This window comes from Drosophila teissieri, chromosome 2R (genome assembly GCF_016746235.2).
Source record: "Drosophila teissieri strain GT53w chromosome 2R, Prin_Dtei_1.1, whole genome shotgun sequence".
NCBI lineage: Eukaryota > Metazoa > Arthropoda > Insecta > Diptera > Drosophilidae > Drosophila > Drosophila teissieri.
This window is the reverse complement of record NC_053030.1, coordinates 636,744-780,922: the sequence shown is the minus strand read 5'-3', so window position 1 is coordinate 780,922 and position 144,179 is coordinate 636,744. Positions and strand designations below refer to the sequence as shown.

The window sequence follows — 144,179 nt, the reverse complement described above, 5'->3', positions numbered from 1 at the left end:
AATTTAGTGCATACTGTCCAGGTTACGGGGCGAGGACTGTTACCCGCTCTCCGCTCCCTCTCTCTCTCTCTCTCTTGCTCTTCACCACAAAATCGCCAATTCTACTCTTCCCGTGGCAGCTAAAATTGGAGTCTCCGCTGCGCTCGGGAGAGCTAAGCTAATAAGAATAAGCATTAGTCTCTCTTTTGTATTCGCTGAATAAACAACGCCCGGTCGCGCCCGAGTTACCAGTGCTTGCCTCGCACCTGATGTGCCATTGAGTGAACTCCTGAAAGGCTTTCCTTGGTCCTGCTGGTTTGGTGTACGTCCTCGTCTCCAGTCCTTTTGATCTTGACTTAATAAATGTGGGTTTTCCTTTTAAATGAATTGAATACGACTTCTCATTTGACGTTCTCAAATCGAACTGAACTCAACTTTATTTGTTAAACTTAAGCTAAGTTAAGTGTATACAAGATTCCCTTAGCGACATGTATCTACGAAAGTGCTGATGCGGAGATTCTAGCTGAAGCGGCAGTTCTTTTTATGAGAACTATCGCAATTGGCATCCTGTCTAAATGCGGTGTCAGCATTGCAACAAAGTGGTGTCGGTATTGCGACAAAGTGGTACACAGACTTAGGTTCGTGTGGGCAATGAACTTCTTGGTGGCTTGACGGGTGGTGCCAACTTGTGTATACCCTGTATAGCAGATTCGGTAACTCCCGCGCAATTAAAAAGTCAAGTGTTCGCCTGTTTCGAGTGTTTTATCTTTCAGCAAATTTGAAAAATTCTAGGCCAGCACCCCCAGTCCCAACCATTTTTGATCTATTCGAGCCGGATAACCTGAATTTTCGATTTTGTCCACCAGCGAACAATTTCCAAGATAAGTTCGAAATTTCCATTCTTTTTAATTGCCGGTCTGCAGCAAAAGATTCGAAAATCCAATTTCGTTCAATTTGCTGTAAGATTTATTGTCAAATCTAACGGATTTCTCCGACAAAAGGCAATTAAAGGAAAAGTACTTATTCATTCCTACGGGCGCCGCCATATTACCCACCGTTCCCTTTCACCCTTATTCGTGAAAATTTCTAAGTCCTAATTTCCTAATATATTTAAATATTCATCCAGTCCAAAAAGTGAAAAATTCCAAAAGTGAAAAAGTGGAAATAATTTGTGCCAAGTTCAGTGAAAATTTCTAAGTCCAAAGCTATGCCAAAAGTGGCAAAAGTGGCAAAAGTTCTCGTTTCACTGTGTCCAACGCAAGCCAAATTCTTTTTGCAACACATTTATGCTTAAACTCCGCAGTCCACTTAATAAAATTTGCTATCGAAGAATACAATATGAAAACTAACAACACATACCCTCTGGCCATTCCAAATAAAGTATAAATTAAACATTTACGCGCCAGTTCCATATTACATCAACATATATTCCATACTACATCAACATATATTCCATATTGCATCAACATATATTCCATATATTACATCAACATATATTCCGTACTACATCAACATATATTCTATATTACATCAACATATATTACATATTATCTGCATTCCTTATACACATACACCAAAGTGTATATTGTTTCCCGTCGGCAAGTCCAAAGCAACAAATAAAATTTTTTCTCAAGTGCCGACGCGGAAAAGGCGATTATTTTCTATCCATAAAATCCAAGATAAATAAATTTCCAAATTAATTTCCGAGCAATAAATTAAAAGCGGTTTTTCTTTTTTAACAAATAAATTTTTCAATATTTATTTAATTATTTTTAAATTTGTATAACAACTACAAGAACCAGAATAATTTTTTCATCCGAAAACAAATTTTCTTTGTATACCAAAATTTAAAAAATAAATAGACGACCGTTAAATATAAGTCGTTCAACCGACAAATATTTTTTCTTGTATTGCTTGGATATTAATTTGTGTTTGTTTTTAAAAGTACTTACAACGCGGAGAAAAGATTCCAATTCCACCATTCCACATTTCTTCGTTTACAGTTGTAAAGAAAAAATAAAATTTTTTTGCTACGTTCTAATGAACATTTTTTTGACCGTGCTCCACATTCCAAGTGTTCCAACCGTAAATCAGGTGGACCTGAGTACCATAAATCACCGGTCATTTATACAATTCGCTGTTCGCTCCAAATCAGCCATCAGAAAGCTAGCAATATAATTTGAAATTTCATGTATGTGGATGATGTTCTAGCCGGAGCGAACTCCACGGAAGAAGCTCAGCTCATGGTGCAAAAGCTCCAAGACGCTTTGAATTCCGCCGGATTTCCATTGAGGAAATGAACCTCCAACCAAAAGGAAGTTTTAGCGGGCATTCAGAGCAACCATCTCTTAAATTTCTCGAGATCGATGCAGAAAGCACTGCGAAAACCCTCGGTATTCGCTGGAAGGTAACTTCCGACGAGTTCTTCTTCGTTCCGCCAGAGTTGGCTATTGAAACGTCCTTCACAAAATGCCAAGTCCTGTCCCAAATTGCCTAATTGTTCGACCCTGCAGGCTGGTTAGCGCCGTTTATCGTTCGAGCGAAAATTTTCGTGCAGGAGATTTGGCTACAGGAGCTTGGGTGGGACGAAGACATTCCAAATGAGCTTTTTCAGCGATGGCTTAATTTTCTCCAAAGTTATTCGGTTTTAGAGCAGATACGCATTCCACGCTGGCTCTCGTTTCATCCAGATTTCAAGGTCGAGCATCATGGCTTTTGCGATGCATCGCAAAAGGCTTATGGGGCGGCCATATATGTCCGCGTAGAAGAGGGCAGCACCATTATGATGCAACTCCTAACCGCGAAGACCCTGCTAGCACCAGTCAAAACGGTTTCGCTTCCAAGACTTGAGCTGTGCGTTATTGCTTTCCGAAATGGCTGCAGCCATCATTCCACAGATGCCTAGGATCAATTCCGAACTTTACTGCTGGACGGACTCCACAATAGTGCTTGCATGGTTAAGCAAGTCAGCGTGCCAGTGGACCACACTTGTAGCCAATAGGGTTACGAAGATCGCCCAGGCCACAAAAACAGGAAATTGGTCTCATGTTCAATCTGAGCATAATCCAGCAGACCTGGCAAGTAGAGGAGTTTCCCTCCAATGTCTAGCCGATAGCCAGTTATGGTGGCACGGACCGACTTGGTTGCAAAATCCACGCAACCAATGGCCAACTCAGGTCGACAACGCTCCGGTGACCGATCTGGAGAAGCGTGCTCTGAAAGTCCATCAATAATAGATCAACTGCGTGTCGGGGTAAGACGTACTTTCATCGAGCTCTGTACAAAATCATTTTATTTAAGTGAAGTGAATAAATAAAACAAAATAAATTACAAATATCAGCGAAAAGACGCTATTAGCAATGTTAAATTGCAAATCTATAATATTTGTTGTGTGTGGAAACATTAAATTAAAACAAAAGCTAATTTAAATAGACAACAAACAAATCGACAGTTCCAAAATGAGCCAACGCGAATTGCGCGCTCAGCGGCAAAAAGAGCAAGACGAGCGCCGGCTCTCTCTCCAACGAAACAATGCATACTTCACCTTCGTGTCTGACGCCCGTGAGTGCCAAACAACCCATCGAGTCAATGACCTAGCACCTGCAGAAAGCAAACGATCGCGGTCCTGCTCACCAATGCTTATGACTGCACGATGTGAACCCGAACGCATTGAGAGCGTCTCTCTCGCGAGCGTCTCTCTCGCGCAAACGGTGCCAAGCTCTGTAGCTACCAGCACAGTAACTTCGATATCTACTGCAACTGCACCTATAGCAACAACAACAACATCAACACTATGCTCAGTACCGAGAGTTGTGTACATTTCTGCTGAAACAACAACAACCAAAGCAAGTGCACTCTCTCCGACTCTAGAAAACAAAAGCGGACAAGAACCAAAACAAAACACAAAACTGTTTCAAACAGGGCTGGATCGCTACATTCTAATAAAGCGAAAGCTAAGCCCACAACACAAACAGGCTGGCAATCAGCCGAAAATAAATCGCACCAACGTTGACAACTCAACTTCAAATAGGTTTGCACTACTGGATGACTGCGAAGTGCATCCAATGAAAGAACAGGAGCAGAAGAAGATTAAGCCGCCACCAATATTTATACGAGAGAAAACCTCAAGCGCACTGGTTAACAAACTAGCTACGATCATCGGAGATAACAGGTTCCACGTTATACCTCTTACCAAGGGAAACATACATGAAAAAAATCAGCAAAAATGAAGTACATCCTATTTATAAACTCCAGCTTCTACTGCACCGGAGAATAACCGTCGAAGAGCCACACAAGCGCAAGCAGCCTGTGCAGTGCACTAACTGCCAAGAATATGGCCACACCAAAGCGTACTGCACCCTAAAATCTATCTGCGTCGTTTGCAGCGATGCTCACAGTACCGCAAACTGTCCCAAGAACAAGGACGACAGCTCAATTAAATTATGCAGCAACTGTGGCGAAAACCACACAGCCAACTGGCGAGGATGCATTGTTTACAAGGAACTTAAGTGTCGCCTAAACAAACGAGTGACTTCAGTTCGTGATCGTACCACACCAGCAATTCACAAAGCAATGGAACCGAGTACAACTAACATCCCTCTGTCTACCAGCTACCGAACAGCGCCAAATATTTCCTTTGCAAGTGCACTAAAGTCAGGGATCCAAACACCAGCAGCGGACACCCCCATTCATCAAACAAACACTCACGATAACATGCAACAGCAGCCAATTGGCGTTGAAGCGATTATGCTTTCGATGCAGCAAAGCATGAAAGACTTTATGGCCTTCATGCAAACAACTATGCAAGAGCTTATGAGGAACCAAAACATCCTTATTCAAATGCTCGTTTCCTCTAAAACAGTATAATGACTCCCCTAATAATAGCAACCTGGAACGCTAATGGCGTTTCGCGGCACAAGCTAGAACTTGCTCAGTTCTTCACCGACAGAAACATTGATGTTATGCTACTCTCAGAGACTCACCTCACTGAAAAGTACAATTTTCAAATACCAGGATACAAATTTTACTTTACGAATCACCCGGATGGCAAGGCCCATGGAGGCACTGGCATACTAATACGATCGCGAATCAAACACCACTTTGCTAATAATTGGCAAGAAGATTGCCTACAATCTACCTCTATAAGCCTCCAATGCTATAACGGTGCTCTCACACTGGCTGCTGTCTATTGCCCACCCCGCTTCACACTATCAGAGGACAAATTCACAACACTCTTCGACTCGCTCGGTGAAAGGTTTGTTGCAGCTGGTGATTGGAATGCTAAGCACATGTACTGGGGATCTCGGATAGCGACCCCTAAAGGAAAACAGCTATACAACGCAATTATTAAACCGCAAAACAAGCTTAATTATGTTTCTCCGGGTACGCCTACATACTGGCCAGCAGATCCTAAAAAGCTTCCAGACTTGATTGACTTTGCCATCACCAAAAGAATATCCCAATCAATGATTACAGCTGAGGCACTTTCAGAACTTTCATCTGATCACTGCCCGGTGCTCTTTAATCTTTTGTACCAACTGCAACACATCGAGCGGCCGCATAGACTCACAAGCAACAGTACCAACTGGGAGAGGTACAAAAAATATGTTTGTTCACATACCGACTTCTCTAGCTCATTGGAAACCGAGCAAGACATCGATCAGTTTGCTGGTAGCCTAGAATCAACACTAGTCGCAGCAGCAAAAGCGTCAACTCCACAAGATACCAACGGATGCAGTAAAAAGTTCAACATGACAAGTCGAGATACCGAACTCCTTGTGCTTGAAAAACGACGACTTCGAAGGGAGTGGCAGGAGCACAGATCACCTGGCGCAAAGAGTAGACTAAAAGCAGCTTCTCGCAGACTTACTAAAGCGCTTAAGAAAAAAGAAGCGGACGCACAACTGCGTTACATCGAGAACCTCACGCCCACCAGCACAAAAAACTCATTGTGGAAAGCCCACAGGAATCTGCAGGCACCAGCAGAAACTGTCGTACCCCTCCGTAACTCTACCGGAAACTGGTCTCGTAGTGACATGGACAGAGCAAGAGTCTTCGCTGATCATCTCAAAAAGGTATTCCAACCCAATCCAGCCACTAACTCATTTACTCTCCCACCCTTAACTGCATCTGAATTAGCACCACAAGATCCCATTGAATTTCGGCCAAGCGAAATAACGAAAGTCATTAGAGACCAACTGAAGACTGGAAAATCGCCTGGCTTCGATTTAATAACACCGAAAATGATCATCGAGCTTCCAATGTGTGCAGTTCTACAAATCTGCCTACTCTTCAACGCTATTACCAAAATTGGATACTTTCCTCAAAAGTGGAAGAAATCAGTGATAGTTATGATCCCTAAGCCTGGGAAAGACAAAACACAGCCATCATCATACAGGCCAATAAGCCTACTTACTTGTCTCTCCAAGTTATTTGAAAAAGTACTGCTGCTACGAATCAGTCCCCACCTTAAAACACACGACACACTCCCATTGCACCAATTTGGTTTTCGGGCAAAACATGGAACTGTTGAGCAGGTTAACCGCATCACAACGGAAATTCGCACTGCTTTCGAGCATCGTGAATATTGTACAGCTTTATTCTTAGACGTTGCACAAGCATTCGATAGAGTATGGTTGGATGGACTTATGTTTAAAATAACCAAACTGCTGCCCCAAAACTTACATAAGCTTCTAAAGTCTTACTTATACAAAAGAGTGTTCGCGGTTAGATGTAGTTCAAGCACTTCAAGCGATTGTACTATAGAAGCTGGAGTGCCCCAAGGTTATGAACCACACGCGCATCCCACAAGCCGATGACGTAACATACTTAGGTATTCATCTGGACCAGCGGCTCACATGGCGGAAACACGTAGAGGCCAAGACGACGCACCTGAGACTAAAAGCAAAGGATCTACACTGGCTTATAAACGTTCGGTCTCCCCTAAGCCTGGAGTACAAAGTCCTTTTGTATAACTCCGTTCTTAAACCCATATGGACCTATGGCTCCGAGCTATGGGGCAATGCATCGAGAAGCAACATCGACATCATTCAGCGAGCACAGTCTAGGATTCTGAGAATCATAACCGGAGCTCCATGGTATCTTCGGAACGAGAATATACACAAAGACCTAAAAATAAAACTTGTCACTGAGACAATAACAGAGAGAAAAGTTAAATACAAGGAAAAACTAGGCTCACATCCAAATCCCCTGGCAAGAAAACTTCTTCGAGTATGCAGCCAAAGTCGACTGCACCGCAACGATCAACCAGCCCAGCGTTAAATTTGTTAGGCCACATAGCACAAATCATCTCATAAAATGATAATTAGTTAGCTTAGAATAAGATTTGAAAACTTATTGTTAGTCTCTTAAGTAAAAGGGAAGATTCAATAAATAAGAGAAAGAAGGAAAAAAAAAAAAAAAGAAAGTCCATCTCGCAAAAGCTTCTTCTGAAGAGTTGTTGGAACGTTTTTCCAAGCTTGAGGAAGCACTACGGGTCCCCGCTTATGTTCATCGCTTCATGCAGCGGTGCAGGAAGCAGACTTTTCCATCTGATGTGCATTTGCTGGCCACTGAAATCGCCGCCGCCGAGCGGTTCCTAATTTCGAACACTCAGCGCAGAGAATTTTCTGTGGAATATCACTGCCTAAGTGAAAAGCGTCCAGTGCCAAGTTCCAGTTCCATCCTAAGCATGAACTCTTTTCTAGATCCGCAAGGACTGATCAGGGCGTGCGGCCGTGTGGCGGCTTCCGAAAGCCTTCAATACAATGAACGGCATCCAGTGATTCTTCCGTATAACTGCCTGCTTTCTCGACTCCTTGCGAATTTCACACATCGCATAACTCTCCACGGTGGTAACCAGTGAATCATCCGGTCGAAATACTGGATTCCGAGAATTAAGAACCTGATGAAAGCAGTAGTAAATTCGTGCAAGGTATGTGTGATCCACAAAAAGCGGTTGCAAAGCCAACTGATGGGTCTCCTGCCCAAAGAAAGAGCATCGTTCTCCCGACCATTCACGTATACTGGCATGGATTACGCCGGTCCGTTCGATATAAAGAACTATACGGGAAGAGCATGTCTTATCACAAAGGGGTATGTGTTTGTTTTTGATTGCCATCCAATTAGAGACTACATCTGACTTAACGACCGAAAAGTTTTTTGTCGCTTTCACTCGTTTTGTATCCAGAAGAGGGTGTCCTCGTCAAGTCCAGTCAGACAATGGCAAAACCTTTGCTGGCGCTGCCACCCTGCTTTTCCGCGATTTCCTTCAGGCCGTAAAAGAGAGACGAATGCCTATAGTCATCCAGAGATGCGAAGGCGATTTATTCCTCCGGGGGCACCACATATGGGAGGCCTTTGGGAAGCAGGCGTAAAAAGTTTTAAGACACTATTTTACAAATGCACTGCCACACGAAAAAAAACGTTCGAAGAGGAGTACCTCAAAGAACTCCATAAGCGCACTAAATGGCAGGCCCCGACCAAAAATCTTCGCATCGATGAGTGGCGGCTCGGCAGAATTGAGTCTGTCTTTCCAGGAGCCGACGGCAACGTTCGTGTAGTAAATATCCGTACTGCACGTGCAGTTGTTAAACGTCCAGTGGCAAAAGTGGTGCTTTTGCCGAAGGGGTCTTCCGAATCGCCACAATAAATAGGCGCGCCTCTTGTCCTTATTTGTAGTTCACTAGCACTAATCATCCATTCTTTTTCATTTCGTTTTCGATCTCCTTTCGACATTCAACTACCCGCAGCATGGCCCCTCGTCAACAAAACGCACGCAGTGCTCGTGCCTTGGAGAGCAGACGTACCCGAGGTATTCAATCCTACCGTTGCCGAGTCTGCCGCGGCATTCATCCTCTTCGGAAGTGCGCGAGGTTCCTAAAGCTCAGCGCTGAAAAGCGTCTGCTTGCAGTCCTCATCAACAAATACTGCGCCAATTGCCTCGGTCACGAGCATTCCACAGGAGACTGCCGAAGCGGTGATCGTTGCAGGAAGTGCGACCGATCCCACCACACGCTGCTCCACATGCACGAGTAGGTTAGCTCGTCGTCGCGGTCGCGAGCGGGCTCTCGTCTCCAACCGGTGCCAACCCGGCAAGCAGCTTCGGCCTCGTCCCAGCGTTTCCGCCGGCAAAATCCGCCAACTCAGCGTTGGAGTTCACCGCCACAACGCCCAGAATCGACCACGCCAGGCCCATCGCTCTCGTCGCTGCTGCAACGCCACAGCGTGAACATCCTTCCGACAGCGCTGGTCAAGTTGGAGACCGGGACGCAGACCTTCGAGACCGCAGCACTCATCGAGACCCCCATGAGCTGCATCGACGCTTCGTTGGCGTCAGCCTTTAAGCTGCCGATGACCAGTGTTGGCGACGAGAAGGTCTGTACGACGACGATTCGCTCCAAGGTCGACGCGGGAACGAAGCTGGAGGTCGTGCTCAAGATCGAGCCCAGTGTGCGGATCCGCACACCTGTCCGGCCATTGAGCGACACAGTGGTGTCCAAGTTCCAGGACATCATGCTGGCTGATGACCAGTTCCATCGGCCTGCTACCGTCTCCATGGTCTTGGGAGCAGATGTTTATCCAAAGGTCATCCAATCTGAATTCCTGACCTTCGACGAGGGAATGCCGGTCGCCCAGAAAACAGTTTTTGGGTGGGTCGTGTCCGGTGCCTGCAGCGTGCAATGTTGCAACCCCAATGATTGCAAGGGGGGCGGAATGTCCAGGTTACGGGGCGAGGACTGTCACCCGCTCTCCGCTCCCTCTCTCTCTCTCTCGCTCTTCACCACAGAATCTCCAATTCTACTCTTCCCGTGGCAGCTCAAATTGGAGGCTCATTAGTCTCTCTTTTGTATTCGCTGAATAAACAACGCTCGGTCGCGCTCGCGCCATTAAAAAGTCAAGTGTTCGCCTGTTTCGAGTGTTTTATCTTTCAGCAAATTTGAAAAATTCCAGGCCAGCCACCCCCACCCCAACCACATACTTCTAGGCAGAAAATGTTTATATCTTTTATTGTTTATCTACAATTTATTTAGCGACTCTTCAGTCGCCACTACAGAAGCCTCCCCGGTAACATCTGGCTAGGGTATATGTTCGACTGGTACCCTAGACTGATGACACGACTGAAGACACGTCATTGCCGAATATCTTTCGCATGGTATGTACCTATTAGTCTTCCCTGTAAATCTTCTAGCACATAGTAGGCGCTTCCTAGCCTTCTGCGAACCCTTGCTTTCACAAAAAAATAGGACCATATTTACCGTTGTATCCTGTTTGGAAACAGCTTTGCTTAAAATTTCTTCGGAATACTTCCTGCCCTTCCGTATAAGAAACAACTCGAGACCGAAGATTGTACTTCTTTTCATTCTCGGAGTGTTTTTCCAGCATCTTCTTGTTCCTTCCTGCCACAATATTTTAAAAGAGTCTGACCGATTGAACTTCAAAGATCGATCATCCAATAGGTTGAGCTTCCCCAACAAAGAGTATGTAGAAGCAGAGGTAACCTTGTGTTGCCCGAAAACCATATAATAAGGGGAAGTGTCTAGGCTTGAATATACGGACGATCTCAACGCACAACTAATCTTATTTAAGTATTCGTCCCAGTCTTTTTGATCGGGTCTCACATATGCTCTAATTGCAGCGATAACTGATCCGTTAACGCGCTCGGAGGCGTTCGCCTGTGGCGAATGTACAGCAGTAAATTAATGAGTAATGCCATACTGCTGCATTAGTTTCTGAAAAGCGTGTGAACGGAATTGAGATCCATTATCTGACACTATCGTTTCGGGAGTGCCATACGACATAAATAATTCTCCTTCAAGATATTTCTATCTTCTTTACTGGTTTAAGAAAGACATATTTGGAGAAATGGTCAAGGATGATAAAAACGCCAATGTTCCCACTTCTAGACCTCGGATAAGGTCCAAGAAAGTCTATAAATAAGCGTTGGAAAAACCTTTGACTCTCAGGCGCTTTTCCTAACGGTGGTCGCAAAACGTAATTAGGTGCTTTTGTGGTTTTGCACACCTCACACGCATTTATATAGGCCTTAACGTCTGCTACAAGTCCAGGCCAGAAATAATAACGTCTAACCCTCTCAATGGTCTTGTGTATCCCACCATGAGCAGACAACGAATTATCATGAGCACGAGACAGTATTTCAGAGACCAATTCCTTAGGTACCCAGAGCTTCCAGGCATATTCATCGTGCACCTGCTCTCCTGTCAAATACTCAGCCTTCCGATAAATGTAACCGCTATCGGTCCTAAGATCAGGAATATTCTTCTGATTTGTGTTCATTCGGTGTATTCCGCTGATTTAAAGTGGTCGGAATTTAGATCAACGAGAAATCTCTCCCGCAAGTGAATTGCAGCTACCGCGTCTTCGTTCACCCGAGACAAGGAGTCGGACTTTTGCGATGATCAATCGCGAAAACATACCTTTGCAAGGCCAAAGCCCATCGAGCTAGCCGCGAATTAGGGTCATGGTTAGACATCAACCATTTAAGTGACGCATGATCAGTTATGATCTTGAACCTATGTCCTTCCCCGTACGCCCTAAAACTTTTAAGAGCCACGATCGCGGCGAGTCATCCTTGCTCTGTGACGGTATAATTTTGTTGCGCCTTTTTTAATTTTTTTTTAAATGAAGGCAATAGGACGCTCATCTCCTTCTTCCGAAACTTGGACTAATACAGCTCCAACTCCGGTCTTGCTCGCATCGCAATGTATTGCGAACGGTTTCGAAATCAGGGACTGCATAGAACAGGAGCCTCGCTAAGACATTGCCTTAGCTTCTCAAATTCTACTGCTGCTTCAGTCAAACTGAATCTTCTTTTCGTGGTCATCAGATCAGTTAAAGGAGCAGCAAGAGCCGCAAAATTAGGAACGAACTTGCGATACGAGCAACATAAACCCATGAAACTTCGCAGACTGCGCAACGTTTTAGGCACGGACGAGAATATTTTGGTCCTTCAGGTAGTGACTTTATATAATTGACTCCAATTCTACATTTTGACATTTTGCCAGAACGCTTTTACTCGACTAGAATTTCGAGCCTTTCGTTTTCCAATATGTTGTAAATAATTCTCTTCATGTTTAATTTTCTTTAGTGTTTGGATTTTGCTATGTAGCAAAGAACTAGCAGGTAGTTGTTGTTCGTCAGGGATTGGAGTTTGTGCAACATTTGCTGCATTTTTTACTCTTCGGTCATTGTGGATTGGCTCCGGGAGGCAATCGAAGTCTTCTGTTTGAATTGCGACTTCGACGTGCTGGCTTTGGAGTTTTTTGAACACTTATTACAACTTGGCTTGTAAGTGTTTGCAGCTCCACAACCGTAACAGAATATTCTTCTCTCCGATACGCAATCCTGATATCGGTGTCCTTCCTTGCGGCAATTCCAGCATAATAAGGAGAACGCTTCGACATTAGCTTCATTATTAGGTTCTGATTCTAACTGCGTATAATACTCCTGACTAAATTCAGCCACTTCCTGTTTAAACGGAGTGCTTTGCACGTAGCCGCTAATCCGCTTAACATCGGCCAAGAAGGTTTCACGCCTGCGACAAATCTGTCTGAGATCTGAAACCGTCTTGATAACAATGTTTAAGATCTCATGTCTTATCTCTGGACGCAAATTGTTTCTGATGCTCAAGCTCATCGATTAAACCTGATACTGTATCATAAAAACTATCAAAAGATTCGTTTTGCTTTTGTTTAGAATTCCTGATTAATTCTTCGATATCGCAATCGTCTCTGCTATCGCGAAACGCTTTTCTTTCAAAAAGTACGCTGGCATGTTTGCAAGGCAGATCGGCATTATTGTCTAACGTCTCTCGTGTTAGAGTATCTACTCTATAACAAAAATTATCTACATATACTCCTTTTCCAGAAAATGTTATCTTCCAAAAGTTGAGGATATGTACAACCTTATCTGGTCGGCTTACCAAATCGGACGTAGTCCTTCTTTGTGAAGCGGGAGAGACCGGAGCCGAGAAGACTTGCCTTGAATTGCTACCGGTTTCATTTCTTGTTTCGACCCTATTTTAAAAGATCGGTCTAACCCCATCATTCCCACAAGATCCAAAAATCTAGTTTGAGTGCGAAAAAAATAATATTCACGTTCCGACAACGGTTAACCAACTACAATCGAAATGTCTTAGAAATTGATGCCTTTTTTTTGTTTCTTTGCGATAATTAAAGACAGCAAATGTTTCGATAATTCAACCCAAAAATTCGAAAAGTAAAATATGATAAAGTAATCAAAAATATGTATATGTATTTACCGAACTCAATACTAGGTGTCGCACGTATCGCAAGGTAAATCGTTTTCTTAATGATAATTAACTTTTTCAGAAATTGAAAGATTGGAAAGTAATAGGCTTTTGTTTAGGTTTGACCTATTCAAGGAGGGAAGATATATTTCAGGATTTCGAATTCGGACAGCGATTTGTTCATAAACAGAAACGCATGTATTCCAGAATACCATCAAAAAAATATATAAAACTTCTAGAAAATAAAGAATAAAGGAAAGTTTTTATTAACTCTCTCTGGCTATGGCACGACTCGGAAGAAATTGCCAGTATTTTCCGTAGAGTGGAGTTTTTGAGTAGACTTAGTTCAATGACTTAGTGCTATAATCTGGGACAGAAGATGATAATTCGGTTGTTGCGGCATTTAATTCACTTCTTAACTTCTTTTATAGCATAGCCATTTAATTCATTTCTCTTAAGTTTTGGTTTGCACTTAAAACAAGGCTATATAAACTCACACATCTTATCCATCGACGAAAGATCGATCTCCCTCGAATGTGTGCTGAAAATCGTATGGCTTTGGCAAGCCACTTTGGGTTTTAAGGCATTAGCTTAAACAAAAGAGACAAAAGAGGCATTCTTCTTCACAATTCGTTTCAATTCGCAACAAGAGAAATTTCCTTAGATTGTATCTAGCTTTACCTTAATTATAAAAAAATTTATTCTAATTCTTCAGAGGTTTTTTTTATCAAATATTTATGGCTTCTAGTAATAGCAATCAAATTCACAAAGCATTTCAGATGAGTGTCGTAAAGGTTATGTAACTCGATACAGGTTTATTCCGCACTAATAGCAATGATCTACACAGCCCTTGGGGTTAGGTTCACGTTCGAAATTTTTTTTGGGTTAATCCCACATGGGTGCTGGGGTTAACTGGGTCCAAAATTATTGGGTCACTCTTGGTACAGCCAATTTCCATTAGAAGTTTCATAAAACGCCAACGCTGGCCACTGAAGACTATTGCGCATGAGCGCTGTTGGCCAGTTAAACCGCGCTCGATATTATTGGCTGATCATTCTCCTACTGCTTCTGCTGCTGCTCCCTTAGTACTTCATCATGCCCCACCCAGGGGTGCTCCTCGGGACAGGGACGCAAACTCGGCTTGCTGGGCTTGATCCGCTGGTTGAGCCCCTATGAAAGACAAGGGTTTTCCAGACGGACAATTCCGACCTTTGGCACTGGCTGCCAGTCCACCGCCTGGTTGCCTCCGTGGACACTCTTTCCGTGGCCTGGGCAACAAAAGGTTATGCATCTGTTTGCAAATGAACACGGCTTTACTCACTTGAGTTTGGTTAAGCTTTTGCCGAACACTTTTCCCCACAACCAGATTTTCACAATCCGCGTGGACACTGGCACTATGTGATTATTCTGGCTCTTATCAGCAACTGCAAAAATTTGCACTCTACCGGATCTCACAAGGAAAAGAATTTAGCACGGAAACGGATGGAGTCGCTTAGCCCCTTTTCTCTGCCACAGCATAAAATTTCCTAATCAGACTAAAGCTATCCAGATCTTTCCTGGCGCATCGATGAGCTATCTGGTATTTGTGTCCAAAACTCTGTTCTTTCAGAAATGCAGCTAGCTAATTAAAAAATGCATCTGCATTAAAGCTCAGCTTAAACTACGTAAGGCTTTTACTGAAATGCATCGACGTTATTCCCGTCGCGTAAAGCTAGGCTCAGAGTATCATGTAATTTAGTGCATACTTCTAGGCAGAACATGTTTATATCTTTTATTGTTTATGCATAAATTATTTAGCGGCTCTTCAGTCGCCACTACAGGCGAGAGTAGCACACTGCTGAGGGGCGAAAAAATTAAAGGGTATGAGGAAATGGTGCTCAACGCCTTTATTTCGGCCTTAAAGGGACCAATAGAAGTAACCATTAGGAACATGGGGGTCCCGAATATAGCCAAGGCGTACGAGATTGCTGGTAGGGGGAAAGTTGTCGGCTCAGAACCCAAAACTCAGGGGTCGGTGGAGTCGCGAGACAAACTCGGAATCAGGATCGAGAGAAGGAGGAGCCCCAGGTGTTGGAGGCTCACAGGGAGAAGGGCATTTGGGCACAATACCAGTGGGGAGGAAACAATCCTCCTCCGTTTCCAATGCCGTTTGCAATGCCGAAAATGAATGGATGGTCAGGGTTCGGAATTCCATACCCGAAGATAGGCAGGGAATTTCAATCAGGGGGATTCTATAGGCTATCAAAATCCATATCGCAATTACCAGAACGGGAGCTCCAGATGGAATCAGAACCAAGCGAGCCGAGGTAAACAGTGGAACGGTTATAATAATAACATTTATAACAACAGCAATTATAGTAACGGAAATAACAACAACGGTTTTAATAGTAACAATTATAACAACAACAATTATAGCAACGGGTATAACAACAATGGTTATAGCAGCAACAATCGCAGGGGACAGTTAGCGATTGAACCACAAACAAACGCAGAAGGCAGCGGCCAGTCCAGGATGTCCAGGAATTCAAACAATTCGGGACAGTCCAGACAGTCTTATAATTCAAACAATTCTAAGAGATCGTTTAATTCGAGCGGCACTGCGGATAGGAACGGCGGTAGAGCCTCGAGCAGCGGCCAGTTGCACAACATTCAACGCAAATTTTCCACAGTCAGCCTCGAACAATCCACAAAATATTTAGGAAGTAGGAAAGCCCATTCAACGTTGCCCTATTTATTAGTAAAGGTTACGCCAGAAAGATCAATAAAGTTGTTAATTGATACAGGATCCACCTTTTCGTTTATTCGAACAGAATTGGTGAATCCCCAGTATGTAAGGAAATTGAAACACCCAATAGCCATTTAATTAGGTTAGGTTAGGTTAGTTAGAAAAGAACGGTAATAGTAACATTTTGTTTGACAAGACTAGAACAGACCAGAACAGCTTGGAGAGCTTTCCAGGATTTGTAGGAAGTATCCGGGTAAATAATTTGTCTTTTACTAACGCGGTCAAACATCAAAAAAGAACAAAGGATGATATTCCCATTTATGCCAGGCCTTATAGATATGCGTTTAATGAAAGACAAGAGGTAAGAAGGCAGTTGGAGAAGCTATTAGATCAGAAGATAATTAGGCATAGCCATCTTTGGCGAGTTGTTGGGAAAATCTTGTCTCATTTATATGGACGACATCATGGTGTTCTCAGCGGCCTTGCAGGAGCATATTACAGACTTAGAAAAAGTTTTCAAGAAGATTACGGAAGCTAATTTTAAACTGCAGTTAGATAAGACGAAATTCTGAGAACAGAGGTTTCCCCGAATCCGGGGAAAATTCAAGAAATTAAGATATTCACCGTCCCGAAGACTAGGAAGCAGATAAAATCCTTCCTAGTGTTCCAATGGCATACGCAAGTAAAACCCTGTCAACTTTAGAAATAAACTATTCTACGATAGAGAAGGAAATGCTTGTCATTATTTGGTCGATAAGGCATTTCAGACACTACCTGTTTGGCACTAAGTTCAAAATTGTGACGGATCATAGGCTATTAACCTGGCTAATGAGCATTAAAGAACCCGACTCTAAACTCGTAAGATGGAGACTCCAGATGTTAGAGTACGACTACGAAATAGTATACAAAAAGGGTTCTTTCAACGTTGTGGCGGATGCGCTGAGCAGAATCCAAACGGAGCTTAACGTATTGGAAGACGCCTCAGAAGTAGCAACAAACGGGGAGACGATACACTCTGCGGGGGGGGGCTTGCAGTTTGGGATTTTCAATTTCGGAGAAACCACTGAACGAATATAACATCCAGGTAGTTATAGAGAGAAAGGGGGAACGTCTAAAGTAGTGAAGCAAGTTCCATTTAGGAACAAAATGCGGATAACGTGGACAGAAAATAACTTTGATGATGAGTCGTTTGGCCGTAAACTCAAGGAAATTCTAAAACCTAAGAGAACGGTAGCATTGCTTACACCGGAGGAGTTGGTCTTAACCATCCAAGAGGTATATTCCAAATATTTTGCTTACAGTATTACAATTACAGTATTTTGCATACAGTAAACTCCGGAGAGACCCCTGGAGATAGTGCAAATCGACTTATATTTTGTTAATAAGAAAAATGTTTTCACGATTACTGACAGATTTTCGAGATATGCATGGGGAGTAACTATTCCAGCAAAGGAAAGCATTAACATTGTCAAAGCAATGAAAAACTGTTTGGGATACCCAAGAAGGTAGTCTGTGATCAGGGAGTCGAGTTCACGTCGAACCACTTTAAGGATTTTTGTAGGCAGTACGAACTTGAACTGCATACAACATCCTTCCAACAGTCGTCGAGTAACTCCACGGTCGAAAGACTACACTCAACAATAACGGAGATATACCGGTTGATTATGGAGAGCAAGAAGGCAGGGAAGTTAGAACTCCGCCACAAAGAGATACTGAGTGAAGCGTTTATAACGTACAATAACGCCATTTATTCAGCAACGAAGCTGACACCTCAGGAACTTTTTACAGGCAGAACGCAGGACTTTCTAAAAACGTGACTTTCAATAATGAACACGATTATTTACAGAAAATCAATGCGAAAATCAGGCCGAGGTTTATCCGAAGGTAAAGGAAAGAGTAGAAAGCCAAAAGATGAAAAGAATTGAGGAAGCTAATATAGATAGACAGGAACCAGACCCGGAACCAGGTTGGAAACACGGTATTTAGATAGGAGAACCGGAGAGATAAACTCAATCCTAGGTTCTCTACCAGGTGTACAAGTATGAAATGTCGTTCAACTCATGTGGCACCCATCTACCGACCTTCTGAATCTTTCCCATCTCTCGCAAGCGATTGGAAACTGCTTGTTGACTTACTTCCAACTGCTCTGCGAGTTGTTTTTGCGTTTGAGCATCGTCTTCATCCAATAATGCTTGCAGTTCGGCGTCTTCGTACCTTTTTGGTGGTTTTCCGTGCTCTTTGTCGTCGACGTCAAAATCACCACTTTTGAAGCGTTGAAACCACCGTTCACACGTTTTCACAGTTGGTACTTGTTCGCCAAAGGCTTCAACAAGCATTCGGTGCGATTCCGCTGCTGTTTTCTTCAAATGAAAACAGAAAATTAACACTGTCCGCGTTTGCTCTTTATTCGGCACGAAACTCGACATGTTGACTGCACTGAGAGTAAACGATAATGACGCTCGATTGGCGCCAAACTATGGTGGTTCGACAGTCAAGGTTGACACTTCACAAGGTCAAAGTTTTAAGACAATCGATAAATATTTACGTTTGGGAGACATCTATATGTTCGAACCGACATTTCATACTTGTACACCTGGTAAACACAAGGTGTTAGAAGACAGCAACCTGACATTGACAACAACCAGGCCGCAGAAAATGCACAAGGAGAAAATCCGAAGGATGTCCATTGCCGTGGCCTAGGAGAGCAGGTTCGGAGTAATACCCTTGGAAGGGAACGACCCGTTGGCTCAGATAGAAATGGGAACGGCAAGAGTTATACAAACTTACCAAAACTATATCCACATCGTAAAGTTGCAAGAATATAAGGAAATAATAGAGGGGATAGAGAGGATACTCGGAGAAATCGTAGATGAGGCAGGAACGAGGGATTTAGTTAGATCACTGAGGAATAAATTACAGATGTTGGAAGGAATATGGCCCAAACATAGAAGAACAAGAGGGTTGTTCAATGGATTGGGGTCGGGGAGCGGTAACACTGAAAAACTAGAAGAGGAAATAAGGAAGATGAGAGAGGAAGAGGAAAGGTTGAGAGGGAGCATAAGCTCACAGGAGAAAACAGGCAGCAAGGTCAATTTCATGTTTAAGAATCTGACGAAAAAAATAAACAAAGAGCATAGTAGAGTAAATACATTTATTAACAATTATAACAATGGCATAAGTAAGTCATTTGGAGGACAGGAGGATTTATAGGTTAGAATATATCGATCGAATTTCGCTTACTATAGATATGTTAGGATTGAACTTGAATGACGTGGCCGAGAGCCTGTTATTGGCTAAGTTGGGGGTTATTTCCAGATTCCTATTCGATAAGAAAGAAACGGACAGGTGTGTCCACGAATTAGAGAGTCAAGGGATACAGTTATTGTCTGACGAACATATGTATGAATTTTTAGAGTTAAGCGCCACATTAATGACACAGTTGTACTATTTTCAATTAAATTGCCCTTATTTAAGAAGGAAATATTTTCATTCCGTAGGGTAATACCACTTCCCATGAACAACACAGAATTTGTGATAACTCAAAATTATGTGGTGACCCAGAGGTTACACCACGTGCCATTTTCACTCCAACCATCGCTTCACCTGCTACGATTGCAGCAGCTATACCCCCGCTATGGTCGCTAGTTCAAGCTGAGGGGGTGGAGTTACCGCCTCAGCATTTACCCTCGGCGGTCCCCCGCCAAAGCCGCCTCGACAACCGGAGATCTAGAGGGCCCAAGAAAATACTTCGTTACTACCTACTTGAAACGCTAAGTCGTCGTATCGAATAACACTGGAATTGCTGAATCAACACAAACAGCGGGCCAAACAGAGCCTCGTGCAACACCGAATCGCATCCGCTCCACTTCTACCCTTCGGCCGATCAGCATATTAGAATAAGCACAATGTATGAAACCAAATTGTAAAGTACGAGAAAGAAATATAGAATTTCATTCAGATTTGAGAACTCAGCTCCAGTGGACGTTTTTATTTCGAAAACAACTTTTAGTTCTTCAACATTCCACTCCCCGAACCTACACAGGGAGTTAACACCGAGCGGAAACAGCTAAACGCAATGTGCATTTCGCGCCGCACTCGACGCTTGCGGAAGGTATTGTGCCCCACCCGAGTAGTGGTCATCAGTCGCATCCGCGGCCGAGCCCAATGCCGTTGCCGCCTGTGCAGCTGCCAACGTTTGGCGGAGGCTACGCAAACGGGCCGGATTTTTACTCCGTGTTCACGAGCATAATCGACAGCCATCCGGACCTCTCTAACATTGAGAAATCTCAGAATCTGATGTTTGACGGATTCGGCTTTGGAAACTATCCGATCATTGGAGATCTCAAACGGCAACTACGATTCAAAAAAGGTTTGATAATCGGCGTCTCGTTTTTTTGGATTCTAAAAGTAGTAGGGAATGGTTCAGTGGCATGGTTCGCTCCGGGAATTGTCGGACAAGTTTAACGCTCACATCCGTGTGTTGAAGGGCTTGGGCACCACTGAGCAAACCGCCGGCCTCATCATAGCGCAAGTGCTGGATGCGGCGAGCCAAGCTAAGTGGGAGGAGCGCTTCGAGGATCCGGTCTTTGTCAACCTTATTCCGTCGTGGGAATCGATGGCTCCATTCCTGGAGCAGGGATGTAGGGCTTTGGAGGCCGTGGATTGCGCCATGGCAACCTATACGCCAGGCGTTCAGGTGGGCAGAAATCCTTCGACTCTAGTTGCTATCACCCAAAATTCTCTTGGTTGCAGGCTTTGCCATAATGCAGGGCATGCCAAATATTATTGCACGCAATTTAGAGACTTAGCGCCAGTAGATAGTCTGCGCGAGACAAAGAGACTAGCACCAAAATTGCCTAAAGGCAGGTCATCAGCTACGGCAATGCAGCTCGAGCCGCTGCCGTGGAATCAGGCACCATACGCTGCTCCATCTAGATGGTCCGCCTTCCTCGCAGCCACATGTTCCGGTGTCTTCAAGTTCCCACACTGTGCCTTCCGCCCCGCTTTCGACTTCTTCTACTCTAATTGCCCAGGATCTCGGTAGTGACCTTGTGCTGCTAGCCACTGCAACCGTTCTAGTGCAGAATCGGTCGGGACTGTTCGTTCCCTGCAGGGCCGTGTTAGATTCTGGCTCTCAACTGCCCTTGGTCACCTCTCGGTTTGCAAATCAACGGCAACTTAAGAGGTCGAGGTCGTCTGGCTCCGTCACTGGAATCGGGGGATTCTCGGTAGGAATTGCGATGCGGTCTTTCACTTCGAATTTTTCAACGAGCATTAAAGCAGTTATCGCTCCCAATATCACGGATCGCCAGCCAAGTTTTAATGTGGACATTGGGGACTGGAAGATTCCAGAAACGTGCACTTTCAAAAAACGACGCACCACACTTATAAGATCATACGACTTTAAAGATTCACAACCAGAATCTAAAGCAGGGGAAGTGGTACTATCATCGCGTTTAGTTAGCTCTAAGATGGTATAAAAAGACCGTGGCCCACCGATAAAATGGTCAATACCCGTAAGTCAATACCCGGGAAGACTCGGAGAGCAATACCCGTGAAGTCTCGGAGAGCAATACCCGAGAAGGGAAGACTCGAAGTGAATACCCGGGAAGACTCGAACTGAAAAACCCGAAAGCAAATACTCGAGAATCAGTAGTCGTGACTCAATTCCCGAGAGTCCTTTTTTCGAGACTTTAACCTCGTGATTCAAGTGAAGACTGCCTTAAAACGCTAATAATTTCGGTCAAAAGAAAAGTGCCGGGAGGAGCGAGGACTCCATCAACCCCCAGGATAACAGGACGTAGTCTGGGAGGATCCAGGACCAATAAAAGGAACATGCTTGAAGAAAAACTAGAATCCTACAGAAGTCTCAAGATGGGCGGCCAGGAGTCTTAAGCCTCTGACAACACCGCCAATGTGATCAACACCGTGGAAGTCGTCGAACACAAAGAGGAGATATTAGGTGTGCAGCATACCCTGGAGTTCATCGCTGTCATATTAATGTTGCTTGTACTATTGAAGCTAGTAAGGATTTACAAAAGAGCAGTGCGGCGGCTACGGGATCACCACCACACCCTAGAACGGATCATATCCAGTATTCCGCAACACCAATAGAGCATAGCGCGGGAAATCCTTCAATCCTTCAATGAAAACTCACTCGACTACTACCAAGCATAACATGAAAGCCGGCCAAACAATTAAACAATGAATAAGTGAACCGGTGCATTTTTTTTTGTGGATATCACCAAAGACAATAACAGCAGTGACTTTTAAAAACAAGTGCACAATTTAAGTAATCTGAGAATGTATGTCCTATCCTATCAGTAGCAACATCCAGGATCCAACGCGTCGAGATCTCATCGCTCCGGATTAAAGTTGGGTAAGTTTGACGGAACACTGTTCCCGTGTTTTTCTATATTTTTTTATATATGCATATATTCTTGTGCCAATTTTATTTTCAGATGTTTAGTGAGTATACGTACATTTTTGCAAAATTGATAACCAAAGGGTGTCCGTTATAAAAGAAAATATTTTATTGTTAGCATCGTCGAGGCAATATATTTCATTAATAGACATTAAATGTTCAATGTTCAATATTGTTTAAGAAAAAATAACTTTTCAGCGGCGAGTATCCGCCTTGTTTTTGTTATGCAAAGACAAGAGCCCTCAGAGCGACGTTTTTTGTCCAACAAGTTTTGTTGACGTGTGCACCGTTGCCCGGTGATGAATTCAATATCCCCCGCTAAAAACAAATTATGGACAACTTCTTATAATCATTGTATGCTAGCCTTTATTTTTTGTATTACACATGGCACTAGCCAAAAATTTATTAATCAATAAAATTATGCTATTATTTTAGCTACAACAAAATGAGGAGGTTAACATTTCCAAAAGGTATGCTGAAGCGAGAAGTGGAGTAGGTCAAAAACGATGACATAAAGTTTGACGTACAACCTTCACAAAGGGGATCGTATTGGAGCCTTACCAAGATCCCACGACCCAAAATCAACGAGCTTACGCTGGCAACATGGTGCCTGAACATCGAATGCCTCGGCCTTAGTCCTTACCCAGGACACGGGCACTAAGACGCCGACGTAACACACTCTTTGCAAATTGGAAATCAAATGGTTGCAGTTACAAAGTAAAAACGAAGATCAGCAGCGACGTACGCCAAAGTCAAATTGACGTTTACACGGAAAAAAGTGAAGAATGCAATCTTTTCTAAATTTGATTTCAGGTTACAAGAAAATCGACTACGAAAACATCAAATTACACTTTAATGATAAGCTCAAGCAGGCTGTCCAAAATCACAATTTTTGATAAATTATTCGCTACTCGTAGAGTAAAAGGGTATACTAGATTCGTTGAAAAGTATGTAAAAGGCAGAAGGAAGCGTTTCCGGCCATATAAAGTATATATATTCTTGATCAGGATCAATAGCCGAGTCGATCTGACTTTGTCCGTCTGTCTGTCCGTCTGTCCGTCCGTATGAACGTCGAGATCTCAGGAACTACAAAAGGTAGAAAGTAGAGATTAACTGACACGCCCACATTTTTAAAAAATGATTTGATATTTTTTTATTTTTATATTTGTTTAGCTATTGAGCTTTCTCAATAGCTGTTGCGAGAAATAAATAGCCGTAGAAAGTTTTGTCTTTTTTCCGATACTGTTTATTTTCCTAATTATACTGGCAGCTAGGGCCGACCAAGAGCTATAACGAATTCACAAGTTAAGTCTTTTACCGAAAAACGAAGAAGTGACAATGGGTGGGACAGACAGCTGAATGCTGGCCCCAAGCTTAATGTAGGTAGATAACAAAGAGAAGAAGAATGAGCGCCGTACAGATAAATTCGTGCGAGAACAGCGGTTTGCACTATGGGCATCGCAACTACTACTACTGACTACTTCGGCTTACAATATTAGGAGTATAAGATAAGTCTACTGCACCGTTTTGGCGGCTGCATGACCCAACAGAGTCCTCAAGGGGAAGCAGACACAGCTTGTTCACTGTCCGCCTTATTACTCCAGACGCGGTCCTCAATTCTGCAACTCGAGCGACGCCGTCTCTGCCAGGAATAAACTGCATGACTCTCGCCAAAGGCCATCTCATTGGGGGTAGATTCTCGTCCTTAACAAGAACGACGTTTTCCACGGCTACGCCAGGCTTTGGGGTGCGCCACTTGGAGCGCTGCTGGAGCAACGTCAAGTACTCTTCCTTCCATCGCGACCAAAAGATTTGCTGAAGAAAGGAGTCAAGCCGATTATAGTTAAGGCCCTTAGATCTGGCTCGTCAAACGATGAAGGCGGACCACCATTGAGAAAATGCGCCGGAGTGAGGACGTCCAGATCGGCAGGGTTCTCTGAAATGGGAACTAAAGGTCTGGAGTTAATAACTGCCGAGATGTGGCACACCAGCGTCCTCAGCTCGTCGAAGGTCAGAACCGCCGTACCCACAGCGCGGTAAAAATGGTGCTTGGCCGTTTTCACCGCCGCTTCCCAGAGTCCACCGAAATGTGGCGACTGTGGAGGGATGAACCGCCAGTCAATCGTCTCCGAAAGGCAAAAATTCTGAACGGAGCCTTGATGTTCGCTGCTGAGAAATAACCTTTGAAGTTCCAGAAGTTCATTTTCGGCGCCGACAAAATTGGTGGCGTTGTCCGACTTCAAGCTACTGCTTCTGAAGCAACAGAAACGCAACTGACGAGAGATCCTTGATCAGCTCCAGGTGCACTGCCTTGGTTGCAAAGCATATAAATACGCAGACGTAGCATTTAACCCCAGGCTAGTTGCGAGTATCCGACTTGTGAAAGAAGGGTCCACAGAAATGTATACCAGCAACCTCAAAAGCGTGAGATCCTTCCAAGCGCTCCTTGGGAAGGTCCGCCATTATGTGCTCTATCAGCCGCGGCTTAATCCGAAAACATCTGATGCATCTGTTCACGGCCTTGGTAACCGTCTTCCTCCCCCCAATAGGCCAATATTGGGATCGAATTGCACCCAGAAGAGCTCGAGGTCCGGCATGAAGATTGGTTTAATGGTAATGCGAAATAATTGCCAGAGTCACCGGATGGGACCTTGGAAAGATTTTCGGGTGGCATCAAAGTCCAATGACGAGTTCCGGAGGCGACTATGGGACTAAAGGAAATGGGACTAGACGAGGAAACTCTTCCCAGCGTTTTTAGGGACTGCATGTCGTCCCATAACTGCGCGCGCTACACCAAACGCAGCATCATCTTAGTACCCTCTTGAATGTGTGCGACGGTGAGCCCAGGATGACGAATTCCATTAAAGAATTTGTAAATGTATGCAAACACTCGTTGCAGTGAGGGGTAAGAATTTGCAAATTTGGAGCTAGCCACAAATATGTTGAACCTTGCGGGCTCATCTCGGATCCAGGAAAGTGCCACCGTCAAGTCGCACCAACAATATTAGCGTCCTTTAAATACTTTCAAGCCAACTATTTCCCTCATGATTTTAGCCAGAAGATCCGCACCACAAAGCTCCAGCTTTGGTACTGTTATGGTCTTCAACGGAGCTATGCGCGACATCGAACAAAACAAATGGCTAAAACTTTGCTCCCCATTAGAAACGACATAAACGCAGGCTCCATAGGCATCAATGCTTGCATCGCAAAAACCGTGCACCTGAAGACCAGTCTCTGCGCTAAACACGAACCGAGGGAAACTAACATGACTTATCATTTCAAAACTGCGACATATATCAAGCCATTTCGTGTTATGAGCTTCCGGGATCCCAAGCAAAACCCAAAGTTTTGGTGAAATCGCTACCATCTTCAAACTTCATGAACGATTCCTCGTCTTCGGCCATCACCTCGTCTTCCTCCATCACAAGCGGAATGTTAGAGAACCATTTCCTTAGCTTGAGCTTGCCCTTCGCAATAATGCCAGCCGTCTGCTGCATTATGTTGATAGCATTCTTTACGGTGCCGAAGCCGGAGATAAGATCATCCACGTAAAAATCGAGCCTAAGGATTTCTGATCCAACGGGAGACGCTGCCTGCTCATCGATTGAAAACTGCTGCATAGCCCTTACGGACAAGAAGAAGTGCCGTTAGTAACTGTTCCGAGTTTGTATACTTGAAGGTCATCTATTGGGGAGTCCCTCCATACAATGCACTGCAAATAGCTATCTTCTTGCGAGACTCTTACACATCGGTACATTTTACATATGTCTCCTGTAACGGCAACTGGGTGTGAGCGAAATCGAATTAGGATGTGAAATAGCTTGGGCTGGATGACCGGGCCAGCCATTAACACATCGTTAAGCGAGTAACCAGTGGAAGTGGCAGCTGATCCGTCAAAGACAATGCGAAGCTTGGTGGTAGTGCTATCCTCCTTCATGACGCAGTGATGTGGTAAAAAATATCGGCACGAGCTGACCTCAGAGGCAGAGGCACGATATTCCTTCATGAACGCCGCATATTTAACCCTCAAGCCAGGGTGCTTTATAAGCTTCCTCTCCAGCGACAAGAATCTCCGCAAAGCCTGAGGATAGGAATCTCCTAAAGAATCCAAATGGAGTTTTAGCGGCAACCGTACCGAGTAATCGCCAGCTGGCAATCGTGTGTAATTTTTAACAAAGTGGGCCTCGCAATCTAGATCCTCCTTCGTGACTTGAACTATTGGGCCGGGACAATTTTCTACCTCCAAAAAGCGCTGCAGAAGCGAATCAAGTCCAACATCAATGCTGTTTTTCTCGCTGGCTAGAGAAGGAACGCGTGACGCTATTATTGCGCTACCGCACGGGCGCGCGCAGCCTCCAGACACAACCCAGCCCAGACGAGTTTTTTGAAGCAGTGGCAGTCCTGGCAACAACTTTATCTGACCTACGCACAGCAGCTCATAAAACAGGCTAGCTCCTATTAACAGGTCAACACGCTGAGCTGTATGAAAATCCGGGTCGGCGAGCTGCACGTTTTCTAAAATCTTCCAGTCCCCAATGTCCACATTAAACCTTGGCTGGCGCTCCGTGATATTGGGAGCGATAACTGCTGTTATGCTCGTTGAGAAATTCGACGTAGTTTGGATGGTGGAAATCAAGACTGTTTGATATAGGATTATTTCAGATCACTACTCTTTTAACCGGACAATATTTTCAAAAACCTTAAAAGTAGAATCAGAGTATACAAGTTGGAAAGAAGGATAAAGATCTGCACCACAAAGCTCCAGCTTTGGTACTTTTATGGTCTTCAACGGAGCTATGCGCGACATCGAACAAAACAAATGGCTAAAACTTTGCTCCCCATTAGAAACGACATAAACGCAGGCTCCATAGGCATCAATGCTTGCATCGCAAAAACCGTGCACCTCAAGACCAGACTCTGCGCTAAACACGAACCGAGGGAAACTAACATGACTTATCATTTCAAAACTGCGACATATATCAAGCCATTTCGTGTTATGAGCTTCCGGGATCCCAAGCGAAACCTAAAGCTTTGGTGAAATCGCTACCATCTTCAAACTTCATGAACGATTCCTCGTCTTCGGCGGACACACCCTCCATCACAAGCGGAATGTTAGAGAACCATTTCCTTAGCTTGAGCTTGCCCTTCGCAATAATGCCAGCCGTCTGCTGCATTATGTTGATAGCATTCTTTACGGTGCCGGAGCCGGAGATAAGATCATCCACGTAAAAATCGAGCCTAAGGATTTCTGATTCAACGGGAGACGCTGCCTGCTCATCGATTGAAAACTGCTGCATAGCCCTTACGGACAAGAAGAAGGTTGGTTTGGTGCCGTAAGTAACTGTGTCGAGTTTGTAAACTTGAAGGTCATCTTTTGGGGAGTCCCTCCATACAATGCACTGCAAATAGCTATCTTCTTGCGAGACTCTTACACATCGGTACATTTTACATATGTCTCCTGTAACGGCAACTGGGTGTGAGCGAAATCGAATTAGGATGTGAAATAGCTTGGGCTGGATGACCGGGCCAGCCATTAACACATCGTTAAGCGAGTAACCAGTGGAAGTGGCAGCTGATCCGTCAAAGACAATGCGAAGCTTGGTGGTAGTGCTATCCTCCTTCATGACGCAGTGATGTGGTAAAAAATATCGGCACGAGCTGACCTCAGAGGCAGAGGCACGATATTCCTTCATGAACGCCGCATATTTAACCCTCAAGCCAGGGTGCTTTATAAGCTTCCTCTCCAGCGACAAGAATCTCCGCAAAGCCTGAGGATAGGAATCTCCTAAAGAATCCAAATGGAGTTTTAGCGGCAACCGTACCGAGTAATCGCCAGCTGGCAATCGTGTGTAATTTTTAACAAAGTGGGCCTCGCAATCTAGATCCTCCTTCGTGACTTGAACTATTGGGCCGGGACAATTTTCTACCTCCAAAAAGCGCTGCAGAAGCGAATCAAGTCCAACATCAATGCTGTTTTTCTCGCTGGCTAGAGAAGGAACGCGTGACGCTATTATTGCGCTACCGCACGGGCGCGCGCAGCCTCCAGACACAACCCAGCCCAGACGAGTTTTTTGAAGCAGTGGCAGTCCTGGCAACAACTTTATCTGACCTACGCACAGCAGCTCATAAAACAGGCTAGCTCCTATTAACAGGTCAACACGCTGAGCTGTATGAAAATCCGGGTCGGCGAGCTGCACGTTTTCTGAAATCTTCCAGTCCCCAATGTCCACATTAAACCTTGGCTGGCGATCCGTGATATTGGGAGCGATAACTGCTGTTATGCTCGTTGAGAAATTCGAAGTGACAGACCGCTTCGCAATTCCTACCGAGAATCCATCAGTCGCGAAATTGGAATCCCCGATTCCAGTGACGGAGCCAGACGACATCGACCTCTTAAGTTGCAGTTGATTTGCAAACCGAGAGGTGACCAAGTGCAGTTGAGACCCAGAATCTAACAAGGCCCTGCAGGGAACGAACAGTCCCGACCGATTCTGCACTAGAACGGTTGCAGTGGCTAGCAGCACAAGGTCACTACCGAGATCCTGGGCAATTAGAGTAGAAGAAGTTGAAAGCGGGGCGGAAGGCTCAGTGTGGGAACTTGAAGATACCGGAACATGTGGCTGCAAGGAAGGCGGACCATCTAGATGGAACAGCGTATGGTGCCTGATTCCACGGCAGCGGCTCGAGCTGCATTGCCGTAGCTGATGACCTGCCTTTAGGCAATTTAGGTGCTAGTCTCTTTGTCTCGCGCAGACTATCTACTGGCGCTAAGTCTCTAAATTGCGGGCAATAATATTTGGCATGCCCTGCATGCTCAGTGGTGCCCAAACCCTTCAACGCAAGGATGTGAGCGTTAAACTTGTCCGACAATTCCCGAAGCGATGCCACTGAACCATTCCGTACTACTTTTAGACCCAGAATCTCGGTGTTGTGTGCCTGAAAAACGAGACGCCGATTATCAAACCTTTTTGGAAGCAAATCAAAAGCGGCTTCGTAGTTGCCGTTTGAGATCTCCAAAGATCGAATAGTTTCCAACGACGAATCCCTCAAACATGTGTGAGGGCGGTTTTAAACAAATCAAACTAGTAAACACGTATTCAAGATTTCGATTTATTATTTAAAGCGATAACTGGTGAAGTTCCAGGGAATTGATCTGGGAGCCCTACCACTTTTGTCTAGGATAAGTAATTAACATTTCCTAACGCGAGATCACCCGAAATGCAACTCTGCTGCTGTTAAAAGCTTACCGCCTTTATTGTCGGCGTCAGTTCGGTCTCTTGTTATACTGATCTGAATTAAGATAGACGTATAAATTTAATTAAAATTTAATTTAATTAAAACGGCGAATTTAATTAAGACCGCGTGTTCATATAAGTCACGTGCAAATCGTAAAGACCAGCTGGAGCATTGGTTTAGACAGAATCTGGTAATTATTATTTTTAACTGAATCAGGTATGTGGATTCTGTACAGTTTGGGATCAGCCTCCTAATTAAAGTTATCAATGGACACAGGCATTGAAACTCAAGTCTGTGCACGAGCGAAGCACAGCGAGTCACGCGCGCACCCCACGCGGCCGCAGCTCGGCGCGGACGACGCTACCATCATCAACAGGTGCAACTAGGAGACTCCTGGCCGCATTCCACTTGCGAATCGCCTTAACGGACGCCGCATTCCACGTGCGGATCATAATATCGGACGGCGCATTCCACGTGCGGATCAACATATCGGACGCCGCATTCCACGTGCGGATCAACATATCGGACGCCGCATTCCACGTGCGGATCAACATATCGGACGCCGCATTCCACGTGCCGATCTCCAAACGGACTCCGCATTCCACGTGCGGATCATCATATCGGACTCCACCTTCACGTGCGCATCATCTTTACGGAATTTGCCTACAACGCGCTGATCCCTTCACACCCCCCGCAAACTGTGTGCGACATGTGATCAACTGAACCAGCTCTGTTTTGTTATTAAAATGTTTTAAACTCAAGTACATTTTCGTAGCATTCGGTTTAATTTGAAAGTTGTTTAAGCCGAACATTAGATGTAGCTTTAACGTGTACATATTGTTGGACTTCGAGTCTGTAGAGAGCAATTGTTCATAAAATCACTAATAGCGCATAAATCGACCTAACATCGGACGTCATCAGCCTAGCCGCGATTATTATATTGTTTTCTCCAGACACTCGCGTTCGACAACGGTACACTTGAATTCGAATATTAACATGAATTATAATATGAAAATAGTAAAAATCAATTAGAATTAAGCGTTTGAAATAAATTTTTGTAGCGATAGTTTTGAAGCAACGATTTAAATTTGACATTCGATGAAGAACCCTTTTATTGTATTCCTATTATTGCTAAGTTATTAGAATGTATTCAAAGATTAATTAAATGGAGATTATCACACTGGAGATTAATATGATTGAGTAAATATATAGAAGGTCGCCTGAGGGAGGAACGGTTTACAACAAAGGGGAATTTATGATTGATTTCAGCATAATTCCAGGAGGGCGGGTATAGACTTCCCGTCCGCTTTTCATATTGCCTCTGTCTACATATTGGTAATGTGACGACTGCGATTCGAGAGTCAAAACAACCCACCCCAGCCCTGAACCTAGCCGGCAACTTAGTTAGACAGAGAAGACTCTCGGGCGTAGATAAACAGCCGTGTTCGTTACATACTAATTGGCGCCCAGCGTGGGGCTCGAACAAATTAAATTCTCGAAGGAATTTTAATTTGGTGGATAAAACTTGATTAATCAATCGAATAGTCAAGTTTCCGAATAACTCTACGAATACCTACACATCCCAGTATTAGATGCCCACCCAAAACTTTGTTATTAGTGGAAATAGTTATATTTATATACATACTTTATGTCAAGGAATTGCTGGAATTGGCAGACTTTAGTCAAACCAGACGGGTCATAATAATATAAATAATGAGGTTGTTATTACGACAACCCGAAACAAGAAGTCAATAAGGAGTTCTAGTATGGAATGATAGTATTGTATTATTACAACTCTATACCGACCAGAACTTCAGATTGACGACGTATTTTGGATGGTGGAAATCAAGACTGTTTGATATAGGATTATTTCAGATCACTTCTCTTTTAACCGGACAATATTTTCAAAAACCTTAAAAGTAGAATCAGAGTATACAAGTTAGAAAGAAGGATAATCTCAGCTAGCTTTAAATTGTTGTAAACCTTTATCACGTTTATTTCTTTAATATCGTAATTTCAAGAAGATTTTGTTGTACCAATATGTCTATTACAAGAAGCAGCGACAACCTTGCTGTTAGCAATCCTGAGTGCACCCTTTGTAACGATACAGTAGCTAGCGAAGTTCCGATCATTGAAACCACATGTCGACATAGATTTCATAGCGAGTGTATATCGCAGTGGATGCTTAACAATGACAATTGTCCCAACTGTCGTAGAGCCTGTAGTTTAGATGAGCTCAACATGTTAACCACGACCAATAGCAGGAACTTAGCGCAACAGTCGATCAACCCGTCAATTCCGGTTAGTGCCAACAGCGCCGCGGACACGATTGCCCGCGCGAGACCAAACACTCGAAGTCACATCCTTGATAAGTCGAGGCACGAGGTTTAAGGAGAAATCCGTCAAACACAACCCAGCGCACCCAGACCGCTTCAGTTTCTCGTCTGCCACGCGCGTCCACAGGAAGTGTGTCGAACAACACCGCAACGTTATCTGAAAAACGAGTTCATAACCTCATTAGGTTTTACGGTTTCCCTAAGAAACCTTAATTTCCCGTCGCATGTTCCGTCTGCTAGAGTGGAAGAGGTTCCTCTTGAGTGGGATAACGTCATTCCGGATCCACAGATGTATTTTTTTTTTTAACGCGCGAGTCCCACGGCCACACCTCCCGCCCAACCGACCGAGGGGCGCTGCCGTGTATCGTACGGCTCGAATCGCGGGAAGATAGACGCGATATAGAAGACAGTAAAGGACGAGGAAATATATGTATGCTAGTAGTAATATCTAAGAATTCGTTAAGTATGTTAGTATTGATCGCTTTAAAAACGGCAGAGAGTCCGAATTAGAGATAATAGGATAGAATCTATTATAGTCAGAACATAATACTCTGTAGGAATCATGCAACTCATAGTTAGATCTACAATGATTTAAAATTAAAGGTACGTAATTTCTAGTAAATCTGCTTGGAACAGTGAAGTTTAGCCGACTAACCAAGTCGTGACTATCCACTTCACCACGAATAAGGTTAAAAATAAAGACTGTTCCAAGCATCGTTCTACGGTTAGCTAAGGAGGGTAAGTTAATTAACATTAATCTACTCGAATAAGGAGGTAATCTACGGTTTGCATCCCAGTTAAGGCGCCGTAAGGCAAAAAGTAAGAAGTTCTTTTGAACCGATTCAATGCGGTCCGAGTAAACTTCATATTGTGGACTCCAAACAGGTGATCCATACTCGAGAATCGGACGGACTAGAGAAATAAATAAGGTTTTGGTCATGTAAGGATCATCAAATTCCTTTGACCACCGTTTTATAAAACCAAGCACACCCCTGGCCTTATTGACAATAGACGAAATATGGTCTGAAAATTTAAGTTTAGGGTCCAGAAGAACACCAAGATCATCAGCATGTGTTATTCTGTCCAAAGAGCACCCACTTAAAGTGTAAGTTGCGTGCATTGAGTTGGCACGACAGTTTAATACGTTATCCCGGCACCATGTTTGAAAGCAATCTAGATCGGATTGTAAGTCCAAATGGCGAGAAATGTCCTTATATTGCAAGCATAATTTTACATCATCAGCGTACATTAGCACACGCGAATGATTTATTATTAAGAGAAGGTCGTTAATAAATAAGGTAAAAAGGAGCGGACCTAGGTGGCTCCCTTGTGGGACGTCGGATGTGACTCGGAGAATACAAGAAAGAGAATTTTTAAAGAGGACCCGTTGCGTCCTGCCATTCAGATAACTTAGAATCCAATTTAGGAGATCAACAGGGAAACCTAATAAATCAAGTTTTTTTTATTAAAAGTGAATGATTAACAGAGTCGAATGCTTTACTAAAATCCGTGTAAATGACATCTGTTTGAAGATTATTTTTGAAACCCTGTACTACGAAGGAGGTTAGCTCCAGAAGGTTAGTAGTTGTTGATCTGCGTTTCATGAAACAATGCTGACATGGTGAAATAATTGACCTACAAAGGTGCTGCAAATGAGGAGTGATAACGTTTTCAAAAAGCTTAGGGATAGCAGACAATTTGGAGATTCCTCTGTAATTGCTTGCATCCGATTTGCTACCTTTTTTATGGAGAGGGATCACAAAGGACTCCTTCCATATTTGGGGGAACTGTGTAGATTCTAGAGATAAGTTAAACAGTTTTAGTAGAGGTTTGCACAAGGCTTCCGCACAGAATCTAAGCACACAGCCAGGAATTCCGTCGGGACCTGGCGAATAGACAGGCTTAACTCGCAGAAGATCATAAAGCAGTGAGCTTTCGTTTAAAGTGGGACAGAATATTAAATTTGACTTTGATACCGCGTAAGAGTAAGGTCGTTCGGAATGAGGTAACGTAGAATATGTGGTTTGAAAAAACTTGGCAAACTCGGCTATTGCCTGATCCGATGTTACTGAAGTATTTTCAAAAAATAGCGAGGAAGGGTAACTAGTTGTTTTGCGCTTAGTGTTAACGAAATTATAAAACTGTTTTGGATCCTGTGCGAACTGGAACTTACAACGGTTTAAATAATTCTTATAACACTAAGCATTAAGCACGGTAAAATTTAGCCGAGCACTTACATATTTAGAAAATATAGATTGAGAACCGGTATTTTTAAATTTTATATAAAGTCTGGACTTAACATTTCTTTGGTGTGTCAACTCTTTATTAAACCAAGGAGGTTTGTTAGAAGTAGACGGATAGTACATCGGAACACAAGAGTTGAAAAATGATTTAATTGCAGTATAAAAAATATCTAAGGCATCGGCCATTATGTTGCAAGAATATAGATCGGACCAATTAAAGCCAGATATAAAAAGATTTAACCTCTGAAAGTTTGCCTTACAATGAATTCGTTTGGTTGACTTTTCTGGCCTCTCTTTTATTACGGTACCTGTGTCAATTGTCACCTCGAAAGTAGGATGGTATGGATCTTCTGGTTGACTAAGAGGTGCTACTCTAGTCAGAAACACACTTTCAGGACTTGAAACAAAACATAGATCCAATAAACGACCAAGAGAATTTCGAATATAATTAACTTGCGACAACGATATGTCAAGCAAGCCGTCAATAAAGTCATGCTGTGCTATAGGCAGGAGAATATTTGACTGTTTCTCTGTGGACCACTTAGTGCCTGGTATATTAAAGTCACCTAGGACAACTAGTTGGTCCCTATCGGACAGTCTGTTTGTAACGGATTGGATAGCGGACAAATGGTTAATATATTCAGGAAATTCAGAAGACGGCGGAATGTACGAGCACGTAATATAAACATAGCTATCAGAAAATGACAGCTTTACGCATAAGAATTCTATGTTACGGAACTCGTCAAAAAGTACCTCCTCTGACGTGAGGGTAGACCTAACAGCAATTAGGACTGCACCACCCCGCCTGGAGGGACGATCATGCCTGTATACTGTGTACATACCTGGGAGAACTTCGGAGTTAAGTATCTCCGGTTTTAACCAAGTCTCCGTAAACACAATAACATGGGATGCAAAGGAAAGACTATTAGAATACAAATTAGTTAGCTTACTACACAAGCCTCTTACATTTTGATAACAGATAGTGAGACTAGATTTTAGTTTTTTGAAGATAAAGAAGTAGAAGTAGTAGAGGAGGATGGGGCAGTGATCTGGCCACTTGTGGGAAGTTTAATTCCCACGGGCCTTTTTATCCTATTTTTAATCTTAGCTTCAAACTCTTTCACAATCATACTTTACGGCCAAAAATCACCAGAACATATGGTTGAGAATAGCTCATTTGGGACAGCTATCTTGAAAGATGAGATGTCCCTAGCATAAGAAAAGTTAAATTTTTCCACTTTTATGTTGTCGGCTTTTGTTTTGTCTTGTATATAAGACAGTACATCAGATGATGTTTGATCAGGGGAAAGCCGAGAAACAAAAATTTGTTTCTTTAGTGGAACCACCGAGAGGGGTTTTGGCACTGCAGGTTGTATTTCTGAAGTGCCAACTTGTGCCGGTAGTCCGGACTCAATATTCCTTTGTGGTGGTAAACAATTCGGGACGGGTGGAATCACCGGTTGAGAAACCAGTGCGGACATAGCGGAATCTGTAGCAATCCCAGGCTGGACTCCCTCCACAACCGATTGATCGGATTGCACCGAATCTTTTTAGCTGCCGATCTAAGCAACATTTGAGGGTTTGCTGCGATCGACAACTGATCAGCTGTGGAGTCTTGTTGATCACTCGCCGAAGGTTGCGGGGCAATCCCCTTAGGCAGCCTACCACCAGCGGCTTTCTTGCCCTTTGGAGATTCTTCTAATAGTTTGAGGCTATTAAATTGTGAATGAAGCGCAGAAAGAAGATCATCAGCTCGACGAAAACTATCTCTAGCCACGCCAAAACTGCTGATCAGTCCTTTCAAGCCACCTTTAGTTTGGCGCATAAAGAGTTGCATTTCATTCGCAACTCCTAGGCAAGTATCACAACAGTATTTTAGATTAGGGCCTTTAGCTAGGTCATCACTCGTTCGGCCGTTAAAACCAGCGCACTTAGTGTGCACCATTCTATCACATAGCCAACAGGTCATTTTTGACTGATCAGGCTTTATTACCTGACGGCATTTGTTATGGAAGCAGACAACATTGGTTTCCATGTTTAATTGGGTTTTGACCACTGTACCAAAAGACAAAATCGGAAAATGTACCGCAAGAGCGCAGTGTGCACTTTAAGATTTTGTGTGGGAGAGCGAGAGAGCGGGTGCACCGTGCAGTTAAGTACAAAAACAACACCAAACAGCACTACGGACAACGCACGAAAACGAGAGTAAACAAAACGCAAAGACAGAAAGAGAACAGATTGAATTAATTTATTAAAATAATGCACATATCACAAAAGAATCACTCGCGAAACGAACGGCACTTTAACTAGTACAGATTATGAAATTGAATTATTAAATAATTTGTTAAATTCCACCGATGGATTTAGCAAAACAAAAATAAATTCGGAGCGCAGAAAAAAAACACGACCGTTCGCTTTGAAGCTAGAAGTCCTTTCAAAGATCAGAATTTCCGGAGATTTCCAATAATAGAGACAGTCGTCCCGATAAAGTCTCGAGTCTCATTGTTAATTGGCATCTTAAATTCAGCGGAACGCAAGGCGATATGCCGATCGAAGATTTTATTTACAGAGTGGACTGTTTAACTTCTCGATGTTTAAATGGCGACTTTGACCTCTTGTATCAATTCGCCTATCTGTTATTCTCAGGACCAGCTTTGTTATTCTACTAACGCTCTCATCGACATTCGGCTGATAGAAATTGGATTACTCTGTGTACCCGACTCAGAGAAAGATACCAACATCATCGCTCACATGAAGACATCAAAGATTTGATCAGACGACGAAAGCAGAAACCGAATGAAAATTTCAATGATTTTTTGGACTCGATGTTGGCGATTGCAGATACCCTGCGTATCCGATTGTCGGCTAAAGCCCGAGCTAGGACACGAACTCTTTACGTAACGAATGCCATAAACACGAAGAATTCTATTGGCACCTTTCACGCCAAAGACATTTGGGAATGCAGAAGTTAACCACCCTTTTTCCAGTTTTAAACTCGAGTCAATAGACTGCCTTTAAATCTGTTGGTGTGAGGGCGGTTTTAAACCAATCAAACAAGTATTCAAGATTTAAAGCGATAACTGGTGAAGTTCCAGGGAATTGATGGCAGCCCTACCACTTTTGTCTAGGATAAGTAATTAACATTTCCCAACGCGAGATCACCCGAAATGCAACTCTGCTGCTGTTAAAAGCTTACCGCCTTTATTGTCGGCGTCAGTTCGGTCTCTTGTAATACTAATCTGAATTAAGAATGACGTATAAATTTAATTAAAATTTAATTAAAACCGCGAATTTAATTAAAACCGCGTGTTCATATAAGTCACGTGCAAATCGTAAAGACCAGCTGGAGCATTGGTTTAGACAGAATCTGGTAATTATTATTTTTAACTGAATCAGGTATGTGGATTCTGTACAGTTTGGGATCAGCCTCCTAATTAAAGTTATCAATGGACACAGGCATTGAAACTCAAGACTGTGCACGAGCGAAGCACAGCGAGTCACGCGCGCACCCCACGCGGCCGCAGCTCGGCGCGGACGACGCTACCATCATCAACAGGCGCAACTAGGAGACTCCTGGCCGCATTCCACGTGCGAATCGCCTTAACGGACGCCGCATTCCACGTGCGGATCATAATATCGGACGGCGCATTCCACGTGCGGATCAACATATCGGACGCCGCATTCCACGTGCGGATCAACATATCGGACGCCGCATTTAACGTGCCGATCTCCAAACGGACTCCGCATTCCACGTGCGGATCATCATATCGGACTCCACCTTCACGTGCGCATCATCTTTACGGAATTTGCCTACAACGCGCTGATCCCTTCACACCCCCGCAAACTGTGTGCGACATGTGATCAACTGAACCAGCTCTGTTTTGTTATTAAAATGTTTTAAACTCAAGTAAATTTTCGTAGCATTCGGTTTAATTTGAAAGTTGTTTAAGCCGAACATTAGATGTAGCTTTAACGTGTACATATTGTTAGACTTCGAGTCTGTAGAGAGCAATTGTTCATAAAATCACTAATAGCGCATAAATCGACCTAACATCGGACGTCATCAGCCTAGCCGCGATTATTATATTGTTTTCTCCAGACACTCGCGTTCGACAACGGTACACTTGAATTCGAATATTAACATGAATTATAATATGAAAATAGTAAAAATCAATTAGAATTAAGCGTTTGAAATAAATTTTTGTAGCGATAGTTTTGAAGCAACGATTTAAATTTGACATTCGATGAAGAACCCTTTTATTGTATTCCTATTATTGCTAAGTTATTAGAATGTATTCAAAGATTAATTAAATGGAGATTATCACACTGGAGATTAATATGATTGAGTAAATATATAGAAGGTCGCCTGTCTGCATCTATAACTTCCCGTCCGCTTTTCATATTGCCTCTGTCTACATATTGGTAATGTGACGACTGCGATTTGAAGGCACTTTGCAGCTCATCAATCTGCTCCAGCCTCACCGTAAGAGTGGGTTCTTCGTAACCGCTTAGCGTCTCATTAGACAGCGACATTTGTAGCCACTACAACCTGCTGAGCAACGCATTGTTTTGCGCTTTAAAAAGTTCACTTTCAGTGAACGCGGTTCAGCGGGAAGATGAGCACAAAATAAATACCGAAAATGCAAGCGGAGTCAATGCACGTAACGGGGCGGGCTGCACATGATATATGGAGCAATATATGTATGTATGTATATAATGCTAGCTCGCTTGAACACAGCCACTATCACCGAAATCACCACTCGCTTGTCCAACCGATTGCTTTTTAATATATTTATGTAAACGGGATATGTGCATTAATTAATGTATGCAAATTAACACTATCACGTCGGGGTCACCAAATGTTTAGCTATTGAGCTTTTTCAATAGCTGTTGCAAGAAATAAATAGCCGAAAAAAGTTTTGTCTTTTTTCCGATACTGTTTATTTTGTTAATTATACTGGCAGCTAGGGCCGACCAAGAGCTATAACGAATTCACAAGTAAAATCTTTTACCGAAAAACGAAGAATTGGCGGGACAGACAGCCGAATGCTGCGCCCAAGCTTAATGTAGGTAGATAACAAAGAGAAGAAGGAATGAGCGCCGTACAGATAAATTCGTGCGAGAACAGCGGTTTGCACTATGGGCATCGCAACTGCTACTACTGACTACTTCGGCTTACAATATTAAGAGTATAAGATTAGTCTACTGCACAGTTTCGCCGGCTGCATGACCCAACAATATTAGTATTGTAAATTTCTGTCGATTTGTCAAAAAACTTTTTGCGACGCCCACTCTAACGCCCACAAACCGCCAAAAATTGTCAGTGTTGAAGACTCTCCTTCGCACTTCCACTAGCTGAGTAACGGGTATCAGATAGTCGGGGAACTCGACTATAGCGTTCTCTCTTGTTTTAAAATTAATACACAGTCAAACTAATTATCATGATGACAAAAGTTGTAATGCATATCATTTGGAAAAAGCTGTAATGTTTTACATGGAATTTTATCATTTCTCTTGTTTGTAAGTGATCTATTGGTTCTAAACGTGTAACATTGTTGGTGATATAAATCGTTTGTGTAAAATCTGCTAGATTATTAGAAATTAGGAATTCATCTATTTGCATGGTACAATTTTTAATTTTAATTATGTTGTTTCCTGATATTAATATTTTGTTGCTTGTACAATCTTGATTGACAACTGTTTCAGGAATATTCCATGTTAAAAGTATGTTTGGTTCTATATAATTTATTTGGAAATTTCTATGGGTTTTATTGTATTTGCACTGAGTTTGCTCTTGTTTGATAAGTCCAACAATACATTTGTCGAATATTAACTTATCTGTATCCTTATGAAATACTTGGTTATTGAATATATAGAATTTATCGAATATTTGCTCGGTTAGAATATAATTGTGTTCATCTGGTTAGGGAACTATTTGAAATATCGGAACTTTATTGACCTCGCTAGGAACGTGGGATATAATCAAAATTTCGTTCGTGTCTGTCTTGAGCCAAGTTGATGTTTTTATCTTTAGCATTTTCTCCGAATTTACGTGATTCAAATAATCGTGTTTTATTAATTTTGGGTTAAAGATTCCTAATCTGGTTAATTGCATACCTAACTCGATATCTTCTATGTATTCTGTAAACTGATGTAGGTTAAATATCAGTATCGCAATTTGTTGGTTCTGTTCTTTCTCCACCTTGAGCTTATTAATTATGTCTATACCGCTGTTGATTACATCGATAATCATGTTTAGATCATGGGTTTTCACGGGGTCTTCTGACATGTTATTAATTTTACCCTCTAGCTCGTCCCTGCCGTCTTCGTCTAATGTACCAAATAAGTATTTATATGCCTTCCCTACTACGTTCAAAAAACCTCTCTTGTTTCGGCTAATAATTCTTAATCCATTTATTTTCCGTTTTAGTTTATCTACTAAATATGGTATCTGAAGTACATTGGGATAGTCGTTTACTTCGGTTACTAGATTTTCAAACATAAGCATTGTCTTTGTTAGGTTTATACTCAAATAGTGGTATTCGTAGCTGGTTGGAATTTCCATCGTTTCGGTTTGGAATATATGATATCCATTCTTCGCACTTATTGGGCTTACTTCGATATTGCTGCATTTGACCATGGTGATGAGTGGTAACATGCAGCTACGCATTATTAGAAATATGTTGCTTACTTTGCGCTTCTTTGGCTGGTCTGCAATTATCGTATTTGCTCTTATTAATCTTTTCTTGTTTCTTGAATTTTGATTTACAATGAACGACTTTCCTGCCCTAAAAATGTTTACTGTCAACTTGTTCAATCCTTCCTGTCTTTTTAAATGGATTGGTGATTTTACTCTCTACGAGTGAAGCCTGTCTATATTTTATATCAACTTCAAAATCATGCCTATTCTTATTGAGATATTCGATCTTATCGATTTTGTTTTGTTGTACATTAAAGTCTGGGCTGTTTACATATAGAAAAATGTCTGCCGGAGATCGTTTGGTACTATTATGTTTAGTTTTATGATTATAGACGTATAAGATTGTTTCGAATCTTGTACACCTGTCTTCAATATTTTTTTCACTACCGATGATTCTCAGCTTTTCATTTACGGTCTTGCGAAATCTTTCTATATCAGATACACCATTTTTGCTGGTTGTTACAAAAATTTTTACGCCTTCGGATCTTAAGCAGTTTTGCAAAGCTATGCACATAAAAGCTGAATCTTTGTCCGCTTTAATTTCCTGTGGCTTTCCCATATCATTGAATATTTTAGTAATGGCTCTTTTCGCTTCTATCCAATCTCTACTTTTTACTTCAACTAGTGAGGCAAATTTCGAATAAATATCAATACAAGATAGGAAGATCTGGTTTCCCGTGAGATAAAAATCTATTACGTATTTTTGCTTGTATTAAATATTTCTGGTGTTGTTTCATATGTCAATTTTGTGTCTCGATGTTCTGTTTTTGCCAGATTACAGATTTCACATTCATTGATAATATTTTGTATTAGTTTTTGACTATCCGGGTAATATTATTTTTCTTTAAACCAATTAATGGTTTTGTGAAATTGTTAGGGCTTATGATTTCGGTAATGACCCTCTGGAAGATCAGAAAATCCTCATCAATATGGAAGTAAATTGCGCTTTTCTTGGTGCACACATATAAATGTTTTGGCGAGTTCAAGTGTCATTTCTTTATAGATTATTTTAATCTTTAGTTTTTGAAAGAAGTGTCTTACACATGTTGTATCACTGTCGCCTTTTTCTATCTCTATTTGTCTAGAGAAGAAATTGATTGGTCTCTCCGTTATGGATATATATTTATACCCGTTACTCGTAGAGTAAAAGGGTATACTAGATTCGTTGAAAAGTATGTAACAGGCAGAAGGAAGCGTTTCCGACCATATAAAGTATATATATTCTTGATCAGGATCAATAGCCGAGTCGATCTGGCCTTGTCCGTCTGTCCGTCCGTCTGTCTGTCCGTCTGTCTGTCCGTCTGTCTGTCCGTCTGTCTGTCCGTCTGTCCGTCTGTCCGTCCGTATGAACGTCGAGATCTCAGGAACTACAAAAGCTAGAAAGTTGAGATTAAGCATACAGACTCCAGGGACATAGACGCAGCGCAAGTTTGTCGATTCATGTTGCCACGCCCACTCTAACGCCCACAAACGGCCCAAAACTGCCACGTCCACACTTTTGGAAAATGTTTCGATATTTTTTCATTTTTATATTAGTCTTGTAAATTTCTAACGATTTGCCAAAAAACTTTTTACCACGCCCTCTTTAACGCCCACAAAAGCGCCAAAAACTGTATGTGCTGAAGACTCACCTTCGCATTTCGAATAACTGAGTAACGGGTATCAGATAGTCGGGGAACTCGACTATAGCGTTCTCTCTTGTTTTAATTATCTTCATTAGCACTATGTATAGTTGCGTCTGCGCTGTTTGCGACTTCGCCAACCATGACTTCTTCTATCTTTGTGCGGGAAAGAGCATCCGCGACATAATTTTCTTTGCCTGGAAGATATTTTATTTTATAATCGAATTCATTAAGTTTGATTTTCCACCTTTGTAATTTCATGTTCGGCTCTTTGATATTATTGAGCCATACCTTGTGATCACTCATTATTTCAAATGGCCTGCCGAATAGATATGACCTGAAATATTTTGTCGCCCAAACTATAGCTAACAATTCTTTTTCAATAGTAGCATAGTTGATTTCGTGTTCGTTCAGCGTTCTGCTGGCATAACAAACGGGCTTATGGTTCTGTGATAGCACTGCACCAATAGCTACATTACTCGCGTCAGTTGTTAGAGAAAAGGGCTTGGGTTTGGTTTAATGCCATTTGTTGTGACTATATGTCCCAGGAATTCAGTTTCTTTTTTCATGAATTCACATTTGTCTAGCTGCAACTTCAAGTTGGCGTCTCTCAGTTTCTCAAAGACTTTCTTTAGAGATAAAATATGTTCCTCCAATGAAGTGGAGTAAATAATAATATCGTCCAAATAGACTAAACAATCTTTGTAGATCAAATCAAAAGATTATTAATACATCTCTGAAAAGTAGCTGGAGCATTTTTTAGGCCAAAAGGCATACGTGTATACTCATAGTGCCCATGCTTAGTTGAAAAAGCAGTTTTTGCAATAGAATTTTCATCCATCTGGATTTGGTGAAAACCCTTAGCTAGATCAATGGTCGTAAAATATTGGCATCTACCCAATTTATCCAATATCTCATCCATTCGAGGAATGGGAAATTTGTCATTAACAGTTATCTCGTTGAGATTCCTGTAATCAACTACCAACCTAAATTTTTGTTTCCCAGAGGCGTCTGCCTTCTTGGGGACCACCCAAATAGGAGAACAATAAGGGGACTGCGAACGATCCCTTGTTCTATCATTTCTTTGATTTGTTTGTTGACTTCTTTGGGGGTACTTATAAGGTTTACGGTATACTGGATCCTCATGTTGAGTCTGGATGACATGTTTAATTGTACTTGTGAAGGTCAAATTTTCGCCTTCCTTGTACTGAATGTCTCTAAATTCGTATAGAACCTTCTTTAAACATTCAATTTCCTCTACATTCAGATGCTCGAGTCTATACTCGTTACAATCGCGTAACTCATTGTTGATCGCGAAGTTGACTATATCGTTGTCACCGGACATGGGATCGAGATGTGTTACATCATTTTTCACTGTGTCACTAACAACTTTTGAAATGAGGCATTTTGGTAATGCGATCTCCTTCTTCTGTTGTTGATGCTTTGGTTTAAGGCACTTAGGTGTGGTCTTAACCTTTTGCATTTTTGGATTGATTTCCTCCACTGGAGCAGAATCATCCTTTTGCTGTGGGTCGAGGCATTTAGATGCGGTCTCGCCCTTCTTTTCTCCATACAAAAACTTAAAGGTTGTTGAACTCAGAATTACCGTCTCGTTATCATAATCGATCTTAGCTTTCGTATCCTCTAGATACTTTCGACCTAACAGGAAATCATAATTGTCGGAAAATTTGTGGATATAGAATTTCTGAACAGTCGGACATACTGAAGTGGGCTTCATTATTATGCTTTTCATTAATTTGATTGCCCCTTTAATGGTATACACTGTTAAATCATCTTTTTGTTCTTCTAAATTTTCAAAATTTTCCCTTATGATATTGATTGATGAGCCTGTGTCGATCATTCCCTTGTAAATTTTGTTATGATAACCTATTTGCACATGGGGACTGGTACGTCCTCCTGTGCTACTTGAGTGTCCGAGGCAGTTTGATGAAAATTGACATCCATTCTGCTTTGATCACTTTGACTCTTGCGTTGCCTTTTTATCGGCCCCTGACCGTTAGTATTATTTTATGTTGAAGGTTAGAAATTAAGGGAAAGGTTAAAAGGATTGTTTTGTTGGGCTTGTGTTAACTCCCTTCTAAACGTGTTATAATTTCCCCTTTGACTATCCGGTATGAGATGAGTGGAATACTGATTTTGATTTGTCGTAGGTTGATTCGAATTTCGAGGTTGCGTATTATTATTCTGATTCATTCCAGGATAATAATTGCTGTAACTGTGATTTCTATTATTGTAATATCTTTGATTATTGCTTTGACTATGATTTCCACTGTTCCTGCGTCTGTTCCCTTTTGATCTATTAGAACGCTGATTTTCTGGACTGGCGTCATAGAGGCCAAGCTCCATTGAAGCTTGTTTTAATTTATAAATAGTATCGATATCTTTGCGTGCCAATGACATATAAATTCTATCCGGCAATTTTTGATCTATTACGGATTTAACAGTTCTTTTTAACATTTCAGTGTAATATGATTTATCGACAGGGTCGCTTTCTAATTCTAGCTTGTCAAACGTAATCCAATATTGTGATTCGAGCTTCTCGATGAACTTACAGATGCTTCCGGGCTATGATGTATCCTCCAGTTGTCTTATAAGTGTTATGTAGGGCCTGTGGTCCTTGAATGCCATCGCCAGAGCCGTCTTTGTATCCAGCCATGTATTTACTCTTTCTTGGGTCATGACCTCCAATGCTGCATCCACTAGTAAGCGTTTTACTGCTCCGTAGATAACATGTGCCTGCCTGGCATCTTGGGTAGGATATAGGTTAAGTAGCTGCTCGACCTGGTCGACACAGACAGCTTGCCAGGTGTGCCATCGTAGTAGTTCAGTTCTTTAATTTGATTCAGTAATTGATTTAGGTGGGTTTCCGACAGTTGTGGAACTGCCATGGTGTATTTGTATAGGTTTCTTGATACACGGAGTTTATTTTAAATTTGGTTTTAAATTACGGAATTCAAAATTTGTAATTAATTTTGTTTCCGACCGCACGGGATTTTCTTTTAAATTGTTTTGCAGATGTTACTGACCACACGGGATTTTTCTTGAATACTACTTTCAAGTAGATTCTTTTGCGGATCCTTAATCCTTCTTAATTCGCCGATCCTGGATAGCTAGTCGTATAGCTTATCCTTCAATGGATCAGTACCGTACTAAAAGGACTCTTTATTTAACAGATCCTACCGACTGCGCCAATTAAATAATCGCAATACTCATTCGGTTTCGAGCTTTTCTAATATGGACTTTAGACTTTAGGGATCTGATCAAATGAAGATAGAGAGAGCTTTTGAGTTGCTGACATTAATTGTCTTTGCATTTCTCTTGAATTCAAGTCCGTTCGCTCTTGGATACAAGTGCTCTTAGATTCCTCTAATTTTGTTTATTGCAATCTAATACTTCTGTTTTTGGGGATTGCGAGTCCGAGCTTTGAACGTGGGAACGTGACGATGGTGCAGGGCTTAAGCAATGAATGTTTAAATTAGGCAACGGATGTTTAGTCTACCAGTGGGTGACTTATCAGGAGTTTGGGTTTTTCCACTCATGAGGATCATATGACAAACTTATTCTTATCTGGTATCTGTTGAGTACATCCAGAGTAGTGTAGGGTGTGTTTGGGTGTACATTTTGTATGTGTGTTGTGTAGGCATGTGCTTAAGTTTTAGGGACTTATGGATATGTCACTATACATGTGTCGTCGTTTTTTGTTCGGCGGAGATATGACGATTAGAAAACGTTTAGAAAACGTCATATCTCCGTACGGAATAATGTCGTTTCAAAGAGACATAGCTCCGCGGGGAGGTATGTCGTTTTAGTTTCGGCGGAGAAATGTTTATAAAACATCATACCTCCGCTCGGAGATATGACATTTGCAAAACGACAGGAAAAAGCGACATAATTCCGCTAGATTTTAGATTTGGGCCTTTAGCTGGGTCATCACTTGTTCGGCCGTTAAAACCAGCGCACTTAGTGTGCACCATTCTATAGGTGCAACCTATCTAGACAAATCCGACAAATTCTACTAGACAAATTCGAATTTTTGAGTTAGGAGAAAAGGTATATCTCAAAAACAACAAAGGTTACGGAATAAAAGAACCACACTCTCTACAGAAGAGCTTGTAGAAGCAGACATAGGAACGTCTGTCCTCATTACAGGGATGGTTGTCCATAAGGACAACCTATGATAAAAAACCCCTAACTTTTAGACCTCCCGAAACTGTTCTACCCTTGTTTATGCACCCCATACTTAAGAATACTTATACTTATTAGACGCACAATAGATTTAACCTCCCGCCTTCTTACAGGATCGCCGGAATTATACTGACTACGTTAACTATAGTTAACGATAGAGTGACAAACTACTCGCACTCCCAGAAAATTCCTATCACGGACGGTGTTGCACTGGTGTGGGACTTTTGCTTAGGCATGGAGCCAGGAGCCTAAACTTCCTAGGCACCGCATTTAAGGTAATACCTGATGCCTCCGATTTTGAAATGGTAAAAATTGCGGAATCTCGGTTAATAGAGTCAAATAATAGACAGGTAGTCATTACCACACAAACCCAAAATAAAACAAGACAAAACGCCATATAGTCGAGTTCCCCGACTATCTGATACCCGTTACTCAGCTAGTGGAAGTACAAAGGAGAAATTTCCACACTGACAGTTGTTGGTGGTTTGTGGGCGTTAGAGTGGGCGTGGCAAAAAGGTTTTTGGCAAATCGAGAGAAAATTTATAAGACTAACAACTAACTGTGAAAAAATATCAAAATAAATTTTAAAAGTGTGGGCGTGGCAGTTTTCCGCGGTTTGTCGGCGTTAGAGTGGGCGTGGCTAAAAGTTTTTCTGCAAATCGATAGAAACTTTCATAAATAATACAAAAATGAAAAAATATCAAAACATTTTTCAAAAGTGTGGGCGTGGCAGTTTTGGGCGGTTTGTGGGGCGTTAGAGTGCTTGCGCTGCGTCTATGTCTCTGGAGTCTGCATGCTGAATTTAAACTTTCTAGCTTTTATAGTTCCTGAGATCTCGACGTTTATACGGACAGACAGACGGACGGATAGGCCAGATCGACTCGGCTATTGATCCTGATCAAGAATATATATACTTTATATGGTCGGAAACGCTTCCTTCTGCCTGTTACATACATTTCAACTAGTATACCCTTTTACTCTACGAGTAACGGGTATAACTAATGAATTAACAGAGGCAGTTAACAAAATCATTCAAGGAAAACAAAAAAATATTGTTGACACTCCTTACATGAATGAGATACTGTTGGCTAGAAATAGAATGTTAATAACCGAAATTCAAAATTTAATGCTTACGTTCACACTGGCTAAAGCCAATATCAAAAACCCTGCCATTTTTAACCATGACGATTTGAAGTCTGTACTAATTGATGTTGATCACCCCACAGAAATCCCCGTTATAAGCCGAATAGAGGCATCTAATATTAGAGTCGTCCAGTCCGATAGTATTATCCATGTGATAATCGCATATCCCAATATTAAAGCCACTTTTAGAAAGGTTACAATTTTCCCTGTATCACACCAACACATCATTCTGCAACTAACGGAGAACATAACGGAATACAACAACGACATCTTTGCAGTCACCGATTGCGTACTAACAACTTACGCATCGTACTTAGGAAAACACCGGGCATGGCTGCATCCCCATTAATAAACATCATCGGCCACGGTCCAAGACTAAGCATGCCACTTCTCCAAAGGATTGATAACGAAATCTTGGATGTCATCCAAGGAAGAGAAAGCGGCTGGAACTACCGACATCTGGTTCGCTGCTCTATCCTACTCGTCTTGGTACTGAGGAGGAGACGAGAGATACGAGAAGTCGTTGACAAGTTCCAGATTACCGAGGACGGTCATACTTCTAAGGGGGGAGTAGGTTAGACAATTAATCAGTAAACTTATGGTGGAATAAGTCTTGGGTGATTATTGCATCACCCTAGAATATTTATATGCAAATTCAGAATAAACGCCTATAGGGGTTGTGCCTTATTCCAATTGGTTGTCGGTATGGTGAGATATGCTGCTTTTGCTAGTGTCAGCACTTTGCTGGACGAGTTAGCTCTAGTACAGTTGGATAAGTTTTAAGCCCACAAACCGCCAAAAACTGTCAGTGTTGAAGATCCTCCTTATCACTTTCAATAGCTAAGTAACGGGTATCAGATAGTCGGGAAGCTCGCCTATAGCGTTCTCCCTTGTTATAATTTCTATCTATTCGTCAAACCAACTTTAAAGCCCTAAATCCGCCCAAAGCTGTCACGCCCAAACTTTTGAAACATTTTAAATTCTTTTTTAATTTGATTATAAAATTTCCCCAATTTCTATCAATATGCCAGAAAAATTTTAAAGTGTTTCGTTCGCACTTCCACTGGCTAAGTAACGGATATGTGGTAGGCAGAGAACTCGAATGGTGACATACTTTTGGATAATCTTGAGACTTTGGATTAGTGTTAAAGTTGAAGAGAACTGTATTTTGGCTTAAGGTAGCCTGATTTTTGTTACGATTATGGAAAAATAATCTCCCCAGACTCTTACACCCGACGTCTTTATTATGAATTTCTTTTAGATATGTATTTTATTTGAAAAATTAATTTACTTACACATTATTAAGGCTTCCTAGGAAGGGGCAACCGATTTGTACGGCTACCGCCGAATACCGAGTGTAGAGTTTTTGACTGAGCTGAAAGTTTTTTGATCCGTATTGCTGAACGTTGAAAAATAGTGTTTCACGCCCTCCAAGCACTGCCCTGTCCTCACCGCCTTCGGCAATTAGTTTAATTCCGGCTTCCACAGAATCAATAAAATATCCTTGAGGGTCATTGAGCACCTGCTGCCTCATCAGAGCATAAAGCTGACGAAACAGTTCTGTCCCATTTTCCAACATCTCCAATGAACTGCTTTCCTTCTCAACATATAGCCGGTAACCATCGTGAATCATCGCTGCTTGCAGGTTCTGAAGAGTATTAATTGGTGGCTCGCGAGCAGGTCGTGCAAACTGGCTGGTCAGTTGAGCTGAATATACATCGGCCAAAACATAGGTCGCGGCTATCCAGTATACAATGGTCAAAAATTTGGCTCGGTATCCGTTATGTAGTTCATTGCAAGCTGTCAAAATAAAAAAAAATTTTAAATCAATTTAATGTTGGAATAATTTAAGTTTAAGCTGATAATCCTATGTCTCATTACAATACATAAGGATCGAAAATTTGTTCAAATATTTATTTTAAACATGCCAGCTTTGGAGATACAAATTTTTTGTACGGCGCTTTAGCTGTGCAATAATATTTAACTGAATCTGTGTAAAAATGCAGAGAAGCTGCGGGATCATCTACGCTCGCCTCTTGTACTCGCGCTTGCACTCAAGGAACTGGACTTAAAGAAAATTGAAAACAATTTAAAGAAAAAATCTGACGACATTCTCGAAACTTTTTATACCCGTTACTCGTAGAAAAAACGGGTATACATGATTCATTAAAAAGTATGTAACAGGTACAAGGACGCGATCCCGATCATATAAAGTATATATATTCTTGAACAGGATGAATTGCGTAGTCGATCTGGACGTCCGTCCGTAGATCCCAGGAACTGAAAGAGCTCCCGGTTTTTAAAGATATTTAAATTTTTTTTCATTTTATTCTTCTTTTTCCATATTTCTATTAATATGACGAAAAATTTGAAATTTGAAAAGGGTATCTAATCGTAGGTGAACTCCATTATAGCATTCTCTCTTGTTTTCATTTCTGTTTCTCGTAAGGTTTTAGCTCTCCTTTAACCAACTTCTAATCTATACTTGAACTCTTAAACTCATCCATGTTGTTCATGGGTTCAATTCTTCTTAAAGAATTATATTACAACGAACTGGAGTATTCCGGGCCAATATAAATATCTTGTAATTTTCAACGCGTAATGGTCGTGGCAAAACGATTTTTGGTAAATAGAGTTAAATTTACAAGACGAACAAAAATGGCATGGCAACATGAATCGACAAACTTTGTGACGTTCAGCCGTGCCTCGGGTAGTCAGGGCTGGCCAGGGTCGTCCAGGAAATTTCTTTCTTTCAGGACAGTGGTGCTAGAGAGGAATTCCCGACCCGAGTCCCAGTGATAATGCGCAGAGTTAACCTTAACTAGGCTTAAATATAGACGCAGTTTATTCATTCAATTTCTGGGTTACAATAATTATATATAAAACTGTACGGGCTCCCTCGGCCTAGGTTCCGGCTTCCGCAGCGAGGCTCTTCGTACCTCGCGTCTTCGTCCGGGGACGCGGTCTTTCCTACGCGGCCGCTCCGAATTTCGTCGAGTACCCTTGAATCAACGTAAGCCTATGTTGTGGGACCCTGAAGTCAGCGTAGAGAATTATACGTAGGACCCTGAAGTCAGCGTAGAGAATTATATGTAGGACCCTTAAGTCAGCATAGAGAAGTATACGGACCCTTAAGTCAGCGTAGAGAATTATATGTCGGACCCTTAAGTCAGCGTAGAGAATTATATGTAGGACCCTTAAGTCAGCATAGAGAATTATATGTAGGACCCTTAAGTCAGCATAGAGAATTATACGGACCCTTAAGTCAGCGTAGAGAATTATACGGACCCTGAAGTCAGCGTAGAGAATTATACGGACCCTTAAGTCAGCGTAGAGAATTATATGTAGGACCCTTAAGTCAGCACAGAGAATTATACGGACCCTTAAGTCAGCGTAGATACGTAATTCGGACCCTTAAGTCAGCACAGAGAATTATACGGACCCTTAAGTCAGCGTAGATACGTAATTTGGACCCTTAAGTCAGCACAGAGAATTATACGGACCCTTAAGTCAGCGTAGATACGTAATTTGGACCCTTAAGTCAGCACAGAGAATTATACGGACCCTTAAGTCAGCGTAGATACGTAATTCGGACCCTTAAGTCAGCACAGAGAATTATACGGACCCTTAAGTCAGCGTAGATACGTAATTCGGACCCTTAAGTCAGCACAGAGAATTATACGGACCCTTAAGTCAGCGTAGATACGTAATTCGGACCCTTAAGTCAGCACAGAGAATTATACGGACCCTTAAGTCAGCGTAGATACGTAATTCGGACCCTTAAGTCAGCACAGAGAATTATACGTAGGGGGTTGATCTTACTCTCCAATAGTTACCACTCGTCGATCCTGTCCTGATCCTGCTGCTTTCCCGCTCGCTGGTGACTTCCACCTTGGTCGACTCCGACCACTGACTGACTATCCCGAGGCCAGCCGCCCGCTTTATATAGCCCGTGGCTTAGTGTGCCCGTATGTCCGTATGCTCGAATTGCCCGACTTAGTGTGGCCGGGTTTCGGGATTAGTGTGCCCCTCTAGTTATTTGGGCGCGCTTGCGCGCCTTGTTTGAATCTGGCCTTGTTTATGATGATCATTATGTTATGGTTTTATCTATTATGTATTATGCCTTATTTATTATGTTTTATTTATTATGTCTCATGTATTCGGTATTATTTATTATTTATTATGTATTATGTATTCGGTATTATTTATTATGTATTATTTATTATGACTTGTTTATTATGAATTATGTTATTGTATTGAATTATTTAGTATTTATTATGAATTATTTATTATGTTTTATTTATTGTTTGTTATTTATTATCTATTATTTATTATTGTGCGCGGCCGCGTCACACTCCCCCCTCCTTTGGGAAGTGACGCTTCACCGTCACATAATTTCCGCGGTTGGATGTGATGCGCCACCACCTTTCTCCGTCTTTTTGTATCCATCGCCGTTGGGTCCTTTTTGGTTTGTTCGCCAGGTTCGCCCTTATCTTCGCCAGTATTTCCTCCGATATCCCGGCTCCGGTTGGCACTGTCCACCCCAACTCGTTGGTGGTCTCTGTGTGGAGCTCTAGGATATCTCTGTCTGGCGACGCTGATTCCACGGCTCTCGTCTTTTCGGCCCTCCGGGTTGGCGGAGTGTCCGCTTCTACCCTGCTCATGCCTGTCGTCGGTGTACGGGCCTGTGCTTGCTGATTCAGCGCCCGCCGTTCGCCTGGCTCCCGGCTTCTCCTCGGGTGTTCCCCTCCAGCCCTCGGGAGGTGCGCCACTCTGGTCCGGCCCATTCGGACGTTTCCCGTCATCGCCTGGGCCCTTCCTTCCTGGCTCATCTCCCTCGGGTCTGCTCCGCCAGTGGTTCCCGTTGGGTGGTTGGTCACCCCGCTCAGGCCCGGTTGGACGATCTCCGTCTGCGTCGGTGCCTTTGCGGGATGATTCGCCCCCCTCCGGGCTGGTGGTCCCTTGGGTCCTGAGTGATCGCCTGCGCCGCTTCGGCCTCCCTGGACGGTATCCGTCTGCTTGGGAGTCGCCGCGTCGTGCCTCGTCGGTCGCCGAGGAGGTGCCAATTTTGGTGGCGCCGTCCTTTTCCGGACTGTACCGCAGGCAGGTGGCTCGATCAACTTGGTCCTGCTTGTTGCTGCTGCTGCCTTGGTGAGGTTATCCTTATACCTTTTGATGCTGGTCTCGAACTTATCCATTGCTCAGCCGATCGCCTTCTGTGCCTTCGTACGATCCTGGCTCCGCTTATATAGGCCACCGCAGTTGCCTTAGTGTGCCTGCCTTCACTTCTCCTTTTTCCCTCTTTTTTAGTGTGCCCGTTGGTGGGCCGTTTTGAGTTCCTTTTTCCCGCTTTCCTGATCTGATATATCGTTCTCCTGTTCGAACCCTCTATGATGGTTGTCCGTGCTTATGTGTGGTTTGGTGTCTCCGATATATACTCGTTTTGTCTTTCGTGTTTTCGGGTCCTTGAGTATTACCGGGGACACAAACCCTACCACTTTCCATGGTCCGTCGTATTTTGGGGCTAGCTTTGCGTTGAATTTTTCCGCTGCGTTGGATAAGTGGTGTGTTCTGCACCACACAAGTTCTCCTCTCGATGGTTTCCATTCCCTTTTTCTTAAGTCGTAGTGCCGTCTCTGCTGTTCTGCTGCTTTTTCCATGTGGCCTGCCGCTTCCTTCCTCACGTTTCCTAACCGTTTCCACCTTTCCTCCATGCTTTCCTCTTTCAACCCGGACCCTTCCGTTTCTTTGTCGAACACTGTGTTGGGTATTCGTAGTTCCTTTCCCAGCACTATCTGTGCCGGGCTGTATTTTGTGGACTCCGACGTGCTGCTATTGAAAGCCAGCATTAGTTCTGGTATTTTATCATCCCAGTTTGTCTGGTCCTCGCCTGTTATTTGGGCGATCATTGTTTTTATGGTCCTATTGGTTCTTTCCGTAGGGTTCTCCTGCGGAGTGTAAGGGGCCGTGAATTGCTGTCTTATTCCCCATCTCTCCATCTCTTTCTTTGTTTTGCGTCCGGTGAATTGGACTCCATTGTCTGATATCAGTATTTTCGGAGCTCCATACCGTGTCACTATTCTTTCTCGAAAGACCCGTAGGAATGAGTCTGCCGTCGCCTGTCTGATGGCTGCCAGCTCCACCCATTTTGAGAACTTATCCACCATGACGAGTAGTGTCGTGTTCCCATGTTTTGACCGTGGTAACGGTCCTACAAAGTCGACACATACTGTTTCCCAGGGGGCTTCTGCGACCCTGGTCAGCATTTTCCCTGCTGCTTTTTGTTGCTCCACTTTGTACTGCTGGCAACTCTCGCAGCTCCGCCCTGCTTCCGCCTGGCAGTGGTTCTCTGCGAGGATCTGTTGTATCTCCTCTTCAGGCACGCACAGTTTCCATGGGTGTTGGTCCCATCTATCTTTGCTCAGTTTATACAGACGTTTTCCTTCTCTCCGGTATTCTGTGTTTCCTGGGTCCTCCTGTAGCTCCCTATTCTTCCGGTCTATCCAGCTTTCCGTGTTTCTGATCGCCTTTAGTTCCGCCGGTGGGGCTCTAGACAGTGTGTCTGCTACTACATTTAGTTTCCCTTTCCGATATTGCACCTCGAACTGGTATGGCTGGAGTCCCAGTGCCCATCGTGCTATTCTTCCTGCCGGACTCTTGATCGAGTTTAGCCATCTAAGCGCCATATGGTCCGTAACTACTATGAAGTGGTATCCTTCCAGGTACATCTTAAACTTTCCGATGCCCCAATGGATTGCCAAGCATTCCTTTTCCGTTGCGCTGTAGTTTTGCTCTGCCTTACTCAGTTTCCGGCTGGCAAATGATATGACGTGTTCACCGTCCTCTGTTTCCTGGGTCAGTACGGCTCCGATCCCCACGTCGCTGGCGTCTGTCTGCAACTTGAACTGCCTGCTGAAGTCCGGGCATACCAATACCGGTGCTTTTGTCAGGCTCTCCTTTAGGCTGTCGTAGGATTCCTGGTGGCGTTCGTTCCACTCGAATTTTCTCCCTTTTCGGATTAATTCCTGTAGCGGTCCTGCTTGCTCCGTAAATTTTGGTATAAATCTCCTATACCATGATGCCATCCCGAGAAAGCTGTGTACCTCTTTGGTGGTCTTAGGGGCTGGTAGATCCCTGATTGCTTCCACCTTTTCGGGGTCCGTTCGTATGCCCTGGTCGCTTACTACGTGTCCCAGATATTTTAATTCCTTTTGGAAAAATTTGCACTTCTCTGGGTTGATCCGTAGGTTCGCTCGTTGCAATCTACTGAATACTTCTTTCAGTTTTGCTAGATGCTCTTCCTTGGTTCGTCCTATCACGATTATATCATCCAAGTACGCGAAGGCGAATGGCTCCATCTCTGGTCCGATGATTTTATCCAGTGCTCTCTGGAACGTTGCTGGCGCTGTGGTTAGTCCAAATGGCATTACTGTCCATTGGAACAATCCTCGCCCTGGTACCGTAAACGCCGTATATTGTCTACTTTTCTCTTCCACTGGGATTTGCCAATAGCCCGACTTCAAGTCGATGGTGCTTATAAATTTGGCCTCCCTCAGTTGGTCGAGGATAAAGTTCATACGTGGCACAGGGTATGCATCCTTCTCTGTCCTATCGTTCAACAGCCTGTAGTCGATGCACATTCTCCATTCGTTATTCTTTTTTCTTACTAATACCACCGGTGCGCTGTATGGACTTCGTGATCGTTCTATTAGGCCCAGGCTGAGTAATTCGTCTACCTGCTCATCAATTATGGCCTGTTGTTTCGGATTTCGTGGATAATACCTCTGTTTAATAGGTTTGTCGTCCTTGAGGTATATCCTGTGCACTGCTGCGTTGCTGACTCCCTCCATGTTTTCAAATATGCGCTTGTTCTCCTCCAGGAATGTGTCGATTTCCTCTTCGGACGGCTCTCGTAGCGTCGTCGCCTCTCCTTTGTTTCGCCCCTCCTTCCTCCTCTCGTCTTCGACCCCTCGTATCTCCAATTCTAATCCGCCACATCTCAGTGTACTTCCTGCTCCTGCCAGAAAGTCCATCCCTAGTAGGATTCCGCCATCGACGTTCGGTAGGATCATGAATGTTATTTCGAATCTCCGACCCCCGAACTCCACTCTTGCTCCAAATCCTCCGATCGCCTTCCGCCGTGATCCGTCCGCCAGCGCTATTTCCGCGTTTATCCTGATCCACTGTCCCTCTCCTCTTAGATCCTGAAACATGTTCCTACTGATCGCGCTTCTCGTTGCTCCGGTGTCTATTATGCCCTTGGCACTCCTACACCCTATTCCGAATTTTGCTACTATTTGGTAGCCGTCGCATCTCATCTCGCCTGTTGCTGGACCTATTCTTCTTGCCTGAGCTGCCAGCTTTACTGGCCCAGGCCTCCTCCGTTTCCCGCATTAGCTCGGCAACACTCCGTTGTCCTGACTCCGTTTCGTCCGCACGCCCAGCAGAACAGCCTTGGTGGGTTGCCGCATGTGCGGGCCGTATGACCGGTTCCTCCGCATCTCATGCATACCTCTGGTCTTAGTGCCTGTGGTCCTGTTTGTTCGGTCTGTGCTCCCGTTTGTTAAATTTCCTCCACCTCCTCGGCTAGCTTAAGGAACTCCGTTAGCGTTGTGAATCCGTTCCTCCTTGTGTACAGTTTTAGCTTGGTCCTGCAGTTCTTGTATACCCAATCCAGCTTTTCAGCTTCTGACAGTTTCGTGAACCTCATGAGCTTCCTCAGGTTCATCGCGTATTCTCTTACTGGCTCGTTCTCCCTCTGTCTCAACTGTGCTATTTGGGTTTGCAACTGCTCCTCGTTCCTCGGTGGTAAGAAGTACTCTAATAGTTCCGTTCTCAATTGAACCCATGAGTCGATCTTTGTTGGTGTCGTGTTCCACCAATCTATGGCGCTTCCCTCCAGTATAAACGGCATTGTTTGGACCAGCTGATCGTGCCGTAGTCCGTATCCGGTGGCCCACTGCTCCATTTTCTCGAGGAATTCCAGCGGGTTTTTCGTCCCCTGGTATCTGATCCCCCAATTCCGCACTCTATCGATTGTTCCCGTTTCCATTTTTCCTTCCATCTTTGTTTCCTTCCCGTCGTCCATCCTTGTGTTTGTCTCTGTTATCACGATCTCTGGATGTCGGGTGGGGCTTTTCTCCTTCTTATACTTTTCCGCCAGCAGTATCAGCTTCTTTTTTGTCGCCTCTGTGTGGTCTGTCCTCTTCGAAAAAGCAGCCAATGTTCTCCGTAACTCCTCGCTTTTCCCTGACGGATCCAATCCGAATTCACTCGCGTATTCTGCTAGTTCGGGTTTTGTTGCCATATACACCCAACTAGACATCACTCTCCCGGAGTCGGTTTCCTCTAATCACCACTTTAGCCTGTTCGGGCGCCACCTGTGACGTTCAGCCGTGCCTCGGGTAGTCAGGGCTGGCCAGGGTCGTCCAGGAAATTTCTTTCTTTCAGGACAGTGGTGCTAGAGAGGAATTCCCGACCCGAGTCCCAGTGATAATGCGCAGAGTTAACCTTAACTAGGCTTAAATATAGACGCAGTTTATTCATTCAATTTCTGGGTTACAATAATTATATATAAAACTGTACGGGCTCCCTCGGCCTAGGTTCCGGCTTCCGCAGCGAGGCTCTTCGTACCTCGCGTCTTCGTCCTGGGACGCGGTCTTTCCTACGCGGCTACTCCGAATTTCGTCGAGTACCCTTGAATCAACGTAAGCCTATGTTGTGGGACCCTGAAGTCAGCGTAGAGAATTATACGTAGGACCCTGAAGTCAGCGTAGAGAATTATATGTAGGACCCTTAAGTCAGCATAGAGAAGTATACGGACCCTTAAGTCAGCGTAGAGAATTATATGTCGGACCCTTAAGTCAGCGTAGAGAATTATATTTAGGACCCTTAAGTCAGCATAGAGAATTATATGTAGGACCCTTAAGTCAGCATAGAGAATTATACGGACCCTGAAGTCAGCGTAGAGAATTATACGGACCCTGAAGTCAGCGTAGAGAATTATACGGACCCTTAAGTCAGCGTAGAGAATTATATGTAGGACCCTTAAGTCAGCACAGAGAATTATACGGACCCTTAAGTCAGCGTAGATACGTAATTCGGACCCTTAAGTCAGCACAGAGAATTATACGGACCCTTAAGTCAGCACAGAGAATTATACGGACCCTTAAGTCAGCGTAGAGAATTATATGTCGGACCCTTAAGTCAGCGTAGATACGTAATTTGGACCCTTAAGTCAGCACAGAGAATTATACGGACCCTTAAGTCAGCGTAGATACGTAATTGGACCCTTAAGTCAGCACAGAGAATTATACGGACCCTTAAGTCAGCGTAGATACGTAATTCGGACCCTTAAGTCAGCACAGAGAATTATACGGACCCTTAAGTCAGCGTAGATACGTAATTCGGACCCTTAAGTCAGCACAGAGAATTATACGGACCCTTAAGTCAGCGTAGATACGTAATTCGGACCCTTAAGTCAGCACAGAGAATTATACGTAGGGGGTTGATCTTACTCTCCAATAGTTACCACTCGTCGATCCTGATCCTGCTGCTTTCCCGCTCGCTGGTGACTTCCACCTTGGTCGACTCCGACCACTGACTGACTATCCTGAGGCCAGCCGCCCGCTTTATATAGCCCGTGGCTTAGTGTGCCCGTATGTCCGTATGCTCGAATTGACCGACTTAGTGTGGCCGGGTTTCGGGATTAGTGTGCCCCTCTAGTTATTTGGGCGCGCTTGCGCGCCTTGTTTGAATCTGGCCTTGTTTATGATGATCATTATGTTATGGTTTTATCTATTATGTATTATGCCTTATTTATTATGTTTTATTTATTATGTCTCATGTATTCGGTATTATTTATTATTTATTATGTATTATGTATTCGGTATTATTTATTATGTATTATTTATTATGACTTGTTTATTATGAATTATGTTATTGTATTGAATTATTTAGTATTTATTATGAATTATTTATTATGTTTTATTTATTGTTTGTTATTTATTATCTATTATTTATTATTGTGCGCGGCCGCGTCACAACTTGCGCTGCGTCTATGTCTCTGGAGTGTGCATGCTTAATCTCAATATTGTAGCTTTTATAGCTCCTGAGATCTCGACGTTCATACGGACAGACGGACATGGTATGAACGTCAAAATCTCAGGAACTATAAAAGCTTAAATTGAGATGAAGCATGCAGACTACAGAGAAATAGACGCGACGCCAGTTTTTTGACTTATGTTGCCACGCCCACTCTAACGCCCACAAAACCGCCCATAGCTCCCACACTTTTGAAAAATGTTTTAATATCGGCTTTCATTTAAGTTGTAACGACGATTAGTTCTCTGTCTGTTTCCTTTAACAATATCGGACTTGCAATCCTGAGCAATTTGAGCTCCATCAATTTTCTGTCAAAACATGGCTGAGTGCATTTACATGCCTCATCTTTGTTTTTGATTGTTGTTCTATTTCGTAGTCATAGTATTGTAAAATCATTGCCCACCTAGCCACTCTCAACAATGACAATCACCTTCCTAATATATTTTACAATCTGTGACGATTTGGAACTTGATTTCCAGGACATACGAGTACACACGCCATTTTGTCAATGCTGCAATGACTGCTAGGACTTCCAGTTCGAATGAGTGATATTTTTCTTCAAACGGCATTGTCTGAGCCGAAACCTAAATTAGACAAGCCCGTATGTACCTCTGGTTTAATGATGAAAGATGCTTTTAACTGTTCAAATGAAACCTTCAGCATTCGACATCTTTGCTCAAAAGGTCTGATAAAGTTTTTTTTTCATCAACGAACTTTCGAAAATATGACGTTTATCCAAGAAATCCTTGTGTAGCTTTTCGATCAGACGTTACGGGAAAATTTGTTAGAACTTGCGTTTTTTAATTGCTGGGTGTGATAGAACCGTTTTTGATGATGTAACCAAGAAAATTAACTCTGCTTAATAAGGTCTGATAATTGGCCCAGGTAATTCACAACCCTTTCTGTTTAGCAAGCTATGTCACTCCCTTCACCTTTTTTTCGCGTCGTCGGATTTAATGAGTTTTATTTTTACTGTCATTAAAATCATGTAAAAACTACTGGTGAGTTTAATATACCCCTTATATATACTCGCATTGTCATTTATGTATACCAAATGAGGTATATACCATATAACTTTACCGGTATATGGAAATAGTCGTTGGTATAGTCCAATGTTGTGAAAATTATTCCTCCTTGTAACTCCTTGTCCCTCACAATTTGCTTGCTCGATTGCTTGTTTGATTGTCGCATCAAAAACGTTTCTGTCCATTCTATTTTGCTCCGAGTACGATTGAAGTACCGTACTTTAATGTAATGGGTTTGATAATCTTTTAGCCAAGCCATATCTGCTCAGTGTTAGCAGTACGTAGAGCAAGCTGAATCACTGGTATCAGTAAGCAAGATTTTCATCTAGAAAGAACAATGAACGTTTCTTTTCTATATATATTATATATTATTACAACAACAACTCTACATCAAGCTGGCACGATGTTTGTTCAAAAAAATTGGAAACAATGGAATTCTGCATTCAGATCTATGCCATCTATTTAAACGGGTATTGTCATACTCCCGAAAGTTACGATTTGATTGTCAAACAAATGTCTGTCAAACCATTTCCGCATCCAGTCAGGCTTCCTTTTCCTAACTTAAAACGAGATAGAACGCTATAGTCGGGTTCCCCGAATATCTGATACCCGTTACTCAGCTGGTGAAAGTGCGAAGAGAAAATACAGCACTGACCGTTTTTGGCGGTTTGTGGGCGTGGCAAAAAGATTTTTGGTATATAGAGTTAAATTTACAAGACGAACAAAAATGTGAACAATTTTTACAACATTTTTCAAAAGTGTGGGCGTGGCAGTTTTGAGCGGTTTGTGGGCGTTAGAGTGGGCGTGGCAACATGAATCGACAAACTTGCGCTGCGTCTATGTCTCTGGAGTCTGTATGCTTATTCTTATTTTCTAGCTTTTATAGTTCCTGAGATCTCGACGTTCATACGGACGGACAGACAGACGGACGGCCAGACGGACATGGTCAGATCGACTCGGCTATTGATCCTGATCAAGACTATATATATTTTATATGGTCGGAAACGCTTCCTTCTGCCTGTTACATACTTTTCAACGAATCGAGTATACCCTCTTACCCTATGAGTAACGGGTATAATTAATGCTTCAAAGTACCAAACACAGATCTGCTCCAGTATTGACTAATTCATTGAAAGTTACTTTTCGAACACAATGTACGTAAGCATGATTGTTGGCTTTTTTTCGCCTTCCAGCTGTACTGCATTTCTGTTCTTTTCCTGCTTGAAATTTTATTAAAAAGGAATTCCTCAAGGATTCCTGGGGACTCCCTAAGGAGTCCTAAGGGAATCCTTGGTACTGAATGGTTACAAACCTTCATATACTTGCACAAGTTACTAATAAGTGAATTTTTGTATTCAAATATTACTTTGGATACTGTTCTCGAACTTTTATCTACTAGTGGTATTTTTGACTTACTTGGTAATAATTTGATTCATTATGGCCAATAAAACAATCTTTTGACTTTCAGCAGAGTACGCCTTATCTCAGCGACAGGATTGCTTTTTGGCTTTTGTCATTATCTGACCATATAAAGTAAAGCGATTTCTCAGTCTAAGTGGCAACAGTTGGTCCCAGTGGCGTTGATTGATGGCAACCAACTCTGCCAAGTAGTCCAGAAAGGTCCGATTAAACCTCTCAACTATGCCATCCGATTAAGGGTGCAGCACGTTGAGCAGTCGGAGGCAAGCTTGGAATATCTCTGATCCGAGCCCATGACCACCGCAATATGGCGGTTCCCGAGCGCAGAAGTAGGCAAAGGACCAAGTATGTCAATCGCAAGTCTTTTAAACGGAGCGCCTAGAACGGTGGGCGCCGAGAAAGGGCGTCGGCTTTACCGTGCTGCTTGCCGCTGGATGTCGACGTCATACCGCGGGAGTCGTTGAATCCATCGAGTTTATTGTCCTTCCGGCTCTCGAAATTTAAACAGCGCAGACCAGGTGGTCTTCGGCCGCACGAGAGTGCACTGTGAAAACCAGCAGAAGCCATGCGCCATGCATCGTTGTTAAGATGTCGTCGATCCTTGGTAGGGGGTAAGAGTCCTTAACGGTGACGTCGTTCAGACGTCGATAATGCACACAACACCGGTTGAACCCGGCCTTCTTCTTAACCAGAACAAGCGGCAATGCTCACGGGCTTTGTGGACGGGCGAACAGCTATTCCATCTCGGGCTTCCTGGAAAGTGCTAGACGACGCACTTGTTGTTTGATTGGCCGGGGTTGCCCGGTGTCGATGACATGCCGTGCTAGATTGGTATGGCCCGAGTCATTATCGTATCGATCGAATACTCCCAGGATGCGTTCCACCAAAGTTTTCCACTTGGAGCAAAGGTCGATGGGTAAGTCCGCGGGTATTTCCACTTTGATTGGCGGTACCTTGTCTCCTTTATCGCGAACTGGCATGGTACCACTTGACCCACTATGGTTTTTCCTGGTAGCGTGTACGTCTGCGCCCTGCGATTCATGAGAAACATGGTGCTGGTATGGTTTGAGATGTCTACTAAGGCACTACCAAGTAGAACCACGTTCCAGTATAACTACAGGTAGATCCTCGGTCCTGCATTGGACCGTTAAGTGAGTGTCAATATATGGCAGGATACTAGAGGGCGCAGTCAAATAAAGTACATTTCGCTGCACTGTAGATAGGACATACAGCAGCACATTTGCCCACGCACCCGTAGTTGCAGTTCTTTCAAATCAACGGTGGCCTTATGGGGCAGCAAGAAGACCATTCCTTAAAGGCTAGTGGTTGCTGCCTTCCACTGACAGAAACTCGTGGTTAACTGGCTTTCCGGCAATGACTTAAGCGTTGGCCACACATTGTTCAGCCGATGGTCCCTGAAGAGTCACTAGGCATGGGTTGGGACGGGCGGCGGCTTGGAAGCGATCTCATCGGACGGCAACTCCGGTATCAGTTTTAGGCGGACTGATAGAGGAGTCCAGACTAAAGGGAGAGTTGCAATTAATAAGCCAGTGAGAATTGGCTGCTTTAAGTTTCATATGAGTCCTATTAGATTCTATATGACGTCGAAAGGGGAGGCGTCTATTTGGGTGAACGCTGAAATATGTTACTACATCTGATTGTTGTTCAGGGTACAGGGCAGGTTTTTCTATTCAGTGTGCATGTTACATGTCTGCTTTTCTTTCCACTGTTTTAAGATGACAGGCAAGTTTTACGGTTGCTTTTGCTGGGCATCTGGATCGGCTGAGTATTGCGGCGTTGTCAGCAAACGTAGAGGTTGTAAGCTGATAGTTTTTAGGCTTGTCTGCTGTGTATATGGTGTAAAGGACGGGGCCCAGTACACTACCTTGGGTGACTCCAGCTTTGATAACGCTGTCGTGTGAAGTCGAACTGTTACACCTCACAGAAAACATTTTTAAGAGATAAGATTCAAATACTTTGTGTGCACTCTGGGGAAGCCGTTTTGTTATCTTGTATTTTAGTCCTTCCAGCCAGACTCGGTCAAATGCTTGTGCTCAAAAGCAGTACGAATTTCGTTTGTGATGCGATTGACCCTTTCGATCGTTCCATGATTTTTGAGAATTTTTCTATGATAATTTTTGGTGTCACCAAGAAATGACCAGGTGATTTTTAGGGCTTAAGATCTTTTATGATATATGCTATATTTTGAAGGTGATCGGCGAACGCATTAGCTCTATCTTCTTTGCTGCGTATTCAGCTTCCAGAGAGGCCTCGACGTGAAAAGAAGGTTTCTGCTGGTGGCTGAATATTACTTTAATCTAATCGTCCGCTTATTGCATAGCGGCTTTATATCCTGAAATATACGATTTCTTACTTCAGCATAGAAACACGCGGGTAACACGTTCTTCTGATGGGCGTAATTTCATTGGGACGGGCGGCGGCAACTCCGGTATCAGTTTTAGGCGGACTGATAGAGGAGTCCAGACTAAAGGGAGAGTTGCAATTAATAAGCCAGTGAGAATTGGCTGCTTTAAGTTTCATATAAGTCCTATTAGATATGAGTCCTATTAGATCCGCCATCGTTGGCTTATTTAATGTGGTCTTTTGAGTTACATTTTTCAGGGCTTTCGGTTCTGGGTGAATTCACCCGTTCGTCGATTTTCCCATTGCTTTTGAAGGCAGTTTTGACATTGCGGCTTGTAGGTGACCGTCCTACCACAGCCGTAGCAGAAGACTCGACGATCAGTAAGCAGTTCTCACAGATATTATGTCTTCATAGTTCCAACACATTAGCTTTTTAGCAGAGCTACGTTTTTAGACGTTTTAGATGCCTTATCAATTAAAGGGGCCACTGCTTGTAACTGACAGCGAAATACGGTTCACCGTGTTTTTGCTTTCGTGTCCTTATCAAGTCCTTGTTGATAAAGTCTTATCGATAGTCCGTATATTGTTGACGGAGTGACGCACAAAAGTTTGACCGAACAATTCCATCTACTTGCTTGTGGTATATCCATTAAGAGGATCTAGCGTTACCGGTGAACAATACAAGAATGTTCTTACACATACTTGAAAAGTCACTCCCCAACGTTTTGCCTTTGAGCGCTTTTATTCCATAAATAAATTCTTCAAGTCTTAATCTGTTAGTAGAACCATCGAAATGTACTCCCCATTTTTGCATTATGTCGACGGTCTGCCGAAAACATATTGAGGACGAACTAAAAAAGCCATGTTCCCGATCCTTGTCACGCCTTTGGAGATTGCTTTGTGATGACAGATTCTGGATCGCTAAAGACGATATAACCCTGGTAATGGGCGTGTCAATTGTTTGGGCTGGTCTAACTGAATGGATCCTACCACCATGGTTCCGTTCTCTGCCTAGCATCCAACGAGGGCGTTCAAAAGGACTGCTTCCGGTATGTCGGCCGTATTGCCTTCATCTATCTGAGCTAGAGCTCTGAAAATATCACGCCGAACTTACACGGTCGGTGCACGCAATTGTTCCGCTCTGACTGGCGAACAGTTTCCAACCACTAGTTTTATACCTTTTCTGTGAATTAAAGCATGACAAGAATATCAAGAGTTCTTTGTTATCCATGCATCTACACAATTTTTGTAAAAGACATGTTAGCACCCTAAATGATGGGTAACACCGTTGATCAAAGTGCTCAATTATTCTCCATAATACCTTCAGCAGAAATTTAAGTTTTGTTGTTTTTTACATTTTCCCTGAGTTTGACATTTTAACGGGTAAAATCGGGTAAGTTGTATTAGTCTGCTGTATTTATAACTAGCGTTGATGACTGGATTATTGTAAGTAGGACTACATGATTGCACCGAGTGAGTTGAATTAAATTCTACAGGTTTCTGTTCGGCAATAGCATTTAATTGCATCATCACAAGTTCCAGGCAACAAATACTTTAGAGCGTATATTAACTGGCAACTCGCAATTCACATAGGTTTTTAAGCCAATGATCTTTTTCATTAGCTTCTAAATGAATAACAATTATTGGTCAAATAGTATTCTTCGTTTATTGTAGTTTATTTGACAGCGAAAGGGTCAAACCAGCGTTTGTATGCAGCAGAGTATGTAGACGACTAAGATAAAAAATTAGAGAGTTCTTCGCTCCAATGCTTAGTACAAAGCTTAGATAAAATTAAAGCGTTGCTTAGATAAATAAGCAAATAAATGAGCAAGAGGAAAACAAAGATTGATTTACGTTAATATTTACTATTACAACTGGTCTTGTTCAATGTTGCGGGTATCAGATAGTCGGTGAACTCGACTATAGCGTTCTCTCTTGCTTATAATTATATTATATTAAATTATTATTAAGCTGAGCGATAATTAAGTATTTATATCCGATCAGAGTCAAACCATCAATATTATCTAATAAGTGCGCTAATAATCGCGCCGTGGCTTGCCATACGCTGGGCGTTAATGTAATGTAACGGATGACTAAGAATGAGCGTCCGAGTGGTATAACTAATTCTCGACACTAGTTGTACTTCTTCTACACAATTTTTACTAAGTAAGGAAGGATGGCGGTTGGAATCCTCTAAACCTTTAGCTCTTTCGGAGATTGGGTGGTTCAGATTCCCTTTTCCTAACAGTCAACAAATACTTTAATTTTTGGGATTCCTTCGGAAATTAATATGATACGACTCCTATAAATTTAATACGAAGAAAGAAAAAGAAAATGTAAAAAAACTGAACTAGAAATTTAAAACAGCAAAAATTTATCGACTGCGGCAGGACTAAACTGTAGCAAGGTCTTCGGTTCAATTTAATCCTAGCTTTCTCTACCTAACCCGACCATAATCTTCGTGATAGAATATTCGAAGATTCCTTAGAAAAACTTTCGATTTAAGTTATGTTGTCATGTCAATTCAGGAAAACTACAGGTCTGTTAATTCATGATTTCTTCAAGATACTATTTAAATTATTTATTTATATGTAATAGAGCTCTTGAAATTCATTTCTTGTCCTGATGGTTATAGTAAGCTCTTTGTTTTTCTAACTCCTAAAAACTATACATAATATCGAGACTGTTTCTAATAAAAAGTAACATTGGGCCAGATGAGGTAGCAATATTTAAATTAGAAGTTGTCTTGTTATTTAAGGTTTGTCTAGTCTTTTAATTTCGGTTAGTTTTTTCTTTTTTTTCTCATTCAGTCTCCCAATAATTTTTATAATTTCTTAAATGCTCTTTTAATAATGTAGGCCTTTCAGAGATGAAATGGTGATCCATGTTGTCGGTGCTTGAGAGGATGAAGACTGTATGTGACTAATACATAACTCCGTTTACGAAACACACTTTAGCCAGTTGACACCCATATGGTTCAGTAACAACCACTTTCACTACTTAATTTTAACCATCATATACGAAAACAATCCGTTTTTTTCTTCCAATATTTTCGCCAAGCAGGAAAAGTCAACAGGTGCGGATTAACATATCCTGGCGTGCGGAATTTTGGTAGCTGTTTTATTGAGCACCTATATATATGGATCGAGATGTCCAAGTAGCCATAAATATTCCTATGCCGGAAGGTTAAACACTGACACTGCCAAAAAAGCGTGGTTTCATTCGGTTAAAACAAACAATTGGGAGATTGACTGCCTGTGTCCTCCCGAGGAGGTTTTGCTCCGTGTTTGGTGCTCCAAGGCGGAAAATAGATGCCACATATAATTTAAGACGATTTGTGTTTTTTTCTAGCCCGGGAGCAGATCACTCTATACCTATTTTCACAAATCTGACGATGCTAGTCAGTAGATGCACGTAACCTCTAACTCTATTAAGAAGACACGCACGAAGATACAGCAGTAAATTTTTTCTGGTTGTGAAAAAAAACTAGACTGTAGCCGCGTGGGCATTTATATATGGACAAATTCCATTAAATAATGCTGTGCTTTTATTGAAAAGTTGGAAGACCATATCAGTGTTGGACAACGTTTTCAAACATGTTAACCTGATGACTAGTCTAACATTATCGACCCAAACCGGCCAAGGGCACAGAGGTCGAACGGTAACGGTGTGGACTTTGGACGAACACAAAGAGGACGCACCGTGAACTAACGTGACCTATAAAAGGGCGGCGCAGGCGCAGCTCGAGACAGTCAGTCAGTAAATGTACACGGAGATCCGTACGGTCAACCAGTGAAAATACGCGGAGGTCGACAGTGAGACATTAAAAGTACGCGGAGCGATACCCGGAACAAGTGAACGACAAGTGAGTGTCGAGGCGGGCTTCCAAGGAGGATCTCTACAAGCGAAGAACAAGAGAAGAACAAGCGATCACAAGGACCTGGCGTGGTCAGAAAGGGTCGGTGGCGTCATTGGTCGGCAAAGGTGGTTCGGGGAAGAGCGCTAGCTTATCTCACGGACGATACATCCAGCCCCCATAACATCCTAAGCCCCGTACGATCCAGCAGGTGGTCCGTTGGCAGAGGCGACGAGTGCCTGGCACACATAAAAGGGACGGTGGAGTCAGTGGTCGGCAATGGAGGTTCGGGGAAGAGAGATAGCTTGACTCACGGACGATACACGCTGCCCCCATAACATCCTAAGGATCAGTCGAGCCGGCACGGATACGGCGTCGAAAGCGACGCGGGACCAGCTGTAGAAGGACGACAAAGGAGCGACGAAGCGCATCCGAAGGCGAGTATATCAGGATTCACTTTGTCAAGCGTCACTTAAAAAAGGCTATTCTAATCAGAAACTCTGTCTTCTCTTTGGTCGGGCAATCCCACAAATCATAAATTTGATGGGACAAATCTAGCCGTTGCAATCCGTAGCGAGCAGAAACTAAGAAATCAGTTCGTTAACCTTCTCCGGCAGACCACTCCTTTCGACGAACCTTTTAAAAACAGATAGAAAGCTGTCAGTAGATAGATCGACGAAGAGCTCAGGATGAACCGCCTTTGACAAAAAACACACGATGACAGGCACATAAGTCTTAATGGGGGGCTTTCCGCGAAGCTTCAACTTTCTTGACCCGATCGGCGGGCAAATTACCAATTATCTGATCAAGCAGAACAGGGTTATACGGAAATTAGTGGTCACAGTCCCCGACAAAAAATGTGCATGCTTCTCGACTATTGATTAGCCAGATCTGCTGCCTCAAAAGCGACACCATCACTTTGGCACCTGCATGATAATGCGTTCCATGTAAGTTCCGAAGAAACAACGTAACGAATTCTGACTTTTGGGACAGCAATAGGGGAAATTTGGCATCATACGGAATTGGCGCATTAAACAATCTGCCTCCAACACGAATTAATCGATATGACCCATCCTCTAACTCGCTGGTGTGCACGAAGATACTTAAACGTTCAAGATTTGGGGCTAACCGTTCACCAATGCTAAAGCGCCCTTCTAGGCGCCATGAAAAATCTGGAAGAGTTTTCCCAAATAAAAAACGATTATATTATTGCGCTGGCCCAGCTTCACTCTTCTGTGCTTACGAAAAAACTGCTCACACGAGGTATACTCAGTAGAAGAGTAATCGAATGAGGGCAACTACAAATTAAGCTCGTATGTAAGCTGCTATGCTATATTTACATTTCTTATCTTTCTAAAGTTTCCGAGTTTTCAAATTTCCACAAGTATTTCTTTCTAACTTAAACTACTGCTTTAACAATACAAATTTCAAGTATTTCTTTCCAATTCAACTACTGCTCCAACACTTGGGTTCACTGATTATTTCCTATATTTGGGTCGCCTCTAGATAGGCTACCTGGGAAATTTCCTCTGTTGTTATAATAGGTATTGTTATTTTTACAGTGGTCATCTCTACGCCATTGAAAATTGTCACCTTATAAATTGCACAATTTTCTGTCATTGCCTGGAAGTCTTGTGCTGTACTATATATTTATATATATATGTATATATTTTCTAATTTTTTTATAAGGCTGTCCATCTAGGGCTTTGCTTAATAGCTCAATCTTTTGTGCGTATCGCTTGGCTGGTTTATTCTTTTGTTGTACTTGTATGGGCGATTGTTTCCCTTTCCAATTTATCGATCAACGACCGGCTCGAGCAGAGAAAAAATGATCGCGAATATATTTGTTGAATACCATTGGTTTCGATTTTAAGTTTTCACACCATAAATAAATTCATTAGGGTTATTGAAATCCACCTTTCTCAGCAACGCAGCAGCTTATCTTTATACAACGCACTTGGCTTTAAAGGGTAGACTAACCAAGCTCTACCGCAACTTTAAAAAAGACAGTCTTAGCGAGAAAACAAAACAAAATTTTCTTCAACGCCTCCGATCACTGGATGATTTATCAAAACAATTTAATCAGAATCACCAAAAATTAGTAGGCCTGCTTTTTCGACAAGCCTGTATAATCAATTTGTAATAGAATATAGCAGAATTTACTGCAGCATTTTTGAATATCAATACATAAAGCTTCCAACGTCCGTCGCAAGACCCGATGCAAGCCTCGATACAAGCCACAATGCAAGCGCCATCATCAGACATTCCAACGCTTCCAATCTCTCGATTCTCGGGCAGTTCTAATGATTGACCATCTTTCTACCACAGCTCAATATATGGCCATTCGCATGATCCAACAGTTTGCGAAGGACAAACGCAATAAATAACTTCTTGCAGAACATGTCTTAGGAATGTCTTTGCCCGTTGGAGTTCCTAGCACCCGTGATCGTTATGTCAAAGATCCTCCTGAAAGACACCTGGACCTTCCGCATTCAGCAAACCTGGAGCACTTGACTGAGATGATTCCTTACCAGACACGCTAGCTGAGCTTTGGCAGCAATACATCGAAAAGCTCCCAGATATCCAACAAATCCATGGTCCACGCTGGCTTGGATTCGACTTAAGCAATGTTGTTTCTTTCCAGATGCATATGTTTTGCTATGGATCATCTTCTGAATATGCCGCGTGCGCATACCTCTGATCTCAGGACATGAACGGGACACACAAATTTACTCGCAGTTGGGTTCAATTAACTATACCTCTCACCATACATAGGTCTCCAATCATTTAGGCACTATCCACGAAATAAGTTCTGCCTCACAGCTCTGCCACTTGGCCAACACGCCATTCTACATTTAAAGCATACTTTCATACATACTACAGTATTCATTCATAACATTCATACATATCATACATCATTCATACATACTACTAGCTATTCATTTATAAAGCTATTCATTTGTATCATTTGTAAAGCTATTTATATAGAGCTGGTCACCGGTATCACCGCACATTTCCTCTGGGCACCGCAACGTTTTATCAGCCGAAGAGGACTGGATCGACACATGTACAGCCACTGCGGTACTAATTTAATCGCTGCAGATAAGTCTGTACAGCAGTGGACGAAGGTCTTCAGCCAAAAAGTCATTGACGTGGTGGTTCCAGAACTCACAAAGCGGCATATTCCGCGGCACTTAAACCCTCAGCACTGTCCGAATTTTGGAGAACTTTGGGAAGCAAAGTTCTTTTTAAGGAAACCCAATGACATACGAGCATCTATCAACTCTACGCCTCCAGATACCAGGACCTTTAATTGATATTTTGAGGCAATGGCCATATGCGGCCAGGGGAAGGAAGGGTTACGCGGTTTGATATCTGTCCGTAGAGTTTATCAGAGTCTATTTGAAGTAGGTAGCCGGCTCTCACGGCACGTGACATGAAATATAGCTTTGAGTTTCTTCGAAAGGAATGAATGGATTTAGTGGAGACAGAAACTATGCGGCGAGGAATGTACAGCTTCTCGAGACAGATAAACACTTCTTCGACACCGGCGCTACGAGTTGGGTAGAGCCAGATATATTTCAAAAAGCCATCCACTACAACAAGGATGTAATTTTAGCGCTTGAATGTTGAAGTGGTATGCATCCTCTTTCTAAAAGGCTGCTTGTGTTGGTCTTTAATCTGAGCTTCCTTTTATAGAGTTTGACAAATAGTAACACGAGACTCGACTCATTCATTTCATTTTTGTCTCATAGAGGTGCTCAATCTTGTAGTTGAAGTCCTGCAAATATATCAAGTGAAGCGACTCATGTTTTGGACTGAATGAATGAAACTATCTTACGGATCGTTTTGCAATAAGACGGCGCACAGTGGCGCATTAGATACAAATGCTATACTAAATTCAAATTTAGTATCGTTGCGTGGGACATCGCATTCGACAGGTAATAGTTCAAAAGGGTTGAATCCAAAAAATTCCATGGCGTTGAAGTATGAGGTGTTGTTCTTGAATATGTTCTTTATCAGAATTGTTTTTCAATCCCTGACTTTGTAATGATTTTAAATGAATGTATAATGATTAATTATTCTTCAAAAATATTAAATGAAGTAAAATTGAATGATTATTTTGAACAAAAAGGTAAAAAAAAGGTAAAAATAGAAAAAAAAAATGACAATAAAAAAAAATTTTAAATTGTTTTCTTTAAAATTTATTTATTTTTTGTTTTTAAAACATTAAATATGTAACATATTAGCATTTTCAGAGAAAACAAATGAAAAGTATTTGTCGAAATTGGATAAAAATTGAGAAAACTGCCTCCAAAAACATTCATTTTCGAGTATAAAATTTACTATTTACCACACCACTTAACCAAAAGGTACTATCTCAACTGGTAAAAAACTGTTGTTACCGCCGTAATTTAAATTCAACGGCCAACTAGGCGAAAAAGGCGTAACCCTGAAAACCTTTGGTAAAGTGTTACCCATGATCTGCGGTTATTGGATAGGGCTTAACTTGTACGACTCTTAAGGAAACACTGGCGAAGGAGAAAAAACAAAGTTTTTTAAAGCTGCTCGCTTTGCTAAAAAAAATGTAATAAAAATAAAGTGACTGCTACAAAAGGTTGTTTAGTATTGCTCTCCCTAGGCCCAAATTAATTAGTGCCTCAAGATTTCTTTAAATAACTTTGTAAATACTCAATATAAAGCGCAATTAAAAGTGACGCCAACCATTTGTGAATTTCACACGGAACAGACGCATACCTATAAGCCAAAACACACACGTACACTTATGAAGGCTATGCATGTGTAGAACTCTGTTGAAGTAGATCACGCCAGGGAACGACGCCACTAGTTGTGAAACCGACTGAATTCTTATAGCGGAAATGGAGAGAGATCTAACTCTTTGCGGTTCATGCAATAAGAGCCGTCTATCTAGCGGCGTCCAAAACTGCGACGTATGCAAGGTACCACTTCGGTACTTGGTACCACTTCGCCTGCGTTGGAGTCGATGCCTCTATTGCACAGTCACAATGAACGTGCGACTTGTGCAAACTTGTCGACGATACCCCTTCCACCTCACAGCAAGCCGCTTTACATCGCAACGAACTGGCAAATACCTTGCCGAAAGATGGCGACATAATACAAATCGAATCCAATCCCAATAAGCCAGCTGAGACATCATATACTCCATGCTCAAAAAACTTGATGATAGAGATGCTAGAAGAGACACGCCAAGTGGAAATATGCAATACTTGCACAGCAGCAGGGGACACAGGAAAGGCACATCCTATTATTTGGACCAACTGCATCCCAACTAGCAGCAAGGAAAATATTACCAGCGGATCTGCCGACTTTCAATGGCAACCCAGCAGACTGGCCAATCTTCATCAGCATGTACGAGCAGCTGTTCACTCGGTAGCCGGATTTTCAGACGCTGAGAACATGCTTCTTCTTCAGAAGTGTCTTAAAGGGAAAGCCTACGAATTGGTTCGTGATAAGCTGCTACTGCCGGAACTCGTCCCGGAGGGTATTAAGACGCTGAAAACCTTCTTTGGGCAACCGAAACAGATCCTCGACCGGCTCACAAAATCCGTAAAAATAAAAGTATACACAAAGATCGATTGGAGTCCCTAATCGACTTTGCGATGGCAGTGCGCAACGCGTGCGCCACAATGGAGGCCTGTAACCTGTACGCACATCTTGACAACCCAATGCTTCTGCGCGAGCTTGTTGACAAGTTACCCACTCATCATAAACTAAGCTGGGCCATGCATCCACGCAGTGCTTCTATCCATGTTGTAAAATCATTCAGTGACTGGATATACAATTTAGCATAAGCAGCATCAAGCATCAAGAAACTGGCCTCGAAGAATCATACTTTCGAATGCTGCCGGTAACACTATATGGGAACGGAGCAAAGGTCGACACGTATGCGTTTTTGGACGAGGGCTTATCTGTAACACTTATCGATGAAGGAATTCTGAAGCTCCTCAAGGTTCCTGTTACCTCTGAACCACTTTGTCTGCAGTGGACCGGAGACACCACCCGTACGGAGAAAATGTCTCTCAAAGCCCAAATACAAATATCGGCGATGGGGAGTGGAAGAATACTGTGGCTCAACAACGTGCACTCAATCAAACACCTTGTCCTCCCTAAGCAAACCGTTGACGCACATAAACTTGGCAGCAAATACAATCACCTACATGGATTGCCCATAAAATCGTATTGGAATGCTGCACCGATGCTTCTAATCGGCGCAAACAACTGGACCTTTGCTGTTCCCCGCAAAATTCGTGAAGGCAGACGCAACGAGCCTATCGCATCAAAATCTATGCTAGGATGGAGTATTCAGGGCACAAGTAATGCCACCCAAAATTATTCCTTTCATCACTGCGTTTGCAACTGGGACGACATCGACAAGACGGTATGTCACACCGCGGGAGCTCTTCTCTAAAGACGACGAAAGGGCTACGGGAATTCTGGAGGAAACATGCAAAAAATTAAATGGTCACTATCAAATTGGACTGCTCTGGCGAGACAAAAATTTAATTCTCCCAGACAGCTTGTAGCATATAACGATTTATTAAGACTGAGCTGGTGGAATATTAACGTGTTAACGAAGCACGCGATGTCCTCGACATTTCAGATATCTAGTCGGCTTGGGGTGGATCAGCAAAAGAAAGAACCGCCACGTTAAAATGCTCGTTTGCTATTGAAAAATAATTAAAATTCGCGTACTATATTTATAGACAAAAAGGGGACGAACAGAAAAAAAGAAAAGGATAGAATAAAAATAGAAAGAAAAAAAACTGAAGAGGGAGAAAATAAGGGATACACTTGCCAACATCACTTCTTCTATCACGCAAGTCTGCGTAATGCCCACCCTTCCACGATCCTTATGGTCCTACAAATTACACTTAGGATCCCTTGAAGTGACTACCTTCTACTCATGCCATGACACTTTGATATCCATGACCCCCGGATTAGGAGAAATTTATCTAAAATTCATTTTGATAACCGTTTAATAACATAGTAATTTATAAACTATCCATTTCATATTCATCTCAGTTCTATAAGTATATATTTTTGTCATAATTCACCTAAATTCCTATTTCATTTCTCGTTATATCTTTAGTTTTATCATTAGTTATGAATAGATAAATGTATTTAAAGAAATTAGCTATATATATAAGTATAGTAAATTATTGGCAAAGAGATAAATGTTGCTGGAAAAGAACTGGGTTAATCTTATATAAAACAGTGTAATTCAATAATTAATAGGTATAATATAATAATAGTAATAATAATAAGAATGAAACATGGGAAGGTAAATTGTTGTATTACGTTAATCCAAATTCTTCGTTTTCATGTAAGTGAAAAGAAAAAAAAAAAGGCATAATTGCATTGCAAAAGACGAAAGGCGTAATCAAAACAAAACTAATTTTAATGCGAACCGATTACTGCAGCTTGTAAAGCTCATTGCGTTTTGCCGATGACGAAATAACTAAATAAAGAGTAGAATAAAACAATATATGTAATAGAGCACTTACAGCAAATCCAATTCCGGCGGCGAATTGGATTTGGCTGCGGCCATCGGCTGGGAAAAAAAGTTCTCGTTTTTTGGTTACAAAGTTAAGTCGTCGTCGGTTTTTTTTCTTTTCATTATTTTATTTTGGTAATATAATCACATAAGTATTTAGGAATTGTTTTTTTATTAGGTTTGTTTGATTTCAGCTTGCGGAATTATATGTTTACTTTTTTTTTTGTTTTAGCGATTTAATTTTTTTTTTCAATACTTTTCTTTTTACTTTGTATTTTAGTTTTCACCTGTTCACTTCAACAACATTTTTTCTCTTATTTGATTGCCTTTTTTTTCAATTTCATGATCCCTATACAGTAACAAGAGAGGATAACTTTTAAACTTTAAACGAATTGGTTTCTTAATTAACCCATTGGTCGAACTACCAGGTGATATCGGTAAATATCGCTGAGGAGAATGGCACTAGTCGCAAAGTATGAGCTTATTAACAGGGTAGCTCGACGTCATATCGCCTGCACTGGCTAGCAGCTACGTTTTCGTTTCTTCTCCTTTATTTAATATATTTTGGTTTATTTTTGCAGGCGGCACAGGTATTGCTTTTGGGACAAGCTAGGGTTTTCGAAGTTCCATTTTACGACGTCATCATTGCTTATTCTTTTCCTTTACATTTTTTTTTTTGCTGGTCAATTGTTCGACGACTACGGCTACGGCGCTGCGATGCTGGCTCACTTTTCCGCTTAACTTTTGCCTATGGGACTGCACACAAGGTGCCACGCTATGATTTTTTTTTTCAAAAAAGAAAAATCGCCAAAGAAAAAAAAATAAAACAAAAAAATCACTTCCTAATTCGTTAACCGGGGTTATTAAATATTTACCCTGCATTCAGCCCTGGCATCCAGTACAACACAATTGCTCTTTCTTTCCCACTGGCTTTTACTACTTGTCGCGTTTTATTTTTTTTTCTTTCTCGTTCAATTTTACTTTTTTTGTTTGTTTGTTTGTTTAATTGTACATAGCTTGCACTTAGCTTGTCGTTATTGGAAACACATTGCTAATGCAATTCAATCACGATCAAAAAAAAACTAATTGCTCCCAGAAGACAACTGCTCTCGATGATGGCCAAAGTGGAAAAGACCGATCTGGAAGCGTGGGCTCAAAAGGTTACCCCAGATCGGAAATATGGATTCGTCAAAGTTGACAATAATGACAGTACACTGGCAGCCAGAGAACTACTCTATTTTCGAAGTTGCCAGTACGGCAGGGCTGAGTTTCCCGCCATAGATGGCGCCACCCTATCTTGATGGACTATCCATACAAATGAATTTGTTTCCATATTTATAGTTTTTTTTCGTATATAAGCTCGACAAGCACTTTCTACAAATCCCCACCGCTGAAATCGCACTTGGGAGACATGTTCTCACAATGTGTGATACCAGCTTGGAGAGCTAATTTATATCATTGTTTGATATCTTTCGCGTGGAATTTTCCAACTAGTTTTCCTTGAAGGTCTTCTAGCTCGTAATAAGTTGAACCTAGCTTTCTTCTTATTCTAGCTTTCACAAATGCTGGTGCTAGTTTGGCATTAAAACCTTTTACAAACTTGCTTTGCTGGTAGTTTCTACGATGAACTTCCTGGCCAACGGTATATGCCACGACTCGGCTTCTTAAGTTATACGACTTCTCATTCCGACTTTGTTGTTGCTTCATTGCTTTGACTGCATCTTTTCTAAGAATATTCACAGAATCCTCTCGACTGAATTGAACTGCTCGATCCTCTAACAAGTCCAATTCTCTCAACAGCTTGTATGTAGAACCTTCTGTGATAATGAGCTGACCAAAAACCAAGCGATATGAAGTATTGTTAACAGCTGAATGCCAACTGGATCGCAAGGAACAGCATATGCTACTAAGTTTCTCATCCCAATTAGACTGATCCGGATGAACATACGCTTTGATTCCAGAGATAATACTACGGTTTACCCGTTCTGACGCGTTAGCTTGAGGGGCATACACGGCTGTATACGCATGCTGAATGCCGTATTTCTTAATAAATTGTTGAATATGTTAGATTTGAACTGAACTCCGTTGTCGGATACTATAACCTCCGGAATTCCAAAACAGTGAAACAGGTCTTCTTCAAGATACTTCAGAATAGCTTCAGCAGTGAAATTTTTCACTGGCTTTAAGAATGGGAATTTTGTAAAGTGATCGAGTACTACCAATATCCCCACGTGACCTGATTTTGAACGAGGATAAGGCCCCAAGTAATCGATATAAAGCTTTTGGAATAGCCGTTGCGATTCACCTGTTTTAGCCAGAGGGGGTCTCAAAACATAATTGGGATGCTTAATACTTTTACATACTGCACAATTATTTACATACTCTTTAACTTCGTAAACTAAATTTGGCCAAAAATAATGCCTTCGTATCCTCTCTAATGTTTTGTTAATCCCACAGTGTGAGGATAAAGGGCTATCGTGCGCCTTTGCCAGGGCAACAGGTACCAGTTCTTGTGGCAGCCATAATTTCCATATCATGTCTTCCTATAAATGCAATCATCCACGACTTTCACGTCAGGCAACTGCTTTTGAGCTTGCATGAGTTTTACCCTCAGATCTTGATATTGTTTTGTTTGGAAATGTGGAGAGCGAATATCAATTGCGTGTTCGCTTTCTATTGCAGACAAATCTTCCGTAAAGGTGCGTGACAACGCGTCTGGAACAACGTTTCTTACGCCCTTTCTATGCTGAATGGTAAAGCTATATCCTTGTAGTTTGAGTGCCCATCTGGCTAAACGACTACTCAAGTCGGATTGCGACATCAACCATTTTAAGGAGGCGTGGTCCGTTATCACAGTAAAAGTATGACCTTCTACGTAGGGTCTAAATTTTTTCTTTTTTAAAGAGTCTATGAGCGGGGAGGTTATTGACGCATAATTCCCTATAAATTTACTGTACCACCCAGTCATGCCTAAGAATCGGCGAAGTTGTTTTTGAGACTGGGGGGTGGGATACTCTTTGATGGCTTCAATTTTAGCAGCATCCATGGATATAATCCCGTGGCCGACAACATGACCCAAATACTGAACTTCAGGCACACAGAACCTACTTGTTTGTACATTAATAGTGAGACCCGCTTTAGCCAAGGCCTCAGCAATTTCCTTAAGAACTTTTGTATGCCGTTCGAAGGTGTCGGAAATTATAAGAAGGTCATCAAGATAAATGAATACCTCATTTCTAAGGTAGGCTGGAATTATACGATCCATTAGTTTTGACATGGTGGATGGGACATTGGTCAAGCCGAAAGGCATAACCTTAAACTGATACAGGGGCCTGCCAGGCACTGTAAAGGCTGTTTTGTCTCTGGATTCATTCTCAAGAGGTATTTGCCAATACGCATCTTTGAGGTCAAGGCTAGTGATATACTCAGCCTTAGGGAGACGACTTAATATACCCTCTATAAGAGGCATGGGATAAGCATCCTTCCGTGTCACCATATTTACTTTTCGGCAGTCGATACAAAGGCGCACCTTGCCTGGCTTCCTAACGATTATTACTATTAGATTCTTCAATGACTCCAAGGCCGATCATGCGATCTATTTCCTCATACATGAGTCTTTCGATCGCCGGCGAAACCGGATAATGGCGCTGCTTAATAGGTTTTGCACTTCCTACATCTATTTCGTGATGCAACAAGTTTGTTTTCCCTAGACCCTTTTCTAAAAGTGAAGGAAATAATTGAACGACCTTTTCTAATTGATTACGCTGATCCGCCGTCAGCTCGCGCTGCGTGATAGTATCAGCTGCCTTGTTATCTTCACCTGCTAGGCTGGATATCGCCAAGCCTTGGACTGACAAGCCGGAAGGCAAAATTTCAAATTCAGTCCAAAAATCAATGCCTAGATATAACGGCTGAACAAGTGAAGGAACAATATAAAAGTTTAGGGTCTTTGTTGCTCCCCGATACGTAACATCCAGCCCGAGTTTTCCAGTTATACCCTGCAGCTGACCGTCGGCAGTGCGAACATTTGATGACATTGGTTTATAAGTTATATTTCGGTTAAATATTTCTCTAGCAAATTCTCCTCCTATACAACTAATGGATGCACCTGTATCCATTAATCCTATCATCTGCTTTCCTAGTATAGTAATTTCTGCATATGGTCGTACGTCGTGACCTACGATGGCAGAGATCAGAGCCTGCTTTTCATTTTTAATTCTTTTGTAATATTCCCGAAGGCGTGTGCAAGATCTTCTGCCCAGTACTGAAGCTGGACGTAGGGATTGTTGTACCGCTAGTGAAGTGGTCTTGTCAGGCATGTTGGTTTCTGTAGATTGGGATTGCTTTACAGGTCTGCCTGTGTCGCAACTGATGACTTACTCCTCCGTGCACTTGCCACTGGTGCACGGCCCACTACGTTTTTTAATCGCGTACATTTTGAACAAGAAGGTTTATAGGTATTAGGCTGGCCACAGCCGTAACAGAACACCTGACGTTCACTAAGGCAATCTTGGTATCGATGGCCACTTTTTTGGCAGTGCCAGCATACCAAATTAACTGCAGCTACGTCAAGACTTTCGTCATCCTCGCTAAACTGCTCTTCGCCATCGGGCTGGCTCTCTACGGCGTGAATTGAACGTCGCACAGGAGCTTGAGGCCTTTGAAAGTTTGGTTTATTTTTCGTTAAGTTTTGCATAAACACCTCACGTGTTCTAACTAAATGGCGAAGGTGTGCTGGACTACTAATTTTCTCGTAAAGAAGCTCATGTTGAATCTGCGGCTGCAAGTTTGCGCGCAATATGTCCAACAGTGCCAACTCTGACAAGGGCATTGAAAGCTTATCGGCTAACACCACGATCGACTCATAAAATTCGTCAAAAGGTTCGTTCTCTCTTTGCTTGCGTCGGTCAATGGCTGACTGAATGTTTCGGTCTGTCAGCTCGTCCTTAAATTGTGCTCTCATGGCGGCTCACAAATGGCTCCACTGAATTGATCGAACGCTTTTGTGGTACTGCCAAAACTAGTCATTAGCGCTCCCTTCTAACAAGTTACTTATATGGCGAGATAAAAGATCGAAGTTAACATTAAGGGTTTGAAACGTTAGTGCTTCTACTCTATATATAAAGTCATCAATCGACATATTTGAACGACCTAAAAACCGCAATTTCCAGCTTATAACTATTTGGCTGATACGATCTGGTCGCAAGTTTGTGTCTATTGGTGAGAATCTAGACTCCGACTCGAGTCCTGCTGAAGGAATATTTCCAACTGCAGCGGGAGTTCTCCTCAAGGAATGTCATGTTCTGATCGGTTACTACTAGTTGCTGCGTCTTGCTTTTGATTCTCCAATAAGGTAAACATTTTTTGAAAACAGGAACTAATGGTTTCTGCAAGAATTTCTGTTCGTCTATTAGACTCCTTTACGACTTGCTGTAACGCTTCCATATTGTCGTCGCCTGTATTACAATTCTCTGTTAATTCCTGACTTAAATCGGTTTGAGACCTACCCAGGGCACTGGCTGGCCTACTAGTATTTTCGCTTTCACTTACGGTGCGTAAGTCTACTTTACAAACTGGACAAACTTTATGATTTCGTACCTTTACATTGAAACAAACTCGATGAAAGCTATGACCACAACTTGCTGCTAATAGTTGAGCCGAGTATTCAATTCCTTTCAAGCAAATAAAGCAGTCAACGTTTGTCATTACCGAGTTGTCTCCTCCGGGTGCGTTTTCTTCAGACATTTCCGTAAGTTTTTATTACATATATATATTTATATTTTTAATTTTACTATTATTATTATTTTCTTTTTTTATTTTTTTTAAAACATATTTTCCTCATAAATCTGCTTATTGAGCCGCAATCTTTAATTGTTGTTTGTATATTTTTATACCCGTTACTCGTAGAGTAAAAGGGTATACTAGATTCGTTGAAAAGTATGTAACAAGCAGAAGGAAGCGTTTCCGACCACATAAAGTATATATATTCTTGATCAGGATCAATAGCCGAGTCGATCTGGCCATGTCCGTCTGTCCGTCCGTCTGTCCGTCCGTCTGTCCGTCTGTCTGTCCGTATGAACGTCGAGATCTCAGGAACTACAAAAGGTAGAAAGTTGAGATTAAGCATACTGACTCCTGAGACATAGACGCAGCGCAAGTTTGTCGATTGTCATGTTGCCACGCCCACTCTAACGCCCACAAACCGCGCAAAACTGCCACGCCCACACTTTTGAAAACAGTTTTCATATTTTTTCATTTTTGTATTAGTCTTATAAATTTCTAACGATTTGCCAAACAGCTTTTTGCCACGCCCACTCTAACGCCCACAAACCGCCCAAAGCTGCTACGCCCACACTTTTGAAAAATGTTTTGATATTTTTTCATTTTTGTATTAGTCTTCTAAATTTCTATCGATTTGCCAAAAAACTTTTTGCCACGCCCACTCTAGCGCCCACAAACCGCCAAAAACTGTCAGTGCTGAAGACTCCTTCGCACTTTCACTAGCTGAGTAACGGGTATCAGATAGTCGGGGAACTCGACTATAGCGTTCTCTCTTGTTTTTTTTTCTTTTGTTTGTAACAAATAAGTATCTCCGGGAATCAGGATAATCTTCGTGTCTAGTAATCATTAGTCTGTTGACATTGTGTATCAGAAATTAACGTAACAAGATAGTATAGCTATTGAGATTATATTTGATTTCGCACATGCAACTGATCCATCGTTTTTTTTTTTCCAAGATAATAATGCTTAGTTGGTGACTCGCAACCAACTGAAACCCCTGTATACCTTGACTGGCAGCGCACTATTGCTACTATATTATAATATATTCATGTGCTACCTGCAATAGCTAACTAATATACACAAAGAATGTACTGCCGCTGCTAACTAATAGTCGATCCAAGTAAATATATTCTGGCTATAAAAGTTAGCATTCAAGCAAACATAATTTATAAGCACCTAATGAGAATAATGTAATAAGGTAGAACACTTACTTAGAAGAATGCTCTAATCCATTAATACCCAAAGAGCACAGCGCTTGTTATCCTGCGTGGCAGGATATAGAAATCTTCCCTGATATCCACGACCAATCACAGGAACCAGCGTTATATATCTGTTCTTTTTTTTTTTTGGGACGGCATATCAAACTTACACTCCCGGAACAATACCTTTATTTAAAGTAAGTTAAATTTAGTCTCCAGTGGTAAACGAAAATTCCACACAGTTTGACTGTTCTGAACTCTGACTAGGCAGCCAAGGTTAGGCCTCACGTTTGGGCGCCATAATTATTTCTGTAGCATATAACGATTTATTAAGACTGAGCTGGTGGAATATTAACGTGTTAACGGAGCACGCGATGTCCTCGACATTTCAGATATCTAGTCGGCTTGGGGTGGATCAGCAAAAGAAAGAACCGCCACGTTAAAATGCTCGTTTGCTATTGAAAAATAATTAAAATTCGCGTACTATATTTATAGACAAAAAGGGGACGAACAGAAAAAAAGAAAAGGATAGAATAAAAATAGAAAGAAACTGAAGAGGGAGAAAATAAGGGATACACTTGCCAACATCACTTCTTCTATCACGCAAGTCTGCGTAATGCCCACCCTTCCACGATCCTTATGGTCCTACAAATTACACTTAGGATCCCTTGAAGTGACTACCTTCTACTCATGCCATGACACTTTGATATCCATGACCCCCGGATTAGGAGAAATTTATCTAAAATTCATTTTGATAACCGTTTAATAACATAGTAATTTATAAACTATCCATTTCATATTCATCTCAGTTCTATAAGTATATATTTTTGTCATAATTCACCTAAATTCCTATTTCATTTCTCGTTATATCTTTAGTTTTATCATTAGTTATGAATAGATAAATGTATTTAAAGAAATTAGCTATATATATAAGTATAGTAAATTATTGGCAAAGAGATAAATGTTGCTGGAAAAGAACTGGGTTAATCTTATATAAAACAGTGTAATTCAATAATTAATAGGTATAATATAATAATAGTAATAATAATAAGAATGAAACATGGGAAGGTAAATTGTTGTATTACGTTAATCCAAATTCTTCGTTTTCATGTAAGTGAAAAGAAAAAAAAAAAGGCATAATTGCATTGCAAAAGACGAAAGGCGTAATCAAAACAAAACTAATTTTAATGCGAACCGATTACTGCAGCTTGTAAAGCTCATTGCGTTTTGCCGATGACGAAATAACTAAATAAAGAGTAGAATAAAACAATATATGTAATAGAGCACTTACAGCAAATCCAATTCCGGCGGCGAATTGGATTTGGCTGCGGCCATCGGCTGGGAAAAAAAGTTCTCGTTTTTTGGTTACAAAGTTAAGTCGTCGTCGGTTTTTTTTCTTTTCATTATTTTATTTTGGTAATATAATCACATAAGTATTTAGGAATTGTTTTTTTATTAGGTTTGTTTGATTTCAGCTTGCGGAATTATATGTTTACTTTTTTTTTTGTTTTAGCGATTTAATTTTTTTTTTCAATACTTTTCTTTTTACTTTGTATTTTAGTTTTCACCTGTTCACTTCAACAACATTTTTTCTCTTATTTGATTGCCTTTTTTTTCAATTTCATGATCCCTATACAGTAACAAGAGAGGATAACTTTTAAACTTTAAACGAATTGGTTTCTTAATTAACCCATTGGTCGAACTACCAGGTGATATCGGTAAATATCGCTGAGGAGAATGGCACTAGTCGCAAAGTATGAGCTTATTAACAGGGTAGCTCGACGTCATATCGCCTGCACTGGCTAGCAGCTACGTTTTCGTTTCTTCTCCTTTATTTAATATATTTTGGTTTATTTTTGCAGGCGGCACAGGTATTGCTTTTGGGACAAGCTAGGGTTTTCGAAGTTCCATTTTACGACGTCATCATTGCTTATTCTTTTCCTTTACATTTTTTTTTTTGCTGGTCAATTGTTCGACGACTACGGCTACGGCGCTGCGATGCTGGCTCACTTTTCCGCTTAACTTTTGCCTATGGGACTGCACACAAGGTGCCACGCTATGATTTTTTTTTTCAAAAAAGAAAAATCGCCAAAGAAAAAAAAATAAAACAAAAAAATCACTTCCTAATTCGTTAACCGGGGTTATTAAATATTTACCCTGCATTCAGCCCTGGCATCCAGTACAACACAATTGCTCTTTCTTTCCCACTGGCTTTTACTACTTGTCGCGTTTTATTTTTTTTTCTTTCTCGTTCAATTTTACTTTTTTTGTTTGTTTGTTTGTTTAATTGTACATAGCTTGCACTTAGCTTGTCGTTATTGGAAACACATTGCTAATGCAATTCAATCACGATCAAAAAAAAACTAATTGCTCCCAGAAGACAACTGCTCTCGATGATGGCCAAAGTGGAAAAGACCGATCTGGAAGCGTGGGCTCAAAAGGTTACCCCAGATCGGAAATATGGATTCGTCAAAGTTGACAATAATGACAGTACACTGGCAGCCAGAGAACTACCCTATTTTCGAAGTTGCCAGTACGGCAGGTCTGAGTTTCCCGCCATAGATGGCGCCACCCTATCTTGATGGACTATCCATACAAATGAATTTGTTTCCATATTTATAGTTTTTTTTCGTATATAAGCTCGACAAGCACTTTCTACAAATCCCCACCGCTGAAATCGCACTTGGGAGACATGTTCTCACAATGTGTGATACCAGCTTGGAGAGCTAATTTATATCATTGTTTGATATCTTTCGCGTGGAATTTTCCAACTAGTTTTCCTTGAAGGTCTTCTAGCTCGTAATAAGTTGAACCTAGCTTTCTTCTTATTCTAGCTTTCACAAATGCTGGTGCTAGTTTGGCATTAAAACCTTTTACAAACTTGCTTTGCTGGTAGTTTCTACGATGAACTTCCTGGCCAACGGTATATGCCACGACTCGGCTTCTTAAGTTATACGACTTCTCATTCCGACTTTGTTGTTGCTTCATTGCTTTGACTGCATCTTTTCTAAGAATATTCACAGAATCCTCTCGACTGAATTGAACTGCTCGATCCTCTAACAAGTCCAATTCTCTCAACAGCTTGTATGTAGAACCTTCTGTGATAATGAGCTGACCAAAAACCAAGCGATATGAAGTATTGTTAACAGCTGAATGCCAACTGGATCGCAAGGAACAGCATATGCTACTAAGTTTCTCATCCCAATTAGACTGATCCGGATGAACATACGCTTTGATTCCAGAGATAATACTACGGTTTACCCGTTCTGACGCGTTAGCTTGAGGGGCATACACGGCTGTATACGCATGCTGAATGCCGTATTTCTTAATAAATTGTTGAATATGTTAGATTTGAACTGAACTCCGTTGTCGGATACTATAACCTCCGGAATTCCAAAACAGTGAAACAGGTCTTCTTCAAGATACTTCAGAATAGCTTCAGCAGTGAAATTTTTCACTGGCTTTAAGAATGGGAATTTTGTAAAGTGATCGAGTACTACCAATATCCCCACGTGACCTGATTTTGAACGAGGATAAGGCCCCAAGTAATCGATATAAAGCTTTTGGAATAGCCGTTGCGATTCACCTGTTTTAGCCAGAGGGGGTCTCAAAACATAATTGGGATGCTTAATACTTTTACATACTGCACAATTATTTACATACTCTTTAACTTCGTAAACTAAATTTGGCCAAAAATAATGCCTTCGTATCCTCTCTAATGTTTTGTTAATCCCACAGTGTGAGGATAAAGGGCTATCGTGCGCCTTTGCCAGGGCAACAGGTACCAGTTCTTGTGGCAGCCATAATTTCCATATCATGTCTTCCTATAAATGCAATCATCCACGACTTTCACGTCAGGCAACTGCTTTTGAGCTTGCATGAGTTTTACCCTCAGATCTTGATATTGTTTTGTTTGGAAATGTGGAGAGCGAATATCAATTGCGTGTTCGCTTTCTATTGCAGACAAATCTTCCGTAAAGGTGCGTGACAACGCGTCTGGAACAACGTTTCTTACGCCCTTTCTATGCTGAATGGTAAAGCTATATCCTTGTAGTTTGAGTGCCCATCTGGCTAAACGACTACTCAAGTCGGATTGCGACATCAACCATTTTAAGGAGGCGTGGTCCGTTATCACAGTAAAAGTATGACCTTCTACGTAGGGTCTAAATTTTTTCTTTTTTAAAGAGTCTATGAGCGGGGAGGTTATTGACGCATAATTCCCTATAAATTTACTGTACCACCCAGTCATGCCTAAGAATCGGCGAAGTTGTTTTTGAGACTGGGGGGTGGGATACTCTTTGATGGCTTCAATTTTAGCAGCATCCATGGATATAATCCCGTGGCCGACAACATGACCCAAATACTGAACTTCAGGCACACAGAACCTACTTGTTTGTACATTAATAGTGAGACCCGCTTTAGCCAAGGCCTCAGCAATTTCCTTAAGAACTTTTGTATGCCGTTCGAAGGTGTCGGAAATTATAAGAAGGTCATCAAGATAAATGAATACCTCATTTCTAAGGTAGGCTGGAATTATACGATCCATTAGTTTTGACATGGTGGATGGGACATTGGTCAAGCCGAAAGGCATAACCTTAAACTGATACAGGGGCCTGCCAGGCACTGTAAAGGCTGTTTTGTCTCTGGATTCATTCTCAAGAGGTATTTGCCAATACGCATCTTTGAGGTCAAGGCTAGTGATATACTCAGCCTTAGGGAGACGACTTAATATACCCTCTATAAGAGGCATGGGATAAGCATCCTTCCGTGTCACCATATTTACTTTTCGGCAGTCGATACAAAGGCGCACCTTGCCTGGCTTCCTAACGATTATTACTATTAGATTCTTCAATGACTCCAAGGCCGATCATGCGATCTATTTCCTCATACATGAGTCTTTCGATCGCCGGCGAAACCGGATAATGGCGCTGCTTAATAGGTTTTGCACTTCCTACATCTATTTCGTGATGCAACAAGTTTGTTTTCCCTAGACCCTTTTCTAAAAGTGAAGGAAATAATTGAACGACCTTTTCTAATTGATTACGCTGATCCGCCGTCAGCTCGCGCTGCGTGATAGTATCAGCTGCCTTGTTATCTTCACCTGCTAGGCTGGATATCGCCAAGCCTTGGACTGACAAGCCGGAAGGCAAAATTTCAAATTCAGTCCAAAAATCAATGCCTAGATATAACGGCTGAACAAGTGAAGGAACAATATAAAAGTTTAGGGTCTTTGTTGCTCCCCGATACGTAACATCCAGCCCGAGTTTTCCAGTTATACCCTGCAGCTGACCGTCGGCAGTGCGAACATTTGATGACATTGGTTTATAAGTTATATTTCGGTTAAATATTTCTCTAGCAAATTCTCCTCCTATACAACTAATGGATGCACCTGTATCCATTAATCCTATCATCTGCTTTCCTAGTATAGTAATTTCTGCATATGGTCGTACGTCGTGACCTACGATGGCAGAGATCAGAGCCTGCTTTTCATTTTTAATTCTTTTGTAATATTCCCGAAGGCGTGTGCAAGATCTTCTGCCCAGTACTGAAGCTGGACGTAGGGATTGTTGTACCGCTAGTGAAGTGGTCTTGTCAGGCATGTTGGTTTCTGTAGATTGGGATTGCTTTACAGGTCTGCCTGTGTCGCAACTGATGACTTACTCCTCCGTGCACTTGCCACTGGTGCACGGCCCACTACGTTTTTTAATCGCGTACATTTTGAACAAGAAGGTTTATAGGTATTAGGCTGGCCACAGCCGTAACAGAACACCTGACGTTCACTAAGGCAATCTTGGTATCGATGGCCACTTTTTTGGCAGTGCCAGCATACCAAATTAACTGCAGCTACGTCAAGACTTTCGTCATCCTCGCTAAACTGCTCTTCGCCATCGGGCTGGCTCTCTACGGCGTGAATTGAACGTCGCACAGGAGCTTGAGGCCTTTGAAAGTTTGGTTTATTTTTCGTTAAGTTTTGCATAAACACCTCACGTGTTCTAACTAAATGGCGAAGGTGTGCTGGACTACTAATTTTCTCGTAAAGAAGCTCATGTTGAATCTGCGGCTGCAAGTTTGCGCGCAATATGTCCAACAGTGCCAACTCTGACAAGGGCATTGAAAGCTTATCGGCTAACACCACGATCGACTCATAAAATTCGTCAAAAGGTTCGTTCTCTCTTTGCTTGCGTCGGTCAATGGCTGACTGAATGTTTAGGTCTGTCAGCTCGTCCTTAAATTGTGCTCTCATGGCGGCTCACAAATGGCTCCACTGAATTGATCGAACGCTTTTGTGGTACTGCCAAAACTAGTCATTAGCGCTCCCTTCTAACAAGTTACTTATATGGCGAGATAAAAGATCGAAGTTAACATTAAGGGTTTGAAACGTTAGTGCTTCTACTCTATATATAAAGTCATCAATCGACATATTTGAACGACCTAAAAACCGCAATTTCCAGCTTATAACTATTTGGCTGATACGATCTGGTCGCAAGTTTGTGTCTATTGGTGAGAATCTAGACTCCGACTCGAGTCCTGCTGAAGGAATATTTCCAACTGCAGCGGGAGTTCTCCTCAAGGAATGTCATGTTCTGATCGGTTACTACTAGTTGCTGCGTCTTGCTTTTGATTCTCCAATAAGGTAAACATTTTTTGAAAACAGGAACTAATGGTTTCTGCAAGAATTTCTGTTCGTCTATTAGACTCCTTTACGACTTGCTGTAACGCTTCCATATTGTCGTCGCCTGTATTACAATTCTCTGTTAATTCCTGACTTAAATCGGTTTGAGACCTACCCAGGGCACTGGCTGGCCTACTAGTATTTTCGCTTTCACTTACGGTGCGTAAGTCTACTTTACAAACTGGACAAACTTTATGATTTCGTACCTTTACATTGAAACAAACTCGATGAAAGCTATGACAACAACTTGCTGCTAATAGTTGAGCCGAGTATTCAATTCCTTTCAAGCAAATAAAGCAGTCAACGTTTGTCATTACCGAGTTGTCTCCTCCGGGTGCGTTTTCTTCAGACATTTCCGTAAGTTTTTATTACTTATATATATTTATATTTTTAATTTTACTATTATTATTATTTTCTTTTTTTATTTTTTTTAAAACATATTTTCCTCATAAATCTGCTTATTGAGCCGCAATCTTTAATTGTTGTTTGTATATTTTTTTTTTTCTTTTGTTTGTAACAAATAAGTATCTCCGGGAATCAGGATAATCTTCGTGTCTAGTAATCATTAGTCTGTTGACATTGTGTATCAGAAATTAACGTAACAAGATAGTATAGCTATTGAGATTATATTTGATTTCGCACATGCAACTGATCCATCGTTTTTTTTTTTTCCAAGATAATAATGCTTAGTTGGTGACTCGCAACCAACTGAAACCCCTGTATACCTTGACTGGCAGCGCACTATTGCTACTATATTATAATATATTCATGTGCTACCTGCAATAGCTAACTAATATACACAAAGAATGTACTGCCGCTGCTAACTAATAGTCGATCCAAGTAAATATATTCTGGCTATAAAAGTTAGCATTCAAGCAAACATAATTTATAAGCACCTAATGAGAATAATGTAATAAGGTAGAACACTTACTTAGAAGAATGCTCTAATCCATTAATACCCAAAGAGCACAGCGCTTGTTATCCTGCGTGGCAGGATATAGAAATCTTCCCTGATATCCACGACCAATCACAGGAACCAGCGTTATATATCTGTTCTTTTTTTTTTTTGGGACGGCATATCAAACTTACACTCCCGGAACAATACCTTTATTTAAAGTAAGTTAAATTTAGTCTCCAGTGGTAAACGAAAATTCCACACAGTTTGACTGTTCTGAACTCTGACTAGGCAGCCAAGGTTAGGCCTCACGTTTGGGCGCCATAATTATTTCTGTAGCATATAACGATGGTGGTGGAATATTAACGTGTTAACGGAGCACGCGATGTCCTCGACATTTCAGATATCTAGTCGGCTTGGGGTGGATCAGCAAAAGAAAGAACCGCCACGTTAAAATGCTCGTTTGCTATTGAAAAATAATTAAAATTCGCGTACTATATTTATAGACAAAAAGGGGACTAACAGAAAAAAAGAAAAGGATAGAATAAAAATAGAAAGAAAAAAAACTGAAGAGGGAGAAAATAAGGGATACACTTGCCAACATCACTTCTTCTATCACGCAAGTCTGCGTAATGCCCACCCTTCCACGATCCTTATGGTCCTACAAATTACACTTAGGATCCCTTGAAGTGACTACCTTCTACTCATGCCATGACACTTTGATATCCATGACCCCCGGATTAGGAGAAATTTATCTAAAATTCATGTTGATAACCGTTTAATAACATAGTAATTTATAAACTATCCATTTCATATTCATCTCAGTTCTATAAGTATATATTTTTGTCATAATTCACCTAAATTCCTATTTCATTTCTCGTTATATCTTTAGTTTTATCATTAGTTATGAATAGATAAATGTATTTAAAGAAATTAGCTATATATATAAGTATAGTAAATTATTGGCAAAGAGATAAATGTTGCTGGAAAAGAACTGGGTTAATCTTATATAAAACAGTGTAATTCAATAATTAATAGGTATAATATAATAATAGTAATAATAATAAGAATGAAACATGGGAAGGTAAATTGTTGTATTACGTTAATCCAAATTCTTCGTTTTCATGTAAGTGAAAAGCAAAAAAAATGCATAATTGCAATGCAAAAGACGAAAGGCGTAATCAAAACAAAACTAATTTTAATGCGAACCGATTACAGCAGCTTGTAAAGCTCATTGCGTATTGCCGATGACGAAATAACTAAATAAAGAGTAGAATAAAACAATATATGTAATAGAGCACTTACAGCAAATCCAATTCCGGCGGCGAATTGGATTTGGCTGCGGCCATCGGCTGGGAAAAAAAGTTCTCGTTTTTTGGTTACAAAGTTAAGTCGTCGTCGGTTTTTTTTCTTTTCATTATTTTATTTTGGTAATATAATCACATAAGTATTTAGGAATTGTTTTTTTATTAGGTTTGTTTGATTTCAGCTTGCGGAATTATATGTTTACTTTTTTTTTTGTTTTAGCGATTTCATTTTTTTTTACATACTTTTCTTTTTACTTTGTATTTTAGTTTTCACCTGTTCACTTCAACAACATTTTTTCTCTTATTTGATTGCCTTTTTTTTCAATTTCATGATCCCTATACAGTAACAAGAGAGGATAACTTTTAAACTTTAAACGAATTGGTTTCTTAATTAACCCATTGGTCGAACTACCAGGTGATATCGGTAAATATCGCTGAGGAGAATGGCACTAGTCGCAAAGTATGAGCTTATTAACAGGGTAGCTCGACGTCATATCGCCTGCACTGGCTAGCAGCTACGTTTTCGTTTCTTCTCCTTTATTTAATATATTTTGGTTTATTTTTGCAGGCGGCACAGGTATTGCTTTTGGGACAAGCTAGGGTTTTCGAAGTTCCATTTTACGACGTCATCATTGCTTATTCTTTTCCTTTACATTTTTTTTTTTGCTGGTCAATTGTTCGACGACTACGGCTACGGCGCTGCGATGCTGGCTCACTTTTCCGCTTAACTTTTGCCTATGGGACTGCTCACAAGGTGCCACGCTATGATTTTTTTTTTCGAAAAAGAAAAATCGCCAAAGAAAAAAAAATAAAACAAAAAAATCACTTCCTAATTCGTTAACCGGGGTTATTAAATATTTACCCTGCATTCAGGCCTGGCATCCAGTACAACACAATTGCTCTTTCTTTCCCACTGGCTTTTACTACTTGTCGCGTTTTTTTTTTTTTCTTTGTCGTTCAATTTTACTTTTTTTGTTTGTTTAATTGTTTGTTTAATTGTATATAGCTTGCACTTAGATTGTCGTTATTGGAAACACATTGCTAATGCAATTCAATCACGATCAAAAAAAAAACTAATTGCTCCCAGAAGACAACTGCTCTCGATGATGGCCAAAGTGGAAAAGACCGATCTGGAAGCGTGGGCTCAGAAGGTTACCCCAGATCGGAAATATGGATCCGTCAAAGTTGACAATAATGACAGTACACTGGCAGCCAGAGAACTACCCTATTTTCGAAGTTGCCAGTACGGCAGATCTTAGTTTCCCGCAATAGATGGCGCCACCCTATCTTGATGGACTATCCACACAAATGAATTTGTTTCCATATTTATAGTTTTTTTCGTATATAAGCTCGACAAGCACTTTCTACAAGCTTCTCAAACGCACTTAAACGACTCGAATGTCTTCGACAAAAAATTAACAAGAATCCAGAGCTATTCGATAAAATTCAAGGTTAAATTGTCAACCTAGTCGACAAAAACTACGCTTTCGAACTGGAAACCAAAGATATAGCTGAGGACATAAACCGTGTATGGTACCTCCCTATATTCATCGCTCTAAACCCAAACAAGCCAAATAAAATAAGATTGGTTTGGGATACAGCTGCAAAGAGTCACGGCAAATCCCTCAACGACTTTATGCTGAACGGACCCGATTACCTAAACCCGCTAACCGAGGGTCTTATGGCATTCAGAGTAGGTCGTATAGGCGTGTGCGCGGATATCTCTGAGATGTTTCATCAAATAACTATCCAGCAAAGCGACATACATGTTTAACGATTTCTGTGGCTTGACAAGGGCAACAAAACTCCCCGCACATTCGTCATGCGGGCAATGACATTTGGAATTTGCTCGCCCTGTAGCTCACTATGTGAGGGACAAGAACGCACAGGAGTTTAAGGATCAATGTCCCCGAGCTTTCGAGTCAATTACAAAGGCTCATTATGTGGACGACCTTATAGCCAGCTACACCGACGACTCTGAGGAGATCGCAGTAACATTAGAAGTCCGAGACATTCATGCTGAGGGAGGGTTCACTATAAGAAATTGGATCTCGAACTCTACCGCCATCCTCAAACATTTTGGAGACCGCCAAATAGTCGAACAACATCCCAAAAGAACTTGGTGGCCCGGAGAAGGTTATTGGTATGTATTGGGAACCCTCAAACGACGTTTTTAAGTATACTTTTAGATTCTCGAGACTTAAAAGAGACGTCCTAAATGGGGAATCCATACCAACAAAACGAGAAGCCCTACAAGTATTAATGTCGATTTTTAATCCCTTGGGTCTGTTATCCTGCTACTCGATCGGTCTTAAAATGCTACTGCAAAAAGTATGGCGGGCCGGCATAGACTGGGAATTACCGCCGTAATTTAAATTCAACGGCCAACTAGGCGAAAAAGGCGTAACCCTGAAAACCTTTGGTAAAGTGTTACCCATGATCTGCGGTTATTGGATAGGGCTAAACTTGTACGACTCTTAAGGAAACACTGGCAAAGGAGAAAAAACAAAGTTTTTTAAAGCTGCTCGCTTTGCTAAAAAAAATTAAATAAAAAAAAAGTGACTGCTACAAAAGGTTGTTTATTTTTGCTGTCCCTAGGCCCAAATGAATTAGTGCCTCAACAACTGTACTTTGATGTATAAGATTTCACACTTGATGCAATAATCATTTCTAAAAACAACCTCTAAGACCTCTTTTAATTTAGGAAGTCCGGATTGGGTATTAATACACAACGACATCATTCGTGGGTATGAGTTCCCTAAGAACTGCAATAATATGCCTGATGAATACCGATGGTGAATTCGAAATGCCATAGGGAACATAAATAAAATAAGTTTAAGTTCATATTGGGTCACAAATTAAGTATACATACAAGAGCCTAGTCCAATCGTTAGATCCAATTGTTAGATCCAAAGAGGGGAATACTTGATCCTTGTAGATTATCTAGCACGGTCTCCATGTGAGCCATCGGCACTTTGTCTCTGATATTCTTTTTGTTTAGCCTTTGGTATTCACAGAATACTCGCATCTTTCCAAATACCCGTTACTCGTAGAGTAAAAGGGTATACTAGATTCGATGAAAAGTATGTAACAGGCAGAAGGAAGCGTTTCCGACCATATAAAGTGTATATATTCTTGATCAGGATCAATAGCACAGTCGATCTGGCCATGTTCGTCTGTCCGTCCGTATGAACGTCGAAATCTCAGGAACTGAGATTCAGCATGCAGACTCCAGGGACATAAACGCACGTGTTTACACTTGTTGGCACGCCCACTCTGATGCCCACAAACCGCCCAAAACTGCCACGCCACAATTTTGAAAAATGTTTTGATATTTTTTAATTTTTGTATTAGTCTTGTAAATTTCTAGCAAAAAACGTTTTGCCACGCCCACTCTAACGCCCGCTAAAAACTGTCAGTGTTGAAGACTGAGTAACGGGTATCAGATAGTGGGGTATCAGATAGTTGCAGAAAAACCTTTTCCCACGTCCAACCTAACGCCCACAAACCGCCCAAAACTCCCACGCACTTTTGAAAAATCTTGTTATATTTTTTCACATTTTTGTTAGTCTTGTAAATTTTTTCTCGATTTTTTTTTTTTTCTTTTTTTTTCGCGCGAGTCCCACGGCCACACCTCCCGCCCAACCGACCGTGTATCGTACGGGCCAAACCGCGGGAAGATAGACGCGATATAGAAGACAGTAAAGGACGAGGAAATATATGTATGCTAGTAGTAATATCTAAGAATTCGTTAAGTACGGTAGTATTGATCGCTTTAAAAACGGCAGAGAGTCAGAATTAGAGATAATAGGATAAAATCTATTATAGTCAGAACATAATACTCTGTAGGGATCATGCAACTCATAGTTAGATCTACAATGATTTAAAATTAAAGGTACGTAATTTCTAGTAAATCTGCTTGGAACAGTGAAGTTTAGCCGACTAACCAAGTCGGGACTATCCACTTCACCACGAATAAGGTTAAAAATAAAGACTGTTCCAAGCATCTTTCTACGGTTAGCTAAGGAGGGTAAGTTAATTAACATTAATCTACTCGAATAAGGAGGTAATCTACGGTTTGCATCCCAATTAAGGCGCCGTAAGGCAAAAAGTAAGAAGTTCTTTTGAACCGATTCAATGCGGTCAGAGTAAACTTCATATTGTGGACTCCAAACAGGTGATCCATACTCGAGGATCGGACGGACTAGAGAAATAAATAAGGTTTTGGTCATGTAAGGATCATCAAATTCCTTTGACCACCGTTTTATAAAACCAAGCACACCCCTGGCCTTATTGACAATAGACGAAATATGGTCTGAAAATTTAAGTTTAGGGTCCAGAAGAACACCAAGATCATCAACATGTGTTATTCTGTCCAAAGAGCACCCACTTAAAGTGTAAGTTGCGTGCATTGAGTTGGCACGACAAAAGGTCATAACTTTACACTTAGAGCCATTTAAGTTTAATACGTTATCACGGCACGTTTGAAAGCAATCTAGATCGTATTGTAAGTCCAAATGGCGAGAAATGTCCTTATATTGCAAGCATAATTTTACATCATCAGCGTACATTAGTACACGCGAATGATTTATTATTAAGAGAAGGTCGTTAATAAATAAGGTAAAAAGGAGCGGACCTAGGTGGCTCCCTTGTGGGACGCCGGATGTGACTCGGAGAATACAAGAAAGAGAATTTATAAAGAGGACCCGTTGCGTCCTGCCATTCAGATAACTTAGAATCCAATTTAGGAGATCAACAGGAAAACCTAATAAATCAAGTTTTTTTATTAAAAGTGAATGATTAACAGAGTCGAATGCTTTACTAAAATCCGTATAAATGACATATGTTTGAAGATTATTTTTGAAACCCTGTACTACGAAGGAGGTTAGCTCCAGAAGGTTAGTAGTTGTTGATCTGCGTTCCATGAAACCATGCTGACATGGTGAAATAATTGACCTACAAAGGTGCTGCAAATGAGGAGTGATAACGTTTTCAAAAAGCTTAGGGATAGCAGACAATTTGGAGATTCCTCTGTAATTGCTTGCATCCGATTTGCTACCTTTTTTATGGAGAGGGATCAAAAAGGACTCCTTCCATATTTGGGGGAACTGTGTAGATTCTAGAGATAAGTTAAACAGTTTTAGTAGAGGTTTGCACAGAATCTAAGCACACAGCCAGGAATTCCGTCGGGACCTGGCGAATAGACAGGCTTAACTCGCTGAAGATCATAAAGCAGTGAGCTTTCGTTTAAAGTGGGACAGAATATTAAATTTGACTTTGATACCGCGTAAGAGTAAGGTCGTTCGGAATGAGGTAACGTAGAATATGTGGTTTGAAAAAACTTGGCAAATAGATCGGCTATTGCCTGATCCGATGTTACCGAGGTATTTTCAAAAAATAGCGAGGAAGGGTAACTAGTTGTTTTGCGCTTAGTGTTAACAAAATTATAAAACTGTTTGGGATCCTGTGCGAACTGGAACTTACAACGGTTTAAATAATTCTTATAACGCTGAGCATTAAGCACGGTAAAATTTAACCGAGCACTTACATATTTAGAAAATATAGATTGAGAACCGGTATTTTTAAATTTTATATAAAGTCTGGACTTAACATTTCTTAGATGTGTCAACTCTTTATTAAACCAAGGAGGTTTGTTAGAAGTAGACGGATAGTACATCGGAACACAAGAGTTGAAAAATGATTTAATTGCAGTATAAAAACAAGAGAGAACGCTATAGTCGAGTTCCCCGACTATCTGATACCCGTTACTCAGCTAGTGGAAGTGCGAAGGAGAATCTTCAACACTGACAGTTTTTGTCGGTTTGAGGGCGTTAGAGTGGGCGTGGCAAAAAGTTTTTTGGCAAATCGATAGAATATTACAAGACTAATACAAAAATGAAAAAATATCAAAACATTTTTCAAAAGTGTGGGCGTGGCAGTTTTGGGCGGTTTGTGGGCGTTACAGTGGGCGTGGCAAAAAGTTTTTTGGCAAATCGTTAGAAATTTACAAGACTAATACAAAAATGAAAAAATATCGAAACATTTTTCAAAAGTGTGGGCTTGACAGCTTTGGGCGGTTTGTGGGCGTTAGAGTGGGCGTGGCAAAAAGTTTTTTGGCAAATCGTTAGAAATTTACAACACTAATACAAAAATGAAAAAATATCAAAACAATTTTCAAAAGTGTGGACGTGGCAGTTTTGGGCGGTTTGTGGGCGTTAGAGTGGGCGTGGCAACATGAATCGACAAACTTGCGCTGCGTCTATGTCCCTGAAGTCTGTATGCTTAATCTCAACTTTCTAGCTTTTGTAGTTCCTGAGATCTCGACGTTCATACGGACAGACGGACAGACGGACAGACGGACGGACAGACGGACGGACAGACGGACATGGCCAGATCGACTCGGCTACTGATCCTGATCAAGAATATATATACTTTATATGGTCGGAAACGCTTCCTTCTGCCTGTTACATACTTTTCAACGAATCTAGTATACCCTTTTACTCTACGAGTAACGGGTATAAATATTTATGGCATCCGCCATTATGTAGCAAGAATAAAGACCAATTAAAACCAGATACAAAAATTTTTGTAGTCTCAGAAAGTTTGCATTACGAAAACAATGAATTCGTTTGGTTGACTTATATGGCCTCTTTTTTATTACGGTAGCTGTGTCTATTGTCACCTCGAAAGTTGGATGATATGGGTCTTTTGGCTGACTAAGTGGTGCTACTCTAGTCACTTTCAGGACTTGTTGCAAAGCATAGATCCAATAATCGACCAAGAGAATTTCAAATATAATTAACTTGCGACAACGATATGTCAAGCAAGCCGTCAATAAAGTCATGCTGTGCTATAGGCAGGAGAATATTCGACTGTTCTTCTGTGGACCACTTAGTGCCTGGTATATTAAAGTCACCTAGAACTACTAGTTGGTCCCTATCGGACAGTCTGTTTGTAACGGATTGGATAGCGGACAAATGGTTAATATATTCAGGAAATTCAGAAGACGGCGGAATGTACGAGCACGTAATATAAACATAGCTATCAGAAAATGACAGCTTTACGCATAAGAATTCTATGTTACGGAACTCGTCAAAAAGTACCTCCTCCTAACAGCCGAGAAACAAAAATTTGTTTCTTTAGTGGAACCACCGAGAGGGGTTTTGGCACTGCAGGTTGTATTTCTGAAGTGCCAACTTGTGCCGGTAGTCCGGACTCAATATTCCTTTGTGGTGGTAAACAATTCGGGACGGGTGGAATCACCGGTTGAGAAACCAGTGCGGACAAAGCGGAATCTGTAGCAATCCCAGGGTGGACTCCCTCCACAACCGATTGATCGGATTGCACCGAATCTTTTTTAGCTGCCGATCTAAGCAACATTTGAGGGTTTGCTGCGATCGTCAACTGATCAGCTGTGGAGTCCTGTTGATCACTCGCCGAAGGTTGCGGGGCATTCCCCTTAGGCAGCCTACCACCAGCGGCTTTCTTGCGCTTTGGAGATTCTTCTAATAGTTTGAGGCTATTAAATTGTGAATCAAGCACAGAAAGAAGAATATCAGCCCGACGAAAACTATCTCTAGCCACGCCAAAACTGCTGATCAGTCCTTTCAAGCCACCTTTAGTTTGGCGCATAAAGAGTTGCATTTCATTCGCAACTCCTAGGCAAGTATCACAACAGTATTTTAGATTAGGGCCTTTAGCTAGGTCATCACTTGTTCGGCCGTTAATCAGAAAATGTACCGCAAGAGCACAGTCAGCACTTTAGGATTTTGTGTGGGAGAGCGAGAGAGCGGGTACACCGTGCAGTTAAGTACAAAAACAACACCAAACAGCACTACGGACAACGCACAAAAAAGAGAGTAAACAAAACGCAAAGACAGAAAGAGAACAGATTGAATTAATTTATTAAAATAATGCACATATCACAAAAGATTCACTCGCGAAGCGAACGGCACTTTAACTAGTACGGATTATGAAATTGAATTATTAAATAATTTGTTAAATTCCACCGCTGGATTAAGCAAAACAAAAATAAATTCGGAGCGCAGAAAAAAAACACGACCGTTCGCTTTGAAGCTAGAACGCCCACTTTAACGCCCACTTTAACGCCCACAAACCGCCAAAAACTGTCACTGTTGAATTTTCTCCTTCGCACTTTTACTAGCTGAGTAACGGGTATCAGATAGCCAAGTTTTTTCCGACAACTTATTCCACGTTACCTCATTCCGAAAAACCTTACTTTTACGTGGTATCAAAGTAAAATTCAATATTTCGTCCCACTCAAATTTTTGTATTTTTAGGGCAAAGTTTTCTGTTTATTGTTATGTTTCGATTCAATTCAGTATGGTCGACCTGGCGTTCTTTTTTACGTTTTGAATTGCTGATAGCGCAGCCGTTAAGTTTTTGATTTGAGCACTGGTTCAGTGAGAGCAAAAGCTTCGGTCGACGAAATTGAGCGAGATGGCGATACCGTTCCAGTTGTCTTGTGATTGCATTTGCAGTGTTTGTTGTTGTCACCACACTAATCACCGTAGGTAATCGTAATAAAATTTCGCATGTGTTTGGAGATAGCGGGTTTTGTGACAAACTATCGACCTGTCTATTGATACTGATAAAGAAAATATATATGGATGGGGAAACGCTACCTTTTACATACTTTTTAACTAATTTACCATTTTACTCTATGAGTAACGGGTATAAGAACACAGGAAAAACCATAAAGACCATATAGTTATCCCTAAATTTACGAAAGAAAATAAGAAAATTGCATTAATGAAATGAAAAAACAAGGTATTATCAGAAAATCCAAATCCACTTTTTGCAGTCAAATTGTAATGGCACCGAAAATTTTGATTCATCGGTTATTTATTACAGACGACTTAGTAAGAGAACTATCATTGATAAATTACGATAAATTCGAGCATGGATAAAATATTAGACTTCTTAGGGAAATGTTTATCAAAACGATCGCTTTTTGTATTTCAAATATTAAATTGCAGTTTGATTTATAAAATGCGAAACAGAAATTCTGGGGCACATTATCACAATCAACGGTGTTAAAGCAGAGGATCCTAGTAATAATGATTAATACATATACAAATTTTGAAAAAAAATATTTGATTTAACTACAGATGCAAGCAATTATCAATTAGGTGCCGAATTATTCCAAGAAGACAACCTCATCGGTTTTCCAGGACAAACGAAGATGAGCTAAAAAAAAACTACTACTACCATATTGAGGCCCAATAAATATTTTCACACCTATCTCTTTGGAAGAAGTTTTAAAATATATTCTGACCCTAAACCACTTCTTTGACTACATAGTTTATAAACATAAAACAGAACATTCAGAAACATTTAGAAACCGTACATAGTTCCTGAGATCTCGACGTTCAGACGGACGGACAGACAGACGGACAGACGCATGGACGGACAGACGGACATGGTCAGATCGACTCGGCTATTGATCCTGATCAAGAATATATATACTTTATATTGTCGGAAACGCTTCCTTCTGCCTGTTACATACTTTTCAACGAATCTAGTATACCCTTTTACTCTACGAGTAACGGGTATAATTTTTAAAATGTATCAAAATTCCGGCCTAGTAACAAACAATTATTAATGCATTTACAGATACTGAAGATAAATGATTGAATATTTAAGAAAAACGCATAGAAATTTATTCAAAATATAATTAATAAATATGATTTGGGCATTCTGCAAAGAACAAAACGGAAAAGTTGCTTTTTCTTTTAAAATATTAAAATGTAAATATTAAAACAAGAGAGAACGCTATAGTCGAGTTCCTCGACTATCTGATACCCGTTACTCATCTAGTGGAAGTGCGAAGGAGAAATTTCAACACTGACAGTGGTTGGCGGTTTGTGGGCGTTAGAGTGGGCGTGGCAAAAAGTTTTTTGACAAATCAATATACATTTTTAAGACTAATTCAAAAATGAAAAAATATCAAAACAATTTTTTAAAAGTGTGGACGTGGCAGCTTTGGGCGGTCTGTGGGCGTTAAAGTGGGCGGTGCAAAAACTTTTTTGGCAAATCGATAGAAATTTACAAGACTAATACAAAAATGAAAAAATATCAAAACATTTTTAAAAAATGTGGAAGTGGCAGCTTTGGCGGTTTGTGGGCGTTAGAGTGGGCGTGGCAAGAAGTTTTTTGGCAAATCGATAGAAATTTACGAAACTAATACAAAAATGAAAAAATATCAAAACATTTTTCAAAAATGTGTGCGTGGCAGTTTTGGCCGGTTTGTGGGCGTTAGAGTGGGCGTGGCAACATGAATCGACAAACTTGCGCTGCTTCTATGTCTTTGAAGTCTGTATGCTTAATCTGAACTTTCTAGCTTTTGTAGTTCCTGAGATCTCGACGTTCATACGGACGGACGGACAGACGGACAGACGGACGGACAGACGGACATGGCCAGATCGTCTCGGCTATTGATCCTGATCAAGAATATATATACTTTATATGGTCGGAAACGCTTCCTTCTGCCTGTTACATACTTTTCAACGAATCTAGTATACCCTTTTACTCTAGGAGTAACGGGTATAATTACTCTACGAGTAACGGGTATAACTATTAAAATGGATCAAGATCCCGGAATAGTAAAAATAAAATATTTATATTAAAATTCAAGGGGTCCATAAAACTAACAATTATTATTGCATTTACAGATACTAAAGATAAATTAATAAGTATGGAAAAGAACCACTAAAATTTTAAATATGTATTGTCATTCAGGGAAACTGATAATTCTGATTCTAAAATTGACTACGATCGTGACGTGGACAAAGCAGTTCAAGAAATTAGTACTACACACATAACTTCGAATAATGGTTTCCGACTCTATTATGTATATTCAATCTTGATCAGGATACTATAAAAGCAAGACAGTGGTTGGTTTAGTTTATCGCCCACAAACCTCCCAAAACTGTCACGACCACAATTTTGAAACTATTTTAATTTTGTTTTTTTATTATTTGTCTTGTCGATTTCTATCGATATGACAAAAACATGTTGACCCCAATCTAACTCCCACAAACTACAAAACTTTTAAATTTTGTTCAATTTTGAAATTTTTTTCTCGAACTCCCACTGTTGAAGTTAGTAATGGGTATCTGGTAATCAAGGAAGTCGACGAACAAAAGTTTGACTTAACTGTAGAAAAAGTGTGATACAAAGTTTAAGAATTGATTAAATTGCTCACCTTAAAAAAATTTCTACTTACATTGTTTTAAAAACAGACGTAAAGCGAACCATATGCAATTTTGAAACAGTTGGTGAGGCATCTGGTGGGCAACCAGCCCAGTTCTGGGTTTGGAGTTTAATAAGTGTGGAGTTATCTCTTTTAAGTACGTTATATGGTAATATAATTCTCCAAGATGTTCGACATCTGAGTTGACCCGTCTTCGACGCCATATATAAGGCAGGGCAATAATAACATAAAAAATAGGACCGGAGAATATGATCGTAAGTATTAGATGAGGCCAGATGTCTTGCTTAAACGGGCGCATAATGGCCAGGGCCTCATTAAGGCGCCTGGGGGCGTGTGTAGCAAACGCTCCTGAATCTGCCAGTGTGAAAAAAGAGAACTCGATGGCCTTACGTCGCTCCCAGCTTAGACCAACATCTCCCAAAAAAAAATCTGCTAGCTGCTGAACCAAAAGATCTAAATTAAACTGTTTAAGATTAGGTTCAAAACCACTTACTCCACTTTGCAGCAATCCAATCCCTCCCGTGAAACTGTCGTTCAAATCCCTGTCATTTTCTGACCTTATTGAGCCCTGGGTTCGACCGGGTGCTTCGATATACTTAAATCGAAAGTTCATTTGCTTAGATAGCAGCATGAGTAGGCGGTGATCGCGACCACCCGTGACCCAAACCTTTCTTTTCTTTATGCTGTTCAACTCCTCGTCTTCTTCGAAGCTGTAATTGCAATACGTTACCCAAAACCACGGCGGAGACTGCAATCAAATATAACATTGATTAGGCCCTGCATCGTTGTTTGCAGACACAACGCGTTACATGAAATACAGGCACCCGAAAAATACGACCTTGAAAGTTGGCGTACACGGATAATGCAGTCGGAAGAAGAGGAATTCGTTGAAGACCAAGGTTATCGCCGTCGTACCAATTAACCAACTGTAGCTGACTGTCGCTACAAGGCCTAGCCTGGTTGTAGTAGATGCGGAAGGCATTCTTGCGAGGACGAGTTAGCACTACCGCTCGAAGCGGCTCCTTAAAACTTATTACTCGGGAGCTGGGTGGCAAACGTGCTCCCCAGTAAAAAATAAATAGGCTTAAGCGATGGGCAAGATGGCGATCGTGGAGGCTATTCAACAGCATCTGGGGCTCCTCCAAAATCAGACTAGTGCACTCGTTTGCACCTTGAAGGTTTTCCTCAATGTATTGAAAAAAGGGCTCCGTCTTGCTGAATACCACCGACTTGTAGTTACTGCGATGAAGACGATGCAGAAAATCATCAAGATAAACGCCACGGTCTTTCTGGCAGACACCGTCAGATAGATCTTGGCTTGGTAGCGCCAATATAGCAAGAGATTGTGGTTGCAAGCCTCTGATAATTTGGTTAAGCGCTAGGTGCCAATGGCTATAAAAACTTTTTTTTTTTTTTAAATAATATGAACTGCGTACAAACCTTTTGCAGTGTCTGACTCATCGTGTGCAATAAAAGTCAGCCTGGTGCTGTTTAGGAAGCCCAGAAGGTACGGCAGCAGGCCCAATGCCAGAAACTTATGCATCTTGAATGAACGGTACAGTACAGGTGCTCCCGTTTTATATACTCCTTTAGAAAATTAGAACTGACAACTCGGACAGCCTTAAAAGCTAGTAACAGTGCAGATGGCTGAAAACTGAAGCAAATTATTATTGTTAAGAGTATTAAATTTCGAACTAGTTAATGATGTAAACAAAAATTATTTTTTACATAAATCAAATAAAAGTCGTCTAAAGTTAAAGAAATAATTTGACAATACTGAGATTTATAATTGCAACCTTTAAAATATACATATAAAAAAAATTAAATATATAACCGTATCCCGTATACGTTAGTATACAACGTTGGAAGATAAAACTTAGAGAGTTTTATTATGAAATAAAGTACATCAAAGGAAAAGAGAATCACATAGCAAAAGCTTTTTCAAGAAATAAAAAGAACGCTATAGTCGGATTCGCCGACTATCTAATACCCGTTACACAGCTAGTGAAAGTGCGAAGAGAAATTACAACACTGACCGTTTTTGGCGGTTTGTGGGCGTTTGAGTGGGCGTGACAAAAAGATTTTTGGTATATAGAGTTAAATTTACAAGACGAACAAAAATGTGAAAAAATTTCACAACATTTTTCAAAAGTGTGGGCGTGGCAGTTTTCGGCGGTTTGTAGGCCTTTGGTGTGGCAAAAAGTTTTTCTGTAGATCGATAGAAATTTATAATACTAATAAGAAAATGGAAAAATATCAACAAATTTTTCAAAAATGTGGGCGTGGCAGTTTTGGCGAGCGTGGCTACATGAATCGACAAACTTGCGCTGCGTCTATGTCTCTGGAGTCTGTATGCTTATTCTCAAATTTCTAGCATTTATAGTTCCTGAGATCTCGACGTTCATACGGACGGACAGACAGACGGACAGACAGGCGGACAGACAGACGGACGGACATACGGACATGGTCAGATCGACTCGGTTATTGATCCTGATCAAGAATATATATACTTTATATGGTCGGAAACGCTTTCTTCTCCCTGTTACATACTTTTCAACGAATCTGGTATACCCTTTTACTCTACAAGTAAGGGGTATAAAAAGAGTCAAGGTATTAAAAAGATATGACTTTTTTAAAGCAAAATAATATTTCTTAGACGCAAAAAAACCTATTCCAAATATAATTAATAAACGTGAATTGGTAATTTATGCAAAGAAGAAAATGGAAAAGTTGCATTTTATTTTGTTATTTTGAAATATTAAAATTTAAATATTAAAACTATTACAATGGATCAAGATCCCGGCCTAGTAAATAAATCGTTGTAAAATTCGTTACAAAAAGAAAATATTAATATTGAAATTACTACTACAGCCGATATAAAAGGAGTCCTTAAAACAAAAAATTATTAATGCATTTACAGATACAATGCCAGAAACTTATGCATCAGTAATCAACGCATCACTGCCAGTGCTCCTGTTTTTTGAAAAATATTCAGTGTCCAATTATGGCATCAACTTCTATATATCAAATGCCAAACGTCTTAAAGGTGCATTTTGATATACGAAACTGACAACTCGGACAGCCTTAAAAGCTAGTAACAGTGCAGAAGGCTGAAACTGATTTTCATTTTAGACTAGGAGAAACCGAGTAAAAGTACAAAATTTCGGACTTTTTATACCCGTTACTCGTAGAGTAAAAGGGTATACTAGATTCGTTGAAAAGTATGTAACAGGCAGAAGGAAGCGTTTCCGACCATATAAAGTATATATATTCTTGATCAGGTTCAATAGCGGAGTCGATCTGGCCATGTCCGTCTGTCCGTCCGTCTGTCCGTCCGTCTGTCCGTCTGTCCGTCCGTATGAACGTCGAGATCTCAGGAACTACAAAAGCTACAAAGTTGAGATTCAGCATGCAGACTCCAAAGACATAGAAGCAGCGCAAGTTTGTCGATTAATGTTGCCACGCCCACTCTAACGCCCACAAACCGCCTAAAACTGCCACGCCCACACTTTTAATAAATGTTTCGATATTTTTTCATTTTTGTGTTAGTCTCTTTAATTTCTATCGGTTTGCCAAAAAAATATTTGCCACGCCCACCCTAACGCCCACAAACCGCCCAAAACTGCTATGCCCACACTTTTGAAAAATGTTTCGATATTTTTTCATTTTTGTATTAGTCTTGTAAATTTCTAACGATTTGCCAAAAAACTTTTTGCCCCGCCCTCTCTAACGCCCACAAACCGCCCAAAGCTGCCACGCCCACACTTTTGAAAAATGTTTTGATATTTTTTCATTTTTGTATTAGTCTTGTAAATTTCTATTGTTTTGCCAAAAAACTTTTTGCCACGCCCAATCTAACGCCAACAAAACCGCCAAAAACTGTATGTGCTGAAGACTTTCCTTCGCACTTCGAATATCTGAGTAACGGGTATCAGATAGTCGGGGAACTTGACTATAGCGTTCTCTCTTGTTTAAATTTTTGCAGAAAATATATGATTGTATAAGTAATGTTACAAAAATTATGTAAACAGAAACAATTTTTTACTTAAAACTAATAAAATTCGTCTAAAATTAAAGAAATAATTTGACGATACTGAACTTTATAATTGCAACCTTCAAAATATACATATAAAAATGTATTAATATTTCAATAAATTTTTTATTAATTTAATTACAAAACGAAAATATTAATATTTAAATTACTACTATAGCCGATATAAAAAAGATCCATGAAACTAGAAATTATTAATGCAATTACAGATACCGAAGATAAATCAATGAATATTGAAGTAAGAAGACGCATAGAAACTTATTGAAAATATAATTAATAAATGTGAGTTGGTAATTTTGCAAAGAAGAAAACGGAAAAGTTGCATTTTCTTTTAAATATTAACATTTTAGATATTAAAACTATTAAGTGAATCAACATCCCAACCTAGTAACTAAATCGTTATAAAATTCGTTACAAAAATAAAATATTTTTATTGAAAGGGGTCCATAAAACGAACAATTATTAAGGCATTTACAGATACTAAAGATAAATTAATAAATATATAAATACTAAAGATAAATTAATAAAATGCTCAAGAAATTAGTATTACACACATAACTTTGAATCCGACCCTATTATGTATATTAATCTTGATCAGGATCAATAGCATAGTCGATCTGTCCGTCCGTATGAACGTCGCGATCTCAGGAATTATAAAAGCAAGAAAGTGGAGATCACCTTCTATTCCGTATTTGGCCCGTGACGTTGTACGGGGAGAATACGCAGGCCGCCACCTACGCACTGTTGGAAGAAGGATCGTCTGTCACACTCATCGATGACGAACTCATCCGCAGCCTGAACCTGAAAGGTTAAAGTCGACAACTAAATGTGCAATGGTTTGGCAGAGAGTCCGTCAATGATCACACAAGGATGGTTAGTCTGCAGATCAGTGCAGCGGGCAAGCCAAAGGGCCATGGGCTGAAGAACGTGTACGGAGTAGCCAATTTAAACATTCTGATGCAGAATTTGCATCGGTGAAAGGAAAGGCTAGTTCACCACTTCAGAGATCGTGCCTCCTAGCCGTGCCACAGGATAATCTTCTAAAGAAGATGGTCAGCAATTATTTCGAGATCGAAAATTTCTGAGTGAAGCCAGGCCAGCCAGTCGCAGATGGCGGAGTGGAGCTGGTGCCGTCTGTCGCAGATGACGGCAACGCACGGGCCCTGAGTATCCTAGAGGAGACGAGTAGGCCAACGATATGAGACTGGGCTGCTATGAAGAGAAGACGAGGTGAGACTGCCAGAGAGCTACAGTATGCCACTTAGGAGACTTGTCAACATCGAACGGAAACTGAAGCGTGATGTGGACTGCTCGCAGGCCTACAATGGAATTATGGACGATTACGTCAAGAAAGGATACGCACGACGACTGGAGCCCCAGAGGTCCCAGAAAGGCAATGCACTTCGGGGTAGAGAACCCGAACAAGCCTGGAAAAATCTGGCTGGTGCCAAGGTGAACGGAGTGTCCCTGAATTCAGCCCTGATGAAAGGCCCATAGCGCTGCAAGCCCCTCCCAGCGGTGCTCTTCCATTTACGGGAAGGAGCAGTTGGTGTTTGTGCCGACATCAAGGATATGTTTTATCAGGTATTGATAAAGCCACAGGACAGATGTGCCCAGAGGTTCCTTTCGAGGAACGGCGACGATCGTTGGGAGCCCGACATATACGAGGTCTAGGTGGTGACGTTCGGAGCGGCCTGCTCATCAGGAGCTTTGCAGTATAGGAGCACGGATTCGCGAGCAGTCCTGGCGATCAACGAGTATCACTACGTGGATGACTACCTCGACAGTTTCCCCAGTGAAGAAGAAGCTATCGCCGTTTCGTAACGGGTGAGAGATATACATGCAAAAGCTGGCTTTGATTTGTGTCGATTTACTTACAATTCGGCAAGTGTGGTGTGAGCACAAACGTCACGGCCTCGCAGATTCCTGCCAGTCGGCGTCCGCAGCAGCGGCTTATTGGCGGGCCACATACGCAAGCGGAGATGTGCAGGCGTATTTCATATGCTCGAAGACGAAGTGCGCTCCGATAAGGACTATGTCACTTCCGCGACTGGAACTTCAAGCCGCAGTATTGGGTGCGAGTCTGATGAACACCGTCAAGCAAGAGCACGGTGTGGAGATCAGCAGCTGTTTGCTATGGACGGATTTTAAGACTGTGCTGCACTGGATAAGCAGTACCCACCAGAGATACAAACAATTCGTCGGAAACCGGGTGGCGGAGATCTTACTGGAGATGTTTTCCGTCCGACGAAAAAGTAGAAAATGACGCGGCGATCCCGGTGGCTAAGTGGTCCTCCATTCCTACGAGGACCAGAAGAACTGTCTCACGAGGAGGCACTGGCGGAGATAATTGTGCAGCAACACCACGAGAAAATGTGCGACCAAAACGTCAAGGCAATATTGGAGCGATCCGTCTGATGTTCTGGATTACAGAGACTGCTGCGAAAGGTGATGGGCAACTGCAATGTATGCAAGCTACGGGAGGCGCGACTTACGCAGCCAGAGATGGGTCCCCTGCCAGAGGGACAGGCTGGAGGCCTACAGATGGCCATTTAAGTATACCGGCCTAGATTATTTTGGACCGCTATTTGTGATTGTTGGACGTCACACGAAAAAGAGGTGGGTTGCATTGTATACGTGTCTAACCACAAGGGCTATTCACTTGGAGATGGTCCACGATTTGTCTACAGATTCCTGTATAATCGCCATGAGGAACGTCATGAGCCGTCGTTGACCGGCGGTCAGAATAAAAAGCGACAACGGGAAATCTTCGTTGGAGCCGATAGAGAGGCCAGGAAGTTCAGTATTGAGCCTGCAAGGATCCAGGGCGTGCTGTCGTCAAAAGGAGTTGAATGGATCTTCAATTGCCCGGCGAACCCAGCTGATGGTGACACCTGGGAAAGGATGGTGCAGTGCGTAAAAAAGGTGCTGGCGTACACAATGAAGGAGATTGCGCCCAAGCAGCATGTACTGGAGAACCTGTTGATTGAGGCATAGAGCATAGTGAACTCTCGCCCGCTCACTCAACTACCCGTGAGGGTGTACCAGGAGGATTGGCGCACAGCAAGAATGATGCGGGATCGATTCTGGAAGAAATGAGTGCATGAGTACCTGCCAGCACTTGTGCACAGGGAGAGATGGTGCACGTACGTCGAGTCCATTCGTCGAGGAGATCTGGTGTACATATGTGATCCGGCCATACCGCGAAGAGGGTGAAAACGAGGCGTCGTGGAAGAGGTGTTCACCAAAAAAGATGGAGGACTAACGATCGAGCCAAGACGACAATGCGTTCCGCTTCGAAGCTAGCTGTCCTGGACGTGGTGAATGCGAGTGCTTCACGGGGGTGGGGATGTCGCGGAATGGTTTAGGGCTGTCGACAGTTAGTTAAGTTCTCATTTACGAGACGGCCAAGTTGAGGGCCTTCACCAACGAGACGTGGATGCGACTCACGGGGCAGCACGGATCCACCAAGACTCGCACATCGAATCTCTTCTGCTCGGACCCAATGAGCACGGCAGCGGTCGGAAGGATGCTGACGCTCGTCCGCATCAGGCTAGGCGCGCCCGTCGGCATTAACAAGGAGCTGCGGGGGTTTGGGAGCTATCCATCGGCGACCCGGCAGAGCGTCGTGACCCTGTCGAAACCACCTCCTGACGCCGTTGAGGCTGAGGCGCTGCTCGTGGCTTGCGCTTCCGTTGAGGCGGCTGTTCACCGCGGATGTGCAGCAGAGTGTGGTGGGCCTCTCGGCAGATGCGGCACCTCGCTTTGCTGCGAAACGACCGACCCGAATGCTCGTGGGCCAGACAGTTCGCGCAGTACTTGTTGATCAAGACTGGCCGGAGCCGCTTCACAGCCGGCAGTTGCAGGAATCGCTGGCAGCTCTTCAGTGGGTGAACACCCCTGCACACTCGACATCGGTATACATCGTGGCGGATCGCTGGAGCCATTGTATATGCGGCAAGTAATGGTCCTCCGATTAGAAAATGCCCAGGGCTAAGAGCGATAAGGTCCGTGGAATCTTCGGACATTGGCGAGATGGGCCTGGAATTCAAACAGGCCTCAATCTTCGCCAGGACGGTAGTCAGTTCCTCGTGCGGTAGTCAGTTTCCCAGCGGCTGTGTGCTTGTAAAAATGCGACTTGAACTTCTCTGTAGTCAAGTCGGAGGTCGCTTCGAGTTGGATAGCCCGGGTAGTAAACCACACAAAAACGCACACGTACCCCTTTGTGATTTTGCAGGCTCGACCGACATAACTCTTGACGTCAAATGGTCCTGCGAAGTCCACTCCCGTATGGGTGAACGGTCTAGAGAACGTGGACCTCGCACGGGGCAAATTCCCCATCAACTGCGTCTGCAGTCTCTTCTTGTGGATGACACACACTCGGCACGAATGTATTGTTCGTTTCACCAAGCTTGGGAATCCAGAATTTGGAACGGATCAGTCGGATCATTAATTGATTCCCCCCATGCAAGGATATGCGATGGATAAACAAGACTTGAAGTTCGGCGAACCTACACCGTGCAGGAAGGATGATCGGATGTTTTTCATCATAACTAAGCATTTCAGATCCTTGTAACCTGCCGCTTGCTCTCAAGACACCATTTCCGTCGAGAAAAGGGTTTAGGTTAGGAATTGCGCTTGCGGGTGGAACTGGTTGCTTGTTGCTCAAAACCTTATATTCGGCGGGAAACTCATTCTTCTGAGTGAGCACAATTAACCGCTCCTGCACCTCCGACAATTCCGCCGCAGTGAGTTCTACCGATGAGGCTACACCTTCCCTCCGGCAACTTTTCACAAAGCGCAACACATAAGCAAGAACCCGCAGAACTCGGTCAAAGGCTGAGAACCTCTCTAGGATTTCAACTGCTGAGGGCACTGCGACCGTGTGACATTTGACGGAGCGCTGCTCAAGCTTAGTCTCCGGATGGACCAACAGTTCACTCGGCCACTGCTCCTGTTTGAGGTGCAACCAAGCTGGCCCACGCCACCACAGTGCGCTGTCCTTAAGCTCTTGGGGTGAGACGCCCCGGCTTGCCAGATCAGCTGGATTGTCTTCGGATCGAACGTGTCCCCACTTGCTTCCGTCGGTACACTGTTCGATTTTGCGACCCTGTTGGCAATGAATGTTGTCCAGGTGCACGCTGGCTTACTCAGCCATGCAAGAACGATCGTAGAGTCGGTCCAGTAAAAGGTCTCATAAACATGAGGAGGCATTTCAGAAATTACTAGAGCTGCCAGCTCCGTGAGCAGCACTGCTCCGCACAATTCCAAGCGTGGTATGGAGATGGATCTGACAGGAGCGACTCGGGTTTTGGATATAAGTAGATGGGTACAACAGCCTTCCTCCGTTTCGATTCGGACGAAAATAGCAGCCCCATAGGCGTCCTGTGACTCGTCGCAAAACGCATGGTACTGAAGTATCGCAGCTGGATGGAAACGTACCCATCTCGGGTTACGAATCTCCTTCAGGGCAGGATACCCTTCTAGGAACTCCCGCCACTGGGTCGCGAGATCCCTGGGGAGTGGCTGATCCCAGCCCAGCTCCCGTAGCCAAATTTTCTGCATAAAAATCTTGGCTCGGACTACGAAAGGTGATAGCCATCCTGCTGGGTCGAAAAGTTTGGCTATCTGAGATAAAACCTCTCGTTTTGTGTAAGCAGTTTGGAGGTTGATCACCATTGGAATAAAAAAGAAACTATCAGATGTAGCTTGCCAACGGATCCCAAGAGTTTTCGCTGTACTAGCCTCTTCAAGCTCAAGAAAGTCTGCACTAATCAAGTGCTCCTTTGGAACCTCTTGTGGAGTTTTCTTTCGTTCGAGGTCCACTTCCGTAATGGAAAACCAGCAGTCTCAAGAGCCAGCCGAAGCTCCTCAATGGCTAAAAGTGCCGACTGCTTAAAGTGAGTGCCCAAGATTGATATTGTTAGGCTCTTTAAAGGGCAACGAAACCACATACCTCCCATCGTCGTTCCTTTTGGTAGATTGGACAAAGTTTTCCTCGCAAATCGAGGTGGATTGTGGAGTTACCGTCACTCTATTCTCAAAGGTCTGGATCGCCCGCGAGCTATTGTCAGTCCGCAGTGCTCTGGATTGAGCGTTTGGCTTAAAATCTTCAATCGCCTCGAGCGTTCGATGACGATCTTGTAAGAAAGTCTGGAATTCAGCCCAGAATGGAATAGGGATTGTTCCCATAGAGACAGCGTTTGCTTTGGCAACTTGACAGAGCACAGAAAAACGAGCAGGCAATCCCAGTTAGAGGTGTCGATTTTTGCTATTTTCAAAGCTGTTAAACAACCTTGAATTGTGCTCTCTAACTCAAGGGCAACAGAAGGTAAATTAAACAAAATCTTATGCTGACTGTTGACCAGCAGCCTCTTGTTTTCAAAACGATTCTGCAAGTTTCTCCATGCTGATTCGAATCCATCATTGGTTAAGGGTGATAAGGCCACAATGGATTTAGCCTCACCACTAGTTTTGGCATTGAGATGGAACAATTTCTCAACTTTTGAAAGCCGAGGGTTGTGTATGTAGATGGCTGAGAAAAGATCCCGAAACGTGGGCCAGTGAACATAGTCCCCACTGAAACTGTCGCACTCGGCTGGGGGTAAGCGACACCCTCCCTGAAGTGGCGCCGGAATGGAGGCCTGAACGGCCTGTTGCGAGCGTGAACCTTCTTCAATGATCTCGTTGAGGCTCGCTGCGCACCGCTCGTAAACGGCATAACAGTAGTCATACTTGGACTGCATGACTGTTATTGTGTCTGTGGATCCCAGACCGGACAGAGCTTCGGAGCACGCCTCGTATTCCTTCTCCACCTTGTCCCATAGGGCCCTGATCCGCTCGAGTCGCACCCTACTTGTGTGGATTGACGGACTTGTGACTGCTGGGGTGCTCTGGCCTCGAACTGACCTACTCTATCAGTTATGGTCATGAATTTCATCAAGGCCCTGTCTGCCTCAGCTTGCGCCATTTTTGTGGTTGCTCTAATAACTTGGGGTGAGAAGTCTGAATTCGGTTTCGTGTTCGGTGCTGACCGTGGAACTTGGAGCGACGTGCTCGTGGATTTTCGTGGAGTTGTCGATGGGCTTTTGCTTCGAGTGGGACTTGGGCTTTTGAAGGGCACAGAGTACTCGCTCTTGGCTCTAACTCGTTGAGACGTTTTAGAAACAGTCAAACGGGTTTTTACCTCCTCACCGTGGCCAATTGGCATATTAAGCTCTCGGAGGAGCCGTGCGGGGGCGAAACAGTCTGTCCACTTGGACAAATACGGGGACGCTGGATAAAGCGTGCAACCAATTGAAAAAACACAACAACTTATGTGTTTGGGACGCTGGATAAAGCGTGCAACCAAGATCGAAATAACTTATATATTGGGACGCTGGATAAAGCGTGCAACCAAGATCGAAACAACTTATATATTGGGGCGCTGGATAAGCGTGCAACCAAGCTCGAAACAACGTATATATTGGGACGCTGGAAAAGCGTGCAACCAAGCTCGAAACAACGTATATATTGGGACGCTGGATAAGCGTGCAACCAAGCTCGAAACAACTTATATATTGGGGCGCTGGATAAGCGTGCAACCAAGCTCGAAACAACGTATATATTGGGACGCTGGAAAAGCGTGCAACCAAGCTCGAAACAACGTATATATTGGGACGCTGGATAAGCGTGCAACCAAGCTCGAAACAACTTATATATTGGGGCGCTGGATAAGCGTGCAACCAAGCTCGAAACAACGTATATATTGGGACGCTGGATAAGCGTGCAACCAAGCTCGAAACAACTTATATATTGGGACACTGGATAAAGCGTGCAACCAAGCTCGAAACAACTTATATATTGGGACGCTGGATAAAGCGTGCAACCAAGATCGAAACAACTTATATATTGGGACGCTGGATAAGCGTGCGACCAGTTGGATCGATCGGAATGTTCCGTATTTGAAAAAAATAACTGGAGTCGCTAGATAAAGCGGACACCCAAAATAATCGAAAGCTAAGGATTGTTGATTTGGAATTATACAGGGTCGCTCGATAAAGCTCACAAAAGTAATTTAAGAACCAAAATATCGCATCAATTTAGACAGGGTGTGGGGGCGCAGGACAACGCGTGAAAAAGATGTGACAATCGGAACAAAACCACCGGGGTCGCTGTATTGAGCGAGAGACAAAATCAAAAAAAAAAAAAAATAATTGGAATTAATCGATTTAGACAAAGGTAAGGGGCGCCGGATTACGCTTGAAAAAAAATGGTAATCGTAACAAATTATGTTATCGATTTATATAAAACCTGGATTAAGCGCGGAAAACACAATAATCGGAATAAATGTTGTTATCGATTGAGGGAAAAAAACGGATATGGGGGCGCTGGATCACGCTGGACTATGATTGTCGATGTGGGACGCTGGATAAGTCTGGATGTTTGGCCAATTATTGAGACGATATATGCGAATCAGAATAAAATCAAGAACGGAGTTCAAAAAAAAGTATTAAAGAAACAAAAATAAACACACATTGACACCTTCTATTGGAAACCAGAAAAATAAGTAGTGCCAGTGTGAACGGTCCCTTATTGGAATATGCCGTGTATGGCTACCTTGACACATACGTACATATGCTGGTACATATATATATATGTATGCAATATGTAAATATTAGCGCCGATGGTTGCTTTTAAATTTGTTTGTTTGTTATTCTTGTTTTTTCTTACTGCGCTGGAAGTTGTGTTTATGGATGTGTTCGTCGCTACTGTTGGCTGCAGCCGGTTCTTATCTGCCGTCTGTGCTTGTCGTGTGTGTGGAAGCTTTCGTGTATGTGGAAATAAACAATAATATTAATATATGTATGTACATATGTTGGATGATAATAATGTCTGTTTGAATGTTTTTGCGATTAATGAAACACCCTATGACCATGCAGATGTACGACGTTGCGTATGTGCCATGTACGCAATGTATGCAGATGCAATGGACATATGTATGTACATCGATCGGCCAACATACATGGAATGTCTGTATGTTTATGTGTATGTGAAAGTTTGGGTGGCGAATTGTGTTTTTATTTGGTGTTTTTATTGGAAAGTTGATGAATGGTTGATGGTTGGATGAAACATAAAAGGGAAAGTGTTACGTCGGTGTATTCGTGCCTGTGTCCTGGGCAAGGACTCAGGCCGAGGGAGGGGCATCCGATGTTCAGGCACCAGGATGCCGGCGTAAGCTCGTCGATTTTGGGTCGTGGGATCTTGGTAAGCCCCTCACCTCCCCAACATAACGAGAATAAATATTAGTAGTGCCTGAAAAAGTTCGTACCGTTCGTCAGTCAACAGTCCTCACTGTCCCACAAGCTGTAGCTTGATCGTAAAACGATCGGGCAATGTTTCGGCCACGTTCCCTCCCCTTCATGCATCCGCATGCCTGATGGATCGTCGCGGGCCGCGATCGTCGCGTCCCCTTACAAAATTTATGATAAATTGGCTATAACTGTTTTTAGCGAGGAGTATCGAATTCATCACCAAGCAAAGGTGCGCACGTCAACAAAAATTGTTGGCTATTCACGACTACAAACGTCGCTCTGAGGGCTCTTGTTTTTGCATAACAAAAACAAGACGGATACTCGTCGCTGAAAAGTAATTTTTATTAATTTAAAACAATATGGAAGACAAAATATTTAACTCCTATTAATGAAATAAATTGCCTGGAAGAGGCCGCCAATAAGATATTTTTCTTTAAACCTGACACAAATATATTTATATGTACTAATGGTGTAAAAATAAAATGAGCACGGGAATATATGTATATATATAAAGATAAAAAAACTCGGGAACAGGGTTCCGTCAAACTTACCCCACTTTAATCCGGAGCTATGAGATCTCGACCCGTTGGATCCTGGGTTTTGCTATATATATAGTGATGGAGTTATACATACATATACTTTCGTGCACCAATTAATTGTAACCGAACAATAACAAGATATACACAAACACAAAATAAAAAAAATACACTGGAGTATGCATATATATATAAACGTATGAATGAGTTGGGTTTCTGTTCTTTTGTAGCACGCTTTGTTTGGTTTTTGCTGATGTTCACATTAAGGGCCTGCACCGGTTCACTTGATCTTTTAATTGTTTTGCCGTTTGTATTTTTAATTAAGCACTTTGCGGGACTCCGGAGACAATTCTGTCCAGGACATAGTGATGGTCCCTCCTCCGCTGTACTGATCTCTTGTACATTTTTACGATCTTTAACAGAGTCAGGAAGATCAGTATAGCAGCGATGAATTCCAGAGTATGTTGTACTCCTTCTATTTCCTGTTTGTGGTCGACAACCTCCACGGTGTTTATCACATTTGCTGTGTTGTCGGAGGCCTTAGACTCCTTGCCGCCCATCCTGAGAGTTTCGTGGAACTATGGTCTTCCTTCAAAGTGTGTTCCTTGATAGTCCTGTTATTTCTTTTTAAGGATGCTAGTGTCCTTGCTCCTTGACGTTTTTCATCGAGACTGGAGTTATTCCTGAGTCTTCTCCTCGATGGACAAAAGGATAATTGCCCGGGTATCTGACGTACGGATGTTTTCCCGGGTACCGACTGACGACGGGTGTTTACCCGGGTACTAACTCTCTATCTGCCTTTTCATCGGTGAGCCATGGTCTTTTTATACCGGCATAGAGCTTTTTTCTGATCTATTGGTCTTCTATGCCAAGTGTTCCCACCTAGGAATCATATTTCTCACTTTCCCCTATTTTGGGGAGTCAATACCCCCATCGGTGAAGTGTGCACCGAACTGGTGTTGATTTTCTTTACTTTCTGCAATCTATTGCGGCCGCTGACCGGGTCATCGGAGACTCGTTTATTGTCGACTTGCATTTTCTTTGTCGCAATCCAACTGAGTCAACGGGGTGGTGGTACCCCTTCCCCTGCTTTTAGATTCCGGTTTTGAATCTTTAAAGTCTTACGATCTCCCGAAAAGGGTGTACGCAACAAAAGAATGCATACAGCATATACACACGAACATATATTGTTGCGCAGGTGGCCACTAGTTGATAGTGAGCGGATTTTGATCGCAGCAATATATATGCGTATGTATATACATATATGGTGAGGATTTTGGCACCGTACTTATCTCGGCAAAGCGCTGGATGATCTCGGGCGAAGAACCCAAATGGAGACGTCGGGGGCCGGAAAAGTCGGTGTCTCAAGTATTCCCAGAATTTAATTGAATGAAACAAAAAAAGGTGTTGGATTTCGTCCTCCTCTGATCGGGGTTTATTTTCAAGTAATTTTTCAACATGAATATAACGGCTTCGTGCCCCACTTCCGAAATGGGTCAAAAGGAACATTCCGCCAACAGCGATGCTCTGCTGGCGGGTCACCGGACTCAGCTGTTCGGCATGAACAACAATCAACGCTGTTAGAGCAGAGGATCCTAGTATTTGATTTAATATTTGATTTACTTCGATTTGATAATACTTCAGAAGTTTTTAGATATTCTCTGACCATGAACCACTTGTTTGACTTAATAGTTCATAAACCTAAAACATAACATAACATAAACATTTTTGAAAAAAGTTTCAATTTTTATTATTTTATTATTTATCTTGTCGACTTCTATCGATACGATAAAAACACGTTGACCACATGTTTCGAAATTTTTTTTCTCGCACTCCCACTGTTAAAGTAAGTAATGGGTATCTGTTAATCAAGGAAGTCGACGAACAAAAGTTTCCGATTTCCGTAATTGGCCTTATTGAGCCCTGGGTGTGTAGCAAACGCTCCTGAATCTGCCAGTGTGGAAAAAGAGAACTCGATGGCCTTACGTCGCTCCCAGCTTAGACCGACATCTCCCAAAAAAAAATCTGCTAGCTGCTGAACCAAAAGATCTAAATTAAACTGTTTAGGATTAGGTTCAAAACCACTTTGCAGCAATCCAATGCCTCCCGTGAAACTGTCGTTTAAATCCCTGTAATTTTCTGACCTTATTTAGCCCTAGGTTCGACCGGGTGCTTCAATATACTTAAATCGAAAGTTCATTTGCTTAGATAGCAGCATGAGTAGGCGGTGATCGCGACCACCCGTGACCCAATCCTTTTTTTCTTTATGCTGTTCAACTTCTCGCCTTTTTCGAAGCTGTAATTGCAATACGTTACCCAAGACCACGGCGGAGATTGCAATCAAATATAGCATTGATTAGGACCTGCATTGTTGTTTGCAGACACAACGCGTTACATGAAATACAGGCACCCGAAAAATACGACCTTGAAAGGTGGCGTACACGGATAATGCAGATAGGAGGAGAGGAATTCGTTTGAGACCAAGGTTTTCGCCGTTGTACCAATTAACCAAACGTAGCTGACTGTCGCTATATGGCCTATCCTGGTTGTAGTAGATGCGGAAGGCCTTCTTGCGAGGACGAGTTAGCACTACCGATCGAAGCAGCTCCTTGAAACTTATTACTCGAGAGCTGGGTAGCAAACGTGTTCCCCAGTAAAAAATAAATAGGCGTAAGCAATGGGCAAGATGGCGATCGTGGAGGCTATTCAACAGGGCTCCTCCTGCTTGGGCTCCTTCAAAAAACAGACTAATGCACTCGTTTGCACCTTGAAGGTTTTTCTCAATGTATTGAAAAAAGAGCTCCGTCTTGATGAATACCACCGACTTGTAGTTACTGCGATGAAGACGATGCAGAAAATCTTCAAGATAAACGCTGCGGACTCCGTCAGATAGAGCTTTGCTTGGTAGCGCCAAATATAGCAAGAGAATGTGGTTGCAAGCCTCTGATAATTTGGGTAAGCGCTAGGTGCCAATGGCTATAAAAACTTTTTGTTCAAAAAACTGCGGATAAACCTATTAAAGTGTCTGACTCATCGTTTGCAATAAAGTCAGCCCAGTGCTGTTTAGTAAACCCAGAAGGTACGGCCGCAGGCCCAATGCCAGAAACTTTTGCATCTTGAATCAACAGAGCACTGCTGGTGCTCCTGTTCTATATACTTCTTTGAAAATTATTTAGTGCCAAATTATGGCATCAACTTCTATATATCAAATGTCAAACGTCTTAAAGGTGCATTTTGATACATGGAACTACTCGGACCGCCTAAAACGTTAGTAACAGTGCAAATGGCTGAAAACTGTAACTGTAAATTATGTAAACAGAAATTACTTATAAACTTTTTAACGAATCTAGTATACACGTTGTGACGATCTGTCAGTGCTCGGATGGCTCAAGGATGGCCAAGAGTCGTCTCAGATATTTATTTGATTCAGGTGGGGTTGCTGGAAGAGAGTCCGAACCGGATCCCAGAGAGGAAGACGAGAGAATGATACAATAATTGGGTCTTTATTTGTAAATAAAACACAGTGTTCCCAGTCGCTTCAAAAAGGCTGCAGTCCTCGTGGCGAGATCGGCGGCTGGTTGGCTCGGGCGCGTCTGGTCTCGTCCCGGAAGGGGTTGTATCGCTCTGCGATGGATACGGGTGGGTGCCGGACTCCCAAGATGGCCGCCTACTCGGTCGTCGAGTCACGTCGCCGTTAGTTTCCCCACTGCCTGAGAACGAGAGATAGTTGAAAGAGACCGCGCCGGTCTGCCAATTAACAGTTTAGAGGCCGGTTAGGTCTGCCAATGGTGAGAACAGTTTTAAGAACTGTTCAGAGGCCGATTAGGTCTGCTATTTGAGAGAAGAGTTGTAGAGGCCGTTGAGGTCTGCTATGTGTGAGAAGAGTTTAAAGGCCGTTGAGGTCTGCTATGTATGAGAAGAGTTTAGAGGCCGTTAAGGTCTGCTATGTATGAGAAGAGTTTAGAGGCCGTTGAGGTCGGCTATGTATGAGAAGAGTTCAGAGGCCGTTGAGGTCTGCTAAGAATGAGAAGAGTTTAGAGGCCGTTAAGGTCTGCTATGTATGATAAGAGGTTTGAGGCCGTTGAGGACTGCTAAGGATCGGAACAGTTTAAAGGCCTTTGAGGTCTGCTAAGTATGGGAACAGTTTAGAGGCCGCTGAGGTCTGCTATGTATGAGAAGAGGTTAGAGGCCGTTGAGGTCTGCTAAGGATGGGAACAGTTTAGAGGCCGCTGAGGTCTGCTAAGGATGAGAAGAGTTTAGAGGCCGTTGAGGTCTGCTATGTATAAGAAGAGTTTAGAGGCCGTTGAGGTCTGCTATGTATGAGAAGAGTTTAGAGGCCGTTGAGGTCTGCTAATGGTACACGCGGATCGGTGAACCGAGCCGGAGAATGAGACGTAATATGCAAAGAATACTATGGTTAGTTAGTTACCACCTCCTTGCCCGCCTCCTGCGGCTCTGTCGATTCCTTACCGCTGATCCTGCTCCTGGTAGCTCCTCCTGGAGGTCTTGTTGCCGATGGCCGGCCAACTGAATGCCTTCTAGAGGGCTGGGGTGCGCCTTATATAGGGGTTTGGCGGCGGATAGTGTGCCCGCATATCCCAACTGATATAATGCTGTATTAGCGTGGCCGATCTATGTTGGGCCAGTGTGACCCTTTGCGCGTGATCTTGGCGGGCGCGCGCGCGCGAACTGCGTTTGAATTTGAATGCGGCTTGTATGTTTTGCTTCATTTATTTTGAATCCATTTTTATACGTTTCAACTAAATCTTTATTTACTTCATGTTTTTTTAACTTCATGTTTTTCTAACTAAATATTTACTTCATGTTTTGTCCTTATATATCTTTGTATCTTTGGCAGCACAGGCACCCTTTTATGAATTTCTTGACGTCTCTCGCGAGCCGTGGCCAGAAGTATCGGTCTCTTACCCTTTTCAACGTCTTAAAGGTTCCCAGGTGTCCTGCTTCCGCCGTGTTGTGATTCTCTGCGAGCACCAGTTGTACCTCGTTCTCCTTCACGCACAGCTTCGAAGGCTGCTGGTCTCCTCGGTCCGCGTTTAGTTTATATAGCCTCCCCTCTTCTATCCGGAACTCCTCGTTGTCCTGGTTGTTGTCCACTTCCCTGAACTTTTGTTCCCACCAGCTCTTCGTCCTTAACTGGGGATTGAGGATCCTGGACAGCGCATCCGCTACTGCGTTTAACTTTCCTTTTCTATACTGCACCTCAAATTGGAATGGTTGCAGTCCGAGTGCCCATCGTGCCACTCTTCCTGAGGGACTTTCTATCGAGTTTAACCACTTTAGAGCCATGTGGTCTGTCACTACAATGAAACGATAGCCTTCCAAATACATCTTGTACTTGTTTATCCCCCAATATATCGTCAGACACTCCTTTTCTGTTGCGCTGTAGTTTCGTTCCACCGAGCTCAGCTTTTTGCTTGCGTAGGATATGACGTGTTCCCCGTCTGTCTGAAGCTTAAACTGTCGTGAAAAGTCTGGACATGCCAGCACCGGTGCGCTCGTCAGTCTCTGCTTTAGAATGGTGAAGGATGCTTGGTGTTCCGGATTCCATTCGAACTTTTGCCCTTTCCTAGTCAGGTTCTGGAGTGCCACGGCTTTCTCCGTAAAGTTGGGTATGAACCGTCTATACCACGACGCCATCCCCAGAAAGCTATGCACCTCCTTTGTCGTAGTCGGAATCGGTATATTCTGGATCGGTGTTACCTTCTCTGGGTCTGTTCTAATTCCCCGGTCGCTCACCACGTGCCCAAGGTATTTAAGTCCCTTTTGGAAGAAGTGGCATTTATCCGGGTTGATACGTAAGTTGGCTCGTTGCAACCTTCTGAACACTTCCCACAGTTTTTCCAAGTGCTCCTTCTTACTCCGTCCGATCACAACGATATCGTCCAAGTATGCGAACGCGAACGGTTCCATTTCGGGTCCGATGATGGTATCCAGCGCTCTTTGGAATGTGACCGGTGCTGTGGCTAGCCCAAATGGCATCACCTTCCACTGAAAGAGACCCCGTCCGGGTACCGTGAAGGCTGTGTATTGCCGACTGTGTTCTTCCAAGGGGATCTGCCAATATCCTGACTTCAGGTCGATCGTGCTTATGAATTTCGCCTCTCTTAATTGGTCCAGGATATAGTTCATTCTGGGCACTGGATAGGCATCCTTTTCCGTTTTATCGTTCAACAATCGGTAGTCTATGCACATTCTCCACTATACGGATCTATAAGCCCTAACGCTATTAGCTCATCCACCTGGTCGTTGATGATCGCCTGTTGCTTTGGGTTCCTCGGGTAATACCTTTGCTTGATCGGTTTCTCGTCTTTTAAGTATATCTTATGTTTCGTAATGTTACTCACACCCTTCATTTCTTCGAATACTTGCCTGTGTGTCTCCAGAAACGTTTGTACTGCTCCATCCGTAGGTTCCTCCATTTCCTCGTCGGTCGGACTGCTCTCCGGGCTTCCCTCGCTCTCCTTGTCGCCCGGTGCCGTTATATCTAGCTCCAGTTCGCCACATCGTAACACACTACCGGCTCCGGCCAGAAAGTCCATCCCGAGAAGTACCCCTCCTGATACGTGTGCCAGTTCCATGAATGATATATGAAAAGATCTCCCTCCGAAATTGATTCCGGCTGTAAACTTTCCCACCGTGTTCTGCTTTCCTCCATTGGCCAGCGTTATCTCGGACCGTTCCCCGCTCCACTTGCCTTGTTTTCTCAGGTCTCTGTACCTGCCCATACTTATCGCACTCCGTGACGCTCCCGTGTCCACGACTCCCTTCGTCATCTTGCTCCCTATCCTTATCTTGGCCACTATCTGGAATCCGTCGCAGCTTAACTGGTCTCTCGCTGCTGGCTCTTGTGTCGCCGCCTGAGCTGCCAGCTTCACCTGCTCAGGCATTCGGCGTTTCCCGGCCCGCTCTGCAGACCCAGCCGCGTTCTTGCCGCGTGTCCAGTTCCGCCACACCGCATGCAGATTTCTGACTGTACTCGCTGCTGCCTAGGTGGCTCGGCCCATGTTTGGCCTTCGGAGGCTTCTTTCTCCTCCACTTCTTCTGCCAACTGGAGGAACTGTGTTAGCGTCTCGAATCCTGTTCTGCGCGTGTATAGCTTTATCTTGCTTCTACAGTTCTGGTAGATCCGATCGAGTTTCTGTTCTTCCGATAGCCTTGTAAACAGCATCAGTTTCCGCAAGCTCATTGCATACTCTCGTACCGGTTTACCCGGGAGATGGTTACTCTCCATGTCATCCCTTCGTCCCTTATCAGGCACGACAGCTGCTTGCCGTAACGTTTTTCCTCTATCCTTTTCCAGATTTCCTCGGTAGCCTTTGCCGTTAGTTGTGTCCCCGGCTCCACGTGCCAGTTCCAAGTTTGTTGTTTGCGTCCCTCTTTATTGGATGTCGTGATCCGGTGGCGCAGTGACTCGTTGGCGTGTGGTCGGTGCGATCGGAGCTGGCTGCGGTGGTTTCGTTGGAACCGGTGTTTTTTGTTTTGACTGCGGCTGGGGCGTGACCGCCACCCGGTTGCTTGGGTGGGCCATCTTGGGGTCTGTAATAGTTCGCAGGGTGTGCGCCACTCGTCTTCCGCTGGCCGTTTTTGCCGTTGTGGTCTTAGCTTGTGGTGTCGGCGTGTCCCCTTTTGCTTTCGGGTGACCCATTTTGGCCGGTGTTGTCTTTTTCCGGTCCCCGCCTGGTACTATCATCGTCTCTACCAGCTTTGTCTTGCTCGTAGCGGCTTCGATTTTTCGGTGTGTTTCCCGAAATTTGGCCACGCTGTCCTGGAGTCGCTGCATTTTTCTTTCGTGTGTGCGCGCGCTGTAAAAGAATTCAATTGCGTCGTTATTCTTCTTGTTGTGTAGTGTTGAGCAACGTATTACTGTTGTGTATTGTATACTGTGATGTTTATTGGTTAGTGTGAAGGTGTGAATGAGTTAGTGTTGTAATGAAGCTTTAGTGTTGTCTACTGCGTGTCGTAGTGTTGTAATGCGTCCTGGTTATCGATATATGGTTTCGTATCCCCGATATATGCCCGTTTCATTTTCCGTGTTTTCGGGTCTTTTGCCTGGATGATTACTGGTGACACGAATTTATCCACCTTCCATGATCCAGCGTATTTCGGTGCCAATTTCGCGTTGAATTTGTCCACTGACTTTGACAAGAGATGAGTCTTGCACCAGATAAGATCCCCGACGGCCGGATTCCACTCTCTTTTCCGCAAGTTATAGTGGCGTTTTTGTTGTTCTGCGGCGTCCTTCATGTGTATAATTGTTTGTCCTCGTACCTCTTTCAGCCTTTTCCACCTCGCCTCCACGCTTTCTGCCCTTATTCCCGAGCCTCGTGTTACCGTATCGAAAAGCGTACTTGGGAGTCTGAGCTCCCTACCGAAAATGAGGTGTGCAGGGCTGTATTTCGTAGACTCTGAAGTGCTGCTATTATATGCTAACATTAGCTTTGGTACCTGCTCGTCCCATGTCGTTTCGAAAACTTCTCTACCATAACCAGTAGAAAAGTGTTTCCGTGCTTAGTGCGTGGTAGCGGACCCACGAAGTCTACGCAAATGGTTTCGAACGGCGCTTCCGCAATCTTCGTCAGCATTTTCCCTGCTCCTTTCTGTTGTGAAACTTTGTACCTTTTATGAATTTCTTGACGTCTCTCGCGAGCCGTGGCCAGAAGTATCGGTCTCTCACCCTTTTCAACGTCTTAAAGATTCCCAGGTGTCCTGCTTCCGCCGTGTTATGATTCTCTGCGAGCACCTGTTGTACCTCGTTCTCCTTCACGCACAGCTTCGAAGGCTGCTGGTCTCCTCGGTCCGCGTTTAGTTTATATAGCCTACCCTCTTCTATCCGGAACTCCTCGTTGTCCTGGTTGTTGTCCACTTCCCTGAACTTTTGTTCCCACCAGCTCTTCGGCTTTAACTGGGGATTGAGGATCCTGGACAGCGCATCCGCTACTGCGTTTAACTTTCCTTTTCTATACTGCACCTCAAATTGGAATGGTTGCAGTCCGAGTGCCCATCGTGCCACTCTTCCTGAGGGACTTTCTATCGAGTTTAACCACTTTAGAGCCATGTGGTCTGTCACTACAATGAAACGATAGCCTTCCAAATACATCTTGTACTTGTTTATCCCCCAATATATCGTCAGACACTCCTTTTCTGTTGCGCTGTAGTTTCGTTCCACCGAGCTCAGCTTTCTGCTTGCGTAGGATATGACGTGTTCCCCGTCTGTCTGAAGCTTAAACTGTCGTGAAAAGTCTGGACATGCCAGCACCGGTGCGCTCGTCAGTCTCTGCTTTAGAATGGTGAAGGATGCTTGGTGTTCCGGATTCCATTCGAACTTTTGCCCTTTCGCAGGGTGTGCGCCACTCGTCTTCCGCTGGCCGTTTTTGCCGTTGTGGTCTTAGCTTGTGGTGTCGGCGTGTCCCCTTTTGCTTTCGGGTGACCCATTTTGGCCGGTGTTGTCTTTTTCCGGTCCCCGCCTGGTACTATCATCGTCTCTACCAGCTTTGTCTTGCTCGTAGCGGCTTCGATTTTTCGGAGTGTTTCCCGAAATTTGGCCACGCTGTCCTGGAGTCGCTGCATTTTTCTTTCGTGTGTGCGCGCGCTGTAAAGGAATTCTATTGCGTCGTTATTCTTCTTGTTGTGTAGTGTTGAGCAACGTATTACTGTTGTGAATTGTATACTGTGATGTATATTGGTTAGTGTGAAGGTGGGAATGAGTTAGTGTTGTAATGAAGCTTTAGTGTTGTCTACTGCGTGTCGTAGTGTTGTAAAGCTTAAACTGTCGTGAAAAGTCTGGACATGCCAGCACCGGTGCGCTCGTCAGTCTCTGCTTTAGAATGGTGAAGGATGCTTGGTGTTCCGGATTCCATTCGAACTTTTGCCCTTTCCTAGTCAGGTTCTGGAGTGCCACGGCTTTCTCCGTAAAGTTGGGTATGAACCGTCTATACCACGACGCCATCCCCAGAAAGCTATGCACCTCCTTTGTCGTAGTCGGAATCGGTATATTCTGGATCGGTGTTACCTTCTCTGGGTCTGTTCTAATTCCCCGGTCGCTCACCACGTGCCCAAGGTATTTAAGTCCCTTTTGGAAGAAGTGGCATTTATCCGGGTTGATCCGTAAGTTGGCTCGTTGCAACCTTCTGAACACTTCCCACAGTTTTTCCAAGTGCTCCTTCTTACTCCGTCCGATCACAACGATATCGTCCAAGTATGCGAACGCGAACGGTTCCATTTCGGGTCCGATGATGGTATCCAGCGCTCTTTGGAATGTGACCGGTGCTGTGGCTAGCCCAAATGGCATCACCTTCCACTGAAAGAGACCCCGTCCGGGTACCGTGAAGGCTGTGTATTGCCGACTGTGTTCTTCCAAGGGGATCTGCCAATATCCTGACTTCAGGTCGATCGTGCTTATGAATTTCGCCTCTCTTAATTGGTCCAGGATATAGTTCATTCTGGGCACTGGATAGGCATCCTTTTCCGTTTTATCGTTCAACAATCGGTAGTCTATGCACATTCTCCACTATATGGATCCTTAAGCCCTAACGCTATTAGCTCATCCACCTGGTCGTTGATGATCGCCTGTTGCTTTGGGTTCCTCGGGTAATACCTTTGCTTGATCGGTTTCTCGTCTTTTAAGTATATCTTATGTTTCGTAATGTTACTCACACCCTTCATTTCTTCGAATACTTGCCTGTGTGTCTCCAGAAACGTTTGTACTGCTCCATCCGTAGGTTCCTCCATTTCCTCGTCGGTCGGACTGCTCTCCGGGCTTCCCTCGCTCTCCTTGTCGCCCGGTGCCGTTATATCTAGCTCCAGTTCGCCACATCGTAACACACTACCGGCTCCGGCCAGAAAGTCCATCCCGAGAAGTACCCCTCCTGATACGTGTGCCAGTACCATGAATGATATATGAAAAGATCTCCCTCCGAAATTGATTCCGGCTGTAAACTTTCCCACCGTGTTCTGCTTTCCTCCATTGGCCAGCGTTATCTCGGACCGTTCCCCGCTCCACTTGCCTTGTTTTCTCAGGTCTCTGTACCTGCCCATACTTATCGCACTCCGTGACGCTCCCATGTCCACGACTCCCTTCGTCATCTTGCTCCCTATCCTTATCTTGGCCACTATCTGGAATCCGTCGCAGCTTAACTGGTCTCTCGCTGCTGGCTCTTGTGTCGCCGCCTGAGCTGCCAGCTTCACCTGCTCAGGCATTCGGCGTTTCCCGGCCCGCTCTGCAGACCCAGCCGCGTTCTTGCCGCGTGTCCAGTTCCGCCACACCGCATGCAGATTTCTGACTGTACTCGCTGCTGCCTAGGTGGCTCGGCCCATGTTTGGCCTTCGGAGGCTTCTTTCTCCTCCACTTCTTCTGCCAACTGGAGGAACTGTGTTAGCGTCTCGAATCCTGTTCTGCGCGTGTATAGCTTTATCTTGCTTCTACAGTTCTGGTAGATCCGATCGAGTTTCTGTTCTTCCGATAGCCTTGTGAACCGCATCAGTTTCCGCAAGCTCATTGCATACTCTCGTACCGGTTTACCCGGGAGATGGTTACTCTCCATGTCCTCCCTTCGTCCCTTATCAGGCACGACAGCTGCTTGCCGTAACGTTTTTCCTCTATCCTTTTCCAGATTTCCTCGGTAGCCTTTGCCGTTAGTTGTGTCCCCGGCTCCACGTGCCAGTTCCAAGTTTGTTGTTTGCGTCCCTCTTTATTGGATGTCGTGCTCCGGTGGCGCAGTGACTCGTTGGCGTGTGGTCGGTGCGATCGGAGCTGGCTGCGGTGGTTTCGTTGGAAACGGTGTTTTTTGTTTTGACTGCGGCTGGGGCGTGACCGCCACCCGGTTGCTTGGGTGGGCCATCTTGGGGTCTGTAGTAGTTCGCAGGGTGTGCGCCACTCGTCTTCCGCTGGCCGTTTTTGCCGTTGTGGTCTTAGCTTGTGGTGTCGGCGTGTCCCCTTTTGCTTTCGGGTGACCCATTTTGGCCGGTGTTGTCTTTTTCCGGTCCCCGCCTGGTACTATCATCGTCTCTACCAGCTTTGTCTTGCTCGTAGCGGCTTCGATTTTTCGGTGTGTTTCCCGAAATTTGGCCACGCTGTCCTGGAGTCGCTGCATTTTTCTTTCGTGTGTGCGCGCGCTGTAAAGGAATTCTATTGCGTCGTTATTCTTCTTGTTGTGTAGTGTTGAGCAACGTATTACTGTTGTGAATTGTATACTGTGATGTATATTGGTTAGTGTGAAGGTGGGAATGAGTTAGTGTTGTAATGAAGCTTTAGTGTTGTCTACTGCGTGTCGTAGTGTTGTAATGCGTCCTGGTTATCGATATATGGTTTCGTATCCCCCGATATATGCCCGTTTCATTTTCCGTGTTTTCGGGTCTTTTGCCTGGATGATTACTGGTGACACGAATTTATCCACCTTCCATGATCCAGCGTATTTCGGTGCCAATTTCGCGTTGAATTTGTCCACTGACTTTGACAAGAGATGAGTCTTCCACCAGATAAGATCCCCGACGGCCGGTTTCCACTCTCTTTTCCGCAAGTTATAGTGGCGTTTTTGTTGTTCTGCGGCGTCCTTCTTGTGTATAATTGCTTGTCCTCGTACCTCTTTCAGCCTTTTCCACCTCGCCTCCACGCTTTCTGCCCTTATTCCCGAGCCTCGTGTTACCGTATCGAAAAGCGTACTTGGGAGTCTGAGCTCCCTACCGAAAATGAGGTGTGCAGGGCTGTATTTCGTAGACTCTGAAGTGCTGCTATTATATGCTAACATTAGCTTTGGTACCTGCTCGTCCCATGTCGTTTCGAAAACTTCTGTACCATAACCAGTAGAATAGTGTTTCCGTGCTTAGTGCGTGGTAGCGGACCCACGAAGTCTACGCAAATGGTTTCGAACGGCGCTTACGCAATCTTCGTCAGCATTTTCCCTGCTCCTTTCTGTTGTGAAACTTTGTATCTTTGGCACCCTTTTATGAATTTCTTGACGTCTCTCGCGAGCCGTGGCCAGAAGTATCTCACCCTTTTCAACGTCTTAAAGGTTCCCAGGTGTCCTGCATCCGCCGTGTTATGATTCTCTGCGAGCACCTGTTGTACCTCGTTCTCCTTCACGCACAGCTTCGAAGGCTGCTGGTCTCCTCGGTCCGCGTTTAGTTTATATAGCCTCCCCTCTTCTATCCGGAACTCCTCGTTGTCCTGGTTGTTGTCCACTTCCCTGAACTTTTGTTCCCACCAGCTCTTCGTCTTTAACTGGGAATTGAGGATCCTGGACAGCGCATCCGCTACTGCGTTTAACTTTCCTTTTCTATACTGCACCTCAAATTGGAATGGTTGCAGTCCGAGTGCCCATCGTGCACTCTTCCTGAGGGACTTTCTATCGAGTTTAACCACTTTAGAGCCATGTGGTCTGTCACTACAATGAAACGATAGCCTTCCAAATACATCTTGTACTTGTTTATCCCCCAATATATCGTCAGACACTCCTTTTCTGTTGCGCTGTAGTTTCGTTCCACCGAGCTCAGCTTTCTGCTTGCGTAGGATATGACGTGTTCCCCGTCTGTCTGAAGCTTAAACTGTCGTGAAAAGTCTGGACATGCCAGCACCGGTGCGCTCGTCAGTCTCTGCTTTAGAATGGTGAAGGATGCTTGGTGTTCCGGATTCCATTCGAACTTTTGCCCTTTCGCAGGGTGTGCGCCACTCGTCTTCCGCTGGCCGTTTTTGCCGTTGTGGTCTTAGCTTGTGGTGTCGGCGTGTCCCCTTTTGCTTTCGGGTGACCCATTTTGGCCGGTGTTGTCTTTTTCCGGTCCCCGCCTGGTACTATCATCGTCTCTACCAGCTTTGTCTTGCTCGTAGCGGCTTCGATTTTTCGGTGTGTTTCCCGAAATTTGGCCACGCTGTCCTGGAGTCGCTGCATTTTTCTTTCGTGTGTGCGCGCGCTGTAAATGAATTCAATTGCGTCGTTATTCTTCTTGTTGTGTAGTGTTGAGCAACGTATTACTGTTGTGAATTGTATACTGTGATGTATATTGGTTAGTGTGAAGGTGTGAATGAGTTAGTGTTGTAATGAAGCTTTAGTGTTGTCTACTGCGTGTCGTAGTGTTGTAAAGCTTAAACTGTCGTGAAAAGTCTGGACATGCCAGCACCGGTGCGCTCGTCAGTCTCTGCTTTAGAATGGTGAAGGATGCTTGGTGTTCCGGATTCCATTCGAACTTTTGCCCTTTCCTAGTCAGGTTCTGGAGTGCCACGGCTTTCTCCGTAAAGTTGGGTATGAACCGTCTATACCACGACGCCATCCCCAGAAAGCTATGCACCTCCTTTGTCGTAGTCGGAATCGGTATATTCTGGATCGGTGTTACCTTCTCTGGGTCTGTTCTAATTCCCCGGTCGCTCACCACGTGCCCAAGGTATTTAAGTCCCTTTTGGAAGAAGTGGCATTTATCCGGGTTGATCCGTAAGTTGGCTCGTTGCAACCTTCTGAACACTTCCCACAGTTTTTCCAAGTGCTCCTTCTTACTCCGTCCGATCACAACGATATCGTCCAAGTATGCGAACGCGAACGGTTCCATTTCGGGTCCGATGATGGTATCCAGCGCTCTTTGGAATGTGACCGGTGCTGTGGCTAGCCCAAATGGCATCACCTTCCACTGAAAGAGACCCCGTCCGGGTACCGTGAAGGCTGTGTATTGCCGACTGTGTTCTTCCAAGGGGATCTGCCAATATCCTGACTTCAGGTCGATCGTGCTTATGAATTTCGCCTCTCTTAACTGGTCCAGGATATAGTTCATTCTGGGCACTGGATAGGCATCCTTTTCCGTTTTATCGTGCAACAATCGGTAGTCTATGCACATTCTCCACTTTACGGATCTATAAGCCCTAACGCTATTAGCTCATCCACCTGGTCGTTGATGATCGCCTGTTGCTTTGGGTTCCTCGGGTAATACCTTTGCTTGATCGGTTTCTCGCCTTTTAAGTATATCTTATGTTTCGTAATGTTACTCACACCCTTCATTTCTTCGAATACTTGCCTGTGTGTCTCCAGAAACGTTTGTACTGCTCCATCCGTAGGTTCCTCCATTTCCTCGTCGGTCGGACTGCTCTCCGGGCTTCCCTCGCTCTCCTTGTCGCCCGGTGCCGTTATATCTAGCTCCAGTTCGCCACATCGTAACACACTACCGGCTCCGGCCAGAAAGTCCATCCCGAGAAGTACCCCTCCTGATACGTGTGCCAGTTCCATGAATGATATTTGGAAAGATCTCCCTCCGAAATTGATTCCGGCTGTAAACTTTCCCACCGTGTTCTACTTTACTCCATTGGCCAGCGTTATCTCGGACCGTTCCCCGCTCCACTTGCCTTGTTTTCTCAGGTCTCTGTACCTGCCCATACTTATCGCACTCCGTGACGCTCCCGTGTCCACGACTCCCTTCGTCATCTTGCTCCCTATCCTTATCTTGGCCACTATCTGGAATCCGTCGCAGCTTAACTGGTCTCTCGCTGCTGGCTCTTGTGTCGCCGCCTGAGCTGCCAGCTTCACCTGCTCAGGCATTCGGCGTTTCCCGGCCCGCTCTGCAGACCCAGCCGCGTTCTTGCCGCGTGTCCAGTTCCGCCACACCGCATGCAGATTTCTGACTGTACTCGCTGCTGCCTAGGTGGCTCGGCCCATGTTTGGCCTTCGGAGGCTTCTTTCTCCTCCACTTCTTCTGCCAACTGGAGGAACTGTGTTAGCGTCTCGAATCCTGTTCTGCGCGTGTATAGCTTTATCTTGCTTCTACAGTTCTGGTAGATCCGATCGAGTTTCTGTTCTTCCGATAGCCTTGTAAACGCATCAGTTTCCGCAAGCTCATTGCATACTCTCGTACCGGTTTACCCGGGAGATGGTTACTCTCCATGTCATCCCTTCGTCCCTTATCAGGCACGACAGCTGCTTGCCGTAACGTTTTTCCTCTATCCTTTTCCAGATTTCCTCGGTAGCCTTTGCCGTTAGTTGTGTCCCCGGCTCCACGTGCCAGTTCCAAGTTTGTTGTTTGCGTCCCTCTTTATTGGATGTCGTGATCCGGTGGCGCAGTGACTCGTTGGCGTGTGGTCGGTGCGATCGGAGCTGGCTGCGGTGGTTTCGTTGGAACCGGTGTTTTTTGTTTTGACTGCGGCTGGGGCGTGACCGCCACCCGGTTGCTTGGGTGGGCCATCTTGGGGTCTGTATAGTTCGCAGGGTGTGCGCCACTCGTCTTCCGCTGGCCGTTTTTGCCGTTGTGGTCTTAGCTTGTGGTGTCGGCGTGTCCCCTTTTGCTTTCGGGTGACCCATTTTGGCCGGTGTTGTCTTTTTCCGGTCCCCGCCTGGTACTATCATCGTCTCTACCAGCTTTGTCTTGCTCGTAGCGGCTTCGATTTTTCGGTGTGTTTCCCGAAATTTGGCCACGCTGTCCTGGAGTCGCTGCATTTTTCTTTCGTGTGTGCGCGCGCTGTAAAGAATTCAATTGCGTCGTTTTCTTCTTGTTGTAGTGTTGAGCACGTTTACTGTTGTGTATTGTATACTGTGATGTTTATTGGTTAGTGTGAGTGTGAATGAGTTAGTGTTTATGGCTTTAGTGTTGTCTACTGCGTGTCGTAGTGTGTAATGCGTCCTGTTATCGATATATGGTTTCGTATCCCCGATATATGCCCGTTTCATTTTCCGTGTTTTCGGGTCTTTTGCCTGGATGATTACTGGTGACACGAATTTATCCACCTTCCATGATCCAGCGTATTTCGGTGCCAATTTCGCGTTGAATTTGTCCACTGACTTTGACAAGAGATGAGTCTTCCACCAGATAAGATCCCCGACGGCCGGTTTCCACTCTCTTTTCCGCAAGTTATAGTGGCGTTTTTGTTATTCTGCGGCGTCCTTCTTGTGTATAATTGCTTGTCCTCGTACCTCTTTCAGCCTTTTCCACCTCGCCTCCACGCTTTCTGCCCTTATTCCCGAGCCTCGTGTTACCGTATCGAAAAGCGTACTTGGGAGTCTGAGCTCCCTACCGAAAATGAGGTGTGCAGGGCTGTATTTCGTAGACTCTGAAGTGCTGCTATTATATGCTAACATTAGCTTTGGTACCTGCTCGTCCCATGTCGTTTCGAAAACTTCTGTACCATAACCAGTAGAATAGTGTTTCCGTGCTTAGTGCGTGGTAGCGGACCCACGAAGTCTACGCAAATGGTTTCGAACGGCGCTTCCGCAATCTTCGTAGCATTTTCCCTGCTCCTTTCTGTTGTGAAACTTTGTATCTTTGGCACCCTTTTATGAATTTCTTGACGTCTCTCGCGAGCCGTGGCCAGAAGTATCGTCCACCCTTTTCAACGTCTTAAAGGTTCCCAGGTGTCCTGCTCCGCCGTGTTATGATTCTCTGCGAGCACCTGTTGTACCTCGTTCTCCTTCACGCACAGCTTCGAAGGCTGCTGGTCTCCTCGGTCCGCGTTTAGTTTATATAGCCTCCCCTCTTCTATCCGGAACTCCTCGTTGTCCTGGTTGTTGTCCACTTCCCTGAACTTTTGTTCCCACCAGCTCTTCGTCTTTAACTGGGAATTGAGGATCCTGGACAGCGCATCCGCTACTGCGTTTAACTTTCCTTTTCTATACTGCACCTCAAATTGGAATGGTTGCAGTCCGAGTGCCCATCGTGCCACTCTTCCTGAGGGACTTTCTATCGAGTTTAACCACTTTAGAGCCATGTGGTCTGTCACTACAATGAAACGATAGCCTTCCAAATACATCTTGTACTTGTTTATCCCCCAATATATCGTCAGACACTCCTTTTCTGTTGCGCTGTAGTTTCGTTCCACCGAGCTCAGCTTTCTGCTTGCGTAGGATATGACGTGTTCCCCGTCAGACCCGTCCTGTGTCAACACGGCTCCTATTCCCAGGTCGCTGGCATCTGTCTGAAGCTTAAACTGTCGTGAAAAGTCTGGACATGCCAGCACCGGTGCGCTCGTCAGTCTCTGCTTTAGAATGGTGAAGGATGCTTGGTGTTCCGGATTCCATTCGAACTTTTGCCCTTTCCTAGTCAGGTTCTGGAGTGCCACGGCTTTCTCCGTAAAGTTGGGTATGAACCGTCTATACCACGACGCCATCTCCAGAAAGCTATGCACCTCCTTTGTCGTAGTCGGAATCGGTATATTCTGGATCGGTGTTACCTTCTCTGGGCCTGTTCTAATTCCCCGGTCGCTCACCACGTGCCCAAGGTATTTAAGTTCCTTTTGGAAGAAGTGGCATTTATCCGGGTTGATCCGTAAGTTGGCTCGTTGCAACCTTCTGAACACTTCCCGCAGTTTTTCCAAGTGCTCCTTCTTACTCCGTCCGATCACAACGATATCGTCCAAGTATGCGAACGCGAACGGTTCCATTTTGGGTCCGATGATGGTATCCAGCGCTCTTTGGAATGTGACCGGTGCTGTGGCTAGCCCAAATGGCATCACCTTCCACTGAAAGAGACCCCGTCCGGGTACCGTGAAGGCTGTGTATTGCCGACTGTCTTTTTGCAAGGGGATCTGCCAATATCCTGACTTCAGGTCGATCGTGCTTATGAATTTCGCCTCTCTTAACTGGTCCAGGATATAGTTCATTCTGGGCACTGGATAGGCATCCTTTTCCGTTTTATCGTTCAACAATCGGTAGTCTATGCACATTCTCCACTATACGGATCTATAAGCCCTAACGCTATTAGCTCATCCACCTGGTCGTTGATGATCGCCTGTTGCTTTGGGTTCCTCGGGTAATACCTTTGCTTGATCGGTTTCTCGTCTTTTAAGTATATCTTATGTTTCGTAATGTTACTCACACCCTTCATTTTTTCGAATACTTGCCTGTGTGTCTCCAGAAACGTTTGTACTGCTCCATCCGTAGGTTTCTCCATTTCCTCGTCGGTCGGACTGCTCTCCGGGCTTCCCTCGCTTTCCTTGTCGCCCGGTGCCGTTATATCTAGCTCCAGTTCGCCACATCGTAACACACTACCGGCTCCGGCCAGAAAGTCCATCCCGAGAAGTACCCCTCCTGATACGTGTGCCAGTACCATGAATGATATATGAAAAGATCTCCCTCCGAAATTGATTCCGGCTGTAAACTTTCCCACCGTGTTCTGCTTTCCTCCATTGGCCAGCGTTATCTCGGACCGTTCCCCGCTCCACTTGCCTTGTTTCCTCAGGTCTCTGTACCTGCCCATACTTATCGCACTCCGTGACGCTCTCGTGTCCACGACTCCCTTCGTCATCTTGCTCCCTATCCTTATCTTGGCCACTATCTGGAATCCGTCTCAGCTTAACTCGTCTCTCGCTGCTGGCTCTTGTGTCGCCGCCTGAGCTGCCAGCTTCACCTGCTCAGGCTTCCGGCGTTTCCCGGCCCCGCTCTGCAGCACTCCGTCGTCCTTATCCCGTTCCTTCCGCAGACCCAGCACAACAGCCTCGGAGGATTGTTGCAGGTTCTTGCCGCGTGTCCAGTTCCGCCACACCGCATGCAGATTTCTGACTGTACTCGCTGCTGCCTAGGTGGCTCGGCCCATGTTTGGCCGGAGGCTTCTATCTCCTTCACTTCTTCTGCCAACTGGAGGAACTGTGTTAGCGTCTCGAATCCTGTTCTGCGCGTGTATAGCTTTATCTTGCTTCTACAGTTCTGGTAGATCCGATCGAGTTTCTGTTCTTCCGATAGCCTTGTGAACCGCATCAGTTTCCGCAAGCTCATTGCATACTCTCGTACCGGTTTCGACTCCCGCTGCCGCAGCTGTGTGATCTGCATTTCCACCTGTTCCTCATATCTCGGTAGTAGGTAGTACTCCAGGAGTTCCGTCGTCAGCTCTGCCCAGCTGTTATCCTGGTCGGTGTGGTATTCCACCAATCGCTTGCGGCTCCTTCCAATATAAAGGGCATCGTCTGGACGAGCTGGTCCGTGTGAATTCCATACCCGGTCGCCCACTGCTCCATCTTACTGATAAATTCCAACGGGTTGCTTGATCCTTGGAACCTGATACCCCAGCTTCGTACTCGATCCACAATTTCTGTTTCTACCCTCCGCTCCACCTTCTTGTCGTTTTCCTCCTCCATTTCCTCCGTTACTACTAGTAGTGTTGCACTGCGCGCCGGACTCCTGTCCTTCGTGTATCTCCGTTTTAATTTTGCGAGTCTCTCTTTCACTGCTCCGCTGTGATCCGTTCCTTTCGCGAATGTGGCTAACGTCCGCCTCAATTCCTCGCTCTTTCCTGACGTTTCCAATCCGAACTCGGCTGCGTATCTCGTTAGTTCGTCTTTCGTTGCCAGGTACACCCACCCCGACATTCTTCTCACGGTGTGAGTTCTCTCTTGTAACCCCTACACCTGTTCGGGCGCCACTGTGACGATCTGTCAGTGCTCGGATGGCTCAAGGATGGCCAGGAGTCGTCTCAGATATTTATTTGATTCAGGTGGGGTTGCTGGAAGAGAGTCCGACCCGGGTCCCAGAGAGGAAGACGAGAGAATGATACAATAATTGGGTCTTTATTTGTAAATAAAACAGAGTGTTCCCAGTCGCTTCAGAAAGGCTGCAGTCCTCGTGGCGAGATCGGCGGATGGTTGGCTCGGGCGCGTCTGGTCTCGTCCCGGAAGGGGTTGTACCGCTCTGCGATGGATACGGGTGGGTGCCGGACTCCCAAGATGGCCGCCTACTCGGTCGTCGAGTCACGTCGCCGTTAGTTTCCCACTGCCTGTGAACGAGAGATAGTGGAAGAGACCGCGCCGGTCTGCCAATTAACAGTTTAGAGGCCGGTTAGGTCTGCGAACGGTGAGAACAGTTTTAAGAACAGTTCAGAGGCCGATTAGGTCTGCTATTTGAGAGAAGAGTTGTAGAGGCCGATGAGGTCTGCTAGGTATGAGAAGAGTTTTAGAGGCCGTTGAGGTCTGCTATGTATGAGAAGAGTTTTGAGCCCGTTAAGGTCTGCTATGTATGAGAAGAGTTCAGAGGCCGTTGAGGTCTGCTATGTATGATAAGAGTTTAGAGGTCGTTGGGGTCTGCTATGGCACACGCGATCGGTGAACCAAGCCGGAGAATGAGACGTAATATGCAAAGACTCTATGGTTAGTTAGTTACCACCTCCTTGCCCGCCTCCTGTGGCTCTGTCGATCCTTACCGCTGATCCTGCTCCTGGTAGCTCCTCCTGGAAGGTCTTGTTGCCGATCGCCGGCCGAACTGAATGCCTTCTAGAGGGCTGGTGCTCGCATATCCAACTGATTTAATGCTGTATTACGTGGCCGATCTATGTTGGGCCAGTGTGACCCTTTGCACGTGATCTTGGCGCGCGCGCGCACTGTGTTTGAATTGAATGCGGGTTGTATGTTTTACTTCATTTATTTTGAATCCATTTTATACGTTTCAACTAAAGCTTTATTTACTTCATGTTTTTTTAACTTCATGTTTTTCTAACTAAATATTTACTTCATTTTTGTCCTTATATTACTACGTGGCCGTCTCGGCGCGTCACAACGTATTGCACGGCTTTTTGTCTCTGAGTGTGAGTATTATGATCCAGTTCTGGTTGGTGTTCTCCATGAGGTCTGTTCGTTATGTGACCGCCGGTGAATTGTCCTGGCTTTAGTGATAGGTCGGACCACCAAAGTCTTACGCCAATGTCAGCATTTTCCCATGGCCGTTCTGGTTTTCCGCCCCGTGAACTGTACCCCGTTGTCCGAAATCAGAATCTTTGGTGCTCCAATCCTCGATATTATCCGTTCCCGAAAGATGCGCAGGAATGATTCCGCTGTTGCTTGCCGAATTACCGCCATCTCTACCCATTTCGAAAACTTCTCTACCATAACCAGTAGAATAGTGTTTCCGTGCTTTGTGCGTGGTAGCGGACCCACGAAGTCTACGCAAATGGTTTCGAACGGCGCTTCCGCAATCTTCGTCAGCATTTTCCCTGCTCCTTTCTGTTGTGAAACTTTGTATCTTTGGCAGCACAGGCACCCTTTTATGAATTTCTTGACGTCTCTCGCGAGCCGTGGCCAGAAGTATCGGTCTCCACCCTATTCAACGTCTTAAAGGTTCCCAGGTGTCCTGCTTCCGCCGTGTTATGATTCTCTGCGAGCACCTGTTGTACCTCGTTCTCCTTCACGCACAGCTTCCAAGGCTGCTGGTCTCCTCGGTCCGCGTTTAGTTTATATAGCCTCCCCTCTTCTATCCGGAACTCCTCGTTGTCCTGGTTGTTGTCCACTTCCCTGAATTTTGTTCCCACCAGCTCTTCGTCCCGATTGTCTTTAACTGGGGATTGGGGATCCTGGACAGCACATCCGCTACTGCGTTTAACTTTCCTTTTCTATACTGCACCTCAAATTGGAATGGTTGCAGTCCGAGTGCCCATCGTGCCACTCTTCCTGAGGGACTTTCTATCGAGTTTAACCACTTTAGAGCATGTGGTCTGTCTAATATGAACGATAGCCTTCCAAATACATCTTTGTACTTGTTTATCCCCCATATATCGTCAGACACTCCTTTTCTGTTGCGCTGTAGTTTCGTTCCACCGGGCTCAGCTTTCTGCTTGCGTTCCCGTCGACCCGTCTGTGTCAACGGCTCCTATTCCAGGTCGCTGGATCTGTCTGGAGCTTAACTGTCGTGAAAGTCTGGAATGCCAGCACCGGTGTGCTCGTCAGACTCTGCTTTAGAATGGTGAAGGATGCTGGTGTTCCGGATTCCATTCGAACTATTGCCCTTTCCTAGTCAGGTTCTGGGAGAGCCACGGCTTTCTCCGTAAAGTTGGGTATGAACCGTCTATACCACGACGCCATCCCAGAAAGCTATGCACTCCTTTGTCGTAGTCGGAATCGGTATATCCTGGATCGGTGTTACCTTCTCTGGGTCTGTTCTAATTCCCCGGTCGCTCATCACGTGCCCAAGGTATTTAAGTTCTTTTTGGAAGAAGTGGCATTTATCCGGGATTGATCCGTAAGTTGGCTCGTTGGCAACCTTCTGAACACTTCCCGCAGTTTTTCCAAGTGCTCCTTCTTACTCCGTCCGATCACAACGATATCGTCCAAGTATGCGAACGCGAACGGTTCCATTTCGGGTCGATGATGGTATCAGCGCTCTTTGGAATGTGGCCGGTGCTGTGGCTAGCCCAAATGGCATCACCTTCACTGAAAGAGACCCCGTCCGGGTACCGTGAAGGCTGTGTATTGCCGACTGTCTTCTTCCAAGGGGATCTGCCAATATCCTGACTTCAGGTCGATCGTGCTTATGAATTTCGCCTCTCTTAACTGGTCCATGATATAGTTCATTCTGGGCACTGGATAGGCGTCCTTTTCCGCTTTATCGTTCCACAATCGGTAGTCTATGCAAATTCTCCACTCGTTGTTCTTCTCCTAACCAGCACCACCGGTGCACTATACGGACTTCGGGACGGTTCTATAAGCCCTAACGCTATTAGCTCATCCACCTGGTCGTTGATGATCGCCTGTTGCTTTGGGTTCCTCGGGTAATACCTTTGCTTGATCGGTTTCTCGTCTTTTAAGTATATCTATGTTTCGTAATGTTACTCACACCCTTCATTTCTACGAATACTTGCCTGTGTGTCTCCAGAAACGTTTGTACTGCTCCATCTGTAGGTTCCTCCATTTCCTCGTCGGTCGGACTGCTCTCCGGGCTTCCCTCGCTCTCCTTGTCGCCCGGTGCCGTTATATCTAGCTCCAGTTCGCCACATCGTAACACACTACCGGCTCCGGCCAGAAAGTCCATCCCGAGAAGTACCCCTCCTGATACGTGTGCCAGTACCATGAATGATATTTGGAAAGATCTCCCTCCGAAATTGATTCCGGCTGTAAACTTTCCCACCGTGTTCTACTTTACTCCAGATTTCCTCGGTAGCCTTTGCCGTTAGTTGTGTCCCCGGCTCCACGTGCCAGTTCCAAGTTTGTTGTTTGCGTCCTCTTTATTGGATGTCGTGATCCGGTGGCGCAGTGACTCGTTGGCGTGTGGTCGGTGCGATCGGAGGTGGCTGCGGTGGTTTCGTTGGAACCGGTGTTTTTTGTTTTGACTGCGGCTGGGGCGTGACCGCCACCCGGTTGCTTGGGTGGGCCATCTTGGGGTCTGTAGTAGTTCGCAGGGTGTGCGCCACTCGTCTTCCGCTGGCCGTTTTTGCCGTTGTGTCTTAGCTTGTGGTGTCGGCGTGTCCCCTTTTGCTTTCGGGTGACCCATTTTGGCCGGTGTTGTCTTTTCCGGGCCCCGCCTGGTACTATCATCGGTCTCTACCAGCTTTGTCTTGCTCGTAGCGGCTTCGATTTTTCGGTGTGTTTCCCGAAATTTGGCCACGCTGTCCTGGAGTCGCTGCATTTTTCTTTCGTGTGTGCGCGCGCTGTAAATGAATTCAATTGCGTCGTTATCTTCTTGTTATGTAGTGTTGAGCAACGTTTACTGTTGTGTATTGTATACTGTGTGTATATGTTAGTGTGAAGGTGTGAAAGAGTTAGTGTTGTAATGAAGCTTTAGTGTTGTCTACTGCGTGTCGTAGTGTTGTAATGCGTCCTGGTTATCGATATATGTTTCGTATCCCGATATATGCCCGTTTCATTTTCCGTGTTTTCGGGTCTTTTGCCTGGATGATTACTGGTGACACGAATTTATCCACCTTCCATGATCCAGCGTATTTCGGTGCCAATTTCGCGTTGAATTTGTCCACTGACTTTGACAAGAGATGAGTCTTGCACCAGATAAGATCCCCGACGGCCGGTTTCCACTCTCTTTTCCGCAAGTTATAGTGGCGTTTTTGTTGTTCTGCGGCGTCCTTCATGTGTATAATTGCTTGTCCTCGTACCTCTTTCAGCCTTTTCCACCTCGCCTCCACGCTTTCTGCCCTTATTCCCGAGCCTCGTGTTACCGTATTCAAAGCGTACTTGGGAGTCTGAGCTCCCTACCGAAAATGAGGTGTGCATGGCTGTATTTCGTAGACTCTAAAGTGCTGCTATTATATGCTAACATTAGCTTTGGTACCTGCTCGTCCCATGTCGTTTCGAAACTTCTCTACCATAACCAGTAGAATAGTGTTTCCGTGCTTAGTGCGTGGTAGCGGACCCACGAAGTCTACGCAAATGGTTTCGAACGGCGCTTCCGCAATCTTCGTCAGCATTTTCCCTGCTCCTTTCTGTTGTGAAACTTTGTATCTTTGGCACACGCACCCTTTATGAATTTCTTGACGTCTCTCGCGAGCCGTGGCCAGAAGTATCGGTCTCTCACCCTATTCAACGTCTTAAAGGTTCCCAGGTGTCCTGCTTCCGCCGTGTTATGATTCTCTGCGAGCACCTGTTGTACCTCGTTCTCCTTCACGCACAGCTTCGAAGGCTGCTGGTCTCCTCGGTCCGCGTTTAGTTTATATAGCTCCCCTCTTCTATCCGGAACTCCTCGTTGTCCTGGTTGTTGTCCACTTCCCTGAACTTTTGTTCCCACTAGCTCTTCGTCTTTAACTGGGGATTGAGGATCCTGGACAGCGCATCCGCTACTGCGTTTAACTTTCCTTTTCTATACTGCACCTCAAATTGGAATGGTTGCAGTCCGAGTCCCATCGTGCCACTCTTCCTGAGGGACTTTCTATCGAGTTTAACCACTTTAGAGCCATGTGGTCTGTCACTACAATGAAACGATAGCCTTCCAAATACATCTTGTACTTGTTTATCCCCCAATATATCGTCAGACACTCCTTTTCTGTTGCGCTGTAGTTTCGTTCCACCGAGCTCAGCTTTCTGCTTGCGTAGGATATGACGTAGTTCCCCGTCTGACCCGTCCTGTGTCAACACGGGCTCCTATTCCCAAGTCGCTGGCATCTATCTGAAGCTTAAACTGTCGTGAAAAGTCTGGACATGCCAGCACCGGGTGCGCTCGTCAGTCTCTGCTTTAGAATGGTGAAGATGCTTGGTGTTCCGGATTCCATTCGAACTTTTGCCCTTCCTAGTCAGGTTCTGGAGTGCCACTGCTTTCTCCTAAAGTTGGGTATGAACCGTCTATACCACGACGCCATCCCCAGAAAGCTATGCACCTCCTTTGTCGTAGTCGGAATCGGTATATTCTGGATCGGTGTTACCTTCTCTGGGTCTGTTCTAATTCCCCGGTCGCTCACCACGTGCCCAAGGTATTTAAGTCCCTTTTGGAAGAAGTGGCATTTATCCGGGTTGATCCGTAAGTTGGCTCGTTGCAACCTTCTCAACACTTCCCGCAGTTTTTCCAAGTGCTCCTTCTTACTCCGTCCGATCACAACGATATCGTCCAAGTATGCGAACGTGAACGGTTCCATTTCGGGTCCGATGATGGTATCCAGCGCTCTTTGGAATGTGACCGGTGCTGTGGCTAGCCCAAATGGCATCACCTTCCACTGAAAGAGACCCCCGTCCGGGTACCGTGAAGGCTGTGTATTGCCGACTGTCTTCTTCCAAGGGGATCTGCCAATATCCTGACTTCAGGTCGATCGTGCTTATGAATTTCGCCTCTCTTAACTGGTCCAGGATATAGTTCATTCTGGGCACTGGATAGGCATCCTTTTCCGTTTTATCGTTCAACAATCGGTTAGTCTATGCACATTCTCCACTATACGGATCTATAAGCCCTAACGCTATAAGCTCATCCACCTGGTCGTTGATGATCGCCTGTTGCTTTGGGTTCCTCGGGTAATACCTTTGCTTGATCGGTTTCTCGTCTTTTAAGTATATCTTATGTTTCTTAATGTTTACTCCACCCTTCATTTTTCGAATACTTGCCTGTGTGTCTCCAGAAACGTTTGTACTGCTCCATCCGTAGGTTCCTCCATTTCCTCGTCGGTCGGACTGCTCTCCGGGCTTCCCTCGCTCTCCTTGTCGCCCGGTGCCGTTATATCTAGCTCCAGTTCGCCACATCGTAACACCACTACCGGCTCCGGCCAGAAAGTCCATCCCGAGAAGTACCCCTCCTGATACGTGTGCCCAGTACCATGCCATGATATTTGGAAAGATCTCCCTCCGAAATTGATTCCGGGCTGTAAACTTTCCCACCGTGTTCTGCTTTCCTCCATTGGGCCAGCGTTATCTCGGACCGTTCCCCGCTCCACTTTGCCTTGTTTCCTCAGGTCTCTGTACCTGCACATACTTATCGGACTCCCGTGACGCCTCTAGTGTTCCACGACTCCCCTCGTCATCTTGCTCCCTATCCTTATCTTGGCCACTATCTGGAATCCGTCTCAGCTTAACTCGTCTCTCGCTGCTGGCTCTCGTGTCGCCGCCTGAGCTTTTAAGTATATCTTATGTTTCGTAATGTTACTCACACCATTCATTTCTTCGATACTTTCCTGTGTGTCTCCAGAAACGTTTGTACTGCTCCAGCCGTAGGTTCCTCCATTTCTTGTCGGTCGGACTGCTCTCCGGGCTTCCTCGCTTTCCTTGTCGCCCGGTGCCGTTATATCTAGGTCCAGTTCGCCACATTCGTAACACACTACACGGCTCCGGCCAGAAAGTCCATCCCGAGAAGTACCCCTCCTGATACGTGTGCCAGTACCATGAATGATATTAAAATCTCCCTCCGAAATTGATTCCGCTGTAAACTTTCCCACGTGTTCTGTCCATTGGCCAGTGTTATCTCAGACCGTTCCCCGCTCCACTTGCCTTGTTTCCTCAGGTCTCGGTACCTGCCCATACTTATCGCACTCCGTGACGCTCCCGTGTCCACGAGTCCCTTCGTCATCTGCTCCCTATCCTTATCTTGGCCACTATCTGGAATCCGTCTCAGCTTAACTGGTCTCTCGCTGCTGGCTCTTGTGTCGCCGGCCTGAGCTGCCAGCTTCACCTGCTCAGGCTTCCGGCGTTTCCCCGGCCCCGCTCTGCAGCACTGCCGTCGTCCTTATCCCGTTCCTTCCGCAGAACCCAGCACAACAGCCTCGGAGGATTGTTGCAGGTTCTTGCCGCGTGTCCAGTTCCGCCACACCGGCATGCAGATTTCTGACCTGTACTCGCTGCTGCCTAGGTGGCTCGGCCCATGTTTGGCCTTCGGAGGCTTCTATCTCCTCCACTTCTTCTGCCAACTGGAGAACTGTGTTAGCGTCTCG

General features: G+C 43.4%; 1 protein-coding gene and 1 long non-coding RNA gene across 2 annotated transcripts; one reads left to right on the top strand and one right to left on the bottom strand.

The window, feature by feature from the left end:
- Positions 1-49,172: 49,172 nt before the first annotated feature.
- On the bottom strand, positions 49,173-103,819 carry LOC122612162 (ionotropic receptor 40a). The gene is made up of 5 exons (XM_043785593.1): positions 103,717-103,819; positions 103,086-103,654; positions 102,770-103,024; positions 102,289-102,712; positions 49,173-49,681 (listed from the first exon to the last, which is right to left on the bottom strand). The coding sequence occupies exons 1-5, from the start codon at positions 103,817-103,819 to the stop codon at positions 49,173-49,175; spliced, it is 1,860 nt and encodes a 619-aa protein (XP_043641528.1).
- LOC122612163 lies at positions 69,800-71,534 on the top strand. The gene is made up of 3 exons (XR_006325593.1): positions 69,800-71,055; positions 71,115-71,282; positions 71,404-71,534. It is a non-coding gene; the product is annotated as an uncharacterized LOC122612163 (long non-coding RNA).
- Positions 103,820-144,179: the final 40,360 nt, after the last annotated feature.

What these genes read in the sequence shown, in the direction of transcription:
- LOC122612162 (XM_043785593.1), bottom strand. Translation starts at nt 103,819, where the DNA reads ATGCATAAGTTTCTGGCATTGGGCCTGCTGCCGTACCTTCTGGGCTTC. An exon ending in TTGGATTGCTGCAAAGTGGA is followed by an intron (nt 102,713 to 102,769) that starts GTAAGTGGTTTT and finishes TTGGTTCAGCAG; the next exon opens with CTAGCAGATTTTTTTTTGGG. An exon ending in ACGTCTGTTTTTAAAACAAT is followed by an intron (nt 49,682 to 102,288) that starts GTAAGTAGAAAT and finishes TTATTTTGACAG; the next exon opens with CTTGCAATGAACTACATAAC.